This window comes from Talpa europaea, assembly GCF_964194135.1.
Source record: "Talpa europaea genome assembly, chromosome: 10".
Taxonomy (NCBI): Eukaryota; Metazoa; Chordata; class Mammalia; order Eulipotyphla; family Talpidae; genus Talpa; species Talpa europaea.
Genome location: NC_140077.1, coordinates 4,542,709 through 4,685,563, shown reverse-complemented (window position 1 = coordinate 4,685,563; position 142,855 = coordinate 4,542,709). Strand labels below are relative to the sequence as shown.

Genomic DNA, 142,855 nt, shown 5'->3' with positions numbered 1-142,855 from the left:
CTTGGATAGATGTTCCCGGCACCTGCGTCCCATCAGAGGTGTGTCAGCTGGTCCCAGGTCCCCAGCGGAGAGGGCGGGCCGCAGGCTTCCTCTTCCCCGCTGGACCCGCTTCCTCCTGCGTTGCACCGCTGGGCCTGAGACAAGCACGGAGACTCGGGAGTGGTACAGGCCTTGTCCGGGGAGCGCGTCCTCCCTCCCTCGGGATGGCGGGTGAGCTGTGCTCTACTGGATGGCAGGCTCTTGAGTCTGCTGGCCTAGCTCGAGGACTGGGCTGGAGGGTCTGCGTGCACAGCCTGTGTCCGGAGAGGGCATTAGCGCACAGCAGGGTGCGCACTGGGCGGCCAGCAGGGCCTACTCCTGTGCACCACTGACATTCCTAGGAGAGAAACAACCCCAGCACCTACTTCCTTACCTGGGCACTCCATGCCATCCCGGCATCCCTGGGCTCCAGAGGGTGACAACGGACAGGTGTGAAGGGCTTTGAAAGTGGAGGCCCCGGGAGCTTGGGTGGAGACCCTGGCGAGGCTGTGTCCCAGGATGGCTGGGTGCTCCAGGTGGGGTGAGCCATTGCCACCTGTAAGGGGCTGGCCTCCACCTCTGCCATCACTTTTCTGCCGGCCCTTCTGCAGGAGGCCCGTCTCCTCTCCAGAACCGCAGATGTGCGCAAGCTTACCTCTCGGCATTTGTTCAGGTTCCTCCTCCTCAGCCCTCCACTGGCAGAAATCCAGAATCCTCCAGATCCTCTAAGACATGGGCTTTCTGTGCCACCCAGAGTGTTCTTTTGGGGGCAGTGGTGATATTCTGGGTTTTGTTCTGCATATTATCTTATCTATGTCTGTCCGTCCATCCATCCATCATCTGTCTGTCCATCTGTCTATTTTCCATCAAGCTCACTGGGAACATGTGTGTGCATGTGTGTTCAAGCACATATATGTGATAAACGCAATAGAAAGAACACGGTTTCAATGTCCAGTGGATGTGGATCCCAATTCCTGAGGACTCCGCCTTCTTAGTCCACTCTACCCTAGCAACTGATGCCTGCCAGGACTGACCTTGAGAAAAGTATGGACTTTTCTGGGTCTGAGCTCTTCATCCGCCAAAGCGGAAGAGAATCAGCCCCTGAGGGGTGCAGCAAGGATTCCCAATGACGCGAGCACGCCTGCCTCTACGTGCAGCTGCATTCAGCCACCCGCAGGGATGAGGCTCAGTTCTGCTTTTGAGCTCTCCCCAGGGCCTGGGCTACAGCACTTAGTGACTCATGCAAACGGTGCCCTGAACTGGCCATCCCTGCCTCCCTCAGAGAAGCCTGTGTGCGGAGGCGGCCCAGCGCTGCCCCCTGCTGGGCAATCCAGGTCCCAGCGCCTCAACATCCCCGCTGGAGTGGGTGGGATTCTGGAGTCTGTTCATGAGGAACAGTGGGGACCTGGATCAAGACATCACCTTTCCTTTGTGACCTCATCCCTTGTGTTTGGGAAGGTGATGGAGCCTGACTCCTGGGAGGCCCAGCCTGGCTCAAGCCTCGGGGCCTGAGGGCCTGTCACCAGGAGGCCAGCCCTCCGCCAGCCTCCGGGAGCAGGAGCCAATCACCCAGCCACCAGCAAACAGCATCTGTTCTCTAGGAAACTCACTGAAAATATGACGAGCATTGTTCTGGCATCTTAACCTTTAACCTTTCGACATTGCCTTTCAAAATCCGGAAGGCAAATGATCTTCAAAATGGCGTGAGCGTGTGTGCCTGCGGGTGTGTGCACGCGTACGCTTGCTGACGGGTCATTGGCTGTTGGATCCCGTTATCTGGCCTCCAACATCGTTTGATGTTGCCAAGTCGAGATCCTTGAGGTGCTGTCATGTTCCCGACCAAGCACACGGACTTGGGAGACCAGCACGTCCAGGGCATGACCGGGGGTCAATCTAAGGTGGCTTCATCCCTCTCCAGTGCTGCCACGTAACTTTGGAACCTCAGTCCAGCTGCCCACATGCTGTCGCTGGAGCTGAGCTGGGGACGAGGCCTGAGCTCTGGCCCCACCGTGCACACGGGCCCCTCAGGGAGCTGTGGGTGGGCCTACTCTAGGCCACAGGGCCGGCCAAGCCGCTGCCTTCCCCAGGGAGCCCCAGAGCTCTGTGGGAGGCTGACTCTTCGCAAACAGTTCTGACAGAGGCCTGGGAGGCCTGCCCAAGGGGGGCGGAGCCCGAGCAGGCGGGAAAGCCTCCCCGGCCCTCAGAGGCCTCGCTTCACCGGCACCTGCTACGCACCTGCTTCACCGAGAAGGGAGATGGTTAAGGGAGACGAGGAAGCGTCTGCTTTGGCTTAGCTTGTGGGGTGGAGGCACGCAGTGCCCAACACTGGCCACACCATGAGGCTGGGGTGGGGTGGGGGTGGGGTGTGTGCTCAGCCCAGGGCCCTGGGACTGCTGGCTTGGGGCATGCAGTCGCAACAGGAGGAAACTTCTCAGGGTGAGGGGGCGCAGGGGCTGAGAGCCCTGGCCTGTGGCCGGTCCACACCCCTGCCCCAAGGGGTCTTGGGGAGAGCCAAGGCCCTTCACACTTTCCTGAGGGGAAGCTGAGGCCCCCTAGACTGAGAGCCCGGGGTCTCCACCAAGCCACCAACCTCCCCTCCTCTGACGAGCTCTCTGGCCCGTTGTTTCACTCAGGTCTCTCCTAGATGGCAGCTTGCCGCCTCCAGCCCCAGGGCAGAGGGTGTGCAGGCTGAGAGGACCCCAGGGGGCAGGGGTGGGGGCCAGTGTGTGTGGGTGAGGCTGGCTGTGGACAGGCTCCGGGCTGTGAGTCCTCGACCCACAATGTCCGGGGCTCACAGGGAGTCTCAGGCTCCCGCCCGGCAGGACTGGGGGGCTGTCTGCGCACAGGTGGATGGGTGAGGGAGGGGGCACCATGCACCAAGTGCCTCCTGGGCTCTGCAGCTGCCCCGCTGCAGGCGGGGGGTGGACACAGCTCCTGCAGGAGGAGGAGATGCAGGTTCCTTCCCTGGGAGAAAAGGAGCCGCCCCCCCCACCCCAAAGAGGGAGGAGCAGCAGCCCCGGGGAGCTCCCTGGGGAGCGGAGGTCGCCTTGTGTCAAAGTCCAGGCAGGCCGGCAGGCACTCAGGCTGGACAGGTGGTGCGAGGCCGGAGGGCCTGGGCATCCCTCCCTGCCCTCAAAGAATTCCTGGGCTCAGCCCCGCGGCTTCCACACACTTGGAGGGGGGGTGGGTGGGGAGCTGCAAGGAGCCAATCACCCTGCACCGGAGCCTTCAGGGCTGGCTCTCCTGTGCGTGTGTGTGCGTGTGTGTGTGTGTGCGTGCGTGCGTGTGTGTGCGCGTGTGTGTGCATCAGCAGGGATTTCTGTGATAGCAGCAGCCAGATTCCGGAGAGAAGAGGAGGGGGAACAAGAGGGAGGAGAAAATTGGGGGTGGGAGAGACAGACGGAGAGAAGAGAACAGCAGTGGGAGAGAAGCGCAGGAGAGCGAGGCAGCGAGGGGGAGAGAGGGGGAGAGAGGGAGAGAGGCAGCGAGGGCGAGGTGGAGGGAGAGCTCGGAGCAGAGGGAGAGCGGCGAGGCAGAGCGCGCTGCAGGGGCGCGGCGCACCAGCCGGCGCTGAGGGATGGGGTGAGGCCCGGGGCGGCCGGGACAGCGCGGGGGCCGCGGGCGCCTGCACACCGGGCTCTGGGCGCGCTCGGAGCTGCTCCCGGCGGCGGGCGCGCCGGCACCTGCCCGGGAGGTGGCGCGGGCTCGGGGCGGCCGCGCGCCCAGGTGCCGGCTCGGACGGCGGCGCGGGGCACCGGCGCGGCCGCGCGCCCTCCGGGAGCCATGGCGGCGGGGGCCGGGGCGCTCCGGGCGGCGGCGCCGCCGAGGGGCTGAGCGCACGGCGGGCTGCGCCATGGCGGCGCCGGCTGGGGCGCCCTGAGCGCCGGGGCGGGCGCGCACCATGAACTCGTGGGACGCGGGCCTGGCGGGGCTGCTGGTGGGCACGATGGGCGTCTCGCTGCTGTCCAACGCGCTGGTGCTGCTCTGCCTCCTGCACAGCGCCGACATCCGCCGCCAGGCGCCGGCGCTCTTCACCCTCAACCTCACGTGCGGCAACCTGCTGTGCACCGTGCTCAACATGCCGCTCACGCTGGCCGGCGTCGTGGCGCAGCGGCCGCCCGCCGGGGAGCGCCTGTGCCGCCTGGCCGCCTTCCTCGACACCTTCCTGGCCACCAACTCCATGCTCAGCATGGCGGCGCTCAGCATCGACCGCTGGGTGGCCGTGGTCTTCCCGCTGAGCTACCGCGCCAAGATGCGCCTCCGCGACGCGGCGCTCATGGTGGCCTACACGTGGCTGCACGCGCTCGCCTTCCCGGCCGCCGCGCTCGCCCTGTCGTGGCTCGGCTTCCACCAGCTCTACGCGTCCTGCACGCTGTGCAGCCGGCGGCCCGACGAGCGCCTGCGCTTCGCCGTCTTCACCGGCGCCTTCCACGCGCTCAGCTTCCTGCTGTCCTTCGTCGTGCTCTGCTGCACGTACCTCAAGGTGCTCAAGGTGGCCCGCTTCCACTGCAAGCGCATCGACGTGATCACCATGCAGACGCTCGTGCTGCTCGTGGACATCCACCCCAGGTGAGCGCGCGCGGGGGGCGCGGGAGGGCGCGCGCGGGGCCGGTCCCCACCGCGCGCTGCAGCCCGCGCGGCCCGGCCCGGCCCCTCCTGCGAGTCTCCCTTTCCCTTCGGAGAGCTGGGGGTGGGGGGAGCAGGTGCTCAGCGTGGGCCAGGCCAGGCCACCCCACAAAGCCGTGGGTGGAACAACGTCAATGCTTTGTGGAGCACCCGGGTAGAACTCAGAGGGGCGCTCCGGTGGTCTTGCACTTATTCGTCTGCAGTTTCACTTTGACACATGTGGGAAGAGAGTGATCTCGCAGCTGAAGGCTTGGAGGGTGTCCCCATGAGTCCCGGCGCCAGGTGGAGACAGCAGGGTCCTGCAGGGCTCCCCCGTGCTCTGCTGCCTGCACCGGCGCCTCTTGTCCTCCCATCCTGGGGGTGGGTTGGGGGCCTGGAGTCCTCTCTGCATCTGCCTCCAGAGGCTTTCCTGCAAGCGTCTCCCTGCCCGTCCCTTGTCTCTGCCCTTTCCTCCCAGACTCGGAGCCCGGAGGCTCCTGCCGAGGGGAGTCACCCCAGAGGCTCCCGGGACAGCCTGCTGACTGTCTCCCCGCCCTTGGCTGCTGCTTCTCAAGAAGGCAGCCCCCTCCCTGGGACAGCCCCTGGACGCGGGTGCCTAGGGACACCTGCCGTCCCGGGAGTTCTCAGAGAGAAGGGGAATTCCTAGCTGCGTGCCCTGAGCTCACCTCGGCTTTCCGTGCGAGAGCAGGAGAGTGGGGAGGGAAGCGGTGCTGGCGTCTCTGTGGTCCGCTGCTTTATCGTCCCAGGGAAAGGCAGGCCCCTCTGCTGCCCCGGACCCTGGACCAAGGGCCATTGGCTTCCAGGTGACGCAGAAAGTGAGGCAGAGAGCAGGGATTTGGGGAGGCCAGGGACAGGGAGCTAGTTTGGTCCCTAGGGGGTGAGTGTCCCCCTTCCCCGGGAGAAGCACCTCACCACGGACCGAGGTGTCAGTCTGAGCAACCTGAGTTCTTCCTGCCCGAGAGCAATGAAAAGCAAAGCCATGAACTTGACTGCGTGAGCACGCGGAAGGGCGGGCGAGCGTGGGTGCTCTGTCCCTGGAATTCATGCTGGACCCAGGCTTCCAGTCCAGAATCTTCCTCCTGGAATCATGACAACACATGTGCATGAGTGACTGCAGCCCATCAGTGCCCGGAGTGCACACGCAGGCACACACGCGTGCACACGCAGGCGTATACAGGGGTGGGCTTCGTAAGTATGACCCCACGTGTTCCCCATAAACCACGTGCGTGGTCTCCGTGTGCACACGTCCCGGGTGGCATGGTTGGTGCTGGTGCAGACACGGCTGACTCACCGTGTGCCCCGGCTGCTCCGGTGTCGTTTGAGGACCTGCTCCGCAGCCACAGAGCAGCGCTGCGCCGCCCATCCCAGGTGTGTGGGGCCCACTCCTGAGAAGGTGCATCCCCGGCCCTGGGGCTGGGACGGCCCCGGAGGTTGCAGGGCGAGACTTTGGGACTCGGGAGCCCTGGCCTGCCTCCTCGGCTGTGGCTCTAGCAGCGGCGGAGGAGTGGAGTCGGGAAAGTGACCAGTTCCTATTTAGACCTGGACACACCCGTCCTCTCCTCCAACCCCCGCGGAGGAGGACGGTGGCCACTTTTCAGCCCACTCAGGATGGAGGGCGTCTCCACTCCGGCCGCTTCCCACCCACCCCGGCCCAGGCCCACAGAAAGCCCCCGGGAGTCTTGGGGTGAGGCAACTGGCCTGCCTCCAGGCCCCTCAGGGGAGACCTTGGCCTCCTCCAGGTCTGGGTGCCTTGGGGTGGGCCTGCTCCCAGGGCCACAGGGCCTGCAGGGCGGAGGAGTAGCATCAGTCTGCTCTGGGGAGAGGGGGGGCACCTGGGCCAGGGTCGCCCCAGCCAGGTCAGACCTGCCCCTCTGGCCTAGAGCTGACTGGAGGTGCTCAGCAGGGGTGCCCGTGACAACCTGTCCTGAGTGCACTTTCTTGGTGGAGTGCCCCACACAGGAGGGCACCTGCTTCCTGACAGCTGATCAGTGCCCTCTCGGGGGGCTCCCCCAAGGGCTCGCAAGCCTTAGGCACTGAGGCTCCAGGAAGATCAGTCAAGTCTCCTGAGCCTGTTTGTTGCTGAGATTCGGGGTACATGGGGGTGCCAGTCCCGAGTCAGCAGAAGCCAGGCTTCTTGATCTAGCCCAGGGAGCCTGCCCAGGGACTTCCCCTGGGTGTCCTCACGGCCTCTTGGCTCCTTGTCCAGAGGGAGCTGCTTGGAGCTCCTGGGCCCAGGCGTGTGTCAGGAGTTTCCCACTGCTGCTGCTCTTTCTGCAGAGTCCTAGTGCCACCCCAAGGGCAGGGACCCCGTGCTAATGAAATCAGGAAGCCTGAGAGTCAGTCCCCCCTCCTGCCTTTCTGTGGGGCTTTCTTGAGCCCTGTATTTGGAGAGCAATTTGGAAATCCTACTCTTCACTACCCACCTGGTCCTCCAGCTGCTGGGTTCTGTTCCCCAAGCCCCTCTCACGGCCAGTTCTAGGCAGATCCCATGCCCACCGACCCCTTGGGCTCTCCCATGATGTGGACAGCTGTGGGGAGCTCCATCATTGATGGGGCGGCCTGGCTCCCAGTCTCTCGGAGGGCCACCACCTGCACCACAGTTAACATCAGCAGGGCAGGTGTTGTGGGGCATCGTCATCCTGCGGCCGCAGCCCAGAGGCAGGCCAGCGCCGGCCTGGAGGGGTCAGCATGGTGGCACAGCGGACGGACGACCTGCAGAGATGACCTCACTGTGCCCTTGATCTTACAGATGAGGCTCTCGGGAGGCTCAGGGAAGGGGGCGCACTTGCCCAGCGTGGCAGATCTCTAGTGTGGCTCCAGCCATGACTCATGCCCTTGCCTGCCCGAAGATTTGTGGCTGGGACAGTGTGCAGATGGGGGTCACAGAGGGCGCCACGAATACCTACAAGCTCCAAACCCAGCTTGCTCGCTGTTACGTGTCAGGTGAAATGTGGCCTCCTCTCCTACCTTGAGAAGCAAGCATTTGGGGCACTGCATGAGGCCAGATTGCAATTTAGACTCCCCAGGCTGCATGGACCGCGCCGGGCATATATGCGGTGAGTGGGCCCCAGACACACGGCACTACCCGCCACCCCCCAGGCTGTCCCTGCACGCGAGGGGTCTCCCCTGCATGCCACAGCACCTGCAGGTTGTGCACCCACAGCTCGTGCACAGGAGGCACCCTCAGGCCTCCTGCCCTGCATACAGGTGGCACCGTCCGCAGGCTGTACCTGGGGAGACCCCTCACCTGGCCCCGAAAGAGGTCAGGAATCCCCAGTCCAGGCCCTAGAACGTGCTCCGGACTGGAGGCGGGGGCTCTGGGAGGCCACCTCTTAGCCCTGTGTACTTTTTATTCTAGGAAGCGAAGGGTGTGCCCCTCAATGTCCAGGGCCCAGGAGCAGGACCCCTGGGCCCATGTCCTGACCCCCAGATCCCAGCTCTTCTCAAGCACTGTCCACTTGCTCCCTTGTGTTTTGTTTCGTGCCTCCACATGTGAGAGAACAAATGGCCCCTCTGGCTCCAGGCTGACCAGTCCTCGGGATCCTTGGAGACCCAAACCACACGTGTCGGGCATGGAGAGGGCTGGGGCTGCCTGGGCTGGTGACGTCTCGGCTGTTTCCACACTCTCCATGCCTCTGCCCTTACTGAAGCCCACTGGGGCCATCTCTCCCTCCTCGTGTCAGTGGTGGGCAGCCTCTTCCTTGGGCTCCAGGAGGCTCCTCACCGGGTCACAGTTCTGGGAGCCTCTCTGCTCCCCCACTTGCTTCCACTCTGGCCGGGTCACCTTGGGGGGACTTTGAGCCTCTGGCCTGTACACTGTGGGCTCTGTGAGGAGCCCGAGGATGCCAGCCTCCACTGCCGGGCCCAGAAATAGCTGGAGAATGTGTTTCTGTAGCTGAACCCAGCTGGCCCTCCGTCAGAGAATCCCTGGGAGGCAGCAGGGCCAGGGGGAAACACCCCAGATCATCGAGCTGGGAGACATGAAAAGTGAGGACTTGTGGCTCTGTTCTGACCCCCCTGGGGGAGCTCGGGCATGGCATCAACCTCCGACCCTCGCCTGCAAATAAGTAGCCTAAGCAAGGGGCTCCTTTTGGCACAGCTATGAAGGGGAAGTGGCAGCGTGTGTGACATGGTTGTGTTGCTCATTATGTCACCCCGGGAGCGGGTGCGCTGCTCCTGTCCTGTTCCCACATGAAGCCAATAGCAGCGGAAGGGTGGTGCTGCCCCCGGGGCCGGGGCCTCCCCTGCCTTCCTCATTCGGGCCGAATCCTCTTTCACCTGCCAGATCCAGAGGCTGAGCCCTCACACCGCTGGAAGGGCAGAGAGAAGGATCCAGTCTTTGCTTTTGGAGGAGAGCAGGGAAGGACCCAGCTGGTCCCTGAGTCAGAGCACCAGAGTTACCCAGTGCCAGCTCCACCTGCACCCCACTCTCCACGTCTCCGAGCCTCGGTTTCCCGGTGTATGAACTAGATCCAGAGCATGGCTGGGGCGCCGCCCTCTGGCCTGTGGCTGTATTACACATGATACAGAGTCCGGCCAGCCTGGCCCAGGGCAGACACATGACCAGGCCCTGGGCATACACCCACCCCGACACCCACCCATGCCAGATGCCATTAAAACCAGGAAATGCCTCCACCAGGTGTCCGTAGGCCCAGAGAGGATCCCAGAGCCAGCTAAGGACCCAGACTCAAGCTCAGACTTGCCCTGGCACTGCCCTTGGTTGCACCTCTCCCTTCCCTCTCCCTCCCTCCCTCCCTGCTCCTCGCCCACCCCTCCCCTCTCCTTCCCATAAATGCACAGGACAGACAGGGAACTCTTGCAGGGCAGGAGCCCTGTGGTTTGGGGTAATGCTGAAAGAGGCCAGTTGTTGGGCAGCACGTGTTGAATAATCCTGCGCGGCACTGAGCGCTTCTGAGTCAGGCGCTGGCCTGGTGCTTGTCAGATGTTCAGATGTTCATCATTCCCATAGAACCCCATGGCACAGTATTCTTATTGCCCTCATTTTGAAATGAGCACACGATGCACAGAGTGGTTATGTAACTTGCGTAAGGCCACACAGCAACGACGTGGGGCAGCCTGGATTTGAACCCGGAGGTCTGGCTCTGGTGCCACGCGCTCAGCTCCAGGCCGGTGGGAGGCTTCCTACCCAACACCTGGAGAGGCTTTTTTGGTCTGAGCTTCCAGGTTTGTAAGGCTCGCTTAGGAAATGTAATTTAGAACAGATTTCTGCTATCATCCCTTTTAAGGCATTCGCTTTAACATAATGATTGAGTTTTAATTTTCCTAAGATTTCATAAATGGTGGCTTATTAATTTATACCACATATTAGGTGTTTTCTGGGTATGAGACGAGCTTCTGCGAGCTCCCAAAGAAATGTCTCTGCAGAGCGCTTGCTGTTTAATTTTCCTTACTGCACAGAGCTTCGCAGGAACAAATGAAATTAATTCCCCATAGGTTTTTAGAGAGAAGGGGAGTGACCTTGACCATTCTGGCTTCCACAGTGTCCATTTCGTTCTTTAGAGACAGGACATGCCCCTGTTCATCCTGTGGAAGGCCGCTAATGCTTTCACCGGCATCTGCTTTCAATACTCCGCAGAGCCCATGTGTTGGGGGAAAGACCATCTGGGGGGCGGGGTGAGGGGGCTGTTGCTCCAGGGGAAATGGCTGGCCCCGCAGCCCCTCTGCAGGGATGCAGGTTCTTCCTGGAGGGAGGGGGCTGAGGCAGCACCTCCCTCCTTGAGAGCTTGGTAGCTGAGTCATTTCTGCCTCTGCAGTAGTGGTAGCTCCAGTGACAGCTGTTATGAAATCCCCCTTGGGTAGATGAGGAGCCAATTCAGAGAGGTTGAGTGACTTCCCTGAGGCCACACAGCTGTGAGGACAGAGCTGGGATGGACACCTAAGGCAGAGCTCACTTACTCACCAGGTTGTCCAACAAGATCTGAGGAGTAGACATTGTCAGGGTCAAGGTTGGAGGAGGGACCAGCCACCAGCTTCTGGTGCCACCTGCATGAGTCATTCATATGAATTTGGGGCTCATTTTTAAGGGGGTGCCCAGATATTCTTCTCCTCTCCTGGGGGGTGTCCCATGATGGCGGGGACACCTGGCTCATGCCCCAAGTCTCCAGCATGTCACATATCAACTGTGCTGAGAATCTTTAATATTAAAACAGTCCTGTGCTGTAAGGAACATACAAGCATGTTATGCCCGGGGTGCCCTGGGGTGCCAGGAATGGAAAGGGCTCGTAGGATGCGAGACTTGCAGTTCTAAAATCAAGACTATCTCTAAACCAAGATGATTGAGTCCTCAGGGCTCCCAGACCACAGGGCAGGGACAAGCTTTCTCCCCATGCCTACTCGTGCCCTGAGCACAGAGCCAGGGGATGTGGATAGAAAACTCTGCAGCAGAGCAGGTGCCAGTGCAAAGTGAGCAGACTGAAGACTTCTTTAGCTGTGAGGACTTTGGCAGCTGCCCTCCAGCGCCTGCCCCGGCTGGGGTGATGGTGCCTGGTGCCCTTCTAGGAGCATGTGATGATGTGGCGAGTCAGGGCTCTCTGGCCTTTGGAGTCATCCAAAGTCCTGGAGTTTGGGCCCGTCATCACCTAGTGACGGGCTGCCCCAGCTTGCCCGAGGTGGGAGTGATGAGAGGTTCCCAAATGCTGGACTTTCCATTTTATTATTTTTTTAAAGATTTATTTATTTTTATACAAGAGCTGGGGTACAGGCGAGAGGCACAGGAGAGTGAGAGGATTCACCAGAGACAGAGCGGGGAACAGAACAGGCAGATGACCGAAATACAGTGCTGAGGGGAGCAGCGGGCGCAACAGGCAAGGTCTGCCACTCCATGTGGGAATCTCCCTGACAGGCTGGGAATTGAACCCGCGCTGCAGAGGCTGCTGACAGCTTCACAGCGCTGCGCTCAACCCACTGTGCCACTGGGGAGGCCCCTGGACTTTCCATTTTAAAACTGGGACAGTCCCCGGCCCTCCACCCAGGGACACATTGGTCACCCTGCCGCCGTCACTCAGCAGCTGTGTGATCTCGAGCAAGTTACTCCTTTGTGCTTCGGTCTCATCTGAAATAAACAAAGAGCTTCATGACACTGTTGCTGGAGTTTGGGCCTTGCTGGTTGCTCCTCATAAGCCCAAACTCAAGAGACAGTGGCTGGTGGAAGGAAATCAGGTTTAATCAGGAGTCGGCAAACCTGTCCCAAGGGCCTCTTCCAAACTGGGGAGGGGCAGGCGCCGCTGTGGGGAGGACCAAGGAAGGGCCTGCGGGATTCCAGAGAAACGGGCAGGGATTCCGGGACCTGCAGTCACGTCCATTGTCTTCCCAGCGCGGTCCGCGGTCCTGGCGGTTCCGTCCTGCGCGGGGGGCGTCTTCTCACCGTGGGGACGAGGCTGCGGCTTGGCCTTGTCTTACTTCTCCTCCGTCTTGGTCTCGGCTGGTTTTGCCTGGTTTTCTGGTTTTGTCAGCAAGAAAAGATGAGCAGGAGCAGAGCCAGGAGGAGCAGGGCCAGGACGAGGAGCTGGGGTTACCCGGCCAGTGAGTCAGTTTTCAGCTTGTAGCGATGTAGTGAGTATTAAATAAAGTCGGGTTTGTGACTCCCACCACAGTATCTAGACGGTCCATAGTAAAGACCCAAGAAAAATAGTTCTTGTTAGGATTAGTTGTTGTTAGGAGTTAGCAATACTAGTCACGAGCACTTCTGCAGCACGACGTGTTGGTGCCCAGCTCACGCCACGGTGCCCAGCTCTCCCCGAGGCGGGAAGGCTCAAGCCCAGGGGGGATGCTGCACAAAATGCAGGGGCTTCAGCCCACGCGAGCATGGAATTGTCCGTCTGCAATGGAAAATCTGATGAGGAGGCGCTTCGGTTGAGTGTTAAGATGGTGGTTCTGGCGGAAGGGAGCGGGGGCGCCCCGGCATGGCAGGCTGCGTGTCTGCCCACGAGCAGTGGCCACTCCTGGTCTTCACTCAACCAACCGGCTGATTCTTGGAGCCAGGCACCTTCGCCCAGGCCTGGTTCTGCCACTTCCTGAGCTACTCTGTCCTTAATCTTCCTTCCTATTCATTTTTGAAATGATGTATCGTGCAAGTGGACAGCGGGAACGGCATCCACGCCGGCCTCTGCGTGGAGCAGGGGAAGCTTCTGGCCAGAGCCCTTCCTTGTCCAAAGGACCACGACAGACCACGTCTGACCCCAAGGTGGCGGGAAATGGGCGGCAAGAAGCTGACTCAGCTGGCAGGAGAAGTCTGTTCTTGAAAAGCCCCAGAGCACAGCGGAGTCAGGAATGGGGTGTGGGGAGAGGCACAGGCTCAAGCTCCCAAGTCCCTCCTAGAACGTGCATCCCCCAGGGACTTGGCACCAGTTGGCTTTGCCCAGCTTGGTCTCTGAAGGAATCAAGTGGCTTCTGCAGCCACCTCAGAATGTGGTGTCTCTGGCCCCGGTAGGCCGAGGCTGCGATGGATGAAGCAGGCTGGGAGTGTGGGGGAGAGCAGGCCCAGGCCACCCTGCTCCTGCAGAGACCAGGCCGTCCTGGGGCAGATGGGCCAGCGCTGAATCCCATGGACTGGGTTCAAATCTTGCCTCCACTTACCCACTGGGCAAATCATTTGGCTCCATCGAGCTTGTGGTTTTCCTTGTAAAGCAGGGCAGGTAGAAACTTACCTGGCGGGGAAAGCCCACCCAGCCGGTTAAATGCACCCAGAAGGATCAACTGTGGAGATCAGACTTAGACAAGTTAGGGAGTGTGGGCTCGGGGCTGCGCCTGGGGGGCGTCTGTGAAGACTGCAGTTACTAACGGTGAGTCCCGTGCAGTTGCTCTCGGGCGCTGTGCTAACTGCTTTGTGTGCTCTGGGCATCAAGCGCGTTTTGTGCCTCTGTGTGTGTTAGGCATTTAATTCTCAAACCAGCACTCCACTGCCTTTTATTATATTACTATCTACATTTTATAGTCGAGGACCCTGAGGCTTAGCGATGTCACCAGGGCCCAAGGTCACACATGCAGCCAGGACCTGCCCTAGGGCCTCTCTGGCCCAGTTCCTAGACTTGAGGTCTCTGCCGTGACCACGAGCGGCAGCTTGCTGTGACCTGGGATGAGCGTCACCCTCTCCCCTTCCTGCAGCGTGCGGGAGCGCTGTCTGGAGGAGCAGAAGAGGAGGAGGCAGCGCGCCACCAAGAAGATCAGCACCTTCATAGGCACCTTCCTCGTGTGCTTCGCCCCATACGTGATCACCAGGTGAGCTGACCGCGGTGCGCGCGGGGGTGAGGGCTCAAAGCAGGGCCCGTGTGATCTTGGGTAGTGCCAGCCTCACCATTTTTTTTTAAGATTTATTTTTGTGCATTAATGCATACAAGAACTGGGGTGTAGTTCAGAGTGGGGTGTAGGCCAGAGATGTGGAGGGTGAGAGGATTCACCAGAGACAGAGCGGGGAGCAGAACAGGCAGATTGACTGAAATCCACTGCTGAAGGGAGCAGCGGGGAGGCAGGAGAGGTTTGCTGCGCCATGTGGGTAGCTCCCTGGCTGGGGTTTGAACTCCTGTCACAGTGGCTGGTGATAGCTTGATAGTGCTGAGACGCAACCCCTGTGACAGTAGGGAGGACCAGCCTCACCTGTTCTCAGGTGGACTTGGCCATTTGGTGAGAAGGAGGGCTCATGCTTTATCTCTTTAACCTGGAAAGCTTTGCAAAAAAACTCCTGCTTGAATTCCCAATCATATCATTTAACCCTTTATCCTGGGCCCCACCCCTTAGAAGGCTCCAAAGAAAAGGGGAGAAAAGACAGAAAAGCATCTGCTGTGGCATGTGTCCTAATGCTGGTGGAGGCCAGCCCCCCGGTGGGGCAGCCCCTGTCTGGACACTGGTCAGCTACAAGGGCCACAGGCCATCTGCACAGGGAGCAGGGAGCACGCTCTGTGTCCTGCCCCAGGGCCTGGGGACTTCCACCTCTAGAGCAGGCAGTGTGGGCTTGACCCGCCCCTCCGGATCCCCATCGCCTCTCCCATCCATCAAGATCCCATGCTGGCTCAGGGCTGTGCCTTCCAAAAGCCAGCTTCCTCGAGCGATAGCATCTCACCCACGTGTTAGCCAGAAAAAGATACCTCTCGGTCAGCGAGGTGGACTGGAGGGAGAAGAAAAAAACCCCAGAGTCTGTGTCCAGAATGCCTTAGCTGGGCAGTGGATAATAAAAAGGGACTTGGATGTCTTGCTGGGAGCAGATGTTGAGCCTGGAAAGAAGGATCTGTGCAGGGGTGAGTGTGTGTGTGTGTGTGTGTGTGAGAGAGAGAGAGAGAGAGAGAGAGATGGGGAAGGGCACCACCCATCACCCCAGCACCCCCAGCATCCTCAGCTGGCAGGGACCCCACCTCACTGCCCCCTGGAGTGGGCTTGCAGGCCCCCACCCCCCCGGGAGGAGCCCCCGTGGACATCTCCATGTCCGTCTCTACACTGAGCTGAAGCTTAGCTTCCCCACAACTCCATCTTCTCCTTTCCAGATGTTCCACCTGGAGAATCTTCCTCTCTTTTCTGTGGCACTCCGTTTCCTCTGGAGAGATCCAGTGGGCCTGCTTTAAACATAGGAAAGTGTACAATCATCAAGTCTTCCTTCTAGAACTTTCCACCAGACCCTGACATTTTGTGTGGGATCTTTCTCCCTGGAGGGGCTGCTCTGCATTGTAGAATGGTAGCAGATCCCCCGTCTTCTACCCAGTACCCACAGTAGCACCCCCTCCACCCGATCCCCGTTTCGGACAATTGAAAATGTCTCCAGACTTTGCTAAATATTCCCTGGGGACTGGAGTTTCCTCTGGCTGGAAATCCCTGGTCCAGATACACCACACCCAGCCACCCTGCGTGATCAGGGTTTCCATGGGTCACTAAGCCCAGGTGCAGGGACAGAGGCGGGAACCCCCACTGCTGTCTGAGGGCACACAGCAGCGTGGTTATCAGCAGGGGCTGTGGAGTGTGCCCTGGGGTCTGACCAGCTCTCCTCCTCTTGCTATGTGACCTCGGGCCCGTGGCTTCACCTTCTCCGGGTCCCCAGCCTCTTATCTGTAGGCCAGAAGCCAGCAGAGCCTCCTCTCAGGGCGGTGTGAGGCTGAAGGGTCTTGAGTCTGTAGGACACGCGGGTGCAGGTGACGTCTGTGATCAGCATCCCCCCGCAGTGCCTGACCCAGGTCCGGCTGGTGCTTGAGGTGAATACCCTGGAAGGGAGGCACACAGCCACACCCCCCTCAGAGGCACAGAAAAGGGGACCTGTGGGCGAATGAGAACTGAATCCTCAGAGGAGAATAGGTAATAGGCTCCACCTTTAAGCTATTGGATTTTTTCTCTGGCTTAATCTCATTTCCCGGCAAAATTTTCCTTTTTTTCTGATGCTAGCTTGGTTCCCGCTCATGGTACCCAGAAAATAATGTTTCAGTAAAATTGATGGTCAATTCATAACTCAATTATGTTCCCTCCAAATGGAGTTGATGTATTTTGAGTTTTTAAAAACATTTGGCATTTATGGGGACGGATGGCAACTTACTGAGGAGAAAGAGCTATACCCAGTAAAGCCCTTAAATCCGGAGCACGGATCTGGGGGGCCGCCCCCCCCCCAACAGAGGCCGCCAGCTCCTATCCGGCGTTCTCAGAGACAGGAAGGCGCCATCCTGAGCAAACGTCATGGAACACACACACCCTCACTTCAGCACACATCTCTCTAGCACCTGTTCTAGGCAGAGCATAAAAGAGACACTGCAGAGGAGGTGTGGGCCCGTGAGGTGGTCCAGGACCTCCCTGCTGAGGGGGCTAGGCAGTCACTGCCCTCGGACCTGGAAGGAGCAGCCACATGAGCCAATAGGGACGGGGGCATGAGGGTGCCAAGCAAGAGCGAGCTCCCCCCCGCTGAGCTCACGGTCCAGGCTTGTGGAGTGGTCTGGCCAAGCAGGGGGACAATCCAAGCAGGAGGGACCCCAGGAGGCCTAGAGCCCCCACCCCATGGAGGCCTCGCCCTGGTGGCTTTGGGGCACTTGAACCTCACCCGTGCACCTCGAGCTGTGCTGCAGAGTTGAAATATAACTGGATTTCTAAGACTTCGCATGACAAAAAGTCCATATATTATTAAAAGTTACTAATTATATATAATTGTAATGAATAATCTTGGCAGTTCTGGTGTGGAATGGTGCTATCTTGGATATAGTAGATTAAATAAAACATAGAATAAAATATAAAATTAAATATAGAATTCAACTGACGTGGTCCTGCCTCCCAGGACACATTAACTTGCTCACATTGTCTTCTGGACCTTACGGCGCCCCCCAAGAGGTGGGCCAGGCAAGTGTGTGAACTGCACTTGCAGATGGGGAAACTGAGGCTCAGCGGGGCAGGGTTTGCACAGGGTCATCCGGCTAGTAAGGCACAGGGAGCCGGCAGCCTGAGCCCCTTGACGGCCTCTGCAGAGGCAGCTCACTGCCCGCTTCCTGCCCGTGGAAAGGAAAGGCAAAGCCCCCGGGGCGACCCCAGGCTGATCTTACGGATTCAGAGAAAGGACACGCTCCGGCCCTTTTGTTCAGGAATCTCCTTTCTTCTTTAAACCTCTAAGGCCCTACTCTGCCTGACGCTGTACACCCTCTGCACCTGGGTGATCTCCTCACCTTCAGGATGAGGAAGCTGAGGCAGGGCCAGGGTCCAGCCTCCCCTGGGCCAGCTACTGACTCAGCCAGCCCGGCCTGCCTGGCCCCATGGTCTGAGGGTGCCCCGTGTACACCGTGCGGCTCTGCTGGTCCCCTGAGCTGAGAGCAGGAAGCCTCCTGCTTCCCCCAGGAGGATGCGGGGTGGCACTTGGTGCCCACTCAGCACGGAAGGTGACAGCTTCCAGGATGATTGAGCCCAAGTTGCTGGAGTGTCATTTAAACTTCTCATCGAGCTGTCAGCACAGAAACCAACATCCTACACCCCCATCCTGCGTCTAGCAGGCAGCCCGCCCTGCAGCTCCCCCCTGGTTTGAGCCTCAGGAGTGGAGGCATGTCAGGAGTGTGGGGGAGCCTCAGGGCCCCTGGGAACATGGGGAGCTGCAGCTTCAGCGAACCGGGGAAGAGGAAGGCTCCACGGTGACAGCTGCTGCAGATCCCGCTGGCTGTATGGGCCCCTCCCCTGTCCCCCTCTGCTGGCCTCTGCCTGGCCACCTTCTCAGACAGTGAAGCCTCATTCCTGGGTCACGAGCCACCCAAAGCTCGCGATAGCTGCTCTGGCTTCTCTTGTCGGAGGGCATGGAATCTTTCCACCTACCCTGTCCACCTACCCTGTGGACACCTGGGCACACCTGGGAAGGGGCTGGAGACCTGCTCAGCTCTCCTGCCAGGTAGGTGCTGGGGTCCTCATCCCCCAGAGGTGCAGAGAGGGAAGATGGGGTGCCCGAGGGCAGGTGAGCAGTGCCAGGCGCAGTCATGGGTGGAGAGTGGCGTCGAGCTTGCTGTGGGTGGTGCAATCTCAGGGTCCCGTCACACCCCCAAAGCAGGGCGGGGCAGCCCTGGGAATGCGAAGATGCCATCTGCCAGGTTTTGATACGGCTTCTCACGCAAGCATCTTAGCGTCAGCCCAGATGTGGGTCCAGATGCCTGGGGTAGGGGCGGGGGTCCTTCTCTCCAGGCGTGCCAGCTTGGCATTGGGCTCGCTCCCCACTGCCGCCGGCAGCTGTGAGAGCAGGAGGGGCACAGCGCTGGCTCTGAACAAGTCCCCCTGAGAGAGACAGCCCCCCAGAGGCACCATCACGGAGGGCCTCACCTGCAGCTGGCGTGGTCACCTGGCGGCGGCGGGAGCCGTGTTTGGAAGCCTCCCCCTCACTCAAGAGAAGCCGCTGCCTTCTGTTCACACAACCGCAGGCTCCCCTGTCCCCAGGCCCTGGGGCACATCTGGTGAATTCCAGAGTGTTTCAGAGCAGGGTCTGATGAGACCAGCCTCAGCTTCTCCTCCAAAACTCTCATTAAGCATTTTCTGAATTAAAATTCACACATCTACAAGCATGTGTGAGGCTGTCATCTCCGCCGCAGCTTACAAGTGACTGTGGTTGTCCCAGATCATCGGAGCAAGGCTCTGAGGCGTCTGGGGGACCTGGCAGCATCACTATGGTGACTTTGAAGTCATGGAATGATGGAGATGGCAGAGGGGCTTAATGGGCAGGTGGCTCTCCATGTTAATCGTCTATTAATAAAAGTGTCTTTTCCATTCTATCGTTCACGGACCTGTGAAGAGCCAGCTTGCCACTCGCAGGTTTTCAAATACGGAGACTGAGTTCTCTGGAAGTCTTGGGACACATCGGGCAGGCTTCCCAAAGAATGTTGGGTGGCCCAGGTGATATTTGATGCACTCTGTGTGTGTGTGTGTGTGTGTGTGAGGGGGAGGGAGCTGGAGAGAGGAGAGAGCTGGTGCTGGCACAGGAGTTGGAAGCAGAAGGCCCCACTTTCACTTCCGAGCTGGGCCAGGACCTGGTCTGTGCCTGGGAGCCGGGTCCAGGAGGGGGACGGCAGCCCGCACTGGGAAGGGGCTTGGATGCTGGTGTCCGCAGCCCAGGGCTCAACTCCTGCTTCTTCCACCTCCGGGGCCGTGTGGCCTCGGGACAGCTCCCGCCAGAGGCGCCGGTACATCGGAGAGCGCGGCGTGGCGCGGGCGCTTGAGGAGTGTGTGAAGCGGCTGTCAGGCCCACGCCCCCGTGGGACCAGGGGAGACACGGGGTGTAGGACGGCTGGTATGGCCCATCCTGTGTTCACCCCAGGACTGTTTCCTCGGGGGCTCACTGCCAGCAGGGCGAGACATCATTTTCTTCAGAGGTTCAGAGAATGCCTCGAGCTCTAGGAGTGCGCTGCTTCCTCCCTCCAGAGACCCGGAGTGCAGGCTGCTGGGTGGGGGCGAGAGGTCCCTGAGGGTGAGGGGCGGCAAGGGGCCCAGCTTCTTGGCCTCCTCAGGCCTCTGCTGAGAAGCCGAACGAAGCAGGGGCCTGCCAGGGCCCCAGGTCAGAGGGCTCCCTGCCACCAGAAAGGAAGGGCCTTCCAGGGCACTCCCCGTAACGAACCTCAGAGCAAAGGGGTGCAGAGGTGGGGCCAGGCCAGCCGAGATGCGGGGGTAGCCTGCTCTGTCTCAGCCTGAGTCAGAAAGGTACACAGCTGGCCGCCCCAGAGCACATCTGCTCCGCGCTTCCCCTTTCACGACAGCAGCCACGCTGTGGCCCCATTCACGCAGACCTTGTCTTTACTGTGCAGAGACCCTATTCCCAGTAAGTCCTGCTCTGAGATGGGGAGGTAGGAGTCCAGCATATGAATCCAGGGGCTGCAATGCAGCCACAACAGGGCTCTGGCGAAAGGAAATAGAGTCCCGCCTCATGAACCCCGACCCCTAAGTGCAGGGCTCCTGGCTCAGAGCTGGGCTGGGGCAGGGCAGCGGAGCCCAGCAAACCACACCGCCAGTGTGGCGCCCCGTTAGACAGAATGCCTGCCCGGGGCTGGTCACACCAGTGCCCCATGCGAGCAGGGAGGGCCTGGGGGAGCAGAGCTAGACTCAGCAGGACAGGTGGGCTGGAGCCTCTCCCTCCGTGGTCCTCTGGAAGGGGATGTGGCCATCCAAACGCTGCCCAGGCCTGGAAGCACAAGGTAGCAGTTGCGGCATTCTGGGAATCCTGGCCCCCTCTGAGTCCCCTTCAACGTGTGGGGACTTGGCACTGCCAGAGCTGGGACGGGGCATTGCTGGCCACAGCGGACGCAAGAGGGCTGAGGGCCTGTGCACCTGGGAAAGGTGGGCAGGGCTCAGCTGGCCGCATCGAAACATGAAGGGGCACCCCAGCTGCCGCCTGGCCTGGCAGCCCGTCTGAAGCAGTGTCAGGCAGGTGCCCCCCGAGGCGTCTCTCTCCCAAGGCCCTTCTCAAAACAGAAGCCTATTGCACCATGGACAAGGGCGAGTGACAAAGGTCTGGGGACTGGCAGAGACTGGCAGGGACCAGGGCACCCTGGCAGCCCTGGTCAGGACTGGGTGGCACTGCGTTGCTGCGGAGAAGCCCCTCCAACACCTCATCTGTAAAATGGGAGTAACGGCATCCCCCTGCGCGTGCTGCAGGGTCAGAGAGCGTGCGTGTGGGGTAGTCGGCGAAGGAGACACAGCTGGGGCTCATTGACCCTGAGCCAGGGGAGTCCAGACTGTCCGTGAAATCTCTGGGCTAGAAATGCGATAGACTTCACCTCTTAATTATCTAAGTAGTGAAATTTTATTTTGTGAAATCTACAGAAACTGCAAAACAATCATTTTGATCTCGCTTAATGGCTTGAAGATATTTGGCTCTTTCCATAAAGCCTCTCAGGGAAGCGCACATGTGAAGACAGAGCTTAGCAGCGCACGGGCGGCGAGACGTTTTGGAAAAGCAATTTGGCTTCACATAACAGCGACGTGTTGGCATTCAGCGAGTCATTGTTATTATTAGGTGTGAAAGCTAAATTTGGGAGGAGGAGTTGTCCCCTTAAATTCATCACGTCCCAGAATAGATTTAATAGCAGAGACTTCTCGGGTGTGACCCCCTTCTGGGCCTCCACTCAGGCACCCCAGGGTGAGCACAGGGCAGAGGGCAGGGGCCGGTGGGTGCTGGCAGTGGGAAGCCGTGTCCGGGGCCCCAGCAGGGTTTCACGAAGGACCTCCTGGAAGAGGGGCCTGCCATGGAGACCCCAAGCGCCTCCTCTTCTCCCTGGGCTTGTGCTCTCAAACCTCAGCCCAGGGAAGCCTTCAAGGGACACATGAGCGCTGGCCGAGGCTCTGCCCGAGCTGAGTGAGATCCAGGGAGGCTCCGTCCTCTCTGTACCAGGCTCCTCTGGGACAGCCCACCCACCATGGGGCCACGGGCCTCTCCTGCAGGGAGAATACAGGGGCCAGTGCCCGGTCAGGGCACAGGGAAGCTGGACTTTCTCTCCCTGCTGACTTGCTGTGTGGTGCTGGGAACCACCCCCAACCCCCTGCCGGGCCTCGGTTTCCTTATGTGACAGCAGACAAGGAGAATGTGGCTTATGACCTCTAAGCTGTCTCCCAGCTCTGTGTGTCATTCCTACTCATGTTAATGTGAATATGGCCCGGTATGGCCAGGGGTGCTGGAGACCTGAATACGTGGCTTGACTTGGGGTGGATGCCCATCACACAGCATGGGGCTTTGACTACCACGGCTTGGCACTGGCACCATTGAATGGGGCTGTGCCTGGTACCAGAAGGATGCCGAGAATCATGCCCCTTTGACCCAAAGGCAGCACTTGCCCCCACCCCCTCCCAAAGACCGAAGGTCACCTGGAGGGTCCCCACCTATTGCTATTGTCCAGGGTCACCCGAATCCAGCTCTGGGAGGAGGCCTTCCTCGGCAGCAGACTCTTCCGGATGGAAGTCATACTTTGAGTTTGCAGCATGCTCACCACACCACAGTCAGCCCTTCCTCGCAGGCACCCCGCAGAGGGCAGAGCCAGGGCTTGAAGCACAGGACCGGGCCCTCGTAGTTGCAGCGACCGTAGTCATGACCTGCTCAACGCCTCGTTTCTCACGTACAATGTGCAGGCCCAAGGTCGGGGGCCGTCTTGTCCTGGGTCACACACAGGTCAGCAGCAGAGGGGGAGCCTCAGGCCAGGACAACTAGCTGTGAGCCCATTTCTTAGACGGGTGGTTTCCAGAGTCAGACAGACCTGGGTTCAAATCCTGCCTTTATAGTTGACTGGCCGAGCGACCTTGGGCAGATTACTTACCGTCCTTGGACATCCACTTCCTGACAGGTAAGGTGATGAGACCACCGCCCACGGAGCTCTCCAGGAAATCCCTGGTGCAAAGTACTTAGCACAGGACCCAGAATACAAGTGCCTGGTGAAATGTCCATTGTCAGGATTGCTGTGGTGGTAGATGGTGGTGGTTGTCATGGTTACTGAAGGCCTCTGGGGAAATAGGCTTGGCCCGGAAGCCGGGTGGGGGTGGGGATGGGGCCGTGCTCCTGTCAAGACCTTCCTCTCTCCGCAGGCTGGTGGAGCTGTCCTCAGTGCCCATCAGCTCCCACTGGGGGGTGCTGTCCAAGTGTTTGGCCTACAGCAAGGCCGCCTCCGACCCCTTCGTGTACTCCCTGCTGCGACACCAGTACCGCAAAAGCTGCAAAGAGATTCTGAACCGGATCCTGCACCGGCGCTCCCTCCACTCCTCAGGCCTCACAGGGGACTCCCACAGCCAGAACATTCTGCCGGTGTCTGAGTGAAGCCCCCGCTCCTGCTGGAGGGTTTGGAGAGAGACAGCTGGTGAGAAGAGGGGAGGGCGGGCTGGGGGCTCCCGGGTAGGCCGCCCACCTGGCACGCCCAGAGGTGGGCCCCCGGCTGGTGAACTGTGAAGCCTGCTTCCCGGCCCCTCCAGGCGGAGGCTGGACTGTCCCTGTGAACCATCGCGGGGCACGCTCTGGCTATTCCTCCTGAGAAGCAACGATGAGGCTCCGATGAGGTCCTTGACCCACCAGAGGCTCCCGGGATGATGCTCTGTGCTGTCTTGATCAGGGACGCAGTGCTGGTGGCAGGTTGGGGAGCATGGGGGCCTCCTGGCTGCTCCCCCCTGGACCCTGGACTTCGGGCACCATACTGAAGAGAGCGGTAGCCTTTCTTCCAGGGACGTCACTCAGCTGCCAGGGAGGCTGGCGAGGCCGTGTGTCCCATCACACCTGGCCTGGCTGGTCTGTTCCACGTGGTCACAGTGGCTGCCCGAACCCCAACATTAAGCTGGCACTAAGGAGACCGCGCAGCGGGGACTCCCGGGCCAGCATCCTCGGGCAGAATGTTTAACGACTAGCAGCTGCCCAGTTGTTGCCGACCCGTTGTCTTAGAAATGGTTATATTGGATTCTACTTTTGTCCTGTTCCCCACCCCTCCCAAAGCTGACATCGTGTGTATGGACAAGCTTAGCATGAAAATGGTTTGGACAGGCAGGTCCATGTGCGAATGTACAAGCGTTCTTAGAAGTCTGACCTTGAAGTCACCTTCTGGTTTACACACCATCAGGGCTGGAGCCAAGGAGAGGCAGGAGAAGGTGCCTGGCTGCACCCCCCCCACACACACACACACCTGTGGCCTGCATTGGCAGGAATTGTCCTGCCTTCACTGCACATCTTGTCCGGCACCTCCTCTGAGGTGAATGGCTGAGAACTGAGCTTTGCAGGGGTTAGCTTTGATTTTAGGGCGCTGGAGTGCTCCGTATCCTAGTTTCCGCAGGTCTGTCGGCAGTTCATGGAGGCTGTCCGGGGATGAGATGGCGCCTGTGGGAAGCTGCACGCGCATATCCATGCCCACCCGCCAGGGGCCTCATGATCGACTAAAACCCAAGGTGCAGGGACCGAGCTTTCTGCCCTTCCCGCCTCTGTTTGCCATTCCAAATGGTACAACTCTCAGAGCAGGTTCTTCTCAAGCCGCTAAGGAAAGAGCAACAGATTCAGATAGCTCATCCCTCCCAGCTCCATGCACCCGAATTTTGGGGCACAGAAGAGTGACCACAGCCCCACAGGGACCAGTTGGAGAGCTGGTCGGTCCTCACCGCCATGTTGCCGGTGTAGGAAGGCGGAAAGTGCTGAGCGTGTGTGAAAAGGCGTCCTTGCACTAGCCTCAGCCCCTCGTCTAGAAAGCAAGGACCTGGGCCTGGATTGGGCTTCTGTCACTGCAAGGTTTCCATGGAGACCAGAACAGGGACAGACGGAGCTTCTAAGGTCTCAACACCTTCCCGCTGCGGGTGGAGGCTCGCACCTGCTTGGAGAAGCTAGAGGGGGTGCTTTCCCTCCCATTTCCGTGTGCAGGGACATCACGTTGGTAGCCTGAAGTCAGCCACGGTAGGCATATTAGTACCAAGAAAATGAGCAAATGCTACAAATCGGGCCTTTCTGCACTAGACGGCCAGCAGACCCTACCTGGCAGGTCTTGTGTGTTTCTAGAAATGAAATGGCTTGACTCAGTTGAGTTGCACTTGCCACTCAAGTCTGAACAGCAGACCCTCATTTTTGTGGTGCTTTCCTGGTGACAAGCAGCTGCTCCACCTTTGTTTTCCCAAACCCCAAAGTACCAGAGGCTGAAAATAAGCCTGGAGCCAAGAGGACGTGTGCCGTGGGATCTGGGAGGGCGCCTCCCTCGAACCTGGGCGGAAGGGGAGCAGGGGCCCGGCCGGGGCGTGGTGGTCAGTGCACAGTCACATTCAGCAGCAAATGCATCTTCAGGTTGATGAAGGACTGTCAAATCCCGCTCCTGCCCTGTTTACCGGCAGCAGATGATACTCCCAGAAACAACTAGATCCCCTTTTGCCTCTTCTCTAGCGAAGCCACGTGATCTGTCACCCACCACGCCGTGTATCTGGAAAAGATGCATTTCGTCATTTCACTCAATCTGTATTACTGCAAAAATGCCAATAAACCAGTTGTGTGGACACGGTGTGGACTCGACCCCGGCTGCGGGAGCGGGTGGGCTCACTAGGGTTTGGGCGGCCACACCCCCCGGGGCCAGCGAGAACCTCCTCATTAGTGATTAGCACCCACCAACTCTTCCTAATTACCGCTAATGCATGTCTATATTTATGGCTACGGCCTCTAAAGCTTCCCCCCAGCGAATTATCTACCTCATGTGGTCATCTATCAAGTGTAACATGGTTTTCTCAGGTAACGACGTAGGAGCCGCAGCTCACACGCGGTCAGGGCCTGGCTTGCTTGTTTGGCTTCAGTCCGGCACAGGCTGGCTGTTGGGGGCCAAGCCCGGGTGCACAGCTGGATTAGGCAAAGCACTTTTAGAGGCTTGAACATTAAGCCGGGAAAGGAGAGGCATTGAGTTCTCAAACCCACACACAGGCAGTTTCGAGCCCTCTGTGATGGACATTTCGAGGCTTCGGCCCAGCCTGTGCTGCCTTTTTGTTCACTTCTGCTTCTTAAAGGAGGGGGTTCTGAGCCCCGGGACCCACTAAGGGACGGTCCTCTTGGGTGAGTGTCGCTGCACCTGGGGTTTGTATGGCGAGGATTTCACTCCCCTGCTGCCTGTTTTCACTTAGAAGCCGGTGGGGGAAGGTGGAGGCTGATGAGTCATCTCGTACCAACTGCTCCTCCTTCGAGGACTCAGTTCAGCCTCTGTGACCGTGAGCAATAAACCCCTCTCCTCCTGCTTGTGAAATTACTTTTCTTTTTCATGGTGCCTTTCTTTCTGGGAGAAGATGGAAGAGCAGGCCGCGTCCATGTCCTGGCCACTCTCTCCAGCGGGTGCAGGGAGGCAACGCCTGGCTGTCTGTGGCGCCCGGAGCCTCAGCTGTGCAGCTTTAGAGCTGAGCCCAGCGCAGGATAAGTGGATCTGCCTGTGATTTTATTATGAGGACATTTGATCAGAAATGCCTCAGCTCGGCCAGGCCCTTTGAACTGCAAGCCCAGGGGGGAAGTGAGGGGTCCTGGATGTATTTTGGGGCTCTCACTGCTTTCTGGGTAGTCTGAAGCCTCTGGGATGGAGCCACTGGCCCTTGAACTCACCTGTCGCCAAGAATCACTGGGGAGGGTGTTTAAAACGCAGATTCCCGCGCACCCTCCTTAGAGGTGGGGCAGGGATGCTGCATTTCAAACATTCGTGCCCTGGGCTGTTGTGGGTAGTCTTCAAGGGACTCCCTGAGGACACAGGGAGGCAGAGGCCTGGAAAACCTGACAAAACTTTCAAGATAGCAGGGTTTCCACTGCCTGCCTAATTCTCCACATAATTCAGTCTCCAGCTCAGCCAAGGGCTGAGTCATTTTGCTCTCGGAGGGACAGAGCTGAAGCCTGCATGAGACTCTACAACCTTCTGTTTTCAGAAGAATCCGGTGGAACAACAGGAGCTGCCCAGCCTCCTCTGAAGGCATCTGTGCAAGGCCGGCTCCCTCTCAGCTGCTTGAGATGTGTTGGGTGCTGGCAGAGGTGGCGCCTGGACTTAGTTCGAGAAACACAGGCTTGGTGCTCAGAGGGCCCCTCGACTCTCCGGGGCAGCCTGGCTGTGGGAGGTGATGGGGTCCGGCCCCTCTGCCACTAACCACCCAGCTGCAGACACAGGGAAGGCCGGGCTGAGGAAGTTGGTCTGGATGCCAGAGCCTGGCTGTGGTCTCCCTTTGGGCCCCAGGAGCAGCTCATGATCATGAGTCCTCACAGCTGGGGTGCGAGTGGAGGCCCGGCTTGGGCGGCCTGGAGGGCGGGGGTGTGTTTCCATAAATCCTCCGAGTGACCCAGTGATGATGGCATGTCTGTTGTCTCCACTTGGCGGAGCCGGGACGATCGGCAGGTCCGAAGCAGCAGACAGAGACGCTCAAGAGGCAACAGGAAACCTGGCGGTGGTCTCAAGCTGGGGCGCTGGTACCAACGGGGAAAGCCATCACCTTCACCCAACTCTAGGCCGTTCGGGCACAGCGGGGGGTCTCTTCATCATCTGTGGAGCCCCAGGGCCTTGGGTCCCAGTAACACCACACCCCAGTGGGGCCTTGGGTTCCCTCCACTGGTGGGAAAGGACTCCTCTGGAGTTCTCTTTCTATGATATGTTTCTAGGGGGACTCTGGGGGAGACACTGAGCAGCAACCCCTGTACCCAGAACTTATGGTTCCCAAGCCTTTCCCCACCCGGGCAGTCTATCGGACTCCTTTGACAACCCAAAAGTTGTGGAATTTCAGCGTCACACACTCACGAGCATCCGTAGAGCGTGGTCCTTCCCTGGCCTGCCCTGCACCAGGAGGACTTCCAGGAAGGACTGGGTTGCGCAGGAGTAGGGCTGAGTCTTAGCAACACGGCTGAAGGGAGGGAGTGAGGGAGGAAGTATTGTACTTATTTGGAGGAACCGGAGATGTGGGGGGGACTCTTAGCACATCATTAAGGAACCAAGTAGAGTGCACCAGCAAGCATTGCATCCCCTGGGGCGCCTCAGAGTGGGAGCCAGGGTCTGTCCAGTAGGGATGGGCACGTTCAGGGGCCACGCAGGGTCCTCACGGCAACACCCCACGCCCCTGGGCACAGATGGAGGAATGCCCCATGTTCACCCCATTATGCTCACACCGCATAGCAATCCCTGGGCCCTACCCCCACAGCCAGCTCCTGCCTTGGCCGCCTGCTCTCAGTGAGGCTTGTGGGTACGGACCTAGCATTTAAAAGGCAAACATTGTGAATCTGGTCCATCTTAGCCACACGGTTGGTTGTTGGTCGTAGGCCCACATTTAAGGGCTTTCAAAATAATTTAGATCGTTGACCCAAAAGCTGGTCCTTCAGCAGCACCGTGGAGAATACCTGAGCCCACAGGCCATTTTCCCGTCCTTTCTCTTGCAGGCCCAGTGACTCTGTAATTACTCTCTTACTTATTCCCAGAAAAGTTGCTGCCCTCGTGAGAGAACCCAGTGTCCTTGTTTCCATGTTTCCAAAGAGCCTAAAATCTGCATTTGGAGACAGGAAGCCCACTGTGAATCGTGACGGTCTGATATTCACCTCCAAGACTCAGGCCTCAGCAAAGCCCCATACTATCTATAGGGAAAATGTTGGGGGACATCACAACAGCACACGATCGATTGGTTGATCTGAGCCCCTAATGACAACTTCCCTGTGGTCTCCAGAGTGATTGCTCATGCCTGGCTCCAGAGGTAAGCACCAGCCCCCAGAAGTCCAGCCAATCTTTGTTGGAACTATTACTGGTAATCAAGCCCCTGCTCTACAAACCTCCAAATGCCAAGTTCCCTTGTAAACTTAAATCCTTCCAAACCTAATCCACCTGCTTCACAGCCAGCATGTAGATATAACCTCTTCTGGAACATTTACAGGACATTTTAGGAGTACAGTGTCTGGCCCACCCCACCAGGGCTTCCCCAGGGGAAACCTGACTAGCTCTGATCACAGACCGCCTTGGACACAGTGACAAAACAGAAAGGTGTCTTGTCTTGACGCTTTCCTAAACATTGGAATAGGCCAGTCTTGTTTTCTTAGGCTCATTTGAAAGTAGGAATTCAAACCCTTGCCACATGGACACCCCTTATCTGTTTCGGTAAGGCAGCTCCTAGCAGGACACAAATCTGTCCCTCTGCTGCTGTGTCCTTGGGGTGGAGGCCAGCAGAAAGTTCCACCACCTCGGTCCAGCATGCCTGTCTCCCACACAGAGCCTGCTCCCAGCCCAGCACCCAAGAGCAGAGCTGTCACTATTCCTTAGTTTAGAGGAGCCTGGTTATATGCTACCCATGGGGCTCCTGGAAACTCCAAGGAATGAGGCACTGAAGTCCAATATTTTACACTCCTCCAGTTTTCATAGATGCCATTATTTTTTGGCATCTGTGCAAAGTGGGAAGGGAGGATTTTCAGCACCTACAGCTTGGGGTTTTCGGAGAATGGGCCAGTAGATGACAGAATAGAGCCCACGTCAAGGAAACCTAGGGTATGTGCCAACTTTTTAGCATTCCACATGGGTGTATAATTTATATTTGGACGCTTTGAAAATACTTTTGAAAACTAGAATTTAAAAAATATAAGATACTTCATTCCTGGGAACAAAGTAATCTGTAAAGCCCTGATTCCTGTTGTATAACCTTCTGTCCCTAACCTCAGACCCACAGGGAAATGAATACGCCATCTGTGTATTTATGTCAGAGCAAATGTGCCCGTAAGCATGTGTGCCCATGATGCTGTGCGCCCATAAACATGTGTACCCATGACCCTGTGTGCCCTTGAGTGTATGTACATGGGTGAATGTTCACAAATACAAAGAGCTGCACACTGAGTAGAAAACAAATGAAGCAAAAGTTTAGCATCATGTAATGTTTATTAACTTGTAGCTTTAACTGAATTTTCTCCTAATTTATTAAACAGCAGGATAGCTTCGTTAAAAAGAAATTACCAGAAGCCCCCTCTGATGTGGCAGTATTACCTTTCCTGTAATATACTTGCCAATAGCTATTTTTTGGTTCTTGCACTGGGGCTCAAGATTTTTGAATCCAAGGCCAGTGTTGCCTGCTCTGTTTACAACGGCTTGTGTTTCGTGAATACATAGCAAATGTTGTAATATATTTTTATGATAGAATCAATGGTTAATACAAGAAAAAAGTATATATTGTGATTCTGTTCAATAAAACCTCCTGTTATAAAATCTCACCCACACTCTGATGACCTGCTGTGAGCATATTTTTATTACACACGAGTTATTGGCAGAAAAGCTGGTTTTCTGTAACTGCATGGTGGGATGTAAGTTGCTATTTCTTTCTCTCCTATCTTCCCATCTTCTACCCCATGTTGTCTCCCACTTCTGCCCCACATGCTCCTGGCCTTCTAGAGGTAGCTATTTATCCTAACCCTCCCAAAGACACCGGCCCAGGTACTGCCTGTGCTGGGAGGCAAGGCCGCATGCCACACAACTTGCCGGTTTTGACCAGATTCCTTAGGTTTTGCTAGATGACGAATGGTTGCTCAGATTCAAAGAAGAGAGCAGGGTTACTCAGAAGGGGAGATGTCCCGAATCTGTTGATTCCCTGCTGTGTGCTGAGGCCTGCTTGATTGAATGCACGTGTCCCCCGACCCTCCAGAATCCATGTTGAAACCTGGTATTCGCATGCTGGTGTTAACAGCTGGGGCATTTGGAAGGTCATTATGTCAAAGGGGATGAATGGGATGAGTGCCCTCATATAAGACGTCCCAGGAAGCCCCGTCCCTTCTGCTAGGTGAGGACACAACAAGGTGACATACCACTGACTTGGAAGTGGGCTCTCCCCAGACACTGACTCTGCCAGTAACTTGATCTTGGACTTCCCAGACTCCAGAACTGTGAGAAACAAATTTCTCTGTTTATCAGCCACCCAGTCTGTGGTATTTTATCATATCATCCCGTGTGCAGAGAGCCACAGCTTCTCACTGGAGATGTGTGGAGGTGGGGGTCTCACTGCAGAGGCTGAACTCAGAGGTAAATGGCCCAGAATCGCGCAGCTGGTAAGTGGGGCATGAGATTTAAACCAAGCGTGTCTGAGACGAACGGCCTATTTTCACTAACCCATGAAGATGCCTCCCAAACCTGGAATGACTCAGCAAACCTCTCATTTTCCCGTCTTCAGATGCCCCCCTGGAGGAACCCCGTGAACCCCAGCACTCCTGTGTGGTGGGTATTACTCTGGCCCTCACCCCACCGTTGGGGCACCTGACGGGCAGTCTCCTGGGCCAATCCAGCTGGATGGCAGGTGCCCGGTGTGCGGCTCAGCTTGATTTCTGGGGGTGTCTGTGAGCATGTTTCCAGGTGAAATTAGCACTTCAGTGGTGGTGGGGGGGGCTCAGTGAAGAGCAAACATTCGCCCACCCCCGTGTTTGCTCCTGCCCTCGGCCCCCTGGTTCTCAGACCTTCAGATCTGGACTGAATCACACCCGTTCTCCCGGCCCTCTGGCTTGCAGGCAGCGGGTTCTGGACTTTTCAGCCTTTATAATTGCCTGAGACAATTTCTTGCAGTAAAGATGCATGCGTGTGTGTGATTCTTCCTCTAGAAAACCCTGGCTAATGCAGGAGCTGGCAGGACGGAGCAGCTGTGACAAGGGCACAGCAGTGCCACCTCAACACCCTTGCCTCTCCCTCCTGCAGGACCCCAGTAGGGAGGAGGTCCAGAAGCATGGCCCCGAATCAACATGCACATGACTCGTTACTATTTATCTCTTCACTGACTTCCAACAGGACTTCTCCTACCCTTTCCGTCCTTGGTCTAAGTTATGTGGTTTGACCTTGGTTTGTTTGACCTTCTCCAAGTGTAGGGCAAGGAAAATGCATCAGGTTTTCTGCCCTCCCACCATTAGGATAGATGACGGAACCCTGCAGTCCTGAATGCATGCCTGATGGGGGCACCTGGAGTAGGGTGTGGGCCTAGGTAGATGGGATTCACCTGGGCTAAGACTGGGTTTTTAAGGCGGCGTCACGGGGACGCCAGCAGAAGCCGAGATAAAGAGAAGGCTAGAGAAGAAGAAGAGAATGCCAGATAGAGTGAGGATGTGCTGGGGGCTGGGAGGACTGCCAGCCCCCCAGCCCCCCAGCACCCCTGCCTGCCACGTGCCTGGTAAATCTAAATAAAGACCTGCAAAAGCCACTGAGGGCTCTGACTCCTCCTTTACCCGGTCTGCTGGGTCAGAAAACCTGCCCTGTGTCATTCCTGCCTGTAGGGTAAAGAAAACGTCAGGCTTTTCTGCCCTCCTGCCATCATGATAGATGACAGAACCCTGCAGTCCTGAATGCATGCCTGATGGCGGGCACCTGGAGTAGGGTGTGGGCCTAGGTAGATGGGATTCACCTGCGCTAAGACTGGGCTTTTAAGGGCGGCATCACGGGGACGCCAGCAGAAGCTGTAAGAAAAGCCAAGAGCAGAGAAGCAGAGAGAATGCTGGAGAGACCAGAAAGAGTGAAGACTTGCCGGGTAAATCCCAATAAAAGACCTGCAAAAAACCACTGAGGACTCTGACTCCTCCTTTACCCGGTCTGCTGGATCCTAGAAAACTTGCACTGTGTCTATTCCTACCCTTTACACTGCCCCTACACCAAGGCCCTTCACTCTCTCAGTCCTGGCTTTCTCATCTTCAGAATTAAAACTATTGTGTCAGTTTTGATATATAAATTAATGGAAAAGCATAGAGTCTGGAAACAGACGCACACACGTATGGCCCATCGATTGCAACAGAGGTGCTGAGGCAATTCAGTGGGGCAGAAAAGAGTCTTTTCATCACACAGTGATGAGATATCTGGGTATTCACATGCAAAGAGAAATAATAAACCTTGACCCCTACCTCAGCACCTGCACTAAACTTTACTTGAAATGTATCGTAGACCCAACTGTAAAGACTTGAAATGTAAAACTTCCAGAAGAAAGCATAGAAGTCTTTGCAACTTTGGGGCAGGCGAAGATGGTTTTGATAAATGCAAAAAGCATGACCATAAAATAAAAAATTGATGAATTGGACCTCATCAAAATTTAAAACTACTGCTCTCAAAACACCATTAAGAGGAAGAAAAGACGAGCCACAGAACGGGAAAAATATTTGCAAGACGTGACTGGCAGAAGGATTGTTTCCCAAATGCACAGGGACAAATAACCCAATAAAGGGGGCAAAAGACTGAGACAGATGCCTCCAAAGGCAGACGAGCAAATGGCCCGCGGGCCCATGAAAAGGGGGTCCTCGCTTTTGGCCACAGGGAAGTGCAAAGCCAAGTCACCATGCGGTAACTCCGCGTTCAGAAAATGGTCGGCATGACACATCCACCGCACCAAGGCCGGCAAGGGTGTAGACACTGGAACTCCCACAGCTTGTGGGCGGGAATTCAAACATACACTCACCACGTGACCCAGAGATTCTGTTCTTACCCGAGGAGAAAAATCGTGGGTCTCCAGAAAGACCAGTGTTTGAGTAATTGGCAGTAACTCTGTAATGGAAGTGACTTAAAATCTAGCCGCCCCCCCACCACCCCCGTCCATGAATAAACCAGTGTGAGCTAGTCTGTGGGGTTCCACTTACATCAGATGGCAGGGGAACGAAAGGAAGAAGACAGTTTTTACTGGTAAAAAGTGGACAAGTGATTACTTGGGTTTGGGGTAGAGATGACCAGGAGGCCCAGGGAAACTTGGGGAGTAACAGGAATATGGCGTGTGTCATGGGCGTGGTGCTTACTCGGGACTCAACCCACTGACCCGTAAGATGGCGCCTTTTATGTAACAATGTGAATATCCCTAACATGGCTGAACGCCACACTCAACTTTGCTGTGAAGACAGTGAAGTTTATGTCAAGTGTTTTGACAGTTTTTAAACAAAAACTGGGTCTATTTTACTGTATATGAATTAAAGCTGGAGAAAAGTTCATCTAACAGCAAATAAAGCTATCTATTTCTAACGTCCCTTCTAGTTCCTAGGAATCCTGATAAGGACACAAAGTCATCTTCTCTTATCAGTATCAAAACTTCTTCACTTTCCTGCCCTGCCCTTCCTACAATGCAAATCATCTCTACTCGCCAGTCTTCCTGTAGTGGAAGCATCTTCCACCTCCCATGATGCAGGGACTCACTGAGATCCTCTAGACCTCCCTCCAAATTACGTTTGTCAATGGATGAAGTAAAACGCATAAAATTTCAAATTAGCCCGATTCGATGAAGATGTGGTTGCCATATGTTTGTACAAATACGTTCGCGACATGGTAATATATGGGCTTCGTGATTAACACATGAGGTCACCAGATCCAGTGACTCTCAGAATTAGCATTATCTCAAAAGAGGGGCCTAAGCAATACTTCCTGTATCAGCAACAGTTGCACAGCTGGGAGATACCTGTATTTTATGGGTGAAAACCTAATCCCTACAGTCTGTCTCTCACAACTGAAGGTGGTGCTAAATTTCAGCTAGAGATTACTGGAAACGGTGATGCCTCCTCCACCCAATTCCAGAGGCTGAATTCTAGTTGAGAATCCTTAGTTTAACGTGTGAAATTTTTAATCAGATCTCTTCTAGTTCACCCTGAGATTGTCCCCTGACTGTGGGAAGTCGGGAAGGAAGCTCGGCAGTGGGCATCCAAGGCCGGGAGGGGACTAAGAGATTGCAGAGCTGGGAAATGGATACAGAAAAGACAGGGACACCCCAGGACAGGCAGGGTCCCCCTGGAGGCTTCTAGGATGGCTGGTTTGACCTCTCTCCTCCTTTGAATAGCCTTTCAGAAATAGGCACAAAGAGAGGCATGTCATAGATCCCCCTAGCTGGACTGGTCAGCTCCCTCAGGCACCGACTGAGTTGCTGGAGGAAGGACTGTTTGGAGTTAGCAGGTAGGAGCTGGTGCCGGGATTGCAGGCTGTCACCCACCTTTGAGCAGTCCAGTTCCTGGGGTCAGGCGAACACAGGGCAGACTCCCCTCTAGTCCCGCAACAGCCCCCGGCCCCCAGGCTGGCTGGATGGCAATGGCAGGGCAGGCCCAGAGCCCACCAGGGAGGCCCCTCATGTACTTCTGCCTTTGGTGGCAGGGTCCACACCTGAGCAGCATGACCTGCACGACTATTTGAAGTTCCCCATCTGCTCTCTGGCACTGAAGGAGGCCAGAGGCTGCATCTCACTCCCTCCTGTATCCTGAATGCTCAGCCAGGTACACAGCAGGCACTAAATAAAGGCTTTTGTAATCAAATCCCCCTTTTTATTCTCCTTCGTATGAGTGAGGCTTAATTCCCCCTTTGTATGAGTGAGGCTTTCGTGATCGATGGCCCTGCCGCCTCTTGCGTTTCCACAGACATTAGGAGACGCTGGGAATGCGGCGTTCCAAGTCAAAACATTCATTATGACACATGCTGTTTGCAATTTCCACAATCCCAGTCACCACCCCGGAATCCGCTTGGGGAGGAAAACAAACCTCTCTGCAGAGACAACCACGCAGCCCCTGAGCTTGGGGCTCTGCCTCCACACTCGGCAGCCTTTTGGGGGACACACCTCTGTCGACCACGACCCAGCGGGACCCCAGGTCTGTGAGCCCTGCCCAGTGGGTCTTCAGCCGGAGGAGTTCCGGTCACCCGTCTTGGGGAAGGTGAAGACACTCCCGGCTCCCAGGTGGGGCCCCTCGGAACCCTCAGCCAACGTGGCGTGTGCATTTGCAACGCTGGGGCCCTTCAGTTTAACATTTCCCCCCATTTTGCTCATTAAAAGAGTTGCACAGCGCAGACGTTTGCTCCCGGTCTCATTAGGTGCCTCCTCATAATTGCAGGTTTTGAAGCAAGCTCAAGGCAGAACCTCTGATGGAAATTAAACCCAAAGAGAAAGGGAACAAGAGAAAGGCGGAGGCGTGGGATAATTGCACGCCTGTGTCTCTACTGGTGGGCTCAGGCACACAGAGGAGCAGATGCGGTCTAAATTGAAAATGGAAATGCAGCTCCACGCAGACAATGGGAAGCCAAGCAAGCCCAGAACCTTCCCCAGAAGCCTCTTGCTCCCCCACAGCTCTCCCCTTCAGACTCCCCCGTCTGCTGCATTCACCTACCCAGGCACATGAGGGCCCCAACACAGAACCCTCACCAGCAGGGCCTCACTGGGGAGCCCTGGATCCCTGCTCAGCAACCTCTAGCACCGGTGAGTCAGCCGCAGGCTCAGAGAACAGGGTGACCCAGCAGAGTCCATTCGCTGCCACCTGGGAGATGTCACCTCTAGGAGCCATCAGCAAGGCAGTGATTTAGTGCGTGGCCTGTTAGGATGGCTCTGTGAGCTCCCTTGGGAAGTGCCAGCACACAGTAGGTCCTCCATTCCTGCTAGCTCCCAACTTAGCCTCCAACTTCCAGAACCTGTAACAGTCTCTGGAGTGAAGGGCTGACTCTTCAGGGTTCTTAATGCCGAACCTTCCAGGGCAGCATTTCTCAACAGTGTGGCCCTGTAAGATGAGCCCTAGGGTTTGAATTTCCTGTGATCTTGGCCTTGACTCCAGTTCCTCAGGGGCTGTCGAGGATATGAAGACACTGCCCCAGGCCTGAGCTGGTCAGCTGAAGAGGTGGCCATCAACTCTGTGTGGCTGAGCATGAGGACAAGCCTACGGGGGTTCTTCTTCACCCCTAATCAGCAGCTGATGGGGCAGCATCTGCGGTTGGCAGTTCCGCTAGCCCTCGGAGCCAGGCTCTCCAGCACCTGCGTTGAGATGTGTGCAGGCAGCAGTGAGACGGCCCCGCACTGTGCGTGATATAGCGTGGATGGAAATGTTCTTTATAAGCGAGAGCACAGGCCCACGTGTACACTGCTTTTCATGCTAGCGCTGAGGAGGTGCAGCTTGGCTTTCTGCAAGGGTGGGCACAGAAGGGAGGCTGCTTGGGCTCCCTGAAAGTCCATTGATGTCCCAGCCACACTTGATGGAGCCTCGACAAGATGGAGCCTCGACAAGATGGCGGTCAGGGCCTCCCTGGGGGCGCAGGTGGGCTTGATGTAGCTGCAGGGCCCTTTAAAGACACAAAATGGAGGGACAGTCAGAGGAGATGGGTGATGGAAACAGGGGTTTGAAGGTGTGGTGCTGCCCACTGTGAGGGGGAGCACGGGCGCCTCTGCAGGCAGGGAAGAGCCAGGGAAGGCCGGTCACCAAGGCCTCAGTAGGGCCCCAACCCTGGCGATTCCTGGGATTTTGCTCAGTGAGACTCATTTTGGACTGTGGACGGCAGATCTGTAAGATAATAGAGCTGTTACTCGAGGCGCCAAATGAGTATAATTAGTGACAGCAGCAAAAGGAAGCAACAGCAAATGGAAACTTCTATGACTCGTGTACAAAATCCAAGCGCCCAGACCAGGCCGGAGAAGCCCGGGGCAGCGGCCGCGCTTCGGAACAAAACCGATGGCTGTGGGTGCCGGGCCGTGTTCCGCGGCCGGTCCAGGGCTGCGTTTCTCACGGGACACACAGGACTGGAGTAAGGAAGCGGTGGCCACGTCCCCTGAGGCCATCCTGTCCTCTGAAACAGCACCCCCCCAAGGCCGTGAGGGAGCCTCCCATCTGCTTGTGGAAAGCAAACCAGTAACACCTGCCTGGATGGTAAATTGTCGACACTTATTAAAATTTAAATACACACCTATTTCCATGAAGCAACTGCGCTGCTCTAAGTGTATCACCAGACAAACTGTCCAAAGAGAGCCATGTGAGAATGACAGTTGTTTGCAGCAGTGAAAGACTGGAAACAACTTCAGCTCCCTCCTTTGCTTTGAGAAACTGCAGACTGGGTTGATAAACTGCAGTTTATAAAACGACACGGGAAGATTTGTAAAGAATCAGGTAAAGTTTTATGTACTGATGAGGAATAATCTACAAACTTTAATTTTAGGTTTTAAAAAAACAAGGTGCAGATAAGTGTACATGGTACTTTTGTCTGAAAAATGTGTAGACTTCTTTAATGCACAGAATTTCTAGAAGACAGAGAGAGTGTCCTAGTTTGACTTTGAGAGGCGCATTCAAAGGCTGGGCGCTGGCATGCGAGGTCTGATTTGCCCTCCACCTGATCTTTTATGATTCTCCTTCCATTGCCTGCATCACATATTAAAGGACGAGGAGATAAAGAAGAAACATCCTAGAACCAGCTTGGCGGGAATGGCAGGTGGGGGAACTGTTAGAAGGACTGGAATGTTTATTGTGTGCAGAGGGCAAAGCTAAACCAACGGAGAAGATTTGAACTTGACATCAGGAAGGGGTTTCCAACCACCTGAGCTGAGGGAGAGACAGGCCACCACAGAGGCTGTGAGTGTCCAGGGCTGCTGGGCTGCTGAGCTGCGGCGAATCTTTCTTGGAGAACCACAGCGGAGTCTCGAGGATGACGCAGCAAGTTTTGCTCTGGCTCCATATTAGATCACGTGAGGGCGCTTTTAAAACCCTTGATGCCTGAGCCAAACCCAGACCAACAGAGTCAGAGCGAGGAATTTGAACTCCGTTCACGCCCCATCCAATTCCACCCCACCCAATCCCACCCCATGCAATCCCGCCCCATGCAATCCCGCCCCGTGCAATCCCGCCCCACCTGCAGCTCAGAGGGATCATCTAAAACACTATCTCACCATCTTGCCACCCCTCAGAACCTTCCAATAATTTCCCATTATACTTAAGACAAAAGTCATGTCCTCATCAGGGCCTGCGGTTGCCCTGAGTTCTGCTGCCCCCCATCTCCCCCAATCTGTCGCATCCCTCTTACTCTGCACACCGAGCAAAGGGTGAATTGTTTTGCGCTGCTCATGGCTGGGAACTCACCAGAAGTACCACTAACACACCGCTGGCCTCTAACTGCGCTGTTTTTTTTTCTTGGCTCAAACACAGATATTATATATTTCTGGTGTTATCTAGGGGCAGAGGCAGCCAATTATCCCATTATAGAAATCACGTACCTGGAATAACAAGTATACCACAGGGTAATGCAGTTTCATCCATCTGAACAAAGTGAAAACATTTATAGTGCTCTTAAGGAAGTCAGGTGTGAGTAAAAATGGCTGACTTGTTATTAGGAGAGGTACTGGCTCAGACCCCTAGAGGCAGGGACTCTTCGAAAGTGGTCAAAATCAAGATTCCCAGGGGGTGAGATGATGGTCCTCTTGGGGATCTGTTGAATCTGAGGCGTTGGTGGGGTCTCCAGTGGGGGAGTCCGGGGTGCATGATTAGATGGTTTTTGTTTTGTTTTTTAAAATTTTTTATAGATTTATTTATTTATACAAGAACCAGCGTACAGGCCAGATGTGCAGGGGGTGAGACGATTCACCAGAGACAGAGTGGGGAGCAGAACAGGGAAACTGACTGAAATACACTGCTGAGGGGAGCAGCAGGCAAGACAGGAGAGGTCTGCTGCGCCATGTGGGTATCTCACCGGCCAGCCAGGATTGAACCTGCACTGCAGAGGCTGCAGACAGCTACACAGCACTGCGCTCAACTGCCTGTGCCACCAGGGAGGCCCTGATTAGATGGTTTTGAAGATGAAGAGAAAGTTCTACCATGGAGACAGGGATTTGGGAATCATTAAGATTTAGGAGTTGAAACCATAGGGGTGAAGAGATCGTTCAGCAACTGTGAGTGTAGGGAGAGAGACCCGAGGGCCCCAATGTATATGGGGCAGGTGGGGGCAGAGAAAGACAGGGGCTGAGAGAAGAGGCTGATAGAAGTGCAGACACAGAAACTCAGGAAAGGTAAGATGTGACAGAAAGGAAAGGTAAGATGAGGTCATCTAAATAACCTTGGCTGGAAGGAGGCAGAGTCTGCAGCCCGTGTCATGGAGGGTTTGGACAGCGGGATGAAGGCAGAAATCCACGGAGTCAGAAGTGGTGGGGAAAGCTCCAGACTGAAGAGAAGTGGCTGCCCCCTCTGCGCACTGAATAAATGGGAAGGAAGAGGGAGGGGGAGAAGGAAGATTGGATGGATGGATGGATGGATGGATGGATGGATGGATGGATGGATGGATGATGGCAGATGGATGATGGCTGGCTGGATGGATGGATGATGGAGGATGGATGGATGGATGGATGGATGGATGGATGGATGGATGTAAGGGAAGGAGAGAGGAAGATAAATCCCCCTATAGCTCCCAGTCCCTGACTCACAGGTCTCTTCTTCCAACCTTATAAATTACAGGGGGTGTGTGTGTGTGTGTGTGTGTGTGTGTGTACAGGCACTCTTGGTTTAAGTGACTTTGCTTTCAGATTCTTAAACTGAAAAGCATTTAAAACAATACCAAAAAAAAAAAAAAAAAAAAGTAATGCCTTCAGCATCAGTCAGGGTTTTCCAGGAAAACAACCAAATATATTAAGAAATTTATTTTAAGGACTTAGCTCATGTGATTAGGGGGGCTAGCAAGTCTGAAGTGTGTAGGGCTGGAAACTCACACCAGAGTATGTGTCTCACCCTTGAGACAATTTCTTCTCTGGGAAACTTCCATTTTTGCTCTTAAGACCTTCAATTAATTGGGTGAGTGTTCCTGTCACACCTGCCAACACACATTCACACACACACATAATGATTGAGGGCACTAATCTCGCTTTTTTTTTTTTACAGTCCATTGGATGTAGTTGTTAACTACATCTACAGCATATCTTCCTAGCAACACTTAGATGAGTGTTTGACAGAACAGGCAGCAGTGATCGTCCAGCCTAGCCAGAGTAGAAAGCTAAACCATCTCAGCCACACAAACTGCCAGACTCCCACTCCAGACAGACTGCCGATGGGGTGATATTCATTTAATAAAAAATGGAAACTGGAAGAAAGACTTGTGGGATGGGTCCACCTCTGGCCTCTCAATATATTATGAAAAAGCAGAAGATGCAATTTCTCAAAAGAGTTTCACTCCTTCAGAATTTCCTCCACATGGCCTATAAGGTACAGGAAGCAGTTTATTATTTGTCCAACAGTGTTGTCTCACAGTCACTTTCTCCAGGAGGCGTTAGCCAGCAGGCACATTTCCCATGGCAAGGAATCAGGGAGCCGAGAGCTGCACCACCACACTGTGAGTTTGGTGAGGTCTATCTAGTGAGACTAAATTGGTCCAGCGAGCTTGGCTTTTCCCCTCTCTTAAATGTCAACCTGCTAGCCATGAGGACAGGCTTCCTTGAGGCTGTCACTCCTGTCATCACATGGAAACAAGAGGCTCCTGAGTCACCCACATGGTCACCTCTGAACGATGCTTCATCCCCGCGCAGTAGAACTCGCCGGGAGTGAACTAGATCACCGGACGGGCATGTTCCAGATCAGGACAAGGGGGTGGGCAGTGGAGGGGTCCTTCAGGGTCCTGCCTGCCCAGTAGTGTGCTTGATGTCTTCAGCTCTCTGCTCTCCCTCCTCCCCCTACTTTTCTGTCCACAACCATGGTGATAGGCATCCTCAAAGGTGTAGCTTTATCAGAATCACCACTTCTCTCTGACCCACAAGACACCACAGGAAAAAGATCCCCAGTCAGCAGCCCCTTGGCTGGTTCTGACAGTTGCTAAGCAAACATAATTTACCTGCTTCTCCTTCCCTTTCGATACTCTCGTCTCAATGTCAAGGTAAGTGAGTAGTGCCATTGACTCTACTGCCATCAAACATTTGAGATTATTGAGATAAAGTATTGATCCACTAGGCCAGGGATTCACCTCCAGGGGTCCCAGAGGCCCCTTGGATTCTACAAACTTGAATGGGCATTAAAAATTCCTGTTATTGTAGTTTCTCCCTGTCTGCTTTTGGGTCATGTCCTGTGTTCTTAGCTTCTGAGGGTTAGTGCTCCCTTAAAATTATGCCCTAGGTGACTCACTCTAATGCTGACCTATTACCTCCAAAAGATGTTCACTGGGGAATTTATAATGGATGTATTTCAAGAAGAAGGAAAACAATGCCAGTAAGGAAGACCTGAGTGTAAAAAATGATGAGTAAATGAAGTTGAAAATATCTAGATTCTGTGTACTATGTGGACATAAAAAAATATGGAGCTAGACAATCAGATGACAGCAGAACCTGAGGTTGGCTAGAGGGGGTTACTGTTAAAGCAGAGATGCTTGTGTTGCTCAAGGAGATATGAGAACCCAACACATGTGTTTCTTGGAATCTCTCTGATAACCACAGAGCACCTACGTGCCACCTAACTATAACCCTGGTTCTTGGCACCCTCTACCTTATGTCCCAGCCTCCTGGCTCTCCCACCAGAGTGCAGTGGGTTCTCCATGGAAGAGCCACATGAGCCTCATCTTCAAGTCTCCCTTAGGGTCTTCATGAATAGCATGTACCAGAAAATAGAAAATATGTGTTAAACATCTTACACGTGCTCATTTTTTTTTTTTGGCCAACACTTAGTAGAGTTGTTCATCCTGCTAGACTGAACGGTAAACTGATTGTTCACCACTGAGTCCTAGCCCTTTGAAAAGCCCAACATATAGTAAGTACTGGAAAAACTTACCTTGAATTTTTTTTTTTTTTAGAGGCATGTTTTATTTATTTATTTATTTGTTTGTTTGTTTGTTTGTTTATACAAGCACTGGGTACAGTCAGAAGCGCAGGAGGGTGAGAGAATTCACCAGAGCCAGAGCAGGGAGCAGAGCAGGCAGAAGGACCAAAGTACACTGCTGAGGGGAGCAGCGGGCGGCAGGAGAGGTCTGCGCGCCAGGTGGGACCCTCCTCCGGTGGCCAGGGAGCAGCCGGGAATCGAACCAGTGCCGCAGAGGCCGCAGGCAGCTTCGCAACCCAACCCAGCGCTCAACCGCTGCGCCACCAGGGAGGCCCACCTTGAATGATTTTATGATCGTTGTTGATGGCGCTGTAGACTGCATGGTTCTCACTCTTTAGAATTTTCATTTCTCTACTTTATAAACACTTGATGAGCATCTATTATCTGCACACATTTTCCTAAGTGCTGGAGGGCTAGCAATGCTGAGCACTCTGCAGACACGCCCGTCCTGGCCAGCCTCGCTCTCTAGGGCCATGGCTTTCAAACATCTTGAGCACAAGCCTGCTTGGCAGTGTATTTTACTCTGTTGAACTAGTCTCCATACAATAATAGAAGTGTGATGTATCTTCACAACATATGATATTTTCTATTTTATCTTCTTTTTTTTCTTAAAGAAAAAAATGTCAGTTGCAATCCACTAAGTGGATTTTATATCCCATGACTGTCTGGATCATGCCTGTGTTTTGAAAATCATTAATCTATTGCAGATTTCTACATCTTTACTATGCCCAGATTTCTTAAAAATCATGTGTTTTAAGGCACAAAACAATGAATATGGCTACAATGAACATTTATTAGGTTGAAATGCAATTAGAAACATATTTTAAAAATCAAAATGTCTGATCCTCAGAAAACCAAAAATAGATCCACCAAACAGTCCAGCAATTCCACTACTGGGCGCATATCCAAAGGAAGTGGAAACTGTATTTTGAAGAGATATATGCACTCCCATGTTTATTGCAGTTTTATTCTCAATAGCCAAGATATGGAAACAAACAAAACACCCATCAATGGAGAAAAATGGCTACAAAAAATCTGTGGTTGATGTAAACTGAGGACCATTACTCAGCCATGAGAAAGGAAGAAAGCTTTCATGTGCAACACCCTGATCACATTATACCAAGTGAGATAAAGACAAGAACTATATAATATCACTTACATGTGGAACCCCCCAAAAGTCAAATTCATAAAAATAGTAAAATGTCCATGACCAGGGATGGAAGGTGGATATTCTGGATGGTCTGAGGATACAACCTTGCCAACAGTTGGAAATAAATCATAGAGATCTACTGTACATTGTAATGACACAGACTGTTGGCCTGTAATTAGAGCTACAAAGACGATCGCATTACAATACGCAGCCCATTGTTAACTTTGAAGTTACACAATATTTTATGTGAACTAGATTTATAAAAGAACCCAATGTGTGACATAGTTATAAGGGTTTCCTTATGAACATGGAATGCTATAGCTGACAGCCAACTCATCTTGGCTGTAATTTTGAAGCGGTGATGAGCACACCTGCTATTTTGAGACTTCTGTAACAACTGTAATGTGCTGTGCAATATCTGTGGCTATGCTGGTGACAAAGCCACAGGTGTGAGGTGTCAACTACATCTGTAACTGAGGGGATGACAATTTGAAAGACAGTGAAACAAAGAAGGATTTCTCCCCCCAGCCCCCATTCATATTTGTAGAAGCCAAGGGGCTTTGCATCTCTTCTCTCAAACCACATGTAAGAGGGATTCCAGACCAAGGGTGTTACCCTTCAGCTGGGACAGCACAAATCCCAGGCTCCAAGGTCATAGTTCCAATCTGCACCTACACAGCAAGCCAAGTACATTTCACCCCAGCCATTCAAGTTCAAATACCCAGGGAAGCAGTCTAACCTCCGACTAGAGGCCAGTTGCCAAATAACCCAGCCATGAAGCCCTTTCAATGGGAGGATGTGGTCAGCCATCCTGGAGGCTTCTCCTACCACCTCCAGGTATAGCAGCTTTTCACTGATTTCCAGGAGGACATTGTCTCTCGTAAGAGAGGAACACACACACACACACACACACACACACACACACACACACACACCCTTGCTACGGATCTCTGCTCTCATAGCTGGTCCTCTGACTGCATGGGAAAGTGGCAAGTCTTCTGAAGCTCCTCTCTCTCCATCTCAGTCTCCATGGAAACCTTGAAGCCAGACAGGACTAGGCCAGGCTGAGTTATTTATCTCCTAAATGAGGAGCTACAGCAGAGTCCAGTCCCTGAGGCTAAGAGTTAATAAGACAACAACTTTTCAAATAGACAAGCACAGCACTTCTCTGCCTCTAAATACTGGGACTTCGTAGACTAGGAACAGTACTTCAAATAGAGTCCAATGTACTCCTATGTAAATATAGCCAGGGCTGCTCTTCAGAAGACAATTCAGGAGAATAAAAAGATTGAAGTTATTTTTATTTCATTTCAGAGATGAGTATGTTGAGTGTCATAAAGATTAAGCGATTTGCTTGAGATTGCTCATCTAGGACACAAGGAACAGTAAGAGGAACGGTGAGGACAACCTCAGGGCCAGTGGGTGGCTCTCAGAGCCAACTCAGTGGTAGAAGGTGGAGGTTTTTCAGGCTCCATCCCATGAGTTGGGGGCTGACAGGAAATAGGGGCAGAGCTGGGACTTCTCCAGTTAAAAAAAAAACCTGCTAGGGCTTTTGGCAATTAAGCTACTGATGAGGAGGGGTGTCTGTGGAGAAGTTGCCAGGTTGTCACATGCTGCTTTGTCTTGGACCTTGGTCTCTGCTCAGTGGATGCTATCTGGGGTAGGACAGATGGCTCTGACCACACGCAAAACTGAAGATATTCTCTCTCTCTTTCTCTCTGTCTCTCTCTCTTGCCTTTTTTACACTCTGTGTAAATAAATCCTGTTGTTTCTCCCTGTGTGTCTGCTTTTGGGTCATGTCTTGTGTCTTTAAATACACGAGGGAGGACCTACTGACAGAGTCGACCTGTTCCCTTCAGTTTGCTGTTTCAGATTCAGGCCTTGAACCCAAGCGTGAGCCGTTCCAAATCATACGCTCTTAGTCGGTGCTTCCCAAGTATTTCCTTGGCGATTCAGTCAAGATAAATCAAAGGCCTGAGTGTTCTTCCACCAGCATTCTCACCATACTGCTCCTGCTCACAAAACCAAGCTTAAAACAAGTACAAAGGAAAAGAGGACCTAGACGAGCCACTCACAGAAGAGCTGGTGGAAGAGAAGAAAAGAGTGAGCAGTTTTATCGGTCGGGAAACCTTGGAAGGGAACCTGGACCAGCAAGTATAACAGGAGGTAAAGCGTGTGAGGAACGCTCACATCAGCCTTTTCATCAGCATTACAACAGGATGGATGACTTTTCCGTGGATATATTTTTCTTACAAAAGAATTCATAGTAGTTAATACTTATTTTCATATGTCAAATACTTTGTTATTATATTTAAATTTTAGCAGCCAGGAAATGTTGGTACCATCATCCCCATTAAAGAATGAGAACATTTCAGGTCACACATGTTAGGGTCTCAGACTGTAACAGGGTGGTCCCCAGGAAAGGGGGAGGTTCCCTGCCCCACCCAAGGGAGGGTGGAGCTGAGCAGGAAGAGGAGAAGCTGAAGAAGAGACTGAGGAAGGAAGCAGGATGGAGCCAGGAGACCTGGAGGAGGCGCATGGAGCCTAGAGACACGTGAAGAAACTGCGCTTGTCTTTTGGTCGTGGACTGGGTGACACAGATGTAGGTGAGACCCACGGGGAGGTGACCATGGCAGCTTTTATCTGGATGTTGATTTTGCTCTTTTCCTTCCGGGCTTGTCCGGTTGTTTGTGACCCTTTTCTGGGGGTCCCCACTGGAAGATGCTTTAGACTTGGGGCAGGCTTTGGGGCCTTGCTCTGGGCCAATCCCATTTGGATGGACTTTTACCCACGAGGGGACGGGTCACTTTGGGTGCTTCATTTAGAAACTAGACTCTTTGCCTTACCTGTATTGTTTCCTAGTTTTTATTAAAGTTCCTTCCCATTAAAGTCTCCTATGTTTTGTGTTGATGCGGCGGATGGCAGAACCCATTTAGAATAGGCAGGTTTGCGGGGTTTGGGCTGCCCCTCTCCCTGTCCTATAACAAGACTAAGGGGTGAATCCATCCCAAAGAAAACCATTCCATTGTATTCAGGAAGGCGAATGTCATAAGATGGGCTCCAAGTTACCGGCAGAAGCCAAATGCTCCCTGGGGGTCGTGCAGACACAACCTTAAAGCCAAGGTGAAATGCTAAATAGCTTTTAGACCCTGAGAGCACAGAAGAGAAAACAATCTCTCTAATCTTTTCTCTGAGACTTGCTTTTATAGACACAGCAGTGCCTGGAGGCTGATCAACCAGCGTCAAACTGAGCCCAGGGCTGGTTGGAGTTGGGAGACACAAATGCGAGGAGGGGCCTTCCGTGGAGATGAGGGAGCCACCAGCAGAAACTCAAACCCTTGTCATCTGAGGGGAATCTCCTCAAGCTTCTCCATAGATGAACTGTCCTGTAACTCACCCACGGACTGCAGCCAAGTCCACATTTCTTTGCCTTTCCCGACTCCTTAGCCAATAAAATTTAACTCCTTTAGTCTCAACCCTGGGCCTCCAAACCTTTCTCACCTCATTCCCTTTTTTATGTAGGGAGGTAGATTTGAGTTTATCGCCTATGTCCTTGCCAGCTGATTTGCAATAAAGCTGCTCTCCCAGAAGTCTGATAGCATAATCTGAGCCAAGGTGCCAGGCAGTAGCCCCACTGGCTGGTAGCAGTCCTGCTGATCACGGGAAGGGGGCTGGCCACACGAAGACCTCAGTGGGCATCACCTCAGCTCCCCATTGCCAGCAGGCGGGCATGTATCCCCACCCGGGACCTTCCCTGCAGACACAGCTCCAGGAGGGGCCTCTCCTACTCCCTCACCTGGCCCAGGATCACCCTTTCCCCAGCCAGGAGAGGCGCATCAAACAGAAGCAACATGTACCATTTTATTGAGTTTTTCTGGGACAGAAAAGGGAAAAAATCCAAGAAATGTAGAGCCCTTTGGAGAAATGGATCGTTCTGAAAATGGGTGAACAGTAGGGCTTACAAGTAAGTTGGGGAAAAAAATATGCTTTGTTTGAATTGCTTGGAGATAAATGTGACTTGTTGTCCCCAAAGGTTAATAAAAGTCACCCTAGAACAGCCCTTAGTGACCTCCCCCTCTTAGCACGCCTTTCTCCCAGAGACAACTTCTGGGGGACTGCCTTAAGCTGTCATTGAGTTAAATGCTTTGGAAAATATTGACTGAGACTCCAAAAGTTCAAGTAAAGATGTCTCTTGTTTTCCAGAGTTAGTGGCGTGACTTCAGAGACCTGGGGGTGGGGCAGAGAGAACAGAAAAGGAAAAGAACAACTCATAGTTGTTTTTAATTAGAAGTCATAAACTTAACACCCACAAACGAAATCTGGTCCCAGACATTATTTTTATTTGAATTAGTAACCAACATCCAGATCCCGTAAAAATCTTAATTCCTGACTTTTCTTGAAAAGTAAGCAGATCTGTTTTTAGCATGGTGCTGGGTAATTCTGGACTGGGTTCCCACTCTGCAGGTCCTGGTGTCTGGCCTGGCACCCCTAGTTGCCACCCCTGTGCTCAGTGAATGAAAGTGGGCTGGGGTGTCCACTCACAACCCGCCCCTTGGGGCTGAATGCAACCTTGGCACCAATAGGGAAGGGCACCTGCTGTTCTGGAAAAACCCACATCTCCTCTCTGGAGAGGATCCCCAGCTTCCCCAGACATGTGGGAGCCTGCCCTGGGGCCCTGATCCCACCATTTTCCCCACCCAACCCTTCCCTGCTCAGTGGCAGGGCCACACTCTGAGTAGGAAGGGTGGACCTGTGTGAGCCCCACTGACCTCAGGCCTCTGGGAAGAGTTGTGAGCTTCCCAAATGCTGCTTTTCCTGAAAAAGGCTCTCCATGAGAACATGGAGGCTAGAAAGTCCCTGTGGAACCAACTTTAATCACACGCACCCTCTGTTCTCTCACCACCATGTCGAGACCCCAGGGGAGCTGCCTAGGGGTCCTGGCTCAAAGGTTCACCTGCTTCCTCCTCCTTCCTGTGGAAGAAACGGACCGTCAGCCAGGCCTTACTAGGACTCCACTCCATAGACTTCTGCCGAAGATTCTTGTCCACCAATCCAGAAGTCTCAAAACAAAATAACCTAAACTCATCCCACTCCCCAGCTTGCCCTTTAGAAACACTTCTGCCCAGCCCCTGGGGGAAGACACCTTGGGGCCACCCCTGGGTTGTGGACCGTGTTTATTCTCAAATAAACACTTTCTCGATTATATTACAGCCTGATTGTTAGTCCATCAACGTCTTAATTCAAATCATTCTTGAAAATCTTAAGGAAAGAAGTGTCAGGACCCTGAGAAAAGGTTCTAGTCAGAAGACGGAAGGACTGCACTTCTGCGATTCTCCCAGGGGCTGGCGCGTGCTGTCACTCAGCCCACCCACGCCTCTCACACTCTTCTTGCTCCTCTTTGTGATTCTCAGACTGAGTAAAAGCAAGATGGCGCCTCCTCTCCTCAACCACCCCCTGGCAGGACACCCATCAGGGCAGACAGTCTGCTTCACAGGCGTGATGGGGTTGTGGAGACAACTCTGTGTGTCACAACAGTACCTAGTCCCCTGGGGCCTTGTGCTTTGGGGGCACCATCCCTTACAGTGTGGAAGCTGGGCCTGGTGAGCAAAGAGGTCCCCCAGAGGGAACTTCACATTTCTCTCGCCTACAATTACTTTCCTATCCTCTGATAAATGTTAAATCCAACTCATGTCAGGAACAGGAATGTAAATCAGCCCTGGCATTTATGCCGAGTGGGATGATTGATGGTGACTTACATGTGTAAGCTGATACCATCAATTTTTCAGCAGATTGACACACACCCAGGAGAACACATCACTGCTTTGCAGGACACGGCCACCGGCAACAGCGTTTCCCTTCCCACAGAAGGCGCTTATCTCTTTCAGAAGGATATTAGTTGTTTTGTGTGGGAAACACGATATGACGCATGGGATAGAAAGTATCTGGAACAGGCTGGGTTTACACAACCGCGTAGCTGCGTCCTCTGGCTGCCTCCCCCGCGCGGCGACCCCTGACAGGCCCACCTCGAACCCATTCCCAGTGCCGTCCAGGATGCCACGTGTCTCCAAAAGGTGAACCATGAATAAAATGGTAGCGTCAGCCCCTCCTGAGCAGAAGGTGACTTGGGTTCACTTCCCATCAGCGCAAAGGGGCGGTGGAGGCTTTTTGTTGACAATTTCAAAAGGTAGAAGAAAATCCCGCCTCCGTGAGAGATATTGAAACAGTGGCCTTTTGCGATAGATTGTTTGATGAAGACCAGTGAAGTTCGCTGGTTCAGCTCAGACACAGGTTGGCTGGAGAGGGAGAGCCTGCTGCAGAAGCTGTGGAGAGCTGCATAGTGCAGTGTATTAACCCCTTGCTCAACCAGAGAGGCCCCCTCAACCTTCTTGCTGGAAGACTTTAAAATTGCACAACAAATGCACTGGTGAATTGGAGGAAAACTCCTTGGCCTTGGTGCTACAGAGGTGCAGCGGCTGCCAGCTATGTAAGTGGGTGTGAACATGGTCACATGGACTTGGCCAGAGGCTCCTTCCCTGAAGCAAGGGGACCCCTAGGCCCAGTGCCCCACACCTGACCCCACGGGGAAGGCTTGGGATTTTCTCTCGGCCTCATGTCTCCCTTGGGGGATCACTCCCTGGGCTGGGGTGTTCACACCCTGCAGGCCCTCCGAGTGCTCTCCCTTCCCACACGAGTTTTCCCACAAAGTAGTCAACTTGTCATGTTTGACAAGGAATGGTCCCATCTCCTACATCCAGAGCAAGCCCGCCAGGGCCAGAGCACCCAGGGAACCAGAAAGAACATCTAAAAAAGCAGTTTCTGAAGACAGACATTACCTCTGCCCTCCTGCTGCCCAGCCCCCAGCCTCAGCCTGGTGCACAGCAGGTTCCAGTAACTGAGGGATCAGTGAAGAGAAATTACCAACCCATCTCCCGCCCTCCAGTGACAGCTCTTCAGGATTCCTGGTCTCCAGTGTATGGGGCGGTGAGGGGACAGAGATCGCAGAGGTTGTCACCAGCCCACGGACTTGAGGGGGTGAGCTCAGGCATCCTCCACACAGTCATCACAGGCCCAGGGGTCCCCGACCCACCTCTCAAAGCCCCCTCACTTGGTGACCTATGCCAGAGCCCCCAGGTCGCCTGCCAGCTGAGTCAGCAGTGACCCCTCAAGGGCCCCAAGCTGCTCACACTCAGCCCTTCTGACCCCAGGAACCCACAGGCCTCTCGCCATCCTCTGCCCTTCGTGTGGACACAGTAGGAGGCAGGGCCCAGGACCCACTGGGAGCCAGACCTGGTTCTACTTCTCCTCCCCTGGGCCACTTCCCGATCCCTCCCTTCTTCTTCCTGAGATCCCCCCACCGCCCCAATAACCCTCTGATCCAAGTTCCTGTCTCAGCATGTTCTTTCACAGACTCGTACCTTTAGCTCTAATGCCCCGTCGCTGATATTTTCCAAGACCAAATTCCCACCTTGCAAGCCTGCCCGTGATCGATCCTTTCGCTAAATGCTGTCCTTTCAAAATTCCCATTTGGTGAACTGGAAAGAGCTTAGGCAAGTCACACCCTTTCCAGGCCTGACCGCGCCATCAGTAAAGTGGAAATATTACGCTCATCCTCCCCATTTCACGGCTGTCCTGGGGGGCAGCGCTGGGCCAGCTGCTGCCTGGGAAGTGCTCACAAAGGTGCCAGATTTGCCAAATTTAGGCTTGTAATTAGATCCGAAAGTCTGTCCTGCAGTTTCTTGACTTCTTTAAAAGAGTCTACTCACCCAATTTCTTAAAAACAAAACACTTTTTCCACTCCATTTATTAAAAGAAGGGTTTTCTACTGTATATTTTTAGACTGAAGGAACCACTTACTGAAATGGCCCTGTTTCTCCTCAGCAGAAGCCAAGCGCCTGGTCTTGGCCTGTCTTGGAGCCACGTGCGTGGCCTCTGCTGAATTCCCGGGCGCGGTGGGCTGGCAGCAACACAGGGTTCTACTCAAAACCTCACCCAGCCCCACGGCCTGGCACCACCTGGCCCCAGCTGTCCTCTTTGCCATCACCCACCTTCCCCGCTCTCTGGTTTCCTCCCGCCCTATTGTAGGATCGTTACCCAGCAAATGGGCCTCTACCTGGTGTTCATAGATCAGGTTATGACACCAGGTTCTTGAAAAATCAGCTTTATCATCAATCAGTTGGCATGGAGGCAAGGGATAAACTGAAATCTGCCCCCCAGTTAAGAAAGAAAATGAGATTCTGTAGGTTTGGGGGACCAGTACTGAAAACAAAAGCGTTAAATTGAATTAGCTGAAGGAGCAGGCGAGGGGCACAGAAACCCAGTGCTCACAGCACGGAGGGAGCTCTGACGGGAATCAGAGTCCAGAGCCATTATCTGGAGGCTGTAAATGCTGAACAAACACTCGTGAGTGTGCAGAGCACTTTGGTCGCCTCTTCCGGGTAAAACGGGTCACGGTGGGGCAAAGCCTGGCAGGGCTCACCTGCCAGCCCCACCAGAGGGGCGCCCACCAAGTTAACCATTACCTGCTCAAATCCACTGCCTCATTTGCATAATAGCACAGATAAGCGCTTCCCTGCCTCCCCTAGGGGATGCTGAGAGGAACAAACACAATAATAGATGTGCAAATCCTCTGTAAACTGCAAAATGCCAAAGTAAATGAAAAAAATTACTTACCAGTGTTCCTAAAAAGAAAAAAAAAATCTTGAAAGTAATGACATTGATTTCTAGGAAGCGACTTTAGTAAAGCAGGGGGCCCCTCATTTTCTGTGAGCCTTTTCTTTGTGGGTACCATGCAGGGTGCTTTGACCCAAACAATCTTTAGAGTCACGGGGGACCTGTCCTGGTCATACTTGCTGGTCGATTTTGCAGGTGAGGACCCTGAGTCTGAGAAAGATCCAGTGACTTGTGCAGAGTCTCTGGCAGCCAGCGTTAGAGATTGAAGGCAAACCCACTTCTGACTCCTTCCAATGCCTGAGCTCTCTCCCAGGGAGCAAAGGAAGACCACCCAAGTGAGGACAAACATGGGCTATTGACTCAAAGCTTGCAATAGTAGGATGTCAGCCCCCATCTCCTGCATTTTGGAAGAGACTCAAAGGCAGACAGAGGAGCCAGAAAACTTTGTAGTGGGAAACAGGAAGTCTTCAGGGTGCCCAGATGGGGGGACTGTGGGCATGGGAAGCTGGGGGCAGGCTAGCTAGAAGTGGGGCATCCTACGTGATTAGTTAGGCAAGCATACTGGACTTGGTTTAGTCATAAATTGGAAGCAGGGACAGAAATAAGGGGAGGGGTTAATTGTTGAGCAAATGTGTGGAGTTGGTTGCTACCAGGGTTATTGCTTGATCTCCTGAATTTTTACTAGAGATAGCAGTCTGACTGTTTATAAGCACTACTTAGAGATAACAGCCTGCTTTCCGGGACTGGTTATTGTAGATAATGGATTGGTTTCCTGGGCTGCTCACTGAAGATTGTGAGTCAGAATTGCATATGTAGTCTTACTAAAGCTAATCAAGGGGCATCCAGGGGGCCCCCAAACTGTTGTTTTTTTTTTTAAGATTTATTTATTTATTTATACAAGCATTGGGTACAGTCAGAAGCGCGGGAGGGTGAGAGAATTCACCAGAGCCAGAGGGGGAACAGAACAGGCAGACTGATGAAATACACTGCTGAGGGGAGCAGCGGGAGGCAGGAGAGGTCTGTGGGACCCTCGCCAGGTGGCCCGTGATCGAACCGGCGCTGCAGAGGCTGCAGGCAGCTTCGCAACCCAGCGCTCAATCGCTACGCCACCAAGGGAGGCCCAGCCCCCAAACTGTTAAGGGGTGCATACTCCAAAAGGGGTCCAGCCACCCATGAATAAAAAGAGAACTGAAGCATAACCTTAGTGTGAAAGATTTTTTTTTTTTTATAGAATTGGTGTGTAGAGAGAAAAAGAGAAAAGAAAGGATTTCAAATAATTGTTTCTCAATAGATCACCAAAATTTACCCATCCTTCATGGGCAAATGCCCAACCAAACAGGCTTGGCTTGAAGTGGGGACCAAAATTTTGCCACAAATGTAAAGTACTTTCTGCCAAGGAACTACAAAAAGAGGTTAGGCAGGTCCTTGAGAGCCGAAATAAAAAGAAAGACTCAAAATTCAAAATATGCCACATAATCCAAGATGAAGCCAAGATATCAGCTGTCATAGTCGCTGCCAAGGACCAGGAGCAGCCTCCCCACATGTCTCTCACCCACGTCTTCTAAGTATCTCTTCCAGTGTCTCCTCCATGTGGCTCCTTCCAGCAGTACAGGGTGCAAATCTGAGCCAAAAAAGCAAGAGAGCAAGAAGACTGCATGTGTTCGGTTACAAGCCAAGCATGGCTGCTTAAATCCACTCCTAGTTCCCAGAGGTTCCTTGTTCGGGAAGTCAGTCTCATGGCATGCCGGGAGCCGTAGTCCTTGGCTCCTGACATTGCCTCAGTATAGAGATAGGGGGAGGGGTGGTAGAAGCAAAATGTCACCCGAGGGTGGAGTTCATTCATGATGTCACTCACTGGCTCTGAGTTTGCTCCATTGTATTCCTCTAACAGTCAGGCCACTGACCACTTATGGATTCAGTTTCTCACACCCTTCTGCCACCTGATTCAAACTTACCCCTTCCCAACACATCATATTTCTTTGCTGTGATTTTAAGAGAACAGAGCTCATTTAATTGCTAATGAAGTATAGGGGAGGAAAGAGTCTGGCTCCCTAAAATAAGTCTTTTTGGCAAGACGTTTATTTCAGGGTAGAGGCTCTGAAGTCTGGGTGGAGGTTGTTTTTGATATTTATGTTTGCTTCTCTAAGACCTAATGCCTTATCTCCCCAATTGATCTTTCCCTGTCTTCCCCCAGCCTCCCTTGTCTTAGCTAAGCTGTCCCAGAAGACATTGTCTGGGTGAGATATTCAGCCATACTGGGTCTCCCACATGGGAGGGATTCATACTGGCTTTTTCGCTTATCAATCTGTCTGATGCCTGTTTGATTATTTGCCAGCCTGGAAGAGCCCAGAAGTGTGTGGGATGAGTTCCTTTATGCCCCAACAGAAGTAACCAGGCAAGCAAGGAAAAACTCATTACTTTTTTGTTAATCAAAAGAAATATATTACAAAAAAAATGTTTTTACTGATTAGCTAAAAGGCATGAAACAATGTTTTGAAACATCATGCTTATATTCTCTGCAAATGCAAAATTATCCAGGGCTGGGGCCTCCCTCGTGGTGCAGAGGGTTAGGTCTCAGCACTATGAAACTATCGGCAGCCATTGCAGCACGAGTTCAATCCCCAGCCAGGGAGTTAACCCACATGGCGCAGCAGACCTCTCCTGTCTCGCCCGCTTTTCCCCTCAGCAGTGTATTTCAGTAGATCCACCTGTTCTGTTTCCCACTCTGGTGAATCCTCTCACTGCACCACCACCCCCAGCATCTCTGGCCTGCACCCCAGCTCTTATATGAATAAATAAATAAAGTAAATCTTTAAAAAAATTATCTAGGGCTGCTGATATGGATTCACCAAGCTGAAAGTTCCCACCCTAATGTGTGAACACGGTGGTGTTTATAATTCCAACAAGGTCAAGGTCCTGAAATATTTTTATTCTCACTTTAGAATCCTTAACAATGACTGCTGAACTAGGAAGTAGTACCCAATGACAACTTGAGAAAAACTCAAAATAGTAGGTGATTTGGTGAGGAGGTTCATAAAAGACCTCAGTGCATAATGAAACACTTGGAAACTGAAACTGAAAACACCCCAGCAACACTATTATTCTTTTTAGTCACAGTTTAGCATTTTGGCTTTTGGTTTCTAAAGTTCTGAGGCAGACTGAATTAGAAAAATATATGCAAAACTATTCCGTAGTTCAGTATTGCTTATGGTTTAGAGATGCTAACTCTTGCCTTCGAGAGACCTGAATTTGAGCCTTGTATCAGCAAGGATAAAGATCAGCTGCCTATAATTTAAAAAGCCCTGAAAAATCAAGGCTGAAATGAGAGTTTGGAAATGCCCAGGGGAAAACAACTGATGTTGTCATGGCACCTGGTGTCTCCAGGCCCCAGTTCTGCCATCCTCCAAACTTGATTTCCATCTTCAGCCTACAAGATGGCTGCTGGAGCGCCAGCCTGCTTGTCTTTGTCCCAGGCTGATGGAAGTAAAGAGAAGAGGGAACAAAAAAGGCCCTCCTCTCTTTATTTTCACTTGTGTGGATTTTTCACTTTTATCTCATCATCCTGAGCTTATAAACTTACCCACAAGGCCAGTTTAGAAATGTAGTCTTTTCCTTGTCCTTATTATTAACTCTTGAAAATAAACTGAATGTACCGAAGGTTCAGTGACTAAATATGAAGGGAATATCAGATTGACCCTTAGATTGGGCTTTCCAGAAGCAGTATCTGCAAGGAAGATTTGTATGGAAGGAGTTTGTTGGGACATGAATCTGGGAAAACCTGATGGGAGACCTTGGATCAGGAATGAAGTCTGAGCCAAAGCGTGAGGTTAAGCTAAGTCCACCGAAGGCGACCTTGACCAGTGCCTCTGAGCGCTCTAGGGACTCTATAGTGTTAACCCAGAAATGTCTTCCTCAGGGGTCAAAGGAGTTGGAGTGTTTACAAGTTCATACCCATCGTCCGGTGGGGAGGGCATGCTCCAGGACTGAGGCTTCACAAGCACAAAGCGAAACATATGAGCAGTCGGTGGCCAGAAAGGTGGTGGCTGCTGCTGGGAGTAAGGGCTCACCTATAAGCTAGGACGCTCGCTGTTCTCACTCCCACCCTTGGAATGTCTCCTCCAACACCCTTTGGGGAAACAGTTTAAATTCTGATTTTTGGCCCTGGTTCCCTCGTGCATGCGCCTCTAATAAAGCCTTGCCTTGTTCAACTCTACCCAGTGCTCTCTGGTGAGTTCTTTCCCACAAGGGTAAAGGGCCCACTCTGGTCTAGCTGGTGACCTTTAGCTCTCTAGTCTTCTATTTCTTGTGAAAGCAGTTAAAATGTAGAATAGAAGTTATAGGCTCTCCATGAATATCCTTGCCTCTGAAATCCAGAAAGGGCTTTACCTTCCACTGTGTAGTTGATGATTTCCTATCTCCAGGTGATGGTAATAAGTTAAATTACAAAATGGCTTAAATGAAAGGAGAAAAATTCTGATTGGCTGATAGAGATCAATGAAAACAGACAGAAATTATTTCCTAAAATCATCAAAAAAAAGAGACATTAAACTTGCAATATTTTGAATGTTTGCCAAAGCAAACTTAAAAGCATACTAGGAATGTATACAGTTTATGGCAAATCTTTGGGAAATGGAACTAGTTTAATAATTTTGATTTAATAAAAAACAGCTGAACCTTCTCTAATTAATTAGTATTATATAAGCCTCATTTTGTTCTACTAGGTATTTTTTTCTGCACTTACTCATTTTTACTCATGAAATAAGCTAATATTATTCCTAGTTAATGTTTCAGGGTTTGAAAAATGTATATTTGTGTTCAACTAAATTGAATCATTATTCTGACAAATTTCTATACGTCAACCGTAATTATGTTTTATAGTGTGTCAACTTAAAGATAATTTCCAACATCTTTCAGTAATTTATACTCTTAGATTGGTATTAAATTTTATTAGTTAATGGATAATCATTGGATGCTTAGATCATTTCTCAGCAAGATGAATGCTGAAACATTGATTTATAAGCATCATTTTGGATTTATAGACCTTTTCTTCTTATTTGTATATGCAGTGAGGCATATTAATGGACATGCACATTTTTGTACTAGAGTATTTAGCAATTCTTTAAGGAAGGTATTGTAGTTACAGAAAGTTATTATGTAAATTCATGAGCTCTGCTAGCTTTCAGAAATATTGGTGTGGGGTAGCAGTTTGCAATTAACCATCCCACAGACAGTTCTCTGAGAGAGAAATGATTTACTTCTGCTAAAAATTATAATTGATGTAAGTGATTGTGATGATATTAGAAGCTTTGGTGACAAAAAAAAAAAAATGCAACTGTGTTTGCGCTTCTATTTTTCAAGGAAAACAGTTTTCTCCTAAAGCAACATAGCGATATTTCTCAGATTTTCAGTTTCCAGATATCATTTCCCTCATAAAATTTACAAAGGGTCCCATAGAGCTTTTGATTTTTAAAGTTATAACTATCAGTGTTTTCTGTATTGAAAATTTTACTTATGGGCATATTTGAAGAGAACAAAAATAACTGTGTCAATAATTTATTAAACAAATAACTAAAAATTATTTATGATAAATAAATAATAATAAATAATAGTTGATAAATAAAATAGATCTGGCCTTGCAGATCCCTGATGCCTATTTTAAATAATGTGTTAATTTATTCTAGAAAACAAAGGAGCTAACAAAGAACAAACTTGGAAAGCAAATTTTATTTGCCTTGGTTTTTAACTCCTGATTTTTGAAGCTTTTATCTAGTCTCCTTACTTTGGATGGAGATTAAGTTATTTGCACAGATTCAGTAGGAATCCTTTAAACTAGGATGTAATTTGAAAAATTGGTTATGTATCTAAGGTCTTGCCTAGAATGTCACACCTGAAAATGATGTTTATTAATCAGGTATGGCCGAGGTGTTTTTTTTTAAAGGAGCTCTATTGAGATATAATGTATGCCTGACAGTTCCCTTATTCAACCTTATTCCCTTATTTCAGAGTTGTGTCACCATCACCCCAATCAAACTTAGAATATTTTCATTACCCCAAGAAGAGACCCCGTTCCCCTTAGCCATTCCTCTCCCAGCAAACTCTCCATCCTCCAGTCCTAGCAAATGCTGAACTATTTTTTGTTGCTGGAAACGAACATGTTCCAGACAGTTCATATAAATGGAATCACACAGTAAGTGGCCTGTGGTGACTAACTTTTTTTACTCAGTGTCGTGTTCCAAGTCCACCCATACTGAGGTATCATATTCTGCTCTCTGGATAAACCACGTTTATTTTTCCATTCGTCAGTGGAGGGACAGTTGGGCTGCTTCCACTTTTGGGCTACTATGCATGGTGCTGCCATGCCTCTGGTGTGTGCAGGGGAGAGCGGCAGGTCTCAGAGCTGAGGGCACCCAAGATCAATGAATCCAAGGCGACAACCAGCTTTCCTCTTTCTGAATCCTGAGAAGGATTCAGAGGCCGTGTCCAGGCTCAGTGGAAAGAATGCTTCAGCTGACTGCTCTGTCTACTCTGAGCAAGGAAGGAGAGGAGAGACAATAGGGATGATTTGTTTTTCCAATCCCCCTGATTTTAGAGACAGGGAAACTGAGGCCCCGGAGGGACCCCAGGTGTCTAGAGTTATACATCAATCCCAGGCCTCTCTGGGAAGGAGAGGGGACATAGAGGTCACTGGTGTCCAGCTCAAAGTGGTGCAGAATGACCTTCCCAAGCAGGCACTTTTTGGGGGTGGGTGACTGTGCTTTGAGGCATGGGGTGTGACATTTGGGTAGCTGAGATTCTACCCCTCAAAAAACCACACACTAGAAGGATCTTACCATTTGCTTTATTTTTCTTTCTTCCAGGTCAGTGAGGCAGCAAAATTACTAAAAGGTGAGACAAACTGTTTTCTTGCACGGTCACCAGTCACCCCTCCTCGACCAATGCTGAGCACTCGCAGGTGATGCTGAGCTGCCGGGAAGCAGCGTGAGGAAGGGCTGGCATTCCACACTCAAAATGAGTGATGTCAGGCCAACATGGGGGGCTCACTGCCATGAAAGGGAGGGTGTCTTGAACAGAAGGGGCGGTGCAGGCCCTTTTCAAGTCCTAACAGATCAAAGAGGGAGCCAGGCCATACGAACTGGCCCTAAAAAGATTGGGCCTCCTGCTCTCCTAGCCCAGGGAACCCCCAGGGCTACCGGATCAGCAAGGAGTTGGGTGGGGCGGTTCTCTCCGGACCCAGGACACACACGCAATGAGGCCCATGCCCGCTGTTCAGCCATCACTCTTGAGTGATTTCAAGCTTCCTCCCCTCTTTCGAACACATTCTGTTGTTGAAAGGGAAACTAAGTGGACTCAGAAGGCTGGCTGATGCTCACTGATCTATTGTCTATTCAGAGTGTGAGTTTATTTCCAGCAGTTGGAATGTCCCAGAGGAAGAAAGCCTGGATTCTCTTAGAAAGAAAGCCCAGAGCCACTCAGATGATGGCATTTGGGGCGGCAGAGCCCGGGGGTGCCCGAGAAGGCAGGCCAGCAAACTGCAGACGCGGGGGAATCCCTGCTGTCACACACAGGGAGGCGCCAGCCCCCTTCCCGAGCTGGTCCCAAACGGGCACTCTGGGAGTCTCAGGCTGCCCTGCTGGACTCGCTCACTCCGACTGCCTTTCTCTGCTCCTCCGATCAGGTTACGTGGACACAAGGGAACCAAGAAAAGGAAAAACATCCCAAGCCCGTGGCCCTCCCCCGGGACCGTGCAAGGCAGACATTCGTCCAGGCCTTCTGGAATTACAAGGAAACAACAGGGACGGAGCCCTCCGTGGAGCGGGGGTCGGGGGGCTCACTGCAGGGGTCCAGGAGGAGGTCACCCGCGCTGTCGTCGCTTGCGCCCCCGCAGCTTCAGCCGCCGGGCCGGCAGGCTGACCGGCTGCCTCCCGAACCTCTCCATGATCTCTCTGATCCGTGCCAGGTTGGTTTTGCTGAGGGTGAAGTCGCAGCGCGTGGCCCCCATGTCATAGCCGACCATGCAGTTCTTGGTGGATGAAGTGAAACCCTCGGCCTGGGCCGTGACCACGTACTCGCCGGGGTTGAGGAGGCGCCAGTAGTCCCCGTCGCTGGCTGGGAACAGAAAGCGGGGGAGTTCAGAGCGGGCCTTTTCTAAGTCGGGTACCAGCAGGCCTGTTATTCCAAGACCAGCCTCCTGCCCAGAGAGGGGATCGGAGGCAGGCAGGGTGGAACCGGAGACCCCGCAGAGGCAGGGTCTTAATGCATTTTGGAAGCTGAGATGTTTTCTTCTTTGGAAGCAGCCCGATGGTTTGAGCAGGAAGAGGGCTGGGGTAGAGCTCCCTGCCGGGTTAATAAACAGGAGCCGAGATGGAGACAGATCACTAACACCCCCTCGCTGTGACAATAGGAGCCATTCATCACGAACTTGAACTTGCAAGTGGTGGGCCTCACCACAGAATGCATCTTGAAAAGCCACCGGTGGCTGGCTGCTGGCTTCCCTACGCGCAGCTGCCAATCTAGAAGAGTCACAGTTAAAAGGGCCAGGGGTCTGCACTTCTGCAGAGAGAAGGGGAGGGCCGCACAGGCCATGGGCCAAGGGACCTGGGCGAGGCCCTGGGGCCTGCACCTCATTCCACAGCCCTCATGCTGGCAGGGGCCAGGGCCAGGAGAAACTTGGAGCTGCGGGGGTGACATATGGGGGTGCTGCAAGACAGGGTCCTCACCACCCGTTACACCACTGACCTGTCACCCGCATGGGACCCAAGCCCATCCTTAGCTCTAGGCTATGTCCTTGTCACAAAGAGAGGGGCTGTTGGCTCAAGACACCCCTCCCCAGAGCCTGCAACCTGGTGGAAACACTTAGACCCCGGACGTTGAAGAGGTTGCAAGATAGAAAAGGAGGGGCCAGCACCTCCCTGAGAACATGGACTGGAAGGATGAGGCTGAACCCCTGGATGCTCCGAGCCAGCCTCTGGTGTAGGTGGTGAGGGTATTTCCTTTTTGACAAGGACAATTTGATGTCCAGGTGCTGTAGGAGCCACGCTACGGGCCACCAGCCTGCGCCCACTGGGGTTCTCCCTCAGCACCAGCCCTGCCCAGTGGAAAGCGTCGATGCCAGGTAAAGGAAAGCCAAGGCAGGATTTGCTGAAGTGCTAGGGGGCTGCAGGCTGACTTGTCTAAATGAGGTTAAACGCCTAGATTCCTCTCAGACCCTAAAGCACACACACACGAAAACTTCTCTAAACTTTACTCTAAGACTTGTTTTGCAGCCAGCACAGCAAGGAGGCCTGTCAGCCAATGACAACCTGAGCATCCACGGAAGCTTGAGCTGAGTCCCAGGCCGGCTGGGGTCAGGAGGCGCGAAGGCAGAGGATGGGCCACCCGGAGGTGAGCAGCCACCCACAGAAACCCAAACTCCAGGTCTCTGAAAAAAGTCTCCTCAGAGTACGTCTCCCTGTGTGAACTGCCCGTTCCTGGCCAGTGAGCTTCCGCCAGGTTCGTATTTCTTTGCCCCAACCTGCTCCTTTGCCAATGAATTTAACTCCTTAATTCTCAATCCCAGGCCCCAAAATCTGTATCACCTCCTCCCCTTTCCTAACTGGAGAGGGGACTGGAGCTCAGCTCTGCTCTCCTTGCCAGCTGACTCACAATAAAGCTTCCTTCTTTTCTCAGAAACCTGGCATCTCGGGATGGGGCCACACGTGTGTCGGGCAGTGAGCTCACTGCTCGGTGACATAAATAAGTCCCGGGTCTTCTCAGGGATGGAGGAAAAGAAACCTGTGTGTGTGACTAGGGACCTCCCCATAGGCAGAGAGAGCACTAGGAGGCATCAAGTTCCCATCCCACTCATTAATCATCTGAGATGCCCCACACAACACAGCCAGTCCCGAGGGCTCAAGATGCTGTCAGAATGAGCTCTATGGGCGTGGCTTGCCACACAGTCGTGCAGGTAACCAGGGCTCCAGGTGAGCGCGCCAGGGACACTCAGCTCAGCCAGGTGGCCCCTGCTATCTCAGCGCCATGTCGGAGCGTGTCTGCCATTCGTGAAGATGCAAGGGTTTCAATGAAATGTCATCTCAAGGCTTCAGAATTCAAGCTCTACATCAAGCACAAGTGTCTCGCCCTCAGAAGGCATCAGTCTCACGGCACAATTCATCTTTTGAGATGTCTGGCTGGTCTCCCACAAATCCCCCAACGAATCTGAAGGGCCACTTCCTTCAACCAGCCCACGTGCCCTGAGGGAGGGCTGCCTTCTCCCCCTGCCTCTCCTGTCTCGGCTGGTATTAGGATCCTAAGGGCCTGATCTCACTCCTCAGCACTTCACAGAGTTTCATAAAGCATGATCTCAAGGAACGCCAATTCCGCTGAGTAGGATGGAGAGACAGGCCCAAAGAGGAAACTGAATGTCTTATTAACACGAGGAGTTGATCAGGTGCAGTCTCCATGGCTGGCGCTTTCTCCTCACCAACACCTAAGTGGGTTAGTTCCTCAGCTTGTGTGCTGGGTCAACTCTCTCCTCCTCTGAAAACTGAGAACTAAGGTTCTGTGCAAATGTCTAGTGGTGGTTGTTTTTATATATAACGAAATCTACTCTTCATAATTTAAAGTAATTGATTCTATTCCTAAGCCCCTGCTGGATATGTCCTCCAAGAAAATGCAGATGCGATTTACTCACTTTGAGGAAACACAGACGGGCAGGTGGAGGTGGCATCCTGCCAGCCGGAGACGCACCCCTTTCTGACAGGCACTGAGCACTTGGGACAAACTCAAACTCAGGCCACTCCCTGCTGGCCCAGTATTCTCCAGCCACACAGGACTTCCTTTGTTTCCTTAATTCTTGACTCTGAGCCTTTGTAATGACTGTTCCCTCTGATGGAAGGTTGTTCCCTTCTTTAGTAAAGGCCAGCTTGTACTCATCTCTGCCCAAGGACGGGAGCTTCTTGACTTTTCCAATTTCTGTCTTTCTTGCCTCTCATCACTTCCTGCAATGAAGTTGTTCACTTCCCTTTATAATTCCCTGGAGCCTTCTCTACTAGAATGTAGGCTTTTCAGGGGCATCATGTGCCCAGTATCTGCAGTCTGCCACACAGGAGGAGCTCAGCAAGATGGAGAAATAAATGTGTAGAACGACTGGAGCTCTGTTGAGGTTCGCAGATCAAGCCAGGGGCGTCGGAAGCTGCCCGCCAGCAGGGTACCTTCTCCCCAGAAGTTCACTGCTGGGCTTTCCCCACATCTGTCCCCAAGGCTCTGATTATCTCTGCTTCACCTCTGACCCTCTAGAAATTTCAGAATGCCCCACTTCCTGAAGCTCAGGAGACAGCGTGTTGGGCTGATGTCCCCTGAGCTGCCAGGCGTGGCATCAGAGCTGAGATGTCCAGGGGAGGACAGCATGACGGGCATCACTCGGCTTCTGTAGACAGAAGGGACAGCCAGTGTCCATCTGTTAGCAGGTCTAGGAGAGTGTCCACCAAACAAGGCCAGTCCCGTGGCCTTGTGGAGCAGGTGTTCACACCTATTCACATGCACTGAGAAAGCATTCTTACCAGCTTCCTCCTGTGTCATTCTGTTTAATAACCCTGTTGATTTTGCACAAAATCCCTCCTAAAATCAATCTTGTCAGATCACAGAAGCCTCAGACAGAAAACAAGACAGATTCAGGGCTTGTGTGGAGCCCTGAGAGACGCCGAAGCCAGTGCGCTCCGGAGCCCCGCATGGAGTTCAGAATCCATCCATCACCAGTCGCACCAGGAAATTATTTATAGGGGATGGAAAGGTGGCGAGAGAGCCGCTTCCCATTAGCTCATCAAAACTGTCTCCTTGATGACAGCGCTTGAAATTCAGAGCTCATTAGGCAAAGTACTCGCTGCTGGTTTGTGGGGCCCCGGGGGCCTTTTTACCTCCCACTCCATTTAAAACCCTCCTGTTTGCTCACACTGCATACTAGGCACTAGTAGTCCAAGGAATGTTCCAGACTCTTCCACAGGAACTCATTAGCAGTGCTTAAAAAACCAGCCCTGTGCGGACTCAGATCAAATGGCCTTTTCCTTCATAGTGGCCGTCAGCTCCCCACAGGTATCCAGACCACCCGTGCGAAAGCCCACATTTGTTTAATTAATAAATGAACAAATGAATCAATGGGTTCCTGTGAGAGGCCACTAGGTACCACATGCCATACAGTGTGCTACGCGCCGTGAGATCTTGGGGTTGACGGCTGCGATCCTCAAGGACAGGTGTTTGAGGTCCTCGGGGCAAAGAGGGCAGGGATGCTCAGAAGATGCTGTTGAATGAAGAAACAGAGAGAATGTGCCTCACAGCATCACACAGCACTTCAGATGTGCGGCCCCCATTTGAACAATAAATGGCCTCTGTACCTGACAACAGGTAGACCAAGCTCACAGGTAGACCAGGTCTGAGCCTCAGCCACTCCCCGTCTGCATGTCACGGAGTCTCTGTTTCCTCACAGGTGAAATGGAATGACTTGGGCGGATTCAGTTTGCAGAGAAGACCCCCCCTCCCTGCTCCGGGAGAGAAGGGAGGCATTTAAAGTCTCAGCCGGTGGCTGAAATCCCAGCTCAGCCACTCACTCTCTCCGCACGCCGGGAAACGCATGCAGTGTTCATTCGTTCATCAAACTCATTCATCTATTGGGCAAATATTTACCGAGCACCTCCTGAGGGCCAGGCAATGTGCTTGTATCATCTGGCGGATGGAACAGCCCAGGGGCCTGGCACCAGGGGCCGGGGTGGGGGTGGAGCAGGCGGAAACAAACAAGTACAGTAAATACCAGCTTCTCCTGTGGGGTGCTAGAAGGCACCCTGGGGGAGAAGGCCCTGGCAGGCCAGGCCAGGAGGGAGCCAGGAGGAGGCAGTGAGGTAGATTCTGCCTGTTTGCTGACAGAGAGTGGCTGTGGGGCGAGGGAGAAGCAGCAGGAGTGAGCCTGTTCCTCATCCGCACCCCTGTCATGATCCAGGCTGTCAATCCATGTGCAGGGAGGAACTGGGAGCACAGGAGGCAGGTGAACACGACCCAGCTTGCCTGGAACTGTCCTGGTTTTGAATCTGAAAGTCACACATCGGTTCTAGCAACGAGAAGTTCTGTCCCCAGCGCAGAGCAAGGGCCTCCAGGTACACACAGGCGGCCCTTGAACGTCTGCTGAGTCAGCATCAACTCTGGTTTCTCCGTTGTCCGAGGGCTGAATAGCTCTTCCTTTGGGCAACATGGCTTCCTTTCTCTTGCAATAAGTCTGTTCCTTGTGCCTGGGTGGGGTCTGGGAAAGGCTGAGTAAGGGCCCCCCAAAGGGTTCCCGTCTACCAGACCCCACAGATTATGACCTTATTTGGAAAAAAATTTCTTTGCAGATATAATTCAGGATCTTGATACACAATCACCCTGGATTTCCTGGGAGAGTCAAAATCCACAGACAAGCGTCTTTGTGAGAGACAAGAGGAGGAAACAAAGGCAGAGGCAGAGACTAGAGGGCTCTCACCCCGCAGCCCAGGGTGTCCGCGGCCACCTGGGGCCGGAAGAGTCGGAGAAGGAGCAGGCTCCGGGGGCACAGGCTCTGCCGGCTGTGAGGTCTCCGGTTCCAGCCTTCATGACTGGGAGGATGACTTTGATTTTTGAGCCACCAGTCTACGGTGATTCGTCGTGGCGCTGAAACAAACACAGGGCCCGCAGCCCGCCCGCCCGTCTGCGCAGCTGACGCCAAGAGAAGGGTTCCGCGGCGCCAGGGTGCAGCGACACACTCCCCAGTGTGAAAACCCTCAGGTGTGCTCGCAACACCCCTCTGGACGCACCGGAGTCTTGCAGACGATCGGACTTAAACACGCAGCTGGCCCGCTCCCACCACACCTGCCTTGGCATCAGGCTGCAAACACCACCCACCAAAGTCAAGGGCACCGTGTCTTCATGTCCACCCAACACACCGAGGGACAGGACCGGGCACGGCAGGAGGCTTGGACTGGCTGGCACATTACCTTTGACCAGCAAAGAACAGACAGTCTCAAAATTAAAAAAACAAAACCACAGAACCCGATAGAACAGGCAGCCTGGATGCAGGTGGGGGAGCAACCCGGAGCGCGGGGAGAGACACCGGAACCCAAGCTCACGCCTTTCAACCTTGGTCAAACTCTGTTTTTTGCCCGAATGAGGCACAGAGAGAAGCCGGAAAGCACAGGCAGCAAGACTTGATTTTCAGGGTCCACATGGAAAGTTGGAAGGAGGAGACGCTAGTCAGCTTTGAGTAAGTTGATGTTCACATCGTGATTTTTAACCCATGTATTTTGAGAAAATTGAATGTTTTCAGCGAGAGACAGTTTATGCACATTTGCAGCTACCTGTTCGGACGTCGTGGTTGATGCCTTCCACGGAGATCACGGCGTTCGGGATCCCTTTCCCATGTAAATCCCTCACCAGGCCTTTGATGCCACGGTGGACCTGCCGGGCAGAAAGGATGAGAAAAAGGGTCAAATCACCAAGGGGCTGGGCCCGACCACACAGTGAGGCTGCGGACCCCCGAGCCTCCCCTCCCTCAACAGCTGGCCGGCTCCATGTGGGCTTGGGTGTACGCATCTGCGTTCCTTCCGGGTCCATGTACCAAAAGTTTTCCACTGAAGGTAAAATAGTCCATAGATTTTAAAAGATATTAGGACCTGAGATGGTTCATAAAAAGCACACCCAGTAAAAGTGGCATTTAAGTCTTCATGAGGCACATTTGTTTTCACTTCCTGGACTAGAGAGATTTGATGACTTAGGGAGAGGAAAGGAAAGAGTTGAAGACACGCCTATAAACTACAGCTCACCAGGTCCTTCCACTGTTACCTGTGTGATAGGACAAGAAATTCTCAGTTTCCCCATCTGCAGAATGATGCGACAACCCAAGGTGACAAGGTTTCATCTCTAGGGACCTTCACTGTAGGTATCACTAGGCCTGGGCATCTTATCTGGAGGAGGCTCTTCGGCTAAATTGGGGTCATCACTTTTAAATGACAAGGACCTTACTCTTCTCATTTATGAAATGACAGAGCCATCCCTCAGAAAATTCCAGAGCGGGGCCCTCCCTGGTGGCACAAGGGGTTAAGCACCGCATTATGAAGCAGTCCCCAGCCTCTGCAGCATGAGTTCGATCCCCGGCCGGCCAGGGAGCAACTCACATGGCACAGCAGACCTCTCCTGTCTCGCCCGCTGCTCCCCTCAGCAGTGTTTTCAGTCAGTCTGTCTATTCTGTTCCCCCGCTCTATCTCTGGTGAATCCTCTCATCCCCCGCATATCTGGCCTGTGCCCCAGCACTTGTTTGCATAAATAAATAAATCTTAAAAAAAAAAAAAAAAGAAAGAAAATTCCAGAGTGGGGACAGAGTGAGCTCATGGCAAACAGGTTCACACCCTCCTGTGCCAGGGGAGTGCACCCAGGGACCCTCCCAGGGCTGACTCCGATGCTAGATCCGGGTGCCAGCCTTTGCCACTTGTGTTGCCTGATCACCTGTGTCACCTGTGGGGAGAGGCAGGTGCTGCAAAGCCAGCAGCCCAAACCACTGGCTGATGCTTCTTCTGACTTACCTCGGAAGAAGAGGCACCTCGAGGGCCTCAGCTCTCACTCCTACTGGGTGGGAATCCCAGCAGAGTCACCACATGGAATGTCACTGTTTGCTCTTGCTCATTCATTGGCTTTTCAGTTAGTCTGTTCTTCATGGGGCAGGGATGCTGTTCTGTCAGGTCTAGCACTGGCCTAGCATCAGTTTACTAAATAGGGGTGTCCTCGCTAGCAGGAGGAGAGGAACGGGAGCAAGGTTCTCGTGGATCCAGCAGATGCAATGGGGCTTCCTCAACAATTGTGAGCAGAACCTCGCTGGCACGGGTCAGAACCGTACCCCAGTACCGCCCACCCACTGCATGCACAGCCTAAGGGTGCCCCCAGCCTGCGGGGTGTTCCAGACTGAATTGTACCTGCACCACATCCACAGTGAAGTCCTTACCCATAAGCTTGCAATGCACCTGCATCTGAGGATGAGCTTTCAAAAGGGGCGGTGCAGCTAAGACAAGTGCATCAGTGCAGACCCTAGTCTACCTGACTGGTGTCCTTAGAAGAGGAAATCTGGACACACAGACACTGGGCGGATGTGCACAGAGGAAAGACAGGGTGGGGCGCTGAGAGAGGGGCCATAGAGCCACAGAGAGCGGCCTTGGATTGAAACCCACTGCTGCCCTCCCAAGCCTGAACTTCTAGCTCCAGAACTGTGACTTCTGCTGCTGCACCCCACCTGTGCATTTTGGTATGTGACCCGAGCCAACCAAAACAAGACCTACATCACGCACCCACAGAACAACATCTGAGAACCCCCAAAGTAGCCTCACGCTCCATGAAAAAGTGGGAACAAACCCCATTGAGCTACAACTCACTTCTGGGGTCTAAGCAAGTGAAAAGAGACAACGGGTCATTCCAGAGCTGTTTGGGTGTCTACTGCTCTGCTCTCACGCTTTGTCGTCCAGATGCCCCTCTTCTCTTGCACCCCATCACCGTCTCACACCCACCTGCTCCAAGAACACAATTAAGGATTCCCGATTATTCTCCCACTCCTCGGGCAGCTCGCTTTCATGTGGATATTTATCACAGCCCACGTAGATGGACAGCTCGAAGCAGTTTGTGTGCAGGTAACTGAAGTCGTTGAGACCTGCCAAGCCAGACAAGATGTTAACTGAATAAGGTTCAGAGTGGCCGGGGAGACGGCAAGAAGGTTTGAGAACGTGCTTCGGGAGAATTCCTTTGAGCCCACGATTTTGCACTGTGTCTTCAAAGCACTACAAGTACTAGGAGAATTAACAAAATGATGAGAAATCAGACAGGTGGAGAATCTTGGGCCATGTTTTTTGGGGTGACTTCAGCACTTCGTTGAATGTGGTGAGGCTGAGACACTTGGTTCAGGAGCAGATCCTGAAGGCAAGGAAGCCTCACCCAGATCAGTCCTGGCTGTGGCAGGAGACAGGAGACGTCCTTTGTGTTCAGTCTTGGTCTGGAATCCTGCCCTTTCACAGCCTGGGGATGGACACCAGCTCCGTGTGCTGGTGCCTCCCCCAGATCTGCCTTCGTTAAGGTTAAGGGGGATGGCGCGCAGACCTCTCCTGCCGCCCGCTGCTCCCCTCAGCAGTGTGCTTCGGTCCTTCTGCCTGCTCTGCTCCTCGCTCTGGCTCTGGTGAATTCTCTCACCCTCCCACGCGCTTCTGACTGTACCCAGTGCTTGCATAAATAAATAAATAAACCTTTAAAAAAAAAGGTTAAGGGGGAGAGGACGCAGGAGGGCAGCCCAGAACAAAGGGGGGCTAACAGCACACTGGAGTGCAAACGCACACGGTGCAAACGATGTGCATTCTGACTGCCCCCTGCTCTCATCTGCGCCCCCATTACTAACACCTTCAGTGCACTTCAAACAAGTGAGCAAGAATCGCACAAAAAGATGGAGAGGAGGTGGAGGGGGAGGGAAGGAAATTAGAATTTGCATCTCATTAATCTACAAAGAAATGAATCTGCAGACTTGATCACACGCCAGGAGGAAGAATGATTTAAAAGGCTCAAGCACCACATAGAAAATAGTTGCTAGATTAAAAAAAAAAGAAACACCACCACACGGGGTGCAGCAGCCGACTTACGGAAGCGGGGCGGCTGACCAGGTGACTCCCGCTGTGGCACCTCCAATTCAGCCACAGCAGCCATAAAACAAAAATTCTTTCACATAAAAATTGTACATTTTTAGGGTTAAAATTGAAAAGCAAGGAAGCTTTGTAGCCATTAGGGAATTTTCTCCATAGAGAGTAGAGGGATCTGCATTTTATTTTGTACGAAGGGAGAGCAGGATGGAGACAAAGAAGAGCCTCTGCTTGGCGTGGAACCAAGAAAAAAGTGGAAATCTTCCTGAGCACGTTTTAAAATGATCACAGAACAATGTGTCAGCGTCTTTTTGATTGTGTTTAGCCCCGGGGTGGGAATATACCTGCAAAGTATCTGAAAGCTGCCTTTCTGGTGAGGTTAATTAGTTGGGTGATAAAAGCACAAAAGGCTTCAGTGGTTGGGGGAGGGCACTGATCTTACATCTGCTCCCAGCAGGCAGACAGAGCATACACCTGTCAGCCACTGCAGTCCCTGAGGGATCCCTGTCATCACCGTCTTCCAAATGGAAATAATGGGGCTCAGAAGAGTCAAGTAACTTGCCCGGGGTGGCACAGCCTCTACATGATGGGCTGAACTTGAACACGGGATGGGATCTGCTTCAGATCCATCAGTGGTTTGATCAGCTCCCCCAAGAGGAAGAAAAGGAGCAATTGGCGTGATGCCTGGGGTCTTGCATCCCAGTACAGAGGGGACCTTGGGGACTGGGACAGGCTTCTCCCTCCTCATGTGGGAGGCCTGGGCCAGGTACACCCTGACAGAAGAAACAAAGTGCTCATCCTGACATTTGGACCAGAGGCCCCTCTGGCTGCTGTGAAGGAGCCCCACGCCTGTCCTGGAGGCTTACTGGTCCCCATGGACCTGGGAGCAACACAGCCTCTGTGACAGTCGAGTGTGGCCTGGTGTGACCTCCAGTGCACAGAGGCAGCTTGGAGTCAGCTCACACCGTTGTGGGTTCAACGCCAGCCCCTCTAGGGGTAACCATATGGCACGAGCCCCAGTGGGAACAGCTCTGGGTGAAGAGCCGTGGCCCCAGCTCCAGGGTCACCCCAGCACACTCCCAGCCCCTGGTCCAGCATCTCCCCTATGTCTACGGTTACCCCACTGACCCTACAAATTCCCAAACCTCAGTGGCCAAGTGCAGGCCGGGGGCGGGAAGGTGTCAAACAGACCCCAGCTCCGCCCCGCTAGCGCTCAGGCAGATGCCTCCTAGATGACAAGTCCCAGCCATCTCGTGAAAATGGGGGGTGAGCCAGACCCCTTCAAAGACGGCTGTGAGATAAAGGGGCGTCTGTGTAGAGTGCTTGGCCAAGGGCTGACTGGTCACCACTGCCCCAAGTGGCTCCTTACCAACAGTGCTGATAGGAGGGAAAAGGGGAGATGCTGCGAGGCCCCCGGGTCCCCAGCCCACCAGCCCATGTGTCCCGGGCCCGGCATGACCGCAGGGCCACCGGAGACTTACTTCCGGCCACCGTGTGCCAGGAAGCCCCGTTGACCGTCCCGTCCTCCTTCTGGAAGTCCTCGGTGTGGCACACCCGCCTCCGGGCGTCGGTCAGGAGGCGGTGCGTGGAGGCATAGGAGTAGGCGAGCCAGCGGAACACGTGGTCGTCGGGCGTGGGGCTGGGCTCCTGCGTCTTCCAGGCCGAGCGCACCATGTCGTAGGGGTAGGCCACCACCAGCTCGCCCCCCTGCAGGTTGCCGCCCAGCACGAAGGGGATCTTCTCCATCCAGGCGATGACGGCCCGGGTCTCCGCCGCCACCTGCGACCGTCAGAACAGACGCGCTTGGGGGACGGGGGGACGGGACTGACAGGGAAACGCTTTTTCCTCCCTGCTCCCCAGACAGGGAGGTCGTTGAAGCAGCCGTGATGTGATGGGACAATCTTAGCAGGATTTAGACTTTCAAAGGCTGTCCTGGAAGACCGGGACTTTGCAGGAATATTCCAGTTAGGGCTCCCCGAGGGAGTGACAGAATCAGCGCCAGCATTTTGCAGCTCCCAGGGACTAAGGGGTCAGCTCGCCCACCGGCAGCTCCCAAGAGCATGAAGGGACATAACCCAACAGAATGTGTCTCCGTGGGAGAGCTCACACTGCAAACAGAGCCACCCTGGACCTTATGAGCCCCTTGGGAAGGACTGGCCACCTTGTCCGTAAAGAAGCAGGCCGTCATTTTTCAGGCTTGGAGGACCTGAGGGCCTCTGTCACCAGGGCTCAGCTGTAGCTGCGCAGCGCCACAGACAAGGTGCACGTTTTATTGGACGTGGCCAATAAAACACCATTTACTAAAGCAAGATCACGGCAGGACATGGTCACCGGCTACGCCTGCTGACTAGTCTGTCCAGCCTGAGTCTCACTGGCGATTTGCAGGAAGCACAGAGAAAATACCTCACGGGACATCACAGGACTAGCAGCCCCCGGACAGGGGACGACGCTGTAAGGTAACCTGGTTGTTTATAACCTGGTTGTTACAAGATAAACAACAGCCAAACGGCAAGGAAAACAGAGAGAAGATGGCCGAGAAGAAACCTATTGTCTAAAGGATACTTAAAAGACATGAACTAATCAAAATGACTGAACTAGATCTAGATCTAAACCAACAGAGGGCCTCCCTGGTGGCACAAGGGGTTAAGATGCAACCCATGAAGCTGTCCACAGCCTCTGCAGCACAAGTTCCATCCCTGGCCAGGGAGAAACCCACATGGCACAGCAGACCTCACCTGACTCCCCGCTGCTCCCCTCAGCAGTGGATTTCTTCAGTCTGCCTGTTCTGTTCCCCACTCTGTCTCTGGTGAATCCTCTCACCCCCACACCTCTGAACTGTGCCCCAGCTCTTGTGTGCATAAAATAAAATAAATCTTTAAAAATAAATAAATAAACCAACAGACAGAAATATTGAGATTGACAACAGGGCACAGGAAACCGGAGTTTTCAAAATTAGGAAATGATGTTGCTAGGATAATGGTGATATTTTCAGTTATAAAAGAGTCCAACCTTTTAGAGCTACCTATTGAAATATTTGCCGGGGAAATGATCGGTACCTGAGGTCTGTTTCCAAAATCTAGGGGAGGAGGAGAAGGTGGAAGCAGGGGGAGGCGGAACATGAATTGATGTCTTGAAGCTGAAATGGGCCCCTGGGGCCCTTCATAATTTTCTCTGTAATTTTGGATGTTGGACATTTTTAATGATAAAAAAGCTAAGAAAAGAAAGAACCTGGCCATGGTAGAAGGTAAAATGGAAGGTCTGATAGGGTCAGATACTGATCAATGAATGAAATATTTATCAGAAATGACTAATCCCGAGGAAGCTCCAGGAGAAACTGATGATGGGGTTGGGGGGAATCAACACTGAAAATGGTTTCATTCATGAAATTTTGTTTTTCTTCATAAATATCCCAGGGACCCTGAATTGGACTCCGCACAGAGCTGCGTTCATTAACACCTCATCCTGACCGGTCCCTTTTCCACCCTCTTCTTTTCTAGACGTGGATCTAATAAACACCGGTGAGCCCCTCCACCCAAGCACCGGGTCTCAGCGACAACCTCTGCACACATCTGTGACCCCCCCCACCCCATGCCCCTCCCATTAGGTCCTCAGCAACAGGTTCTCCTTCCCCTCTGACCCTTTGCGTGGACGAAACAGCGACTATTTGGTTTTACTTGTTTTTGATCTTAAAAAAGAAGGCAGGCAACTGTACGGACTGCTGTCTTCCGCGATGTTTTTTTGTTTTTTGTTTTCCATTTTATGTTCTGAAGATTCGCCCAGGTTGTTGCATAAAGCTATAGTTCAGTCTCTGAAGCTCTCAGCATTTAATTAATCTCAATCTGTGATGATGGGCAGAGAGATAATTGCTTTTTTTTCCCCCTATAATGAACAGTGTTCCTTAACTCGCTGGCGCTGTCTTCTGGCACACGTGGGCTGAAGTTTATGTTGCTTAGATCACCAGAAGCGGAACTGCAGTCATAGAATAAGAAAATATTCCACTTGACAAGCCAGTCACATTATATCCAGAGTCACCGAGCTCGTTCACACCCTCACCCCCTGTAAAGGCACCCCCCTGTCTGTTGTCCCCTTCGACACTCGGGGATGTCACCCTTCCGGATTGTGCCATCCACAGGTATGCACTGTTCTCTACCCGCCATGCCCGGGTACCGGTGCGGCCGGCCATCTTCTGATGTTCATTTGCCACGGGTTTCTTCCTCCACGAATTGCCTCTTCATACCTTTTACCCATTTCTACTGAGTTGTTGTATTTTTCTTGCTATTCTTTACATATTTTCAAAATTCTCCTTTTCAATTAGATAATTGACAAATAAACTTCTCTCAGTTTTTAGCTTTTCTCATTATAGTTTAAAAAAATCTCTTGATGAAAAGGGTTTCTTATTTTAATGTAGAAAATATTCATCTTTTATTTTATGATTAATGCCCTCAAAGCACTCATTTATCGTATGTATCACTAACAGATTTTATTGTGTTTGGAGCTTTGATCAAATGCCTCTTTCTGTAGATTAATCACTTCATATTTTCCCTTTGTTTTCTATCATTTTATTTATTTCTGTTCATACTTTCTAATTTCCATCTTTCCACATTTTGGGGGATTTCTTCTGTTACTCTTGGTCTAGCTTTTCAAGTTAGTTAATTTTCAGGCTTGCTTCTTCGGCAATATACTCACCTAAAGTATAAATTTATTGAAAGCACTATTTTTTATTTTGGCAGTACTCCACAACTTTGATATGCATTGTTTTCATTATCATTCCATTTTAACTTGTTTTAGTTGTCAGTGTGATTTTTTTTCTTTGACCCTTTATCTGAAAGTTTATCTAGTTTTCTAAATACAAGGTGATGTTTCACTTATCTTATTTCTGTGTTTTTCGAGACCACAGACCACAGTCTGCCTGATTCCTAATTTCTGAAATTTGTTGAGATTTCCTCCACAACCCCAAATATCATTAATAAATGCTCCAGGAATTATTGAGAAGAATATGTGTTATCTTACAGTTGGTTGTAGATTTTTGTAGAAATCTGTGTCAAGCCTTTTGATTGTTAGTCAAACCTTTGTCTTTCATGACTGCTTACCTATCTACCCCATCCAGAACTGAGAAAAGTATTGGTGATAATAAGGAAATTTTGTGAAATTTCTTCTACTACCTGCTCTTTGTGAAATGAGACCTAGAAATTGGGGGGAAATTTTTTTTTCCTTTCCGAAGAATCACCATGGGACTTAAAGTAAACACAAGATACCTTCCTGTACTTCTAAAGAACAACACACCCAGGAAACTAAATTTCAGTCCTAACGCAAAGACTAAAAGCCAAGGACTTCAATCACTGTATTGCAGTAATTACTTAGCTTTTACAATTTCAGGGCTAAGAAAGCCAGACACCATTTCCCAAAATTTGGTACAAGGATTCCCAGATGATAACATCATTTGAATCTGGACTTTGCCAGATGTCATTAGGATGTTAGCGTGGGAAAAATGGTGTGTTCCATAAGATGGAATCAGGAAATAGGAAAAGGACTCAGAAGACCACAGGCCCTGAATTCTGGACCCCCACCAGCCACCGTGGGCATCCGAACCCAGCCACATGGTATTGTCACCATCTGTTTCCATCCCTTGACTGGTAGCTTCTTAAGAGCCTGAAGAAACCGCCCTGTGAATCATAAATGAGGCAGCCATGTTGGCCTCCTCTAGTGGGTTGACATCGTATTTTGACTAAATCCTAGTCAATGAGATTTAAGCAGAGTATATGTAGGAAGTCTAGGAATGGCTCTTAAAGGAAGTTTAATTATCTGAGAGGACTTTTTTTAACCCCCTCTCTCCTCTTCCGTCACAGATTTGACAGCTGGGGCACCGGCCACCATTTTGGACTGTGGCATTGAGGATCAAAGTTGCATGCAAAATGGCAGAGACAGAAATACAGATGATTTTTTGGTTCCTGATGATAACGGGGCTTCTATTAGGATTAGGCCAGCCCTGTGCATCTGCCTCTAGGGTCCTTTTGTGTAAAAACGAAAATAAATTTTACTTTGTTAAGCCACTGCTATTTTGCTTTTTCTCACTACAGCTGAATCAAAGCCTAGCGTACATGGTAATCAAGCTGTCTTCAAGGACACATAAGATCACAGATGAGGGATAAAGCAGCAGATTACTAATGGGCAAGGAAGGGGGGAAATATATGGAAAATTTTGTAAAAATGATTTCTTTTACTACATACTCTTTGTGAAGTAAGACTTAGAAATTTGAGAGAAATATTTCTCATCCACTCATATTTTAAAAGTATCACATGCACTACAACCATGGGGATTTAAAATAAACATAACATCTCAAGCAATCTGTGAGGGCTAAGGACAATTTCACAGCAGTGTAACTGCCAGTGATGAGGGTGGTAATGACAGGGACAGACACAATTCAGAGGAAGGTCTGTTTGGTTTAGAAGCACTGTGTAATTGCGAAAAAATATAATTAAATGATTTTTCTTCTATGAAGCATCTCCTCAAATATCAATTTTAAAGGTAGTTATTATCTAGCACACATCCTTACTTTTGGAGAAAACATGAAAGAAAAAATGGTTTTGTCTTGGTCTTAAATGTCAAATCCTCTGGAAATACCAGCGGGTGCCAACTTTGACCTGCCGCTGCTTTCTGGGTTATGGGCATTTCCACTCACCGTGGCGTTTTCAGACAGAAACCACTCCGGGATTGAGATGTAGTGGTTGGGGACTCTCCTTGGGGTGCGCTGTCGGTCCTCCGCCTCCCAGAGCAGCGTGTTTAAGTCTGGAAAGTTGTTGTTGATGTCGATCCCGTCGTGAGTCCAGCGCCCCAGGGACCAGCCTCCCAGCTCCGAGCCCTAGGAGACGACTCAGAGCATGAGGCGCCCCAGCTTCCAGATAATGCTGACTCTCTCACCTGCCCCTAGCCCCAACCCCATCTCCAGCTCCAGCTCCATTTCCACCTGGGGCGTGTCTCTGAGCCTGGACACTTTCTCACCCAAAGGTGGCATCCCAAAGAGACACTGAAACACCTACTGTCAGTATCTGCTGGGTGACGGGTAATGCAGACAAATCACTTCAAAGAAGGGGGCCAGAGAACTGAGCAGTGCTCAGAGAGAACCGGGTCCCTTCCGGACCCTCTCGCCTCCTCTGAGCCCTTGCACCCTGGTTGGCTAAACCACTAAGTCTTCATGAATCTAAAAGCCTGTCATTATAAAGTCAACGCATTCTCTCTGCCCTGCCCAGGGTTCTGGCTCACTTGTTAGCATTGCAGATCCCTACCCAACTGTTGGCACCGCAAACACAACTACAACTGTGTATCGTAGAGCTTGCATTTGATAGATACTATCGTTTTAAGTACAGTTTTCCATTTTGTTCCCAGGACTGTGATAGATAATTATGGATACACAATGCCACACGCTCCTTACAACTTTATACTACATTATACTTTATAACACGATACTAACTACACAACCGTTGGCATAGGCCCATGCTGTCCATGACCATAACCTATTCAAATTCTGTATCACACTTAGAGCATGAAATATAAACAATATCCCAAACAACAAAGCGACTCTCCTTGGAGGACAGATTACAGCTCAAAATCAAGGCCAGCACGCACCTTGCCGAAGGGCTCAGTTCCCGGCGGAGGCTGTTTTATTATTATTATTATTATTATATACTCTGTTCTATTATTATCACTGTATTGATGGCTGTATTAAACACAAGCCATAGCAGTTGCTTTTCTCTAGGGGAAGCAATGGTTTTTCTTGAAAGAATCTCCCATTCTATGTCACCAGTGCACACACCGTTGTAGTGTTATCACTGTATCGTGTCTCCGTCTGCTGGCCTGGCCACCTCTCAGCGCTCCCAAATTCTCAACCCTGCTTGTGTCCGTCATAAACCTGTGGGCTGCTTGCCTCAGCAGAGCCCCCCCGGGGTCCTAGCCGTGCCCCAGCCTGCAGAGCGGGCCTTACCCCTTCATGGGCCTTCTCGTAGCCGTCGGGGTTGAGCGAGGGGAGGATGTGGATCCGGGTCTCCTCCACCAGGCGGACGATGCGTGCATTTCCCGCTAGGTACTCCTGGCACAGAAACTGCACCAGCAGCAGCAGCAGCTCCCGGCCCAGCACCTCGTTGCCATGGGCGCCTGCGATGTAGTGGAACTCCGGCTCCCCTGGCAGAGAGGGGAGAACAGGCTCAGGGTGGATGCTTTGTGCAAAATGGCCCGATCTCACGGTGTGGGGAAGACACTCTCTGAGTCACATCGACTGACCACTTTAGCCCTCTCTGTTCTTTCAAATCCACCTGCCTGTTTGTCTTCCAAAATAAGGAAATAGGAAAATGCATAGAAAAAGACGAAACCAGTCTCAAGGTCATCATGTTCCTTCTCAGCAGCCAGAAGAGGGACAGTTAACACAGTGTTTAGAGTTTAAAATTTGCAAATTAAACACAAGCCATAGCAGTTGCTTTTCTCTAGGGGAGGCAATTATTTTTCTTAAAAGAATCTCCTGTTGTATTTTACAAAGATGAATCGATACAAGTAGAAAAGGGCCCAGCGGGATGCGTCGGCCGAGGAGGCAGCATCGGGAAGAGGCTGCTTTGAGGGGTTTCTCCTTCCAAGCTCAGCTTTTTCAGTCTTGGGGTTTGTATGGGGGGTTGTGCTTGTGCTAAGGAGCCCTTCTCCTTCATCACTGGCAAAGTGGCTGCTTTGGAGGAGATGTGACTGACTGCACCAGCAGATAAGGCAGAGAAGCCATAGAACCTACTGGACCAGCGACACAGGTCCATGGGTGTCTGAAAGCAAAATGGCTGAAAATAGGAAACTTTTGAAAAGAGCATTGACTTTTTTTTTTTGCCTGGAGAACTGGGGTACAGGCCAGAGGTTCAGGGGGTCAGAGCGTTCACCAGAGACAGAACTGGGGGCAGAACAGGTGGATCCACTGAAATACACTGCTGAGGGGAGCAGCGCAGAGCCAGGAGAGGCCTGCTGTGCCATGTGGGTAGCTCCCTGGCTGGGGATGGAACTCAGGCTGCAGCGGTGATAGTGCTGAGACTCAACTCCTAGGCCACCAGGGAGGCCCCCGTATTGACCTTTTTTTGTAAATAAGGAATTGCCTCTAACTCAAGCCATGAATGACCAGGGAGTTCAGAATTTTCTCCCTAAAAAAGACTCTTTGCCAACGGCCCAAGACCCTTCTTCTTTTGTTAGTGATCTGGGTCTCCGAGACAGAGAGCAGAATTTAATATGGGGCATTTGGACAAAAGGAGGGTATTTCCAGCTTCAAATAATTTTCTAGTTGAAATATCACAAGACCAAAGGTTCACAGAACCAGAATTTTCTGCATCTATGTGAGCATTGGTGTGGATAGCTCCTGCCCTGTTTGTGAGTGTTGTCACCGGGCGGCCACCTCCTGCCATCTGGGAAGCATAGAGACGGCCTCACCGACTTCGTGTTCCCCGGGGTGATCCGAGATCTCCACCGCGTACAGCTTCAGGCCCTGGTGGCTCTTGCCGATGTTGTAGATTCTGGTGACATTGGGGCACATTTCATTCACGACCTTCATCAACTGGAAAACAAGATGGATTCGGGGCTCCTAGCAAGGATGTCCCAGAGGGGCAAAGGTCCCCAAAAGACAGTCATGCCCTCCTCCCCCAAGGCCCCTGGCACCCCAGTCTCCCCAGGCACTGGCTCTCTCCCTTCTGCCTGGAACACTCTCCTGGGCCCTCTGCCCTGTCCTCCCAGCACCCCTCTGTGCGGCCATCACCTCCCTGGGTTATAGTCATCACCTCCGTCAACTGTGGGGTCACCTCCCTTGACTGTGACCGCCACCACCCTGCACCCTGGTGTCACCTTCCTTGGCTGGTGCCTCACCTCCTGCTTGTGCTTGTAGTGTCACCTTTGTGCTGAGGTTTCCGGTCTACCTTTGGGTGCTACATTGCAGATCCTTGAAGGGACACATCAAACTTTTATCTCTCTATCCCTGCCTAAATAAGTATTACTGCGTATCTTTTTTTTTTCTCATAATTTAACAAGCATCTACACGGTCAGACTGAGGAAAGAGGCACTGTTCCCCCTCCCCCTTGACAGCTGAGCTGGAGATCTTGACACCTGTGCTGGAGATCATGACCTTGACACTGGACAAAGACACAAACCACCTCCCCTTGACTTGACACTTCACCACGCACGCGGCCCCCAGTCGGAAGGCTCTTGGCAGTCAGTCGCCATGGCCACGTCTTTTGAGGCTGGCGCGGTATTTCACATCAGCCACGTTTCCCTCCCCTGCACCTCACTGTGTCTTTCCCACACATCAGAATGAGAACCCAGGCTTTTCCACACTCTCCTTTATGAAGGTTCTTTACAACCCGCCGTGCACCGTGGCCTGCTGGGATGCCAAGAAGGCAGTTTCTCCCTCCCTGGGGGCGCTCCAGGAAGGCAGCTGTGAGCATTTCCAGGAGCAAGTGCCCGTCTCCACGCAGCACACTCAGGCGAGAGGCTGCCACCGCTCCGCCCACAAAGGCCCAAGATGGTTTCTGAAGTTTGGGTCTTACTGATGAGTATCTGGGTCTTGTAAAGAGAAAGTCTAGAATTTTCTTCATGGCCTGAGCATGTAGTCACCAAAGAGTGATGCCATCTTTAAGGTGAAAACTGGCCTCTGGGGAGAGCTAGAAATCTTGGGGATCCCAGTGCACAGCGGCCTCCAGAGTCCCACCCTGCCCGCCGAGACCCCACACCCAGCACTGACCATGGCGGGTGCAGGTGAGGGAGGAAAGTGCTTCTACAGGCTTTTTGGGGCGATAGTGGGGAAAAGGTTTGAGAAACATCGTCACAGAAAACAGCTGGAATATGAGACTCTCGCCAGAACCGCTGCTTCGTCTCAAGACGGGAAGAAACCACCGGCCACTCTCAACACATCCTCAGCTCCGAGGCTTCTCTCCTCTGCTCACCACGCCGGGGCCTCAGGAGAAAGCGCCCCCTTTCCTGCTAACTCAGTGCCCCGCAATCAATCAGAAGGAAACGTCCAGAGATGGTAAAAACACACGCCCAGTGACACGCGGTGTGACTCCTTGCACAGCAGCAACTGCCGTACGGGAAGATTGCCAGGAAAGCACCGGTGCATGCGCTCCCTGGAACATTCTGCAGCGTCACAGTTGCCATTATGGAGGCAGCGTGGAAATGGGTCACGATCCAACAGGAGCTGGAAAAGGGGGGCCAAGGCCTGAGTTTGGGCCACAGTTGCGGGGGGCTCTGCTGGTACAGGGACCCCGACACGGCCAGGAGGTGTCAGCCCTTGGGCTTCTGGCTTGCGCATGATGTTGACGTGATATTATTTGTCCATCAAATTAAAAAAAACTTTAAAGGGTGGAGGGTTGGGGGAGAATAGAAAAAGCCTCTTCCACCATCTTTCCTCATTTGTCTGAGAGGCAGACGCTACATATGGTCACTGGAGGGAGGAGCGGGGGCTGATGTGGGAGGCATCCCCCGGGTGAGGAGTGGGCTTGCCCAGACCTGCTGGCCCGCTGCAGACCCTGGGAGGGAGCCAGCTGTCGCCCGCAGGGGACGCGGGGACCACTCCAAGGTTCCTCTGAGCTCTAAAGTTCCTCTAACAGCCAGCCAGGGACATGACCAGAGCCGCCAGGGGTTGGAAACACACTCCACCATCCACCCTGGGGGGAGAAACCCCAAAGTTGAGCTATTTAAAGAGATCTGGACTGTCTGTGTCATTGTTCCTTTTAAACGCATGTAGATGTATTGCTTTTGACATTAATTGCACTGACTGGGTTGATCCTTGTGTAGTTTCTGAGCCCCCAGGGATGTCCTGAGACGTCCAGGGAGCAGAGCTGGGCTGACTTGCAATGGCTCCGTGAAGGGGAGCAGAGGGCAGGCGTATAAATACCCGGCAATGCAGAGCAGCAGGATGAGTCACGCACCACGCGTCCCAACACATTATCCCGGCTTCTGAAGAGTAAGACAGCAAGACGATCTCTTTAGCACATCCCACCTCCAAGTCTGTGCTGACAGGTGTCTGGAAGCTGCGTGTGCAGATCTCAAGCTCCGTGACATGTAGACAAACTGGGTTTTCAGACTTCCTGCGACAGGCAACGACCCCTCTGTTCAGCTTAATCGCTGAGGCTTCCAGAGAGTCTCCTGCACTGGCACTTGGTGGCCGGCCCCTCCCCAGCACCAGGAGCCCGGTGCTGAGCCAGTTACCGTGGCCTTGGCCAAGCCTTGCTTTGTGAGGACAGCTCTCTGTTCTGCCTCTTCAAACCGATTCTTAGAAAGCAAATGGTTTCTCATTTGCAGCATCTCCTGTGCTTTCTAGCACCATCGGGGGTGCGGCAAACGCTGGACAACCGCTCAGCACAGGGCCTGCTCTTTAGCTTGTCCTAACCAGCCTTTGCCTCTGTCCCTCTGCACCCGTATGCAGTCAGAGGCTCAGAACCACTTGGCTTCTGTGATGAGTCTCAGGGAATCTCATTCCTTCTAACTAAGGTGCTCACGGTCCTCAGCTCGGAAGGTCTCAGCCAGTGGTTCTGAGCCTGGCTGGACGTTAGAATCACAAGGAAAGCTTTCACAAATGTGGCCCCCAGGCCCTTCTCCAAGATTCTTTTTTTAATTTTCCTGAGGAGGAGCTTGAGTACAGATATTTTTCCAGATTTCCCCTAGTGACCCTAATATGCAACCAAGATCGAGAATCAGAGAATGGGAACAAGTCTCTTGGTGACTCAGTTTCCCCATCAGTCAGATAAGGATGACAGCGGTCTCTGCCCCCCGCCCCAGGGGGCTAGGAGGACAGGCCAGGCTCACGTAGGTGAGTTGATAATGCAGGTACCCTCGCGTAGTTCCTACATGAAGACTCCCTACTCTCGTCACTCCACTGTTTCCCCAGGCCCTGCTCTTCAGCGCTGCAACTTCCCTAAACCAGTGCAGCTCGCAAGCACACCGTGACTCAGAAGAGCCTGCGTTCGAATTCTGCTTGACCACCTGCTTCGGTCTGGCCCCCTGAGGCACCAGAGACATTCTCCACTTTGAAACCACAAGCAAGCGGTGGGGCTACAGCCAACCCAGTCACTTAGCCCTGCACCCCAACATATCACCCTAACTTCTGAAAAACAAAACAAGCCATGGGAGCATCCACACATTGCTCCATGGTGGAGCTGGGCCTCACCTGGCGCATCTCCTTGTAGCTGTGGTGCTTGAAGTCCAGGTCGTCCGTGGTGGTCATTTCGTTCCGCCGGTGGTAGTAGTTATTGGGGTCTGGGGACAGAAACAAAGTTTTGAATTCACTCCCCGTCATTCTGGCTCTTATGGCCGCTCTGTCAGGTTCTGGAGTTGTGTGGGGAAACAGAGCAGCCGGAGGGCCACTAACATTCGTCTCCTCAAGGGTGACCTACAGCCGGGCTGCTGAAAGATGCAGCCGGACACCTACAGAATCAGAACCTGCGGTTTCGTAAAATGTCAGCTGGCTCCGTGGGCGCGGGAGTTTGAGAAGCTCCTCGTGAAATGTCCTACAGGGACCAGGGCTCCGAACATGCAGACACACACCTGCAGTAGCCGAACAGGCCACAGTCCAGCCTGCCCACCTGACCTCGTCAGGGCTCACCTGAAGACGGCTTCCCCAGAGGAACTGAGTGTGCAGTCAACTGAAAATCGCATCGACAAACTCCGAAAACAACCAGTTTCAATGGCTGCAAAAGGTTTGCCAGAAACACTATTTGAAACAAGTAACTGCCATAGAAAGACAGTGTGGAAAAGAAGTGCGTGTTGGTCCAGGAGAGAAAGTAGAAGCACCCCTGGCTTAGCCAAAAGCCCCCCAACCCCCTGATTGCTCCAGCACCTGCCCTTAGGGAGTGGGAGCTGACCCCACCCTCGGGCAAGCCACCTGCCTTTGGACTTACAGACCTGGAGGTTTCAAAGCAAAGGTAAATCATGTTTTCACATTCTTTTATGTGTAACATACCTCCAAGCTGGCTTCTAAGAGCTCCTTAACACCCTCAAGCCCCAAGGCCCTTAAATCCCCCTTGGTCTCAGAACACAAGTTATGCCTTCAAGCTTCTTTCAAAAGGTCGGAAAAAACCCTCAGAGCTCTAAGTACAAAAGAGCTTTGTTTGGTAACATTCTTTCTTCCCTCAGACTAATCAGTTTGCCTAACTGATTGCCAGACTAATCAGTTCTGGTACAAATTCCAGAACTGTCTCAAAGCCACAAGGAAGCACTGCTCAGGATGTTCAGTCTCCCAGATCTGGTCAAGCACTGCTCTTCCTGCTCACCTACCCTGAGTGGACAGTCGGAGAGAACCTCGCAGGAGCTCCAGACACAGCAGACTAGCCCCCCATCACTGTCACTTTCTTCCCAGGACAAATGAATCCCCTTCTCCTGCAGGAAATCTATTCCAGATGGTTCCAACAGAACTGTTTTGCCACTCGACCCAGGTCTGACCAATTAAAACACGTGTCCTCTTGGGCCTCCCTGGTGGCGCAAGGAGTTTAGCATCGCACTGTGAAGCAATCCACAGCCTCTATAGCATGAGTTCAATCCCCAGCCGGCCAGGGAGAAACCCATATGGCGAGGCAGACCTCTCCTGCCTCGCCCACTGCTCCCCTTAGCAGTGTATTTCGGTCAGTCTGCCTGTTCTGTTTCCCACTCTGTCTCTGGTGGATCATTTCACCCCCCACAGCTCTGGCCTGTACCCCAATTCTTCTATGTATAAATAAATCTTTAAAAAACAAAACAAAACACGTGCCCTTTGGCCACAGGCCCTGGCTCAGAGGTGGCCCCAGGACCCAAGCTGGGCCCACCACTCACGGGCCCTTTCCAGAACCAGGCCGTGGGCATTGTGGTATCATTTGCAAAAGGACAGTAGCTGAAAACCACCAACTCAAGCCCCATTATGAGCCTGACATCAGCTGGTGGTTGCCTTTACCTGAGTTTCTCATCAGCCAAAAAGTTCTCTTAAGAAACCTCTTCCACTTCTGATCTTAAGTCTAAAATCTCCATTTGAATTTGGGAAGAGAACACCCTTTGTTTTTAAAATTGTAACAACGATAAGAAACATTTTTGAATTTTAAAAATTTCTCATTGTCAAAATGCACTGCCTTAACCATCTTTGAGAGCACATTTCAGTAGCAGCCAGTACTTCGCATTGCTGTGTGACAGAGTTCTGGAACTTTTTCATCTTGCAAAACTGAAACTCCATAACCACAAAATAGCATTCCCCACTTCCTTTAAACTTTAAAAGAAGTTTAAACTTCTTTTAGTTTTGAGTTTTCAAAAACCTATTGATAACCATGGGATGGGGGTCAATCATTTTCTGGATCAAAAATATCTGGAAATGTTACTATTCACCAAATCTTATAAAAAATCCCCACCTTCTTCCATCTCCAGCTGCGAGACCACAGAAAGGTGGTAGAGGATGAAAAGGAAAATCAAAGAGAAGCAGAAGCAAAAGTCAGTGAACTTTTTACAAGCAGGAGTTCTGGGAAGAGCAGACCCTGGGGACATCTGGACACCCGGTGACCTTCAGTTTGGGCAACTGAATTAGCAGGGTTTTCTCTGCCTTTGGCTCATTAACTTGCACAAAAGAATTGCGTGGGCAGGAGCACAAGGGGAGGGTTGGTTGCTCCCCACAAGAACTGGGCGGCTCCCCTTAGCCTCAGTTGTGACCCCGCCAGGTGGCATATACGAAGGTCAGCTCCCCCCTGGGCAGACTGCTAAGGAACTTCTAGAAGAAAAATGGGCCCACATATTCGGGATGGAAAATAGAAGCATTCTGAGTCCATACTTGAAACCCACCCAGATTCCAGACAGTGACTCTGACTCTGGGTTTAAACTGCCTCTGGGCCTGTCTTCCACATACACACCAAGAATAACTTCCCAGGGAATATTTATTTCATGAAACTCACAGGCCGCACTTTGCCCTTTACCAAGAACAGATAAATTCCTGCCCGCAGAGAGAAACCGTGGACCGGCTCTTTAAGGCTATGCGGCCATGTGGCCAAGGCTATGCAGGGCCACATGGCACAAAGGGGCCTCCTGAGGCACCCCCCACATCTGTGCCTGCAGATGCGCTGTGCAGGGGAGACCCCGCAGCCCTGGACCATGCCAGGCTGGCCTGGGGTGGCGATTCCAGGACGAACCAGCCACAAAAGGAAGCTCGAACCCCAAATCAGGCTGGACGCCGACATTCTCTCTGGGTCTGTCTTGAAAACACACACCCCTTTCACATCAGTCACCCCCCTTTTCATAATCTAAGTTATGAGATAATCTTACGGTTTAACAATCCCATCATGTAAACAGCAATCACGGTCATGCACACCGACACAGACAGACACCACCTGTGAGGTTCCTATAGAATCAGAACTTGGACAACAACTGGACTTCCGTCCACGAGAGGCAGAGTGCAGACACAGACTGAGTCCTGGGATGCTGTCTACTTGAGACGCGAACAATGTTTTTCAGTCTAGGAGGACAGATGTACAACAGAGTCTGCCTGGTGTGAGGTAAGAAGGTAGGAGCACAGCCCCATCTTTCTCACCCACAGAGTTTGCTTGCAAAAATTTCATAGTTGGCGAAGTATGACAATGGAGGGCCTCCCTGGTAGCACGAGGCTTAGGATGCAACCCATGAAGCTGTCTGCAGCTTCTGTAGCAGGAGTTCGAGTCCCGGCCAGCCAGGGAGCAGCCCACATGGCGCAGCAGACCTCTCCTGACTTGCCCGCTGCTCCCCTCAGCAGTGTACTTCGGTCAATCTGCCTATTCTGTTCCCCGCTCTGTCTCTGGTGAGTCTCTCACCCCCTGCACTTCTGGCCTGTACCCCAGCTCTTGTATGCATAAATAAATAAATCTTTTAAAAAAAAAAAAGTATGACAATGGACATTACAGGATTGCAGAGCAATCTCGTAAACAGTAAACGACATTAAATGTGGTTTGAAAATGGAGGAGATGTAGGTTTGCACTGGGCTGGAGTGGCGATGAAGTGGCATGAGGGATGCCTGCCGTGAGAACATCAGGGCTGGCAGAAGCCTGTCCCCAGGCAGTGGGAATCTCACCCCAGGCAGGAAGAGCAGGACTTAGTGGAGAAGGCACAGGTGAGAAGAAATCAGGTCCCCTGTGGCGCACACAATGGAGACGTTCCCCAGCCCGAATGAAGGGCCTGAGGAATGTTCTGGGAGCCAGCTTCCTTCCCTGGAGATGTCTGGTCAGGATGGCAAGTCTGATGCCTACAGGTTCCATGTGGGCACAGAGTCCTGACCTCTGAAAGGCCAGATAACACCCACCCCAAGCCAGACCAGATCAGCTTGTCCAGAGCAAACACCAGCAAGAGCCAGATGTGTGAGGTCCAGCCCCTTACGCCCGGCCTTGCTGAGGTCACATTCACAAGACATGATTGTGTGGAAACAGGGCCAGGGGAACACAACTAAAGGAACAAGCACTTACCCCAAGATAAGGCATCCAGGTGAAGCTACTTAAACAGAAAGAAACTATATCAATGGTCAAGCTTGAAATGAACGTCCCCCACCACCTCTACCCAGTGCCGTGGAGCACTCAAGCACAACTGAATATGCCACCAAACAATGCTGTGTAGTGTGTCTGCTCACTCTGAGTAGTACTGTTGCGCGCATTTCTAAGCTTCAAAGCATGCATCATCTTAAAATCCCAGTGGGTGAAACCACACTGGGCATGTGACTGAGACCCCAAATATTCCCAGGACTGAGTGAGATTTGGGGAGAACTTCTTCTTTTTTAGCTGATTTATGTTTTCTAAATATTCTACAATAGATGTGGTATTTTTTAACATGAGAACAAGACAGCTAAGTTTATTTTATTTACCTGAACTAGGCACCTGTTCTCCACCCGGAAGCATGAAGGGCAAACTCACCTGGCAGCGGACAGCCAAGGATCTCCATCCTCATGCATATGTTGTCAAACCATGTTTGCGGGTTGATGCGAATGTAGCGGGCCACCATGGGCACCGGCAGCTCGTTTAGAACGGGAATCTCCTTTTCACTGTTGCCTTCAAATATCTATTTACATACCGAGGAAAAGAATCTCTTAGAGCTTGATTACTCAGGGAGAGAAGAGTAATTCACTCATTGCCAGGATCTTATTGAAGAACACCTACTGTGCACTGGGCACTGAGGAAGAGAAACAAACCAGGTCTGGATCCTGCCCTCGGGAAGCCCCCACATAGCAAGGGGATGACCGTGGGATATATCATACTTAGATATCAGAGAAGAAACCTATTCGTGCTGGGGCAAAGAGACAGTCACAGAGCTCTGGGTTTTCCTATGGAAAGGACCAGGCAAAGCTTCAGGAACGAGGTGCCATTTGAATTGGCCTTGAAGGAAAGCTAGTTAGGGCTCTAGCTCGAGAAAAGGAAGAGCAATAGCTGGAGAAGCTCAGACCTGGAACTCGGAGAGAGAAGAGCAACTGGCTTGCTTTTACCGGAACATGGGAGTGCATACGGGGCTGAGAATGGAAAAGAAGGTTGAAAGCAGAGGCTCCAGTTTGATTGTGTGAGACGCTGGAGACCTATCAGGAATATGCATTTGGGAACCTCAAGAAGAAAGTGGAGTGATTAAGAATGACCTGTGCTAGAAAAATCAGTGTCATTAGAGAAAGTCAGAAAACTATTATAATCAAACAGTTGGGAGCAGCACAGGCATAACCCATGTGCTACTTTTCTCCTGTGCTGACCTGTAAATTGTCAGAGACTGTATCCAAGCAGCTCTGCAGGCTGCTTGGGGCTGAGCTCCCATGACCGATAGAGGCCATTTATACATCAGATCCCATGGTTGCTGGTTTGGAGTTGACACAGAATCAGGAAACATCGATGCTCACGGGGACCCAGCACATATCGCCTCTCTAGGCCCAGGGCAAGGTCAAGGGGAAGAAGAGACTCACCATATCTCCAGATCCATTCTTAACCGTGACCCATGTGTGGCTGTCATTGCTCACCATGACCTTGTAGGAGGTCACCCAGTCACTCCTGAGAGAAAATAAAATGTCGTTGGGACCACAGACTTGCAAAGGTGTACCTCTGCCATGGAGGGGTGCCTGCCGGAGAATTGGTGCCTGAGTGAGACAGTCCTGGATCAAACCCCAGCCCCACTTCTCAGCCCCCTCCTGTCAGCCAGGTAACTGACCCACCTGCGCACCATCCATTCATCCAGAAAATGGGAATCATCAAAATCCCAACCTAAAAGGATTATGAGTGTTCAGTGATTTAAGACCCTTTAAACTCTTAGGACAACGTGTGGCCCTTTGTAAGCTCTAAATATTGGTCATGCACAAGAGGCTGCAGACATAATTGGGTATTTGTTTATGCTGAGCATTCATTTCATACAAGGTAATAACTTAATGGAGTCCCACATGGCAAAATAATCTCAGTAAAAAGTTGCAAATTGGTCTAGAAATTTCACTTGGAATACTGATTTGGGAACAAAACAAATTAGATTCCACCGCAAAAATAACAGCTTGAGTTTCTAAGAGACGGCGGGTTTCTCCTTGGCTGTCGCAGCCGTGGAGACAGTCCCCGCCACCTCCAGCAACAACCCAGAGGGAGCCGGGCCCAGGGCCAGCCCCTGTCATCACGTCCTATTGCACAGAATTACAGAGGGGAAAACAGCCATTATTCAACTTCCCGGAGTGGAGGTCCACCCCACCGACTTGGCAAAAAAAACCCACCTTCATGTGGAAAACACATTTTCCCCTCTGCCTCGGATTTTTGGAATTATTGTGAAACTAGACAGAGAAACCCACCTGAGCATCTTTCTTTTTAATGTTTAAAATACTAGAAGTAAGCACCAGTTTATAATCCTTGAGAACATTCTGTCAGCTGCAGCACTTGGAACCCTTCTCTTCCCAGGGTGAATCTTTGGATTCAGGCTCACGCCAGGAAGGGGCCGAGTGTCCTGCCTGAAGCGATACTGGCCAGGAACGTTTCTTTAAAAGAGCAGCCGGCCTCATTCACGATGGTTGACTTGTCCCAAAAATCGCACACGCTTGAAAACAAGCCTCACCTTGACCGTCTCCTCTTCTCCCTTCTCCCCAGCAGCTTTGTCCGACTACCTGCGGAAGCCGGATCTGTCCCAGGGCACATTCCCCGCCCCACCCCCCCCCAGGCCTGAGCCCACCACCGGAGGTGGAGGAGCACCAGCAGGCCTTGAGAAAGGGCCTCAGCAGTAACTCGGGTCCTTTGCACTAGATAATTTTCCTCACCCAAAATAGCAACCTGTTTGCCACAGGCAATTAACTTCCAACTCCTTAAGGCGGTTCCTTTGGCTTCTGTTTTTCTGCTGATAATGTCCCATGGTGACCTGTGTGCAACCCGCAGAGATGGAGGCAATGAACACAAGAGCCCCTCAGTCACAGGCAGTGAGAAAAATTCACATAAGTTCTCCAAAGAAAAGGAGAGAGAAAAGGAAGGGAACAATTTCTCACACTTACCAAAAAATATGGACAAACCCAGTACTACTGCCTGAAGGGTGACTGGTCACTCACGTGGCCGAAGCCCCCATCACACCCTTCTGTGATCTGGCCTGTCCCTCCACGGCACGGCGATATCTCCGATCTAACCTGCCCCCATCCGACCAACCCCCTCACCTGCTCACACTGCAACCGGGCCTCAGAGTCCCAGCCTCAGAAACGCTACTGCCACCCCCAGAAGGGAAGAGTCCTTGGTCCGCCAGGCCCCTTCCTCCCCTAGACTGAATCCATGGCCATCACGTTACCTCCCCACCTTTCTAGAACTGCCCCGCTCTCTCCATCCTCATGCCACGGCCCTGCCCATCCTCTCTGGCCAGGACCATTGCAGTTGCTTCCCATTGGTCTCCTTGCATCTAAACTACCTCCTCAAACCTTCTGCACAGTCAGAGGCTTAGTTTTCTAATGAAATAATATTATGTCACCCCTGCTTAAAATACCACTCTTATTTTAGAATTAAGACCAAACACTCATCATGTTCATTTTCTGTCCATTCCTGAGACTGATTAAACTGTCTTGCCTCAGGGCCTTTGCACATGCAGTTATGGCTGTTAGACTCCTCCTCATGTCCCATCTCCTGTCTGCCTCTGGCTCCTTCAGACCTCAAACCTTATTAGATAAACCTGTCCTAATCTTCCAATCTGATAGACTGTTGATGTGTATTTCTTTCACAGTTTAATTCCACTTAAGATTTTATATTCCTTCCTGTAGTGTCTTTTGCTATCACTGGAGTATACATAGATCACTAACAGGATTATTTTCCTATAATATATCAATGACACATTTGCTGTATCACAGCTGCTAACACTAATATTTATATACTGTTTATTCTATGCTAAGTACGATTATAAGATATATAGAGAGAAGTAGGAATCTATGCATACATATATACATAAATTGATTTAATTATCACTGCAATGCTATGTGGTAGGCATTATATACTCTCCATTTTACAGATGAAGACACAACCAAAGACAACATTTTCCAAACGTTGGTGAATATGTTGAACAACAAGAATTCTAAAACATCACTGGAGAGAGAGAGAGCGAGAGAGAGAGAATACTGACAGAGTCTCCCTGGAAAAGAATTTGTCATTATCCTTTTGTACCCAATCCTGTCATGCTCTTCCCATGCTCCAGTAGACATGGACAAGAATGATGACCCTCTGAAGCACCATGTTGAGTGGAGAAAGACAAATTGCAAAAGCTAAGTACAGCAAAAATGACTTTATATAGTCAATAAAAGGAGATTGTGTGTGTGAGAGAGAGAGAGAGAGAGAGAGAGAGAGATTACTTTTTAAAGGCAAGGTATTAACAAACCCCTAATAAGGAGAATGGTTCCACGTCCAGGAGGAGGCACACAGGTGGGGACAGGAAAAGTCACACAATAATTTCAATCTTGGCAATGATCTAGCTTTTCAAAGGAGGACAAGTTAGCATTTCATTTGGACGCAAAAAGGAAAGCTTAATACAGGAGATTCAACATACAAATAATAATAATTTTAAAAAATTGAAGGGAGAAAATAGAGGTGAGCATAACAACAATTATCATCAAAGAGTAGAATCTCCGGGAACCGAAAAATCAGTTTCCATTATTTTAAGGTCACAGCAAGTTCCGGTTACAACAAGGCACTACACGGGGGAGCTTTTAGCACAAGGGATAGAGAAAAAGTCCCAAAACCTTATGGAGGAGAACTAATTAGAAAATGTATAGGTGTGGACAACCTCAGGTCTCTGTACCGGAAGGCTGAAGGCAGAGAGGTGAGGGGAAGGTTCCTTATCTTTGAGGGATGGCGAGGATGGGTTTCTCTTGGGGATGATAAAAACATTCTGAATCTTCTAAAATTGATTGTTGTGAGAATGTTAAATGGGCGACCTGTCCAGCAGGGGAATTATATTTCAATGAAACTAATAAAAACTAATAGAGTGAGGTCACAAAAAAGTCAAAATTTTACCTCCCAAGTTCCATTTCCAGATAAACCAAAGGGAAAACAGAGACATGGGATGTAAGAAACACAAAAGATCCCTGAGGAGAGAGGTGAAAAGAATCCCCGCGGGAATGGCAATAGGACAGGAGCTCCGGAACCGCAGAAGTTCAGATGCCAGCAGAGGCCCCACAGCTCCGGGGTGATGATACTCCAGGGTGACGATGCTCCAGGAAGAACTTGAAAGCGTCAACTGCTGATATCGTGGATGTATTTGGAGATTTCCAGGTCCCTCAGAAAGCTTTGGAATGAATTAGTAAGAAATATCTAGAAAACCAAGGAAACCATTAAAAGAAAGCCATTATTAGCTCCCATACAAACAAAAAGTCATACAGGAAAGGGGACATAATTATAGTACACCACGTGACCCAGCGACGGCCAGTCGTCCTGACGCAGATTAGATAGTGATGTAACTAGAGTTGGTGATGCAACTCTTTGGAGAGGACAGGAAGAGAAAGACACAGAGCAAGAGACAGGCAGACAGAGAGCGTGTGTGTGTGTGTGTGTGTGTGTGTGTGTGTGCGTGCGCGTGTGCTTGAAACGGATTAGAAGAAACTTAAATTTTCACCATTCACAGTAAAAATTCAATCAATAATAATTAATGTACAAGAATCAAAAAAGTGTACTGAAAGCATCTTGCTGAGAAATACAGGGATTAAGAGAATTATATAGAGGCTGCTAACGGGTTTATAGAAGTGACTTGACAGACCAGGAATGGGGACACAAGGGTCAGGCGCTACTATTTTTCATAGCAAGCAGTGCTGTCTGCTGTTTACACACGTAATTATAAAATAAGCCCCGTATTCCTCTCTGTCACTTCGGCTTCACTCCTCTGGTGCTTTCTCAATTTTTCTGCCCAGTTCAAGGTCGTTTTCTCCCAATGCATGCAAGACGTGAGGCCAATTTCTTCCTCAGTTGTAAATTCAAAGCAGGATTAAAAAGCAGAGTTTCTTTTCCTTTTTCTTTTAAGAGTTCCCATATAACTCTGTGCCCTGGAGAGGAAGTCAGTGGAATTTTATGTGAGCAAAGTTGGGAAGCGTCTTGCCTTTCCCTTCCCACTGCCGCTCTGTGTGCCGAACGGGTTGCCTCTGGCCCAGCTGATGTTATTCTTTGACACAGACTTTAAAGAAAAACTCAAGGTCGGAAGGTTATTTGAAAAGAAGGTAAAGAAGGACTTCTATGAAGCTTCGCAAAGATTTCAACTTTTTAAATTGATTAGAAAAAATATGGCTTCCCCCGTCCTCAAAGGACACAAAGGAGGACACCACACACGAGGCCTCAAAGGTACCACGTGAGCACCATCCTCGAGCGAGAGTTGTGCTTTCTCAAGCCCCGCCGGAGCCAGAGCAGAGAGCCTGGCAATTCCTGGCGCCGATGGCCCCCTGGAAACCTGCAGCCAACCTGGGCTGGGGGCCACTGCCACGTCCCCAGGAGGCGCTGGCACTGGCGCCTGTGGGGGCCACAGTCCTGACTGCAGGGCACAGGGAGAAACACTTGGCACACACATGCTGGCAGTGCTGCAGGAGCTCAGCTCACAGTAGGTAACTGCACCATGATTATTTGAAATGAAAGGTGACAGCTGCCACTCCCGGTGACACCAGACAGCAAGAACGGGCTCTCGATGGACACCATGGTCAGGACCAGTGGGAAGGAAACAGGCAATGCAGAGGAGCCTCCCAAGTCACAATCACCGAGCATGGCTTGGAAAGTTCTGCTGAGGTGGTTGGACGCCTACCAGAAATTCCAGAAGAACAGAAGCTTCTGGAGAGAGGATTAGGAAGGGGAAAGAAACATTCATCTTCTGGCCTAAACTGTGCCTTGACACAGGATTAGGAATGAGCTTCCCAATATGGAGAATAAGAGGAGAGGCAGAATGCCAGCAGGAGGCGGAGCTCCCTGGTTCAGACGCGATGGCTCCCAGCACGTGAATGTTCACACCACCAAGTTCCTAAAGCTCATAGAAGACACACTGGTCACGGAGAGCAGCAGGCCATGGAAGTTTCCAGCACAGGGCCCCACGCCCATTCCCCACCCTCTTTCTCTGTGCTCATTTGGACCCTGTGCTCTGACTTAGAGTTTATTGCATTTATTTAGAAACTTCAAGCAAAACACAGTGATGGCATCAATTTAATCACCATTCATAATACGGTCTTCATGGAGAACGTGTGAAGAAGCGTTGCATCGGGGCATTATATAAAATGTAGGAGCCAGACGCAATCACAGAATGTTGTGGTTCCCCAAGGAAATGCAGCTCTGGGTACAACACAGGACCTGCACTCAGTGACGCAGAAGAGCTGATGCAGGTGTGGACCCACAGAGAGCAGCCAACGGGTGCAGAGAAGCCCAAGAGGGTGATCGTAAAATCTGATGGTCAGATCCAGGGAAAACAAGACCAGGAATGCACCGCATGATCCCAAAAGGTACCGCTCACTTGAGGCATTAAATGGGTATAAATATCTGTGCATTAAACCAGCCTCCGCATTCACAGGGAGTTACAGGAGAAGCAGGAGGAGAGAGAACCTCCTTGTACCTTCCTGGAGGGGTCTGAAGGGATGAAACACCATCCGTGATAAGCTAGCCAGTTCCGTGGTCCGGAAAAAAAAAACCAGTCTTTCTTTCTAAACATTCATGGAATATTAAAAAAAAACTGTCCCTACTTTAAGCCTCAAAAGAAACTTTCAAAATGTCAAGAAATTAGAAAACAGAGACCATGTCCCCTGATACAAAGAGAAATGTTAAAAAAAAACATTGATTCAAAAACCTCTTGCCCAGGAAATTTAATTCCATCTCCTAAGGAATACTTGATCAAAGAGAAAAGCAAAGTTGAAACTACAGATGTATAGTGTTTGGAAATCAATTAGAACCTTCTACATAGCACATAGAATGTCTGTGAGCTACAAAGTGTGAGGGGTCTCCCCGAAGCCCAGTCAGAGCCAACTCCATGTCACCAAGCCCAGTCCCAAGTCCAGTTGTGGCCCCATGTCAGCCCTGAAAAGGAGCAGTTCCCCTTCCTACTCCTCTGCCCAGAAGCTTCTGGTCTCCTCGTAGGTGTTCAACCATCCGAAATTGGGGGTGTGGGGGTGAGAGGGAACAAGAGAGATCCAGAGAGAGATCCAGAGAGAGATCCAGAGAGAGAGAGCGCTGGAGAGAAAGATTTAGAGAGAGAACCAGCAGGATAGGGCTAAAGCAGAAGAAATCTCAGAGAAAATCTCACAATCTTACAAACTTATATCACTAAGAGAAAAAGAATGCCTGAAGCATTCAACTCAAGATTTAAAGAACAATGATATAAACCAAAAAAGGAGAAAGAACCCCTTTTCAATAGAAATGAGTAACTTCAAAAAAAGAAAAATAGCAACACTGGTAATAATTTCAATGAATGCTTGTTATTTAAAAAATTTGGTTACCCAACAAAGAGAAAAGTGGAAATGCACAGATATTTAAAATAAAAACAAGCAAATTAATGAGCAAAACAAATTGAAAGATGCTTTAAAAGACAATTTTGATAAATCAAACGTGCTGGAAAATGTAACAACAGAAAACTGGCACCCCACGTCCTTTCACTCTTAGAGAGGCCGGTTCTCCCTCAATTACCTGCTCAATCCCCTCTAACACAGCAACTGGGATTCTTTCCATGGCTAATCCGTTCCTCCTTGAAAAGTGCATGTGAGGAAAGAATATGGCAAGAATGGCCAGCCAGACATGATTCACAAGGATGTGAACTGGGTCTACGAGACAGGGCGTGACGACACTAGGGCAGCGTGGCACTGCCACGGAGACTCGGAGCAACGGGATATCAACAGATTCCAGGAGTGAACCCCCTGGGTGACAGGACTGTAGACTATCATGATGGGGACACTTCAGTTGTGTCTCCGTCCATCCAGACTGCTAAGACCCAACACTATATGCTGAGCATCTGAATAAATCAGGAATTTACCTCTCCCAGCCTGGAGGCTGGCTGTCGGATATCAAGTGCCAACATGATTGTCTGAAGGTCCTCTTCTGGGTCAAAGATTTCTCACCATGTTCTCACGTGGCATAAGGGGTGAGGGAGCTCTGCGGGGCCTCTTTTATATGGGCACTGATTCTAATTACAAGAACTTTGCCCTTATGATCTAATCACTTCCCTGAGAACCCACAAGAACCATCATATCGAGCATCAGGATTTAACTTACAAATCTGGGGGGTACATTTAGACCAAGACAGCTGGGGAAAAAATGCGGACCGTGTAATAAACAATGTTGGGACCATTTGACTATCCTGGTCACCACTTATGGATAAAAAGAGTTTGCTCTATTACATATACCCTGTACCAAAATACTTTTCACATGATTCAAAGATTTCAACATAAAAACTGAAACCATAAAAGTACTAGAAGAAAATATTGGGGCAACCATTTGTCATTAGAATGAGCAAGGCCTTTCTATGTATGACATAAACCTTAAGAGACTAATTATGTTAACCGCATAAACATTCAAAAATTGTATACATCAAACGGCTCCAAAGCAAAGTGACAAGGAAGGAGATTAACCGGGGGAATATTAGTACATCAAGCCACAGTCAAAGAACTAATTTTGGGGTGCCCCGGGGGCATCCATCGAGGATCGACCACACTGGAGTTTCTTACCAATTCGATTCGTCTCTCTCTCTCTCGCTCTACCTCACAAAAAAAAGGTTCTTACCCACATCCTTGCAGGCGGCCACCATCAGCTTCAGCAAATACCACCTGACACGGCCAATGAGTAAAGTCAGTCAACGAAAGGACAGAGAAGAGCCCCACGGTGGTATTCAGTCGTGAACACCACTGGGTGTTGTCCACTTTCCCAAGCAAGCAGGGAACACAGTTAAGTCCCTTTTCAATCAGGGAACAGTTCATCAACCCCTTCTAGTATTTAGGCCAATTTCTGTTGGAACTGTGAGGAAGCTGGCAGCTTCCTTTTCCTGTCCCTCACTCCTGGACGGAGCTAGCAGGCTCAATCCTGCCTGTGGCTGAGTTATAACTCCAGGCAAGGTTGCTGCTCCCAGGGCCTAAACTTGCCTTATGTGGCTTCTAGAAACAATATGGAAAACAGTCTTTTTTCCTGCAATACACACAGGCAGCAACAGCATGGAAGAACATACCCGCACAGTCCTTGCGCCCCACCCCCACTTTCCCTGTACCCAGCTCCTCCCTCCACCCTCTCCTCCCCCTTTCTCTGCTGGAACCACAGTTACAGCCTGAAATGATGCTGCTTCCCTCTCAGCGCAGCCAAAGGTTGGACACTGTGTGAAAATTCAACCATTGATTTACTGGGTTTTTCACTTTGGATTGGTTTCCATGGCTTTTTGAGAATGCAGACCGTACAGGAAATGTCATAAACTTAGAAATATTATCTATTTTCCATCGCTTCCAGTAAAAACGCCTACCAGCGAAAGCGGGGTAAGTGCCACTTTAGGGGCCAAGTCCAATAAATCTGGGTAAAGGGTGAGGCAGCTCCTGGTTGGGAACTAAAAATTCTCAGGGAACTAAAAATTTAACCAAAAAAATAAGTTATTTAAGGTCCCCAGATCTGAAAGTCATTTCAAAAATCAGTAGAAAAGGACCAATGTGAAGTCTCCCAGGACAGGTGGCCAGGCCCTTCCGGGGCGGTGGCCTGGAGGCAGGGACTCCCACGGGATGGGCCAGAGGCAAACAGGAGGGTTGGGGGGCTGGTAGCCAGCTCAGGGACTTCTGTGGCCCTGGGCACTTCTGTCTCCGTGGGCACTACCAGTTTTCTCCTGCTCCTGTAAAATGACTGCCCCGTTGAGCTTTCAACCACACAAACATGCTGTCTCACAGCTCTCGAGGTCAGGAGCCCTAAACCCGAGGTACTGGCAGGGCTCCCTGAGCTTCAGGCCTCAGGCATGCATGGGGGAAACCGCAGGGTGGGGGGTGGGGGTGGAGGGAGCAGGAAGGACCTGCAAGGTCACGGTGAGGCAGGGAGACATGCACCGGGGGCTTGAACTCCCCAACCTCAGTGTCCTCACCACTCAGTGGGGACAAAGAAGCCTCCCCTGGCAGAGTCGCTGAGGACACACCGAGGTAATAAGCAAGTGCCAGCAGCCGGTAGAGAACCAATGTGCTTTGATTTCAAGAAACCTTGTGCTAGCCTAATGATGCCAACAAAATGCAGAAGCATCACAGGAGTGTTTGAGCCAAACTACTTCTCAGTCACCATGTGATTCAGCCCCCAAGTCCTTCCTGGGTGCCCGCGGGGTGCTGGGGCCCTGGAGGCCCAAGCACAGATGGCGGGGGTGACAGGCAGTGGACGGAAGGAGAAGGGTGAGAGGCGCCCACCCTGCGAGGAACAGCAGTCCCAGCGCATCATTTAGGCCTGAGTCTAGGACATCCCAGGGCTTTCTGCCCGATCCCCCCAACACTCCCAGCGAGCGGGCGAGCAGGCCCTCACCTCCTCAGACCAGCCGGGAAAGCGAGGCTCAGGCAGACGACAAGACCACCTGGGCCACCTGCCCTCCAGGGCTGGCTGCAGCTGCCTCCTGCCCCCCGGGGTGTGAGAGCACAGGGGTGGGAGCACACGGAGGAAGGGGGGTGATGAGGGAGAGGCGGCCTTGCCCGGAGGCTGGCTGAGAGAGGAAAGAAGCATGGAGGCGGCACTGCATCAGGCCCCTCCACAAAAGACGGGAGGAGTCCTGAGGAAGCAGAGGCCGGGCGGCTCTTACAGGTGCCGCCTGCCGAGGACCACCCCACGTGCCCGGTGCGCACTTACTCATCCATACCCACAGTGGCCCCATTTGCAGGGTTCTGTTATCTCCATTTTGCAGGTAAAGAAACTGAGGCACAGAAAGGCTCAGAAATACACCCAGGGCCATGGAACTAGGAAGCTGTGGATTCCAGACTCCCAGTCTCACCGGAATCCACTTGTGTCTGCTCCAGGAGAGGAATGGTCGCCAGAGAAGGGGAGCTGGGTCCCCAGCCTGCCCCTCAGGTTGGGGCCTGGCTCCTCTCAATGGTCTGTGCAATAAAGACCCCCGCCCTAGCGGACTCTGGGCTGGCGGGGGCGGGGTGGTGGTGCAGTGCTCCGAGAGGAGTCGGGCGTCAGGGTCCCTCACTGATCTAACACTGGGGGCTCCGAGGGAACGAAAGCCAGGCTCCGTTTGCTCCCCGGGAGCCTCCCCAGTGCAAGTACAGACACACAGGTAGGAAAACAAGCCAATCAGGTCACGGAGCAATACTGAGGGTGGCCGTCAGAGGAGGTTTCAGAAGGCCTCTCAATGCAGGAAGGGTTGAGCCTTCCAGTGGGGGATAGCAAGTGCAAAGGCCCTGGGGCAGGTGCGTGCTTGCTGTGTCTGTGGAACGAAGAGGAGATTCCTGTGGTACAAGTGCAATGAGCCAGGAGACTCATGAAGGCAGGCGGCAGGGAGACCCTAGGGCCAAGGTGGGGGAACAGCTCGGGAGTTTAGCAGAACAGAAGGTATTCTTCGCAGAAAACAGATGAGAGAAACTTCACGGTGTGCTGGCAGGTGTCCTGGGGTAGACTGGACCCTGAATAAATCAGGGTGGAAGCTTCATCCCCGGGGAAGAGGTGCTAGGAGGTTTCCATTTCAGAGACTTCACCTCCTGAGGACGCGCCCTCTCATCATCGGCACCCAGAAAGCCGGCTCTGAAAGTATGAGCCACGGAGCCATGAAAGAGAACTTGATTTAGTTTCAAATAACTCTCCCTGCATAGTTGAAGCAAAACACAGAAAGAAGAAATGATTGCCTGCCTGGCCTTCGACTTGAACTTGGAGATGGTTCCATTAAAACACTTCATTTCAGGCCAAATTTGGCAAAACTAATAGTTCCCAAAGAGCTTAGAACGGAATTTGGAAGCTTCTGTCTCCCCAGCCCCATGCAGGTGCCAAACACATCCTTCTGCAGCAAGCAGGGAGTCTCAGCATGACAGGGCACCCACAGCCTCGGCATGACAGGGCACCCACAGCCTCGGCATGACAGGGTACCCTCAGCAGCCCCACCTTGAGCTCTGCTTCCAGGGCCCACAGGGCGTCCTCCCAGATTCCTGGCCCGGCCCAGTGCCCTTCCCTCCACACCCCAAGGCCGCCGTGTGTGGGGCCCAGCGCTGGTCTGCAGGAGCCAAAATCAGTCCTGGGAGCATAAAGTCAGACTAACTTAAAGAGCGAGAGAAGAGGCAGGCCCCGATTCTCACTGGAAGCTGAGGAGCCCGCAGCTGGGAGGAAGGCGCTGGGGAGGCTCCACCTGCTCCCCGTCTTGGATGAACGTCCCCCAGAGAACATCTATCATCCTTCTTCTGTCCCTCATAGACCCCAGCCTCCCCCTTCAGCAACCCTCTCCTCACCTCTCCTGAGCTTGGTCTCAGAGGTTCTCCCAGCAGGGGTGCTGAGCAGTCAGCCCTGCACCCCCAAGATCCCCAGAGGTCGGCCCCACTCAGCCTCTGCTCATCCTCCTCCCCCCACTGCAATCACCACCTCCCTGGCCCCAGGGAGGCCCTCACACAGCGCTGTCCTCCCGCCAGGCGCCCACGACCTCTGAAACACCTCCCCAGGGCGCCGTGGCCTGCCCTCTTCTCCCAGGGCTTTGGGGTCTTTCCCAGCAGTGCAGGGTCTCAACCGCACCCCCGTTTACCTAGCACGCTTTGCTGCCAGGTCTGCACACCCTGGTCCCTCCACCTCCTTCAGCTGCCCTGCCCTGAACTCTACCGCCCCCTAGCGGAGGGAGCCCCGGCGTGGCCCAAGGGGCCACTGCATTCTAGGAGCAGGCCCTGGGCGGCCGGCCAGAGAAGCTCCTGCTGCCAGCTTCCGACCCTCAGACCTGCCACACTCACTGCTGGCAGGCGCCCCACTTCACCAAAGATCTGAATCCACCTCGACATTCACTCCCACCCCTTTACCATCTCAGGGGGGCAGGAGACCCTCCTCCTTCCCTCTTCACCGCAGGGACCTCCCTCCATGGCCACCCCAACTGTTTTCTCTCCACAGACTCCCCTGCCATAAACACGAAAGCGGGGTGGGGTGGGCCATTCCCGCCCCTGTCTTGCTTCTGGGTGGGTGCCTCACCCTCTCCTTTCTTTCATCAGAATTCTCGGAAGGGAAGCCCACGCCCAGGCCCTCTGCTAAGGTTCTCACAGGCAGATAGGACACCAGCGTCCTCGGGCCTGTGTTCAGGCAGAGACTGCGCTTGCGGCAGATGCCCCGTTCAACCTGCTCGAATTAGCTAATTAGCCTGATTAATTTTTAAAAGTTCAGCCAACTAGTTGAACCTTCCAGATTCCTTGCCTTGCAAACTCATCCATCAAATTGCAACTTCATTTTAAGGACCCATTTACAGACTCTCAAGAGATAATGAAAATCGTTCTGTTTATTAAACAATTAAAATTTAAAACATTTGGTTATTTAAATTGTCGGTATTTCGCCCAAGTCATTAGAAGCAGCTATTCACCTCAAGCGGAATAATTAACTTTTCAATCATCATGTTGGTTATAACCGTAATACTCATATATCTAATATACTTTCTGAAATTAGGGAAATAAAGGATTGGCTTTTATTAGTATACTAAATTGCAATGCACTGGGAAGGATAATTGATATTGGTAAAAAATATAAATAATTCAGTATCATTAAAACAATTATATTTTACACTTACAAATAGCATGAATTATTTGAAAAATTATTAAAATTAGAATCATGTCCCTTTTTTCAGCAAGTTAGATATGAACTGGGCACAGATCACGGCTGAGCCTCAGAGTCTGGGACAACCTCCTTCTGGTTTGCATCCTGGGCCTGAGACCAGCTCTCCTGTCCGCGTGTACTTGCTGATTCTAGAACACCTGCCACACAGTGGGCTCCCCCACAAGACTGGGCCTTCCCAGCGGGCAAGCGACCGTAGCTCACCTCCGTACCCCTCGTGCTTGGGAAAGTTGTCCAGCAGCCAGCAGATGAGGGAGTTCACAAACACACCGCGAGAATGTCAGGAGTATGTGCTAATTTTAAAACACCATAGCATCACCTCATTTCACTTCCCCACAACTTTATGATAGAAAGTGGGTACCCCCTGGAAAGGAATGCAAACTGAGGTCCAGGGGAGGGAAATCTCACTGCCAGTGATTCCGAAGCCACGGTTTCACAGCCATCCATCTAGCAATCCTGTCCCTTCCTCCTCTTTCACCTGCCTCCCCTTGACAGTTTAAGCCAGTTCTCAGCTATTCATGCTCAGGGATTAATGAACTCATTACCATTTGCTGTGAACAAACCTTTGTCAATGTGTTACTTCCTAACAATCTCCATTCACTAAAGAACCAGTGATCCAGTCATCTATTTTTGGGCATTTGGGTTGCTTCCAGGTTTTCCCTAATGTAAATAGTGCTGCAATAAACATAGGGGTACAGGTGTTCTTTTGAATCAATATTTTTGTGTCCTTTGGGTAGATCCCTAGGAGTGGAATCGCCAGGTCGTATGGTAGCTCCATTTTTAGTAGACTGAGGAACCTCCAGACAGCTTTCCACAGTGGCTGGACCAGTCTGCACTCCCACCAACAGTGCAGGAGCATTCCTTTTTCACCACATCCTCGCCAACATTTGTTGTTGCTGGGTTTTTTATATGTGCCGTTGTTACTGGTGTGAGGTGGTATCTCAGTGTGGTTTTGATTTGCATTTCCCTGACTATAAGGGATGTTGAACATTTTTTTCATATGCCTGTTGGCCATTTGCATTACACAATGGAATGTTATTCAGCAATCGAGAAAGATAAACTCATGTCATTCGTGGCAACATGGATGAAGCTAGAAGGAATGATGCTCAGTGAAATAAGCCAGAAGGAAAAAGAAAAATATCGGATAGTTTCACTTATAGCAGGAATACAGGGGAACCCAATAAGACATCAGTGTAAAAAAAAGTAATAACAGCACAAAACACAACAAAGCAAAAACAGACAATTACAAATCAGAGACATCCTGCAGGGGAGGAGGAGGGAGAGGGATCAGAGGGAGGGAAGGAGGAGCACAGGGGACTGAGGTGATGGTGCACGGGTGCCTTGGGGAAGGAAACTCTATGGGGACTCCACCTGAGGGGGTGGGGGGAAGCAAATATTGTTTAAAAAAAGAAAAAATTTAAAAAAGAAAGAAAAAAAAAACAAAAAAGAAAGGAAAAAAAAAAAAGAAAGAAAAAAAAAGAAACCAGTGATCCAGCTCCAGCTCTGCAGATGCCCAGTACTGGGGAGGGCCCCTGGGACACAGATCTGGTGCCATCGACCCCGCATCCAGGGCTCACAGACTCGGGGGAGAAACGTGGGCACCGATAAAGAGGAATATTGGCCATGGGAACACGGGTGGCTGCACCAGGACCGAGGCCACGGGGGAAGCGGGGGCTGCCGCCCCGAGTTAGCACTGCTGACGGCGCCTGTGGACGTGTCTGGGGGCCACACCGGCCAGATGCCGCTGCCGCCAGCCTGACTCAGGCCTCTGGGGAAAGGACTCCTTGGTCCTCACCCCTTCAGGCCAGAGCAGGCAGCGCTAAGCCAGCAGGTAAGACAATATGACCCTCCTCCGATGCCTTTGCAGGGCCCCGGAAGGATAAATGCACTCGGAATACATTAATGCCCTGAAAAAAAACACCCAGCTCTTTACAAAGGAACTCTATCCCTTGTCTTTCTTCTCAGCTGCCCCCGTGTGCTTGGCTCAGCCAAAGAAAGAACGTTCTATAGCAATTGCTTGTTCACCCAGAACCCTCTTGTGTTTCTGGGTGAGGTGGAGGGTGAGCGTGACTCCCCTCCTGCTCTTTCCAGCCAGCGCTGAGCCAGCTCCCGGGGTTCAGGGGTGGCGGGGGGGGGGGGGGTGGAGAGGGGGCAGCAGGTGCATAGCCAGACCCCAGGGCCCTCCCTGTGGATGACCCGAAATTGGCCTTTCTTTCAAGTCTCGATTATTTTCCAAAATGCTTCCCTCTCAGACACTAAACAGTGAAACAATGCTGGGGAGTCACTGGTGAGAGCACCGGGCAGGCGACGCACGAGCAGCACAAATGCAGTCAGATGCTGCCGGGGCGCACGCGTTACCCCGGCTCTGGAAACCTGCTTGGAGGAAATAATCCAAGGGATGACAAAGCATGAAATGCTGCTGAAATATGATATGAGAAAGTAGGAAACTAGGGGCCGAGTCAATCATCGGCTATGAAAACTGCCCGTCGTGAAGTGGGGTCACAGCATGAGGAATGCTGGGACTTTTTAACATGGAATGTGATTTCAAATGTGCAAAAAATGACATTTGCCTAAGGACAGTGGACTCACAGGTAATATTTGAAAACATAGTTGGGTGTTAACACATCGTCTTGACAGTGAAACAAAAAGGCTCGGGGTGGGGGCGGAGATCACTAGAGGGGGTTTGTCAGAGGGGGAGCCCATCAGAGGGGGAGACCGTCAGAGGCCCTTTCAGGGTCAGTGACAAGGGGTTTAATGTGCGCACAGAAGCCACAATCACGTCTCTTGCCCCAGTTTACTTATTAATGTTGGCCTTTCCTGAATTAAAATAAATCTGACCAGTAAATGATGGGCAGATTTTTCATGAGTGCCAGCAGGTAATTAGTAAATGCTGAAAGGCACCAAGTGTGGGAAAGTAAGAGCGCAGGACAGACGGGGAGCACAGGCAGGGCCACTCTCCAGCCCCGTGATCTGGCTCCTGACCCATGTGGGGTGTCTGCGCTTCCAGGCCCTCAGCACAGATGATGTCAGAGGAACTTGTAAAACGTCAATATAAATTCAGAAAGCACCCGAGATGCTGTGGACCCAAAGAGGCCTGGCCCCAGTGTCTGCACACCTGGAACCCCACGGAACCACCCCGCAGATGAAGCCCTGCCTGGTCCCCACAATCAGCCCTGGGTGGGGGGGGGGAGACATTTTGTGGCGGGTGTTTTTTGGGTTTTTTTTTGCTTTTTTTTTGTTTATTTTAGTAAAATATACATAGCATAGAATTTATCATCTTAAGCATTTTTGAGCATGCAATTCAGTGGCACTGAGTACACTCACGCTGCTGTGTCACCACCTCTGTCCATCATCCCAGACTGGAAAGCCAAACCCATTTGACCCTAACCCTCCACATCGCCCCCTCCCCCCGTGCCAACGGCCACCTTCCACCTTCCACTGCTTTCTCCCTATGAACTGGACGACTCTAGGCACCTCACAGAAGGGCCTTTTAGCGTTTGCCCTTTGAGGCTGTCTGACTGCGCTCAGCATGACGCCCTCACGGTTTGCCCATGTTGTACCAGGTGTCAGACTTCCCTCCTTTTTCAGGCTGAATAATATTCCACTGTACGTATATGCCACGGGATGGAGAGATTTCAGGGGCTGCAGCCCCCTCTCTGGGAGTTACTACCAGGCCTTCTTGTTACTGACCCAGCCTGACTCCAAGTTCCATTTCAAGAAGGGACTTCCTTCTCAGGCCTCATATCGGCTCCTTCTCACATCTACCTCTTCTCATTACTTGGTCTTTTACTGGCGACCTGCCTGAGCCTTCAGTCCTTCCTTCTACTTCTACCCACGGACAACAACTGGGCCTGTTACCTGATGTCCACTGCCTGGGGTGCGTCTACTGCACCAGTCAGGGCATCAGTAATGTGAATCCAAGATGGCAGTCAGCTGTCTCAACTGCATTGTTTGTGCCCCGCTTAACCTGCCTATGGCTCCCTCTCTCTGATCCTGCAGCGTGGAGGGCGCAGCTCCACCAGACACACCTTCCCCCAGGGCTCTTGTCTGCAGCAGCCCAGCCTCCTGCCCACGCTCCTGTTCTCTTTCCTTCCACTGCCCGTCACCAGCAACCTCCTGCAACCAGCCTGTCTCTGGCCCCTAGAACATAAGACCCGAAACATGGAGTCCAGCAAAGCACAGGCCCAGCCACACTTACAGCCAGAGCGAGTTCCTTCCTTGAGTGATGACCCCAGTGAACTTGGTGAGACGTCTGGCATCCACTTCAATCCACTGATGGAGGTCGTTCCTCCCTGCGCACCACGCCCCGTCATAAAAATCATTTTCATTAATACCCGCCTGGAAAGAAAAAGAGGGGTATTCTTCAGAGAGGCTCGAATGGAGACAATTAAGGCCCACTCTTCATGACACCGAGAGAAAGGGAGGAGGGATAAAAGACAATGAAGGAGATAAAGAAAAACTCCGCTGTGCCCTGAACTCCCTCTTCCAAGCCATAAAGAGGAGCTGCTTATTATTCACAAGTTGGGAGTATTTCGGAATGCTGTGTCTTCTTCTTGCCCAGTGGGAAACAGAATTTAATGAGTTTTCCTATTACTCATTCTTCCAGCAGACAAAGACCATCTCCTACATGCCAGCCTACACACACCAGGTGCCGAGGGCACAAAGGTGAATCGTTTCCTCCTGGAACTTCACCATCCAGGCAGGAAAAAAGACATGAAAATAGAAGAATTAGAACACGGTGGGGCGTGTGCTATTTCAAGGAGAGGCGCAAACTGCTCTGGAGCATTTAAGGACAGCAGAGCTGACCTGGTTATAGGGGAGACCGGAGAGAAAGACCCAAGGCAGGGGTGATATGGGGCTGGCTCTTGAAGGGTAATGAATCTGTATTTGTTAGCATTTACATCATTTGATGTGTTTGAGTATCAGCTACTACTGTTACCAAAGCCTCTCCGATCCGAATCCACAAGGTAGGTGAACTTCCTGTTCTAGAATTTCCCCTGTTTTAGCTCTAAAGAGAAAATTACCTGCTGTGCCTTCCCCCCAAAAGAGGACATTTAAACCAAGTACATCTTTCTAACTTACTGAGAATTTTTCCGCATTAATCCCATGTTCACATGGTTATTTCACAAGTACATAAATAGATCAGAAAAAAAAAAAACTATCTTTGAAAGATAAAAATGATAGGCCAGCCCACCCTCCCTTCCGCTAAGCATTTTCAACTCAGATTCCGGGACAGTCGATTCATCAACATTCTGCAGAAGCTCAAGTTCTCAGCAGCTCAGAATCTGCCGGCACATGGGCTGCTAGGGACCTAGAGGGGCTGTGAGGTTCCGCTTTCTGGAATCATCCAAGAAAATCTGAATTTTGCAAGTGCATATTCCTGGCCCTGACCATGCTTCAGTGCCTTTTGTTAAGCATATCCGGTCCACCACCAGCTCAGTCCCCAGAATAGAGGCTGCAGGGACAAAATCAACCGTTTTCTCCACCTGCAGGCAGCTGTCCTCTAAGGACAGAGACAGGCAGCACATTCACTACCCACAATATCACACCTCGACTTCTGTCACAGAAACATGACACACACCAGTGTTTGCTGAGGTTCTTCTTGTCAACAGCCCTCGAGGCTGAGGTTCAGCCCCGTTCACCGCTACAGCTAACCCCACTGTGTCCCTCTCCATGCCAGGTACCGGCGGAGGGAGCAGAAATGCAGAGGGGAAATGTGCAGTCCCGCCGTCTCGCAGCGTAGAACGGGCAGGCGGACGAAGCTCGCACACGAGCTTGCATCTTGGTCTGGGCATCTTAAGATCAACCTACAAGCTGCACCCCAATATCCTCCTTCCTGTGTATGAATCGCACCTCTGCCACTCGCACTCAGTGTAGACGCGGGCCATCGGCCCAAGTGCTCTGTGCCCCAGTCTCCCCCTCTGTTAAAGTGGGGACCATGACAACTTCTCCCTTAGGGTGTTGCTCGGACTTACAACAGGGCCTGGCACAAAGTTAGCTTGAGATTAAAAAAAAAAAAGGTGCCCGATAAATGCCAGTTATCAGTATATGTAGAACAATGAATACTTGACAATTCATGGCTGTATTGGTGCTTTATGAATTATTTCACATTTGACAAAATTCTGGGGATTTATAGTTCTATATCACTTAATTGCTCTCACATTTGATATACCCTCAAATATTCAGAATATAGTTACAACACCTGAAAAAAGAGGAGACCCACTGCCTAGAGTTCTCAACAGGAGACCAGGCTGCCCCACGCCCAACCCTAGGGGATCTCTGGCCGACTCTGGAGTCACTTTCAGCTACTCCAGGGAGGAGGGGTGTGTACTTCTAGCAATGAATGGATATAGGCGAGGATGTTACTACCCATTCCACAAAGTATAGGACAGCCCCCAACACAAAGAATGACCCAACCCCAATATGTCAATGGTGCCAAGGCTGGCATTGCCCCTTCACAAGCAGGCAAGACCAGGACTATTGCACAGTACGGATATTTACCCCAACAGAACCATGGAAGCTTGGAGAAGCTGTCCTCACTCCAACCCGCCAAAGTCTACTGACTGGAATTTGGAATTAAATTTAAGATTCCCCGTCTGGCCAGTCTGGATATTTTGCTTCTGTTGCTAATCTCAGTTCTTCCTGAACACACTACATAGTCAATTAAATATAGAAAGGTATCAGGGGACTGAGGAGCCCTTCCTGAAATTGACTCACTAGAAACAGCAGCCACCTCTACAAAATCGGGGATGAATTTATAAAGAAAGTACCTGGGAGAATTCTGTGCTGGAGGAGGTACCAGCCCCAGAGGTGCCACCAAATTATACCACGTGCAATAAATGGAATTATCAGGACATCTCTGAGAAACCAGAAAAGGGTACATTCACTCCCTTCCTTTTTAATAATGTAGGAAATATTCATAAATTTTGGAGATGGTTCAATCCAAAGTTCTTAAAATAAAAGGTTTGATTCCTTAAAGTATAAGCTAGCCTCAAAAGCACCACTAATGCGGAATGATTCTCTCTCTTTCTCAAAGCAATTGTATTATATGCATCATTTCCTTACCATAAAAAAAACCAATGCATTTCATAACACATAGTTTTCTTTTCAAAAATGTGGAAATATTAAATCCATAGCAAAGAGAAAACCTAATTCTACCTATTTAAAATAAATCAAATATAATTTTTCTATTTTAAGATAGAGTAAATATGTGCACTTCCCTGTGTTCAATCAAAATTTCCCCCCAGGGGCCTCCCTGGTGGTGCAAGGGATAAGTCTCAGCACTATGAAGCTCTCTCAAGCCACTGCAGCACGAGTTCAATCCCCGGCCAGGGAGCAACCCACATGGCACAGTAAACCTCTCCTGTCTCACCCATTGTTCCCCTCAGCAGTGTGTTTCAATCCGCCTGTTCTGTTCCCCACTCTGTCTCTGGTGAATCCTTCTCTCTCTCTCTCTCTCTCTCTCTCTCTCTCTCTCTCTCTCTTTCTCTCTCACACACACACACACACACACACACACACACACACACGCACCTTTGGCCTGTACCCCAGTTCTTGTTTGCGTAAATAAATAAATCTTTAAAAAAATCCCCCCAAACAAGGAAAATGTGTTTCAGAAATACAACCTTCATCCCTGATAAGACCAAAAGATAGTTATAATCCCTAAATGATAACCTATAGAGCCAGAAATCAGATGAAGGGGCCTGAGATGACTCAGCAAGAGAATGAAGCCCAAACTCACAAGTGGCACTTCGATGAAAAACAAGACACATGCACTCTAAAAATGCTCAGAAACTAGATTCTTAGAAATCTTGGAAGATGAAAGTGAGGCAGGAATAAAAGCAGGGAATTGATTCAAAATGTAGATTTAAAACAAATAGGTTCCTATGTTCCCATTCCCAATCCACAGAAGACACAAAATTTTTATTTTAAAAAACAACCATAGAGACTCCTGATTTGGAGACCTCATACATAAAGGAGGGCATGTGATGTGACGGGTCAAAACAAGGAGCTCAGTGGCTAGCAACCTAATGAGGAGTGACATGGGCACCCTCCTCCTCCATGCGACTCTGGGACACAATGCAGTCAGGCCTAGAACAACAACAAAGAAAAAAAACAAAAACCCTGAAAACATAATGTAGAAGAGGAAAAATCCTCAAAGAAATTGTGATTAATAGCCTTTGAAAGGGAATTTGCTTACATGAAACAAGAATAGGATATTTTGAAAAAGGAAAAGGTACTGCATAAAAAATATCTTTTAGACTAACAATATGAAAGCAAAAATGGTTAAAACAACAGAAGGGTTTGAAAGCACAAACTAAAGAAGTCTCACAAAAAGTAAACAACACACAAAAACAAAAAAGCTGAGGAAAAAAGCTGAGGAAGAAATCCAGATTTTAAGGGGAAGAAATTATCAAAAAATACTATAAAATTATGTCCTATATCTGAAAGAACTAAGTCTCTGAAACACCAAGAACCTAGTACGATGAATAAAGTAAAACCCATGCCAAGACATATCAAACTTCAAAGCATCAGAAATAAAGAGAAGATTCTAAAAAGAGAAAACAAGTATGGAAAAACAAAGAAAAAGGAATAAGAATGATACCAGAATTCTCAATAGCTAGAAGAATGGAGGGAGAAAAATTCCTTCAAAGTTATATGAAAATAAAAGATTTTTCATCTTAGAATTTTACAATCTAACTATCAATCAAGTGATGGTAAAATAAATATATTTTCAGATTCACAGACCCTGAATAAAAATTGTTTTTCATGTACCACTTCCATGATGTTACTACAGGCTGTGCTCCACAAAAACAAGGCAGAATACCAAAAAGAGGAAAATATAAGATACAGAAGCAAAGGATTCCAATACAGGAGAGAATTTTCAGAATGAAAATGGCCCATGGAGAAAGTTCCAAGAAGGAAGCTATGTGAAAGACACAGAAAACCACCATTCATAATATGGCAGGTGAAAGGGCCTCAAAGGGAAATCTACAGAAATATACAAACAGAAGTGAGAACAGAGATTGTTGAACAGGTTTGATCTTATAGAAAACTATATTGCAGGGAATTTTAAAGACTTATACCTATTGCACAGTGTGGAAAGATGTTTTTTAAAATATAAGTAGATCTAGGAAGACAAAAAGTTGTCACAAAGTGATGCATAATGAATACTTCTTGGCTAAGTAGTTCACAATGATTCGCAGGCATAATATTGAAAACCTTGAATATAGATTTACCCAACAGTTCAGATACAATTTTATTGGAAGAATTAAAGAGGAGTGAAGGTGTCACAAAAATGAGCTGAAATTCTCATCTTCCATAATAAAATTCAAAAGAGAAAGTCAGAAGTTTATAAATCCATTCATATCAACGTGCACTTACGTAGGAATAAAGATTTAAATTTCCAAGGAAACAATTGAAGAGTTTGTAGCTGCCCATCTGCCCCATCCAGAGCTTGTGATGGTCAGGGGTGGGGTAGAATGTTGAATGCATTGATAGTGGATCATTTTTCTTATTACACTTTTGCTTTTTCTAACTTTATTGATAGATAGGCAAATATTTATGTATTTAAATGTACAGCGTGGTAAGTTGATGTATATATACATGCAAAATGACTACCAAGATCAAGATAATTAGCACATCCATCTTCTCAAGTATTTCACTCCTTCTTTGTGTGTGTGTGTGTGTGTGTGTGTGTGAGAGAGAGAGAGAGAGAGAGAGAGAGAGAGAGAGAGAAAGAGAGAGAGAGAGACAGAGTTAAGGGAATTGGTAGGAATAATTAAAATCTACTTTCAGCAACTTTCAAGTATATGGTACTGTATTATTAGCTATAGACACCTGCTCTATATCAGCTCCTCTAAATTCAAGCTTATTATAACTGAAAGTTTGTACCTTTGACATAAATCACCCCTTTTCTCTCTCCCCCAATGGGGAGAACCACTACTGTACTGAGTTTTGTTGTTGTTATAATCCTTCAACACTTTTGATCTAACAAGTTGTTTATTATACTGATTAAATTATAACTGAAAATAAATTTTATTTTTAACAAGCAAAGGAAAGGGGATGCCCAGATACAGGAGGTGACAGATCTAAAGCCTACTGTTTAACCTTCCATTGTCCAGGTGGCCATTGAGTACCTACTAAGCGCTAAACATTATGCAAAGTGCTTTGCTTTATATGGAAAACAGTTAACTCTTAGAATCACTCTGCTGGGACCAGTGCTCTGCCCTGCCCACCTTTTGTGATCATGAGCTGTCTCCACACAGAAACATCTGGAAGCAAATTAAAAATTTATAGTCCAGTGAACCTTACAATTCCAGGATAAGTGACTAAGCTGCCACTCTACAGCCCAGGCTAATTTGGACAGAAACACTGCTTCTAAATCTTAAAAGTAGTGCCTGAAATTCTACAGTTTATCAAGAGTTGCCACCTTTGGGAGTGAGGGTTACCTGGAAATCTTAGATAGACATCGGATTAACACAGTTAAGTAACTAATCTCCAATATAAGGGCCACAATGGGCCTGAATCCGAACTGAGACACAGGGCAAGCTAGGAATTAGGCAGTTTTAGGGACACTGCAGGAAGGGACCTTGAAAGAACCTTCGAGAAACTTCTGATAAACCCACCAAGCTGCCCAGGTGCTACTCATTGGACTTTCTGCAAATTAGCAGAGTCTCTTATCCAATTCAGACCTTATAGATCAGTAAAGTTGTTTTAGAAGATATTCATTGTTTTGAAGTCATTTTAGACCCCAGAGGCAATTTCTTCAAAATTTCCCTGCATTTGGACAAAGGAACCAAGAAATAGCTTCAATTTGAAATTAAAGCCGTTTAGAAATAAAATCTACTAGATACCTATCAAGCATTAATTAATTGCTTAAAAATGAAAAAAAAAGGAAAAGAAACAAGAAACATACTAACTGAAAAAGACAGTAAAGGTTTTTCACATCAACATGTTAATTCAACTCAACTAAAATCTGGAAACACTTTGGCTACAATAATTGTATATCTATGGAATAAACAGGTAGTTTAATTCTCAACATAAACAACTGCAGACGCCCCCATCAGTGGTCCTCATAATGATGGATAGTGCTCCCACTTAGAGATTCCATGTGGGTCAAGGTCAAGTCCTGGTTCTACCGCTCCTTATTGAAACCCCTCCAATTAGATGAGCCAGTCTGGAAGACAGGCAGAGAAATAGAATGATATTTCTATTTCTGAGTCGTTCAGAAAGTATCGTTGGTGCCTGGCATGTAAGAAGGACTCAGCAAGGAAAGGGAAGCTCCTGGGTGCCAAGCAAGTCACCTTGTTTCAGGTATGCATCTGCTGAGCCTGTGACTGAGCCCGCGCTGTGAGTCAGTCAAACTGTTTATAAAACGAGTGAGTTTGGTCTATTTAGTCCACCGACAGATGTTCTTGGTCTTACTGAGTCATCAACTTTTCTTAGATAGTCTATTTTTATTGCTGCTTTTGTTTTTGCTTTATCTTTAACTATTGACCTATTTTCTTTGCTTTAAGTATCTATTTCCTCTGGAATTTTGTAAGTCTGTAACTTGGTTGAAGTGGTTGCTTTAGTAACTAGCTCTTTATGTAATAGACTTAATTCTCTATTTTCATAGGAAGTAGCTATTAATGCCCTAAACAAGGCAGCGTTGAAATCATTCATTCCACTTTCTGCCACCACCCTTTCTTCCCCTTTAGCCCCTAAATTCATTTATATGCTCTTCCCATTCACATTTACAATTTTAAATCAAATAGCTGTCCTTTATTTGATCTACGAGCTATTTTTGGTAAAGGTTTCATTGAATTTTAAATACATAGAGAAAAGTGTACAGGTCTAAAGCATGCAGTTGAATCAATTCACGACTGTGACTTCCAGCCCTCTAAACAGCTCTTCCTGTCTTTTAATTTTATATAAATAAAACTTACCCTAAATATTCTTTTGTGTCTGACTTCTTCGGCTCAATGTTTTACGTGAGAGTCATCTGTTTTATTGCATGTAGCAATAATTTACTCTTTTTCGCTGTTGCATAATATTCTACCCAGTGCTTAAACAAATGACTTAGTTGCACTGTCATCTGCACTGCTGATGGACAGGTAAATTGTTAGTATTTGGGGTTATCATGAATCATACTTCAATGAACCGATCTGTATGTGTTTTTTTTTTCATGCACAGAAAATGCATTTCTTTCAGGAGCAATCAATTCTGTTTATCAATAGGTATGCGAATGTTGAGCTTTAGTAGATTCTGTCAAACAGATTTCCAAAGTGGTTGTGCCACTTTAGAGTCCCACACTGTACAACAATTTCTATTGCTCCACATCTTGCCACACTTAACATGTACTCTTTTTTCTAACTGCATATTTTTTTATCGATTTAACATTGGTTTGTAAAACGGAATATGATTGAAGGGTATAGGTTCACACCTGCTAAGACCACGCCACACCCAACACCAAAGCACCAATAATCCTCCACCAAAGGAGTAATAGCCAAGGTCTACAAAGAACTCACACAACTCAACATGAAAAAACAAACAGCCCAATCAAAAATTGGGCAGGAGAGCTAAACAGGCCTGTCACCGAAGGAGACATACAGCCGGCCTTTTCTTCCTAAACCACTCTGGTGTCTGTGCTGTATCTCATTGAGATTTTAATTTGTTTCCTTGACAACTGACAATAGAAAGCACCTCTCCTTGTGCTTATCAGCCATGTCACTCTGTGACCTCAGCGCAGCCCCAGCCACACTGGCTTTGCTTCAGTCCTTCCAGTATGTGGTGCTCCTGCCACCACAGGGCCTCTGCACACACTGTCCTCTCAACTTGGAATTGTCTTCTCTCCCCTCTGCCAACCTGCTGTCTGATTAATTCTTAGCTTGTAATCCTGCTTCAAATCTCAGTCCAAGTTTCCCAGCATCTCTTCATCACCCCCATCCTGGCTTCTCCACGTGTGCGGTGCATGCTGCATCCCTGGGGGCACAGGGTGGCCTGTATGCATGCAGGAGGCAGCAGGCCTGGGCAGCCACCCCGAGGGCCCTCCCTGCGATGCAGCAGGGGGAGAAGCCACAGTGGGGTCGTGCCACATGTACACAAGGACCCACAGGCATGACCACTGCACCCCACAGATTTCTCTGAGTCCTGCCAGGTAGGAGGACTGGGGAGAACTAGGGGCCACTCAGCCAGAGGTGGGGCTAGTGAGTGACGGCGGGGGATGGGGGTGACCGGAGCCAGTGGGCACACAGAGGCTTCTCCCGGACACTGACAAGCGGTAGGGACTGCTCGCCTGCCACGGGGACTTGGCCTAGAGCCCGGCCAGCAATGAATGGCATGGGGTTAGGGCAGGTCAGTTATGGAGCCCCTGACTTCAGTTTCCTTAATTCCAAAACAGTTTCCCCCCAAGTCCATTGAAGCTGAAATGAAACACGAACTTAATGAATTTAACAAAAGAGCAAAGAAAACCACACAGCAAGAGGAAAGGAACCCACATCTGAGCAAGAGATCTGGGGTCCTCAGCAATTTCAGGTTCCCAGGCCGAGGTGCTTGTTACTTCGGGCCCCCTTTTCCTGTTGCTTGTCCTGCTCCTCGTTCCTCTAACTGCCCATGTGGTTATCATGCTATAGGCTCTCAAGTGAGACCAGCTCTTCATCGTTACTCTGGTAAATTCTCGTTTTGAATTTTCTGAGAGTCCAGATTTAAAATATTCAGCCCTGCTATTCCCATAAAAATCCAAATACCCCGAATTCCAGCCTCCTGGCATGCACATGCTGTCGCGCACACTGTTTCCTGAAGCCAGATGCAGACCAGAGTCCTCTCATCGGCCCAGGCACCCCAGCCCTGGGTGTGGTGCAACCCCGTGGTGATGATTCTGTCCCCACACAGCCCCGAGCACACGTCAGCACCCAGGGAGGAATTTCAACTCCCAGCAAGGTCTTGTGCCACCAAAAGCCCACTGGAGGCTGGGCACCCAGGGCGTCTGGAGGCTGGGCACCCAGGGTGTCTGGAGGCAGGATATTCAGGGCGTCCGAGTGTCAGACTTTGGGATCAGAAGACCCCAGGGGCAGACAATGCCAGCAGTAGGCAGTAGTGGGAGGTGGGGTGATATCTAAGACGTTGATGCTGCCCTGGGTGGTCTCCGGTGCTTCCTGCCAGGGTTTCCACCTTTGGGTGAGGTGTGGTAGCAGGGACATCAGGGCCAGAGGGAGTGGTGGGGGGAGCAGATGTGTGAGGTACGCCCACACTTGAACTTGGACACCAGGATGAAACTTGGCTGAAAGTCGCATAAGTGACCTCATGTCACCCCGGGGGTACAGCTGGAGCCATGGGCAACACCCCCCCTCAAGGCTTAGGCCTCATGTCCAGTAAAAAGATTATGAGAGCAACTGGCGCTGGGTCCCAATGTCAGCATCCAGGGTTCCGCAGAATTCCTTCCTGGCATGACTCAGAGCGGGCCCACGGCTCACTGGGCGGTGCCAAGAAATGGCTCGTCCAGATGCTACTTTTCTAACCAGACGGTCCTCGTGGAAGAGGTGCCGGAAGTGACCTTCTCTGAAGGGCCAGGCCCTAGGTCATCGCTAACACAAGAGAGACCAATGTAGGCCACGGCGTTGCATGGCCATGACCAGGTACCCCAAGGACATCTGGAGGAGAGACTGCACCACACGCCTTCCTCCATGTGGCCTCAAAATGTCCACTCTTGCTTCAAAATAGACCTGAGCTCAACTCAACATCCCCAGCACTCGCGGAGCTAGCCTGCCCGGCCGCCTCTCCCTGCCTCCAAATCGCATTTCTTCCTATCTCCTGGGGTCGCACACTGAGCAGGACTTCGAGTCTGAGAACGAAATCAAAAGGCAGCCCTTTGAAATGGCAAGTGCCGCTCGACTTTGCTCAAGGCTTCCCAGCCAAAAAGCAGCCAATGGTGCTCGGGAAAAAGCACTAACGCAGTGGGATCAACCACCGAGGAGCCCATGCTGTCGCCAGCACCCTGGCCTAGGTTATGAGCTGTGGAAAAGCTCTTGGGGTCCCCAGAGGATTCGTCAGGGACAGGACAGGTGACGAACTGCGATCAGAGGATGCTCTGGAATGCAGAGCCTCCTCTTAAGACCAGCCCCGGGGAAGATGGTCCAGCTGCCATTAAAGGTCATTGCAGAATCATCCTCTCCAAGGCCCGGAGCGTTAATCTCCGGTCTGTCCATGGCAGAAGCAGCCCGGGACTGTCTCTCAGTGAGACCACAGGAGTCAGCATGAAGGGACCCGGGCATGCGGGCAGCATGATAGCGGGGGAGAGGGCCAACCTCGCCAGCTGCTGAGCTAGATCTTTCCTTGAATTTTCGAAATGTGCATCTTGTCCCGGCGTATGAATGGGCTGGCGGCTGGGTTTCTTGTCTCGGCTTGCGTTACTCTGCTCCATGAGCAAAACTCTACTTGCAAAAACCCTGTAAGCTATGCTATAGCGCCTGTTTATTCTTTCAAAGTTTTCTGCTTAAAATGAGAGGGAAAGAATGGTATGGGCCTGAACGTTTATGTCCCCTCAGAATTCTTATGTTGAAACCTGGGCCCCAGGTGGGGCCTTTGGGGTGATGAGCTGGTAAGTTCTGGGCCGACCGCGTGTGCCCGCAGCGTGGGCCAGCAGGGAGATGTTCTGGCCTGGCCTGTGACCTGTCCCCGGGTATTTCAATGCAGTTTCTAATTCCGATGCCTTCCTATTTCCTGCACACAAAATCCCATTAGCTTGACACACCTACAAAATTCTCCCGTGTGAGGCAAGAGGGGGTTATTTTTAAACTGCATTTCAAACCACGCGTGTGGGAAGGTGCGTTTTAGATCACCTGCGGTGGGGGATCACACTTCTCGGGGGCTGATTCTGGAAGGTGGAAACCACCAAGGGAGCAAGGCTGCGCCTTTATTTCCTGGGGAGCAGGGGGTGCACCAAAGTCCCTCATACACATGGCAGGTGACCAGCGCTGCTCCATGGTCAACATCCCAGAACGCATGGGGGGGTGCAGTCCAGGGCCAGGGCAGCTGGCCCCGAGCTGGGGATTAGAACAGCAGCTTCATACCCGACGAACACGGGAGGATGTTCGGGTGATGACAGAACACTGAGGAAGCATAACCCCCCGAGGACCAGTATCACTGAGTGATTTCACTTGCCCTGTATTTTCATCCTGAAGACAGGAAGCGTCTCTGCTGGAGCTTTCAGCCCAGGGTCCTGCTTTCTCCCTGGGAGCGCCTTGCTTGGTGGGTGACGGACGAGGGAGGCAGCAAGGATGGCCAGGACACAAGGACAGCACGGTCGGCTGCTCCAGCTGCCCCATGACCCCCAATGGTGCATAGTGGAGACAGCGCAGCGGACACTGGCCGGCTGCACACACCTCCGGCGGCGCACCCAAACGTTCTGAGCCACCCCCATGCGGAGTGCTGCTCCTGGAGTCTGTCAGCATTCAGATTCCCCTTGTTGTGATCAGGCCGCTGAGGCTCCGAACCCTGAGACCCTGCTTCCAAAGACCCTGAGTGTCCACATGGCAAGGCCAAGGTCTGAGCCCAGAAGGCCCGCTGGCTGGCTGCACCCCTGCACTGCCCACTCTGCCCATCCACTCTGCAGGGGAACTCCCCACCTGAATGACAAACCCCAAAGGTTCCCCTAACTCAAGTACCTGAGGACTACCAGGGCCTCTCTGCCTTCCTGACTGCAAGCGGGGATACAGGTGAACATGGTTAAGGCATCTCACTTACAGAGACGCAACCACATGTCCGATGACAGCGCCTGTGATTAACACATGGACGGCCCCGCCTCGCCTCGGAGCTGCCCTGGCAGGGCCTGATGTCATCTATGGGGAGGACTGGAGCCCACGGAGGGGCAGTGGTCCCCTGAGATGGTGAAAGTTCCTCTGGAACCCACAGACCCAGCTGTACAGGCCAAATGTTTCTTAAGAGCTATCACTGCAAAGAAAGAACCGATATTTATAAACCAGTCTGGATTTCACTGGCTAGTTCTGGATATTCTCTGAATTCTGAGCTGAAAAGTGGTGACCGCTGAGTAGATGTGGTCAAGTTGGAGGGAGGAGGGGCTGGCAGACGCTCAGATGCTGTGACCTCGGGGAAGGGGCCACATCCACTCTGGTCCAGCCCCATAGCTCACTGACAGCTGGGGCAGGGGAGTCTCGGCTCTGCCACTCAGAAGCTGCCAGACTTGAGAGTCGCCACATCGCAAGGTGAGGGACCATGTCCCTCCCAGAGGACTCGGTGAGCAAAGGGGTGTGAAACCACAGTTATGGAGCATTGGGGGGGAAAGCTAAACTATGGTCCTTTTAAGAACCGCAATGGACTGTACAGATCAGCAGCAGCTGCCCTGGAGCTGAGCAGGAGGGAAAAGGCACCAGAGATGAGCTGGTGAAATAAGCCCCCGTCCCGTCGAAGATGCCCACGGGCTGACCCAGAGCCTGTGTACACGCGAGGTCGTGTCGAGGGGGATGGAGATTGCAGGCAGGATGGAGGCTGCTGGAGAGCGGGGAGGAGCATCCTGGATTTCCCAGGTGGGTCCTTAAAAGTGTCCTTTCCAGGTGCTTAAGAGTAATCAAGGGTCCTTGAAAGTGGAAGAAGAAAGAACCAGGGAGTTGAGAGCCTGAGAAGCACTCAACCGGCCAGAGGTAGGGACCTCGAGCAAGGAAGACGGAAGCCTCTAGAAGCTGGAAAAGGCCAAGAAGGGGTCCCGCCTCTTGAGCTGCAGAAGGGATGCAGCCCTGCCCATGCCTTGATGTTAGCCCAAGGAGAAGTCTCTCCCCAGAACTGTAAGAGGAACGACTTTGTGGGTTCCAGAGGAACTTTCACCATCTCAGGGGACCACTGCCCCTCCGTGGGCTCCAATCCTCCCCATAGATGACATCAGGCCCTGCCAGGGCAGCTCCGAGGCGAGGCGGGGCCGTCCATGTGTTAATCACAGGCGCAAGCGGCTTCGTTTACAAGTTGCTAGAGCAACACCCGGGAACTAAGGCGTGGCTGGACGGGACTGCCACTGGCTGGGCTTGGCGCAGGGGAGGGCGCTGCAGCCAGGGGCACTGCTTGAGAGAAGCCTGGAGTCAAGAGCTTCAGGGGAACGGAGTGCAAGGCGGAGCTCACCCTCCTGGGACAGCTCCAGGCTGTGGGGTCCCGGAGCCCCGGGGAAGGAGGCCACCCATGATGAGAGCCACGAAGGGTTTGACCTGGTGGGGGTGCCACAGAGCACACTGGTGTGTGCGGAGGTGAGACCCGCAGGGAGGCAAGAGAAGAGGAATGACCTCAGAGTCCAGCATCTTCCTCCTGCCCTTTCTGGAGTCATCACGTGGAGCAGGACGACTTGGGGCCAGAAGCCAGAAGCATCCTTCACTAACAGGTCTTTGGAAAAGGCACGTATCTCAAGTCTCAGCGCTCTCTCCGGAGCAGGGCGCTGAAGCCACGCTCCCCCTATTGTGTGAACTGGGGCTAAAGCCTTCTGGCCGCACACCTGGTACCTGACCCAGCTCATCCGACTGTCGCCATGTCTGTTGCCAGAGTAACCAGCAAAGCAACACCTCCCTCCTGCCCTACCTGGATATTGAGTCTCCCCCGGTGCGCCCCCAGGCCATAGCGCTTCACCGTGGACGCGTGCAGCTGGAAGTCTGTGATTTTTAAGGTTTCCAGGCCGAGAGGAGGGCAATCTGGAAAAGACAGTGCTTGTTAAAAACAAGGAGAGAGGTTGAAATAAATGAGTTCCTGGTTTTGCTACATCTGGCCGCATGCTCCTGCGTGCCTCCCGCCCCGAGCCCCTCGCACTGAGACCCACCCTGGCGTGCCCAGGGCTCCCAGGCAAATATGGCGTCAACTCCGTGCCAGTTTTCTTCCTTGTCAGCATTTCCTCTCTGTTTCGCTCTGGTGCCCCTTCTCTCTTGCTGCCCATGCTACCGTCTGCGGCTGTTTCCAATTAAAGATCCTTCCTCAGCATCACTCAGCCAGGAGCGCGCCTGGTTAGAAATTTCAAAGCGCTCACACGGTCGAGCTCTGCAAATTAATCACAACTTGCTGACTTTGCCTCAGCAGCCCCGGCCTGGGAAGCGCGCGTGCTGATGAGGAGGGAGAGCAGGGGAAGCTATGGTCTCCCTTCTTGGTGAAACTGATTCTCTGGGGAACAATTCCCAAGCAACGTGGTCCACGCGGCCCCGGGAATGAGACGCTGGACGAAGTCACCGGTGCTGGTCCCAGCCCATGAGCAGAGCTTGGGTAGTAACGGGGGGCTGGGAGCCAGCCTCCTGGCTCCGAGGGTTCTACCACCCACCCCACCCTTGGCCGGGACACCTCTAGGTGAGCTCAGCTGCCTCCTGGGGGGCGAAAATAAAAACCCCACAGTAGAAGGAACTAGAATCTATTTCTACTACTCCTGATGTCACGGAGGCGAATTTAAGATGCCACGATGTCCCCGCTGAGATGGGAGGCCCCAGGGACCTGGGGCGCCTGGAAAAGGCCCCTCCGGTCTTGGAGGCTGGAGAGTCTGGCAAGGTGGCCACAGGGAGGCAACTGAGTAAGGAAGTCCGGGCTGCAGGAGCTGAGCCGCCATCTCATCCTCCCCTGGAGTCTCAGAGGAGACCCTGGTGAGTGGCCCAAGCGTCCCTGCCAATGGCAGAGCCACCCCTGAGGTCCCAACCTCCAGATTCCCAGCTCCAGGCTCTCTGACCACGGCCCTGCTGCCCCGCATGCGGGAGGCTGCCCAGTGACATCACCAGCTCTCAGCGTCTCACTGTCCACCAGGACGCAGAAGGGCCGGCGCCCAGTGGGTGAGGGGTGGGCCCGAGGAGGGAGGCAACAGGCTGCCATCACCCACTTGCATGGCAGGATGGGGTCCTGGAAACGGGCTCCCCACTGGCTCTGGGAGAGGGGCCGTGCGGAGGGCCGTGACAGGAGCACGCGGTGCAGGGGGCACAGTGAGCCTCGGAAGGGCTCCTGCAGCAAGGGGAAGACACTTAGCCGGCAGGGCTGGCATCCCTGGTGCTGCCCTGCGCTTCCGGGCCTGGAGGACACGTGGGCCTGACTGCTCAGGGTGGCAGTTTCTGGTCCCAGATGTTACCGAGCAACCCCTGTCATGCCTGCAGGCCGCTGATTCAAGCGTCGAGGATAGACGAGGCTATTTCTCACAAACCCAGCTGTCTGTCTTTATCACTGTGCTTCATGGAACCTGCTAGGACAGACACCAGCAGCTCTGCCTCCCCTGTCGGGTCCTCCAGCTGCTGCAGCTGAGCTATGGGCTTGGGCTATGGGACCCCTGTCCTGGAGAATGGGAAGCCCCCCCCAGAGCTGCCCCTCTCTGGCCTCAGGAGGGTGCACCCTCTCTCATGCTACTCTTCCCTGTGGACAGGCCCCCTGAGCTCTCAGACCCTGGGCTCAGGCTCTAGTCTGATTCAGACAGACAGACAGATCCACGTACCTCCTGCTGGGGAGACGGCTGGGCTCTCCCATCCTATGATTTACTAGCTAAATAGAGCAACAGTTGCTCTCCAAAGCATTTCTTCCAGAAAAGAAAGCATCTCCTGTGTATGTGGATATTTTAATTCAAAAAGGAAGTACCCGAATCAAATTGCATATTCATCAAAATTATCCTTCATTGATACGCAGAAGCTTCACCACCTCCTCTCACCAAGATGCACCAGCGGGAAAGAAAGTGTCCTAAGTGGAGGGTGTTTCTTGGGAGCACGCCTGTCACCAGCTCACAGCTTGGTGCTCGCCCCCCTGGGGCCAAACTACTGTCCGTGGGGCTAGAGGAGGTAGAGGTAGTTCAAGGGGCCGGCAGCTCTGTCAGCTGCCACAGTGAGAAACATGCTCTCGTCCACTCTGGGCTGGTCTGACAGCGCAGGCCAGGCACACCAACCTCACCCCTCACCCCACCCAGGGCACGGCACAGCTGACGAAGCCTTAGCACATAAACACACAGACTCGGCCCACAAGCAAACGTCACCGCGGATGGGGATACTTTTCCTTATTAGAAGATGCTCTCTTCAAAGCATGTGCTTTTGTTTGGAAGCTTTCTCCACTGCCCAGGCCATTAATGCAGAAGCTGGAGACAGATCTGCGCTGAGAAAATGCAACGTCCTCAGCAGGCGGCAACGGTTACTGACGCACAGGGGTTAGCGAGGCTGCTCTGGTTGTGAGAAACTAATGAGAGCTAATGGGAGTGGGGATGCAGGAGGCTTTCGGGGAGCCCAGGTCAGGGACAGAAGGTACAAGGACCCAGGGCAGGTTCAGAGACTGGGGCAGGTGCAGGGACCGGGCCAGGTTCAGGGACCTGAGGTGGGTGCAGGGACCCAGGGCAGATGCAGGGACCTGGGGCAGGTGCAGGGACCGGGGCAGGTTCAGGTGGGAGCGAGGAGAGTTCTCATCACCCAGGCAGCAGAAACCTCCACCCCAGATGCTGCCAGAGAAGCGGTGGGGTTTCCAAGCCACTTGCCAGCCACATAATGCTCTAAGGTGTCCAACCTTTCCCCAACCTTTCCTCCCCAAGATGGCCCGACTTTTGTCATCCTACATCTGCCCAGGGGAACTGGGCTCCATTCTGGTGCCAGTCGATGCCAGGTCTCCAAGATCAAGGCCTACATGTGCAGGATGGGCACAGGAGCTGCCTACCCAAGGCTGATGGCACCCAAGGGCCAAGCTCAGCCTTGCACAACTGAGGTGTGAGGGTCTTCAGTCCTGCTCCCCGGACCCCCCACCACTCTCTGCCTCTTTCTTCCTTGAATGTCCATGGTCCTGTAAGCTTGTGAGTACTGAGAAAATGTACCCCTTCCCACCATAAGCATGGACTCTTGCTGAAAGAACTGCCAGAACAATGAACAGAGACACAGCCAAAGCCAAGCATAGCAGGAACCCCCAAACACCCCAGCCTACTCCACCAGCCACAGAACCCCCACAGCAATGCCGAGTTGGAACAAGTCAGAGCTCCCTTGACTCAAGGAACCACCCTGCCCCATGCAGAGCCCCCTCCTAGCCCAACGGCGCCTCCATCGTTGAGGGGACACCACCGAGGACGACCGTGTCAGCTGGAGGGGTAATTACTGGGCTTAAAGGGTACTTAAAGCTGGGGCCTCCCTGGTGGCACAAGGGGTTAAGCACAGCACTACGAAGCTATCCACAGCCTCTGCAGCATGAGTTCGATCCCCGGCCAGGGAGCTACCCACATGGTGCAGCAGACCTCTCCTGTCTCCCCGCTGCTCCCCTCAGCAGTATATTTCAGTGTATCTATCTGTTCTGCTCCCCGCTCTGTCTCTGGTGAGTCCTCTCACCCCTCCTCCCTCTGGCACCCCTGGCATAAATAAATAAATATTTTTTAAAAAAGAAAGAAAGTGTTTAAAGCCAAGGAGCAAGGCAGCGGCTCAGCGCTCCATCCTGCCTATTTCCAGGCCCCAGCCAGGTGGCCCCGGGGCAGCCGGGGATGGTAGCTCACGGAGGACACAGCCCACTGCCCAGTCTGTCCCCACCACACCCCTGCAGACATCTCCCCGCTGCCCTGCAAAAGCAACCGCACAGAACCCTTGGTGGCCACATCAAGAGTTTGCTGTTTGTAAGAGGGAAAAGACTCTAATGCCGAGAAGCATGTGGGTGACGAGAACATGAAAAAGGTGTGAAATGAACATTTGAGGAAGACATTAATTAGAGATTGAGATGCGTCATGATCTGGAGGGAAGAGAGTCATCAGTGAGGACACTGCCGGTCTCTGGAGGCTCCCAGAACACCCCGTGCCGTGCGGGCTCCACTCCGCAGGTCTGTGTTCTGTCCCCAAGGAGGCAGGCGAACGGGGGACCCTCCACTCATTCCACACTCCCCGCAGGCACACGCACCACACCCGCGCACACGTATTTAATTGACTCTGTCCCTTGCTAAAACTCTCTGCCCCGCACCCCTTCACAGAACGGCGACCAGCACCACAGCGGGGGCTTCCACCCTCTGCTCCTCTCCACCACCATCCACCACCAAGGGAACCCCAGCTCCTTAACAGAGGAAGGTGCCCCCCGCACCCCCTATCACAGGGTCCCTGTGCCCAGAAGTGACGAGGCGTGGTCAGAACACAGTGTGTGAGCCAGAATCCTGAATGTGGAGCATCGATCCAATATCCCACCCCCAAGACCCCAGATCTGTCTGGGGGGGTGTGAGTCACATCACGCAACTTATTTCAAGGGGTTGTTATTTGGGGGGAGGGGGGACAACAGGGTGACTGCATACAGCCGTGAGTCAGACCCTCTGGGGACACCCGGTCACTCCATCTTCATCGTGACCGTGACAGATGCGCGTTGTCATCCCCTTTGTCACACGAACAAGCTAAGGCTGGAGGAGGCTGAAGCGGAGCCGAACAGCTACGACGTGTCGCGTTCAAATCTGAAATCAGTTGCATGTAAAACCCCAGCCCCAGCTTTCTCCTTCTCTGCTGACTTGAGTCTCAGAGCGTGTGACAGACGAAAGCCGCTGCTGGTGTCTGGGTGACAGCAGGAAAGGGCAGCAGCGCTGGGACGGCGTCAGCAGTCAGCAGAGGGGAGTCGGAGGTCACGGCCGCCGGCCTGCTGTGCTCTTCTGCTGGAAGCAGCAAAGGATTCCTCAAGACCTCAAGTGCACTGCCAGGGACAAGCTCACAGCTGGCCTAGACCCTTGTTTTCACTGCTGCCTATAAATCCAGTCGCTCTGACTCATGGCATTCCTTCCTCTGCCCTTCTGAACTTGACATTGCCTTTGATCACTGAGCCTGAGTGAGGAGATGGCTTCCTGGTGCCCTGAGACTGTGTTTGCTGCGGCTCTCCTGTCTCAGACGTCGCTGGCCTCCGTCCGGGTCTTGGAAAAGGAGCTCATGGCAGCCTTATCTCGTCGCCCTGGACAGTCTCTTAACAGCTCCACACCACAGGAGACCTTTCGGACCCTCACCCTGGACTCCCCCAAGGAGTTCTCATGAGATGTCTCCTGGGGAACTTAAAATAGGGATGCTCAGACCCCTTCCAGGAAGCTGCCAGCGTAGAGGCCTGGCCCTTCCATGCCTGGGTGATCTGAGCCCGGGGACCCGACTGTGCCCTTATCTGTAAGGCTGCGCAAGCTCTGAGGTCTGTTTGCTTCCCCAGGCGCCGGCGGATCAGGCAGAGGACTCTCTTCGGAAAGGGGAGTCAGCCCACCCGGCAAGCCTCCCACGTCCTCCCGCAGCCTCGGAGTCTCTGCACGCTGGTGAGTGGGAGCAGGGGGAGGGGAATGGCTCCTTTGAAAAGCCTCCCAAGACCTCCTCCCGCTTCTCCCCACCCCTCCTTATACCCACCCCACGGAAACAACTGGAAACAACTGCAAGCGACACCACTGAGGTATTCATCGGGGAATCCCCAAAGCCAGTCTCTGAGTGAATGAAATTGCATATGAGTCAATAGCTGTAATCATTGTGTCTGCATCGTCGTGGGAAACTAATATTTTGGTTTTTACACTTTGCTTATATAAAGCCAAAAAATATACACATTTGTTTAAAATGCCATTTCTTTTTGTTAAAGATTTATTTATGCATACAAGAACTGGGGTGTAGGCCACAGATGCAGGGGGTGAGAGGATTCACCAGAGAGAGAGTGGGGAGCTGAACAGGCAGATACACTGAAATGCACTGCTGAGGGGAGCAGTGGGGAGACAGGAGAGGTCTGCTGTGCCGTGGGGGTAGCTCCCTGGCCAGGGATTGAACTCGTGCAGCAGTGGCTGGTGTTAGCTTGATAGCGCTGAGACTCACCCCTCCGCCACCAGGGAGGTCCCAAAATGCCATTTCTTAAATCTCAATCACTTGCTTATTATCTTCATGCATTTTTCTTTATCCAGGGACAACCTACTCTATTACTTACTGCATATTTTTATTTAAAATAAGTCATTTCAATAGATATATGCTGATGTAAAAGAAAGCCTTATGGCTAGAAGATAGCATAGGAAAATATCTTCATGAATGCGGGGTGTGCAAAAAAAAACTTTAAACATGAAAATAAAAAGCACTAAAGAAAATACGAATAATTGGTCTCTCTCAACTTATGAACATCTGTTATTCAACAGACACCATTAGTAGACTGAAGAGGTAAGCCTGGGAGCATGAGAAGATACTCGCTCAGTATGTGTCTGACAAAGGACTCACATCCATAGCATCTTTAAGAAAGGCAAGCAAACAGGGCCTCCCCGGTGGCGCAGCGGTTGAGCGCTGGGTTGCACAGCTGCCCGCGGCCTCTGTGGTGCCGGTTCGATCGCCGGCTGCTCCCCGGCCACCAGAGGAGGGTCCCGCATGGGGCGCAGACCTCTCCTGCCGCCCGCTGCTCCCCTCAGCAGTGTCCTTCGGTCCTTCTGCCTGCTCTGCTCCCCGCTCTGGCTCTGGTGAATTCTCTCACCCTCCCGCGCTTCTACTGTACCCAGTGCATGTATAAATAAATAAATAAATCTTTAAAAAAATAAATAAAATAAAATAGTAACTTTCCCCACCCCTTAAAAAAAAAAGAAAAAAGAAAAGCAAGCAAACAGAAAAGAACAAGATGAACAATGAGCAGAAGACCTGACTAGGCGTTCTCAAAAAAAAGATCCCTACTGGTTATTATTAGTCTTCAGGAAAACGCAAACTAAGGCCACAGGGGCTACCTGCGCACACCCACCAAGAGGAACAGGGTTAAACAGCCACAACCTCCGATGTGATGCGGAAGCAAAGCAGCCGTGCTGGGAGAAATGTCAACTGGTCCAATGAAAAACTCTCCTAGATCACCTGCTAACGATGAGGCCTCCCGGCCGATGAGGCAGCAGTTCCACTTCTAACCGACAGAAACACAGTCCCGCGCGTGCAGCGAGCGTGGGCATCCCAAACCCACCCGTTCCGCGGAGACTCCAAAGCCTGCATCGCAGAGTCGCACACAGCCCCAGGCGCCGGTGCCCCCCCGGGCCAGGGTCCAGGCCTCCGTCTACTCAAAGAGGAAAAGCAACGCTCGTGTGTGAAGGGGCTGCAGGGCTTCCCTGCTGTGGAACTGCTGCTTCAGGCTCGGGTGCGCTGTGCGGCACAGCTGCGATGCTCTGGCGGCGAGCCCGGGTGGACACGCGGCCCCGAGCGTCACGCTGCAGGGAAGCCCGCGGCGCCCTCCGTGACATCGAGCCTGGGACTCGGTTTCTGGGCTCCCATGGCGGCTCAAGAGGGCTCGTCCTAAGTGCAGAGCTGTGAGGCGCTCGGCTCATGTCAGGCGGCTGCACCGTGGCACAGAAATCCAGCACCGGACACTCTTGGGTCCAAATCCCTAGCGTGGCACTGACCGGCCGCGTAACCCTGGGCGGAGGACCCGCACCCTGAGGCTCATTTTCCTCCCCTGCCATCACCATAATTCTATCCCCCGCCCCCACCGCCACCCACCCGTCCCCCTCTGGAGACCCCACGCCTGGCTGGAGATGGGAGAGGCACGCCCCGGGGCGTGGGCAGCCGCGGGGTGCCCCGAGGAAGGAAACGAGTGTCTTCACGGAGGCAGGGGCAGGTCAGGGGAGGCAGCAAGCGCGCAGGGAAATTCAGAGATGCCTGCGGACCCCGGCGAGCCTGCCCGCGTGGCGGAGCGCCCGAAGAGGTGGCGCGAATACTGTCAGCCCCACCCGGGTGGTGAAGAAGAGGCAGAAGGTCCCAGCAGCCCCCCATTCAGAATCTGCAGCCGGCTGCCGTGCAGGGGGCCTGTGGCCCGGGCCAGCAACGGGTGTGGGGGCCAAGGCGCTCACCCACCTTCTCGGACGTCGTCACGGGCCGCGGGGACACTGAGCTCCTCGCTGGCGTCCTTCTCGGAGCTCTTGGCCCTCACACCCTTTCTGTTGCTATTTTTACCTGGAAAAAAAAGAGAGAGAGAGAAGATGCCTTCGCTTCTGCAAATGCCAGAGGCCCCCGAGATGGTGAGAACTCAGCCATCGTCTCCCGCACGGCAGCCGTCTGCCCCCTACACCCGCCTCCCGCCTCCCGGCCCATCACGGCGCCTTGGCCTCCCAGGCGCTCACGGTTAAAGGGAAGTACACACCAGGGAAACCCTAATAACAACAGCACAAGCTACGCTGAGCCTGCAGAACCCTGTGGTGGTACGTTTACACCCCACCTGGGAGGGGGCGGGGGGAGTGACATCACATCTAATTGGTGAAATAGGACTGGAACCCCGACTTCAGACCCCAGAGCTGGAATTCCCACCAGGCTGGCTTCTCCCACCAACTGTCTCCAAGGGTCCGAGGGGGGTGATGATGCTCCCACCAATCACAGCCCACGTAGTCTGCCTGTTCCTGGCCACGCTGGCCTCTCCAGCTGCCTCCTTCCAGGCTTCAGGTCACACTCCTCCCCATCAGAACCTCGTGTGTGCTAGGCCTCCTCCTGGAGTGCCCACCCTTCAACCCACTCTCCATCTAATTAGGTCCTGCTGAACGTGCAAACCTCAGCTCTGGCCTCCTGTCCTTGAGCCGCTTTCCTGGAGTCCCTACATAAGTCAGCGCCTCCTCTGGTGGACTCTGACGGCACCTGTCTCAGGCCAGCTTGCTTCCATGCAGAGCCTGATGCAGGGGTTTGGTGCATGTGATGTACAGTCATCCTTTGCTCAGTGACATTTCAAAAAAAGATGAGCCACATAGACAACGGTGCTCCAAGCCTTCGAATCCACACCGTCTAGGTGTGAGGTAGGTAGGCTGAACAGCTGGGGTTGTGTAATCACACGTTGTGACATCCACATAGTGATGCTATCGCCTCGTGATGCACTTCTCGGAACATAACCCCATTGTTAAGCAATGCGTGACTATGAGGAGGGCTCCAAGGAGAAGGAGGGAGGTCGGTGGGGACAGAGGCTGCATCTGGTTTTGTTCACTTGCTTCCCCCAGAGCCTGGTGTATAATAGGCGGCAGTGAATGAATGAATGAGTCAGTGAATGACCAAACTGACAAACGGGAGGGGCAAGTCTGCGGAGAAAGAGACTTAGTTTGGACTTCAGAAAGAAAGCTGACACACCAGAAGAATTTAGCGGATTGTGCCAATGAATGAAATCACTGCAGAGTGGCAGAGTGTTCTACGTAAGAGAGGGGGTGGGGGGGAGAGAGAGAGAGAAGATTTATCAAGAAAATCTAAAATCTTTAAAAAATCCAAAGGGCACTTTGGCCCCATCCGTAACGCTCTCCTCATTGTGTTCTTGGGAAACGTCGGCTGGGAGTGTCCTTCATTTTTCATCTAAGCTGAAAATTCACAAACTAAGTGTCCCCTTGGGTGAAGGAAGTCAACAGACGAAAACGTTCAGAAAGGCCAGCCGAGGGAGGCTGACCCGGGGCCTGGCACAGCTGACACGGTCTCTGTGTCACCTCGGTGCGGTCCCGTTTGTGTGGGCAGACCTGCCGCTGCCGGGACTTCCCAGGAGCCCTGGCCAAGGAAGGCTCTGCAAGGACTTGGTTGTTCTGCAAAACCTGTGGCCTAACATTGAGATGTCAGAGCCTGATTTGACAGAAAGACAAGATGTTTACATAATATTGGAAGAAAAAGTCAAAGTTCTGGGAAGGAATGTTCCATCCCAACCCTCCCAGAAGCGGGTCATTCACTGCAAGCCTCCCCCTCTGCCAGGACAACCTCTCCAGACCGTCTCAGGGCAACACAGGAGTGAGAGGCAGGAGTTGGAGAGCACAGCCTCACTCACCCCTCACGCTCACCATCTCAGGGCCAGGCCCACATCCCTCCAACCAGGAAAAGGCCCCTGCTCTGGGGAACCCGTAAAAGCCCAGATGCGGAGCAGATGTGCAGCCACTCGAGAGTTTGACTCCAGGCAGGACCTCCGTGTGGGAACAGAATCCCTCCCCGAGGCCGTGCAGGCACGTGCTGGCACCTTCTCCGGGGACGCCGACCCAACTGCAGGCTCCACTATGGCCCTCACCACCGGGGGTCCTCCGTGGCCCCTTCACTTCTCGGAGCCCCTTCCCTGGTCAACAAAACAAGGGGACGAAGGATCTGCCTCCATGGACGTCACGGGGAGAAAGAAACTATCTGTGTCCGAGCTTAGGGCTGGGGCCACAGCATCACCTCTTCTTCGGGGATGCGGTTCCCTGCTCTGTCCCAGGTGCGCCCCGACTCACAGCATTTTCACAGGTCACGACACTGGCTCTCGGCCACTCCCTACTGAGGCTGGGGGCTCGCACGGCGGGGACCTCCTCAGCGGGGACCAAGGCTGGAAGGCAAGAGGAGACCTTCCCCAGGCCGCTCAGAGCCGGAGGCGGCACAGCGGAGACTGGCGCCAGGTCCAGGCCCTCCCCGCCCCTTCCTCTCCTGCAGCCGGCGAGGCAACATATGGCGCGTGCAGATGCAAGAAGGAAGCAAAGCAGAAAGCGCGCACAGGAGCCAGAATCGAATCAACATCTCCCTCTGGGCTGCGTGACAAAACTGAATTCCTTAAAAGTAGCAAACTGAATTGCCAACGAGGCCACATGTTCTATTCTGGTCTATGGCGATAAATAGAACGCTTCTGGGCTGATAGGAAACTATTTTCTCCTGTCTATACAAGACGCTGACAGTAGCCACCCCCCACAAACTGGAAAATCCTGGGCTGCATATTTCCATTTTCCCCAGGAAATTCCAGCCCAACGGCATCTGAGTGCCGCGGGGAGGACTTGGCCCAGGCGCTGGGCTCCCCCTGCCTCTGCCTGAGGAACCGCATGAGGAGGAGGACACGGCAGGTGCTGGGGCCCCGGGAGGCGCAGCCCTGTGGCCTCGGGACAGAGGATCAGGGCAGCACACAGAGAGGGGCCTGCACAGGAGGCTGGGATGCAGGCACCACCCACTGAGAGACCTGCCTTAAGGAGGCATAGGGCCCTGGGGAAACAGAAGACTGTTTTGGGGAACCCAGCCTCCAATCCAGCTTCTCCCTACTGGGGGTTTCTGCAACCAGGGGCACAAACTGGGGGAGCAGCAGGAAGTTGACTTTGGAAAGAGAGGGGGTGTCATACAAAGCTGCTTGTTGCTGTATGTGGAACAATCTTTGTTTTGTTTTGTTTTGTGAACCGCCCCCTGCCCCAGAATTCTGTTGGGAGTTTATCTGCACAAAACACGCTGGACATAACCCTTCAAGTGAACATGCGATGTCACAACGGAAAGATTTCTTTCTGCTCGCTCAGGTGTGCCTACAGCAATGCCTTGCTTTTAAAATATGCGCTGAAATATTCACAAAACGTGTTCTTCATGCTCCCACACCAGCTTTGCCCCAGAGAAGACGTTTCTACGCAGAGGCCAGACGCCCAGAGACTCGCGAGTGAGACCTGAAAGTCAGCGTTTTCCACCCAGCGGCTGCTGAGCCACAGAAAGGGCTTTGTCTGAGGCCACATGCTCGGAGCCAACGCTTTGGTTACCTCCCCCGAGGCTGGGGCACGACGCAGCACAAACCCAACTCCATCCCTCTCGGCTCCTCGCAGACAGACAAACAAGCCTGGCTCGAAGCCCACGCTGCAAATTCCCAGGCTCAGGGCTGGGGACCAGGCTGGGGACGCGATGGCCCATGCCACATGCCAGCAGAAGGCGGCAGCAGGCAGACCAACCTGCAGGACCCCGGCAGCTTGAGGTCTTCCTCTGCCCCAAGGCACAAAGGAGGAGGAAGGGGCTCTTGAAAGACCCCATTTAGCATCATGCTTATTAACATGTTTCTTCTTAGCACCCTGGGGAGGGAAAAGGCAAGTGGCAGAGTCCCTGTCTACAGCCTTCTTCCATTTTATTCTCTTAAAAGAGCGTGGCCATAAACCAAGATCATTGATTTGGAGATGACGTGCAAAGCAAGTACACCCCAAATCCACTCACCCCGGTCCCAGATTGTGGGGGTGTTTTCATCCTGAGACAACGAAAACTGCAACCTCAGACTCACCCTCTGAGTCCCAAAGCATTGCGGCTGCAGGGACCTGGAAACCACTGAGTTAGGCTCGAGACCACCAAATGACAGGACTAGAGAGACTCAGGTTGTCAGAGCCTCTGAGGAAGAATATTCGAGCAATTGGGAGCCATTCCATGGAGGGGCAGCCTGAGAGGCGTGAGCAGAGCCCACTGCCAGACTCTGCAGTCAGCAATGACTTTGTGGGCAGTGACTACTTTGCTTTTTTCAAGTCCTGAAATTCTTAAGGGGTGTTCACATGAGGACCTCAGGAAATGTAGGGTTCCATGTTCTGCATCCTGGTGGTAGTGGCAGATCCACAAATCTACACATGTAATAAAACTGCAGAGAATTACACACATGTGTGCACATGCACATATACATGAGTGCATGTGAAAACTGGTGAAATGTGGGCACGCAGTCCAGTTAATGATAATGGGCCAGTGTCAGCGTCCTGGTTGGGGACTATACGTGCCAGTGACTCTCAACCCACTGGGGACATTTCTGATCGTGACAATCACAGGAGGGGACCACTGGCATCTGAGGGGTAGGGGACAGGAGTGCTGCCAAACTCCCTGCAGTGCCCAGGACAAACCCCCACACACCCACACACACAATGGACCTAAATGCCAATAATGCCAAGGCCAAGAAACCCCATGCTATGCTTCAAGAAAACATTCTCCATAGGAAGTCACTGCAAATTGTTATTTGCAATTTCCTGTAAGTCTATAATAATTTAAAATAAAAACTTAAAAAATAATTTTTTATGATTTCACACCCTGCTCAGAACGTCAGGGCAGAGCCAGCACATGACATGAAGGGCACATTTCTGGGGTGGCATGAGAGACCAGGGAGGGTCACAGCCATGCTCACACCAACATCAACTCCCCAGTGCCCCAGCTCCTTAAGGAAAGCTGCCGTGGGATCGGGACACAATCCCTCCTGGAAACACATCTCCCTTCCTGCTGCGCAGAGCCTACCCTTCACCTAAGGCACAGACTCTCTAGAAAATATTTTACCATCTGCAAGACAGAGCGCACGAGAGGCTTCTGGACTGGTTACACCTGCTTTTGCAGACACTGATCTCTACCTCTCACCCCTCGCTCCCGTCGTGGGGCCTAGATCCAGATGCGGGTCAATAGTACCGGCAGCATCACCCCGGGACACTCACAGGAAACACACCAGCCGCGCTGCCCTGATCCTTGCTCTAGAAAACCCTCCCTGAGCCATGACGAGTCTGATCTGGGCCCAGCCCAGAGAGGGCTTCCGTGACACCGTGAGCTGCGGCTTAGGTGGGGAAAGCTGCTGCTCACACCGCCCTGGACCCTCCTGCTGGAAATCATCCTCCACCCAGTCTCCCCACACAGGGCCCGGGGTAGAGGATTCCACTGACCAAGCACAGAAAAGAAGAGGGGGACAGGCCAGTAGCTGAAATTATGTGCTAACTGTCTCTCTTGGCTTGCCCAGTTTGGGGGGACCCTACAAAGTCCCCCACAGTTCACTGGAAATGCATGCTGAGACCACGCAGGCCTGGGGAAGGCACCGGGAGCCTCAAAGATGAGCTTCAGGTGGTTTCCAGTTTGGGGATCAGAGATCCCGCTCTCAGCACATCAGCTGACTTTCTCAAAGTCCCCAACTTCTGTGTGGCCCAAAGGGCGTGGGAGGGGCGGCTGTCCTGCTCTGTCTCCCCAGGGCCTCACCCGGCCCCCATAGCAGGGGGCAGTTCACAGCAGGGCCAGCGCCTGCTGACACAACAGAAGCCTTTGCTGAAAAACTCCTCATGCGACAAGTGACAAGGTCAGGCGAGGGAGCCTCTCACCTCATCTCCCCGTTTGCAGATGAAGCCCCTGCACCAGGAAGCTGAGCCCTGAGCCCCAGACCTGGGTGCTCACTGCAGTGTCAGACTCTAAGTCTGGGGCTTCTTTCCTGTCCCCACCCCTACAGGCCCCAGTAAATATCAGAGCCTCACATGCGTGTCTCCTACCCTCCCCATCATGCCCACACGAAGCCAACCCCACAGCAGATACTAAAGGAGAAAAACATGAGCAAATTTGATTCCAACAAGGGCTGGTCCTAAAAGCACAGGAAGGGGGCTTTCAAATCTCCCCAAGCCAGCGAGGGCTGCTGAACAAGTTGCTTTTACTGTCAGAACCTCAGGTTCCCTGTCTATTAGAAATGACAAGAACCAATTGTCTTCGGAGCCACCAAGGAGCCACCAAGGAGCCACCGAGGAACTAGAGGTGTCGTCAGCTGCTAAGGGAGCACAGCAGACAGTGTACAGACTCCGGCCTCTCCCTCCCCACTCCTGCTAAAACACCTCTGGGAATCTGAATGCTCATAATCCCCAGGCAATGCCAGAAATTCTGGATGGTTCTGTGCAGGGGGATAGGACTCACAGAACTCCTTGCCCATTCGTGGAGTTGCCCCCACAATGAAACCCAGCAGGGTCTCCCCCACACACACATCCCGAAAAGCCCACAAGCAGACGCCCTGGCCACACTCTGCTGAGCTCTGCCCCCACCCCACCCCCTCCCGTTCAGCAGCAGTTGCTCTGTAGTTCACCAGCAATTCAACCCAACAAAGGCGATGCCCCCAGGCCAGAGCTGTGGGCGGTGCCACCTGCAGGATCTCCTTTCAAGGAAGGCCACCGCCAGGCCAGAGAACCTGCCCAGCACCCGCTGACTCCCTGTGTTAAAAGACTAGGAACTTGGGCCTCCCCGGTGACGCAGCGGTTGAGCGCTGGGTTGCGAAGCTGCCCGAAGCCTCTACAGTGCCGGTTTGATCCCCAGCAGCTCCCAGGCCACTGGAGGAGGGTCCCACATGGCGCGCAGACCTCTCCTGCCGCCCGCTGCTCCCCTCAGCAGTGTACTTCGGTCCTTCTGCCTGCTCTGCTCCCCGCTCTGGCTCTGGTGAATCCTCTCACCCTCCCGCGCTTCTGACTGTACCCAGTGCTTGTATCAATAAATAACTAAATCTTTAAAAAAAAAAAAAAAAGACTAGGAACTTCGGCGCTGGAACTGGAGGGAAGAACATCTGGAACAATGAAGAGAAACCCCCGCCCCGCCTCCACAAGGAGTGTGGTCCCCAAATGGAAGCCCCTTCTGCTGGGCAGGACCGATGGGAAGTGGGTCTGAGGTGAGAGAGGTGGAGCAGCACCCCAGGCTGCCAGGTCTCCCCCGCAGTTCACCGCCCCCCTGGAAGCCAGAGGCCAAGTCTGGGTAGAGGCTTGGGGTGGAGACTGAGCCCAAGATGGGCAGAGGACTCAAGGGGCCCCAGAAAGCAGGAGGGAGGGGCTGAGAGAGGCCGCTGGCTGATGAGGGGCCCTGCCGGGCCTCCCGCTGTGCCCAAGCAGGCCAGGCTTTCCCTTGGAAATTCACTCCCCGAAGAAAACGCCCTGCAGGAAGAATCGAGAAGTGGGCAGAGGAGAAAGCGCATCTGGGCAGAAAGTTTCTTTGCCCAGTTAATCACTTGGGACGGGAGGGACCCCGCTCCCCAAGCAGCTTCCCCAGTGCGGAGGCTGGGGGAGGACCCGGGCCTGCAGGAGGCAGGGGGTGCCATGGAGGCTCTGGGGGCTCTCTCACCCCAAACCCGTGGGCAGAGAAGCTTGAGTCCCTCTGGCTGCGAGGCTCGCGCCAGACACTCTGGGGCCGCCGGGCAGCAGGGACTTACCTGGCGGCGGCGTCTCCAGAGCCACCTCCTCCCGCCGGGCAGCCTTCCTGGGCTTGGCAGCTTTCTGGGGCGGCGGGCGCGGCGCGCGCTCCTGCTCCCCGGCCCCGGCGCGCAGCGGCGGCGAGAGGGGCTCGGGCTGCGGCCCCCCCGGGCCCGCGTGCTGGGGCCCCCGGCTCCAGAGCCCCTGCACGGAGTAGTCGGGGTCCTCGAAGGCTGCGCCCTGGGCCCCGACCCCGACCAGGGCCACCGGCAGGAGCGCGAGGGCCAGCGCCAGCGCGGCGGTGCCCTCGCGGGCCATGCCCTCGCCGTGCCCGGGCAGGCGCCGACGCCGGGCGGGCGGGCGAGACGCGGGCGGCGGGGCAGGGGCGCGGGCGGCGGCGGCCGGTGGCGCCTGGACCCGCCAGCCAGCGGGGCTGGGCTGGGCCGGGCCGGGCCGGGCCGGGCCAGGGGCGGGCAGGGCGCGCCTAGGCGCGGGGCGGGCGCAGGGGGACCGCCCCGCCCCCGCCCCTCCCTTCCCCGCGCCCCGACCCGAGGCGACCGGCCCGGGCAGGTGTGGGGGCCCCTCGCGGCCCATCCACTCCCGGATTCCTCTCTCCCTGGGAGCTGCGCCCTGGGCGCCTGCTGGGGAGAGCCTAGAAGTTTCCGCACAGAAGGAAACTGCAGGCCCTTGGTCCCCGCTTCGCAGGATGGAGAAATGTGACCCGGAGAGGAGAGAGGAGTCACCTGAGGTCCCAGGGCGGATTCCAGCCTGGAAGGCTGCCTCTTGCCTCTCAGGAACCCCCAGACCTGCGGCTCCACCGGCCTGCAAACCTGGCACTCAAGTTGACTATGATCCTAGATCAGGGGAGAGCTGGGAGCTTCCTGAGCTAGAGTTCCCCGGGGACAGGTGGGATGCTCCTGGGGGAGCCCGCCGGGGAGGGTGACTGTTGGAAGGCAGAGAGGTGGACTTCCAGGGCTGCATCCTGACACCCACCCGCTGGGCCCTGGGGCCAGGCAGGCACAGCTCACAAAGGCCCCCCTCCCTGGAAGGTTGCAGGCTTCAGGCTGGGGTGCTGGGGAAGGTGAGGGGACCGGCTTGCTGTGGCTGCCGCACCAGACGGCCACACGCCCAGTGTCCTGTGTGTCAGCAGCTGTGCAGTTAGGGGTGCGACACCGCCACCAGGAGACACCCGCAGCACCTCTGGGAGGAATCTGCTTCCAGCTGGGGTGTGGGGGGTACTGTGTGGGCGCCCCCATGGCAAAGTTGAGGTCACCTTCACACCTGCTCAGCCTCAGCCAGTCAGGGGGCCGGGTCCTCCTGAGCCTCTTGTGCTTTCCCAGGAAGTCCAGTGGCCATTCTCTGGTGCTTGGTGGAGGGTGTTGAACCTCAACTCTGGCTTCACAGCCCTCTGGCACCCGGTCTACCACACTGCTCCTCCTTCCAGCCAGAGACAGTTCTCTCCGCTGTAGGCTCCTGTGAGTAGGTGGGACAGCCAGAAAATGCCCGCCTCCCTTCTCTTCCCATGGCAACGCCACCACACCACCTTGAAACCTAACCTACCCACGGGCCCCAGGGGCCAGGGAGGGGTGTCTTTGAGGCCCGTGTCCCTCCCACAGGGACAGACTCACCTGAGCACCCGGGTTGAGCTGTTGCCTTGCCCCTCCAGGATGACACTGAGCTGATGGGGGCTGCTGGGAGAAGGCTCCCCACTTCCCTAGAATCACTTCTTTGAGCCCACACAGCAGGCAGGGCCTGGGCCAGGACAGTTGCCCCCATTTGCCACCTGGCATTTACTCATTGTCCCCACACAGGACACCTGGCCAGGCCATCCTTGGACAGAGCTCCTGGGCACAGGCCAGAGCAGAAGGGCCAGAGAGCAAGGAAGGGTTGCAGATTGAGGCCGGGCCCATCCATGTCCGAGGAGCAGAAGCTTTGTATCTTGCTGTGAGTCCTCCAGGACGTTTGCCCAGGGCCAGCCCCCTTCTCTCTGTCCCCCACTGTCCAAGCAGGCCTGGGAGGGCTGTCCATGACCTCCTCTGGATCCCTGCCCATCCTTCTCCACGAGTGTCCCCAGGGATCACGGGTTCTTTTATCTGAAGCCAGGAACTCCAGACAGCAAAGCAGCAGCGAATGAGACCCCAGGAGGCCCAGCCAGCTGTATGAGGCACAACCCAGAGAAGCACATGGCTTCCTGGCCAAAGGGACCTCAGAGTTCCAGCAGAGACCCCAGTGCTTACTGGCCATGCAGATGCCCAAGCTACACCCCAGACCTTTAGAACCTCCTAATTGCGGGGTGAGGAGAATTGAACATGTCTGTGACACCCCTCAAATAACTCAAACTGTTAAAGCCAAGACTAACCTTCTCCCTCCTAGTTAAAGAGGAGGAAACCAAGACCCAGACTCACTCAAGATACACAGCAAACAAGTGAGAGGCAGAACCAAACCCTGCTCTCCTGCCTCTACCCAGCTGCTCCAGGCAGTAAGAGTCGCGATAGCCCCAAATCCATCTGCTCCTTAAGCATTTTCTTTCCTGGCACCTCTTCGGTAAATACAACAGCACACACCTCTTTTGCCAGGAATGGTAGAAGTTACAGAATGTCCTACCCAAACGTGATTCTCAGCACACCCCTGCAATCAGGGAAGTAATCCGCTAATTGCTGTTCTCCCTACTATTGCTTGCTTGTTTGATTTCCTTGGAGAGACACATAATTAAGGCAAGCAGAACAAATAAGACGGGAATTGATTGCCTAGATGCCAAGCCTCCCCACATGAGGCAGCCACTGCTGGGCCCCCGGGCTGCCTCTGTCTACCTCTGGTGCCTTCTCTCTGGGGCTGCAGGCCTGGAAACTCTCAGGGCACAGCCAGAGTTGATGAAGTTTAGGAAGCTGGGATGACAAAGCTGACCTCATTCTCGCAGTCTCCAAGCTTCTCAACCCCTGCGGTCTGCCAGCTTCCCAGATGAAGACTTTGTCCTATTTCTCCTTGACCTTCCAAACACCTGATGGAACCTCAAGTCCCAGCTGGATGTCTTCCTCAACCCTCCTCTGTTCCCACTAGTAGGTTCCAGGCTACTGATGAGCAGCCCAGGCCAGCTGATTGGAACCCTTGCTCAGAAGGGTTTTCTACTGCAGCCTCTGTGACTGACCTCCACCCAGCCTAGGAAGCTACCAGCTTTCTCCCCAAAACATCCACTCCTACTGTTGCTCTCCTACTGAAGAACCCCAATTGCCTACCAGTCCCCATAAGCACAACCCCCCTCTGCAGCTCAGGCTCTCACACCCAAACTTAGAGCTCCCGGCTCACTAGCGGGCAACAGTGACAAGTCTTACCCTTCGTTGTCCCCTGTGCATGCACATACACTCTTCATAAATTAGTGATTATGATGATTGGCTAATTTTACATCCTCCAACTGGAAAAATAGGGTACAGGAAAGACAGAACATTCTCAAGAAATCTTCATAGCATGACTAGCCTTAGCCAAGAGTCTTTCATGGCCTCAGCCAAGAATGTGTCTCTCTAAGATCCTTTTTGTTCTCAACTTAATATTTTCTTTATTTAACTCAAGCCCGGGACCCTAACAAAAGACCCAGCATCTCCCCACAGCGGAAATGGAGTTGGTTGAAGTGCTGACCTTTCCAGAACACCAGACATGCTGTGAAACCAAGCAGCTGGGGAAACCAAAATGGCAGCTCAGCCCCCTCCTGGCTTCTGAGTTCTTCAAAGCATGTTCCTTTGAGTCGACCCCTTATTTGCATCAGTTGGGAATCTATTATGTACATTTCTGGTAAGCAAAGTAAGCCAAAGTTTATTCACTCCTTCATTCCTTAGGCTCAGGATTCTGCTAAACCAGTCTCTGTTACACAACATAAATCTGTACTTGTCAAATAACCCTCAAACACCTTACAGAGCTAATAATTTTTCAAATATTTATGAGCTCCTAGGAGAAGATTTATGTTAAGCTGCATGACAAGGAACAATAGACCGTACAGGTCCAGAGAACATTCTGTTGAAACAAATGTTGTCAAGACATCAATACTTTCGTAGCGTTTTCACAATGGACTTTCACACCTGCTCATTTCCCTAATTATCCGGGAGACGTTTACAGTCAGAGAAGATGAAAATGGAATTTTTTTTAAGATCTGTAATTTGAAAAATTAACTGCTATATAAAGAAAAATACATGCTCAGGCACAGTCATTGCTAAAAATACAGTCTGGAGAGAGAGGCTCGGAGAGATACTAAGTTGTTATGGCAACTATGATTATAATTACGAAGCCGGAGGGTTTTTCCCGTTCATTGCTCTGTTGAGATGTGGTGGTTTAAATGTCAGTGTCCTTTGTAATGTCCTCAATCTCATTACTACATAATTACCCATTTCATATTTAATTTTCAACCTGTTTGTTCTTACTCCCGCACACTGTAGATTTGGCCTTCGTTGGTGAGACTTCCACTCAGTCCCTGGGCCCCTCTAGCACCTCATTGTCTCTCTTAACTATTGCCTCTACCCTGTGATTTCATTTTTATTCGACCTGGGGAAATTTGCTTTGGCTGCAGATTGCCCAGTGGTAAACAATCCATTGCTGTTGTTGAGCAATCGTTCAGGAACCAGCCTCCAGACGCAGCTCGGCGTTGGGGAGCGCTGGCATCTCTTGGTCACCTACTATGTGCAGGAAAATTTCCAGGTGTGACCACCTCCAACCTTGGTGCTGGTTTTTCCATTTAAACCCCCTCCTGCCTCCATCCACCTGCTTGCCTGCATCCCAGAGCCCGGCCCTTTGGACCACGTATCCTTGCACTTTGGGTTCTGATTGGGAATGGTCCGTAACAGATACCAGCACGAGACAGGCAGCGGTGGGGAGGGAGATCTGGGAACTTCTTTGGGTACTTTGCCCCAACCCTTGCACAGACTTTGACCCCAGTGGTTGGAGGGGTGGCTTCCTCTCTGGGTTACCCAAATTTTAGCACACACACACACACACACAGCTCCAGTTTTGCAGAGTGCTGGGCAGTGATGACTTCCTGTGGGTCTTGTCTGCTGTCACCAGTCTCCGGTGCCTCCAGAATCCCTTTTGTCCCCTCCACACTGCCCATATCTCAGGCTCCCTTCAACTTCCTCAGTTCACCTGTGTGGGCCTCCGTCCCGAGACCATCCTCCCAAGACCTTATTGGGGGGTGGGGAGTCTCTCCTTCCTTACAGCAGAGGAAACTAGGAGTCAATTCACCAGCTGGAGTCATCCATGTAGCGAGTGGGCAAAGGATATGAAGAAACCACTTAGAGAGAAAACTCAAATGGCTACTGGTGTCTAGAAAGATGTTCAAAATGACTAGTCACCAGGCAAAGGAAAACGTGAGTGATGAGGTGTCATCCACAACTATTAGCTGGCAGCACACGAACGCGGCATAGCATCAAGGGTTGGGGACCAGGGTGGGTGGCAGGAATGTGGCTGGTGGGCATGGACACAGTGCCCAGCTGGAGAGCGGGTATGCCGCCTGAGCACCCCCACGAGCACCCAGCACCACATGGAACTGCATGAGAGCAAGCATTAGGTTATGAGCCCACTGCAAAGGAAAAATGTAGCTGAGAAGCAATTTTTCTCCCGCTAAAACGCTTGTGCCAGTAGAGGATATTCCATTCACTCAAGACACAGATTACTGAAACACACGGCATTGCCATGTGACAGCAGAAGACTTTGGTCATCGACTTACCTGATGTTTGGGAAAAACAATCCATTATTATGGCAGTACTTTCTGGAATCAGTCCAAAATAATTACTCGGGAATACGGATTAACTTCTTTTTCTTCTACATCTTCCTGATGACTACTAGGGAGTAACAGACATGGGAATGGGTCAGGAAATGCAGTGTGTTAAAAGTATTTGCTTCTGTCCACTCGCCTGCTGGGAAAACCTCTGTAAACAGCAGTATGAAAAGGAGGACATGAAATACTCCATATGCAGGAAGAAGCGAGGCCCATTTCTCAGACGACAATGCCCTGATTAAGAGCCTCACAGGGAGCTCACACTGAGCAGGAGTCGTTTTTTTGCAGGAATCGTTTTTTTCATTCACTTTAATTATACGTACCCCTAGGGGCTCCATCGAAAGACAAATTTTCTTCACCCTTGGCATCGTTCCCTCACACCTGGATCTCACTCTGAACTACCTCGCAGCTGTAAATCATGTGCTAAAATGCAGCAGCAGGCTTTGGGGGGCTGAGGCAGGGGACAGGGGGAGCTCTTGGAGCAGCAAGCCCTTCGCTTCTCTTCCAACCAAGCACATTTCCCTCCTCCACGTGCAAAGGAAGGGAAGTCATCACATGGAGTCTGCCATTAAGGCTCCATTGCCATTTCTAAGGTTAACTTTCAAGGCGGAAAAATCCGATGTTCCTTGTGTCCAGCCATCACTGGCAACCACGGCAAAATCTGGAGGAAATTCTCAAATCGCATTTTAAACCCCAGCTTCCAAGCTCCAGTGGATGAAACAGAAAGCCTGTTTGTTCTGATGGTTTCCATTCTCCGTCCTGGAGGTAGAAGCAAGGAGTGTTAAATATTGAAGTGTTTAAAGTTTGCATTTTAATATGTAAACAGCGTCCAGATGTAGTTACCAAGCCAGGAGCGGCCCAGCTGGGGTTGCACAGCCAGGTCCGGGGGAGCCAGACAGGCGGGTCCAGGCCCCACGTGTGATCCTGCGCCCCCTAGCTGTCAGGCGGGTCTAGCCTGCAGGTCC

The 142,855-nt window shown here is 52.2% G+C and overlaps 2 protein-coding genes across 2 annotated transcripts; one reads left to right on the top strand and one right to left on the bottom strand.

The window, feature by feature from the left end:
* Window positions 1-3,919: 3,919 nt before the first annotated feature.
* Window positions 3,920-22,873, top strand: GPR26 (G protein-coupled receptor 26; the record flags this gene model as incomplete). The annotated part of the gene is made up of 3 exons (XM_084246079.1): window positions 3,920-4,587; window positions 13,768-13,881; window positions 22,645-22,873. 3 exons carry the CDS (start codon window positions 3,920-3,922, stop codon window positions 22,871-22,873), a joined length of 1,011 nt encoding a protein of 336 aa, XP_084102205.1.
* A 36,836-nt stretch (window positions 22,874-59,709) lies between these two features.
* On the bottom strand, window positions 59,710-136,453 carry CPXM2 (carboxypeptidase X, M14 family member 2; the record flags this gene model as incomplete). Its single annotated transcript, XM_084245622.1, has 14 exons — window positions 59,710-59,963; window positions 66,188-66,287; window positions 68,381-68,520; window positions 70,972-71,269; window positions 76,170-76,349; window positions 77,469-77,665; window positions 78,935-79,058; window positions 82,659-82,747; window positions 87,367-87,511; window positions 88,392-88,476; window positions 105,837-105,976; window positions 120,194-120,303; window positions 128,355-128,453; window positions 136,156-136,453. The coding sequence occupies 14 exons, from the start codon at window positions 136,451-136,453 to the stop codon at window positions 59,710-59,712; spliced, it is 2,259 nt and encodes a 752-aa protein (XP_084101748.1).
* Between the last annotated feature and the right edge of the window lie 6,402 nt (window positions 136,454-142,855).